We start from the raw sequence: 134783 nt of genomic DNA on the forward strand, positions 1-134783 counted from the left end.
ACAGGAAACCACCCAGAAACCCTCAGCAGAGGAGGCCGGGAGTCCCCACTTCCCTGGGACGGAGTGGACATTTCACAGGAAACACTTCTGGGTGCAGCCCGAATCTGTTCCCATCCCTCTGTGTTGGAATAAAGGCTCCATGAGCTCACGGGTTGTTGTCTGTTTCGCTGGTGAATGAATCACAAGCACCTGTGCCCGGCGCAGATCTGGCCCCTGCAGATTTCAGTTGAATGAGAGAATAAATCCAGCTGCAGCCTTCTAGAGCTGATGGGGGGCAGCCGGATAGGGCGGCCCTGACTGCCTCTCTGCGTGGCATTTGTGTCTCCAAATCACCATGGTGCCCTGCACTCTGGATGACCTGTAAGACCCCCTCCTCCCCACCCCCAAACTCCCGTGGATACAGAATTGCTTCAAGGCAGTGGGCAGGTGGAGCGCCCATCACCTGGGCTGCTCTGGTGCGAATGTCTCTGCCCTCTTCCGGGATGGCAAGGTGTTGTCGCAGAGATCTGCAGGGTCCTAGCGGGCATCTGAGCTGCCTGGATTAGGGATGCCTTTCCTCAGAGCATGGTCCGAGCTGGAAGTGTGAGTCCCAGTTAGTAGAAGCAGATGGCTGGGAGCATCCTCTCCGGGGCCTCCATCCTGAGCTCACAGTGGGTGGAGAAAGTCGCCTCCCCACGGGGCCTCCCATAGGCTGATCCCTGATCCATAAAGGATAAAGCAGAGCATTTCCATGGCATCTCTGTTCCTCCCAGCAATGTTATGGGCTGAACTGTGTCCCCCCGCCTCAAATTCATCTGTTGAAGCCCTAACCCCCAGCACCCCAGAATGTGACTGTATTTGGAGATAGGGTTTTTAAAGAGGTGATTAAGTTAAAATGAGGTCATATGGGTGGACCCTAATCTAATATGACTAGTGTCCTTATAGGAGATTAGAACACAGGCATACACAGAGGGAAGACCACATGAGGACACAGGGAGAAGACGTCCGTCTGCAAGCCAAGGAGAGAGACCTCAGAGGAAACCAACCCTGCTGACACCTTGATCTCAGACTTCTAGCCTCCAGATTTGTGAGGAAATAAATTTCTGTTGTTTAAACCCCCCAGTCTGTGGTACTTTGTTACGACAACCCTGGCTGACTCATACAAATGACCACACTCTTCTGTCACCGCAAAGGAGAAATAAACAGAAGTGCCTTCAAAAACTCATAGGTCAGAAAGGCCTCGGGACTCAGGGATGGGTTATTGGGTTATTTGGTGACCTTACTGTTTCTCTGTAAGAAAAACAGGGCTTCAGAGCGTGAATTTCCCAGAAGAACAAGCTGCTCTTTGCTGATGTCAGAAGACTCACGCTCAGCAGTAAGCTGATGTTTGCTCACGTAGATTTTACACACAGAGAAGGAGAACCACGGACCCTGAATCAGGTTAAAAGTCTGACATCTGCGGGGAGGTTAGTGCGTTTTAATGTTCAAAAAAATGTCTTATGCATGCCTTAGTCTTTTACCAGGTTTATTAGTAATGTGCCTGACTTTACAGCACAAAGAGAACAATAAAAGTAAGTCCAACTTGGAATTCCGTTTCATAAGGTACTTGGCAGCCAGTCTTTAAGCTTTAAGTGCATTTCACTGATTACCTGGCAATGCCTCCAAGGGCTTTGGGGACACGTGACCCTCCCATCTCTCGCTGCCCCTCCCCCATCTCCAGCTCAGTTTGCCTTCAATTGCCGGGCAGGTAACAGCCTCCAGCTGGGCTCTGCCTCCTGAGAAAGTCCAGGCAGTTTTGGTTGGTTTTGGTCTGTAAGTGACTGATGGGCACGCTCCTGCAGGAAACAAACCCACGCTGGGTTATGCCGCCTCCTGCTGTACCCTCTGCCCAAGGTGAGTGAACTCTCATGGGCCCGGACTTGCCAGGGTGGGAGGTGCAGGGTTTGCTGCTACCTGGTCCAGTTGCTTCACTTTCTGGGCTTCTGTTTCCTCCTTGTAAAGTGAGAAAAATAACAGCCCACCCAGCGGATTTTTGCAGGAGTTAAGGGAGTAACATATGAACGGACTGTGTCTGGGATCTCGTAAATACTAAGTGTCCATTCCCTTTTTTTCCCCATCCTGTCTCACCCAGCACCGTGCTGGGCACACGCTGAGGTTGGGATAAAGAGTGTTGATGAATTGATGTCCTGATCTCATCCACATCCCACCTGGCACTCACCTGTGTCCAGCTCAGATGGGATTGTCTTTGAAGAACGTGAACTTTAAAACTATTTTTCTGATAAAAGTAACTGATGCTCCTTGCATTCATCTTGGAATATGTACTCAAGCGTAAAGAAGAAAATAAATATTATAGCCAACCCTAACATACAGAGATAATCATTGGTTAATATTTTGCGGTCTTTCCTTCCGGTCTTTTTTCTATGCATATGTGTACCCAAGTCCCTTTTACTCAACTGCCTGAACGTTTGCCCCAAGCATCTTAGAGAAACCCTTCAGCACCTAAGGCCTCAAAGACAAGACCTTACTTATATAGCAGAGCTACGTTTGACAGCTCTTTCTCTCTCCATAGTTGATGTGCCTGCATACACCAGGGCCTGTCGCACACTTCTTACAGAAGTAAAATCACTCTCCTATCAAAAATGCAACAGAGAAAGCTGCCGGGATACTTCCAGCCTCACAGCTTGTGATGAGTGCCTTTTAAGTTAGGCAAATGATTTAGAGAAAAGAATTTCTCTGGGTTTCTTGACATCTTGTTCTGTGCTCTGTTATTTAGATGAAGAAACACAGTCATCTCGCTTTTAGTCTTGTTGAGAAGAAACTAGCTGCTGGGACCTCTGGCTGGGTCCTTTCCCCAGATCAAAGTTTCACAGGGGAAATCGGAGGGCAGGCTGTTGGTGCCCGGCACCCCTGCACCACTCACCTGTGCAGGTCAACCAGGGCACCCAGCCAGGAGGTGAAGTGGGCCTGCAAGGCTGGGCAAATTAATCTGATCCAAAGCATTTTTAGGAAAAAACAATGCAAAGAGCATTTTGCTGAGAGTAACACATTATGGAGAGCAGCAGGGCTGTCACGCGTCCTCCTGATTTGATACAGGGTCCACAATTTCACACTGGAAGTGTAAACAGAACCATAGCTGTGATTCTCACATAACTGAAGCTTGACTTGGTGGGTGACTTTTTTTTTTAATTGGAGTATAGTTGGTTTACAATATTGTGTTAGGTTCAGGTGGACAGCAAAGTGATTCATTATAGGTATATATATTTTTTCAGATTATTTTCCATTATAGGTTATTACAAGGTATTGAATAGAATTCCCTGTGCTATACAGTAAATCCTTGTTGCTTATCTGTTTTATGCATGGTAGTTTGTATCTGTTAATCCCATACTCCTAATTTGTCCCTCCCCCCTTCCTTTCCCCTTTGGTATCCATAAGTTTGCTTTTTATGTGTGTGTGAGTCTGTTTCTGTTTTGTATACAGATTAATTTGTATTATTTTTTAAAGATTCCACATATGAGTGATATGGTATAATATTTGTCTTTTTCTGTCTGACTTCATGAGGTACGATATTCTCTAGGTCCATCCATGTTGCTGCAAATGGCACTATTTCATTCTTTTTATAGCTAATATTCCATGGTGTGTGCATATATATGGCATCTTCTTAAGTCAATTTCTGTTGATGGGTACTTGGGTTTCTTCCATGTCTTGGCTACTGTAAATAGCACTGCTATGAACATTGGGTTGCATGTGTCTTTTCAAATTAGAGTTTTTATTTTTTCTGGATATATACCCAGGAGTGGGACTGCTGGATCATATGGTAGCTCTATTTTTAGTTTTTTAAGGACCCTCCATACTGTTTTCCATAGTGGCTGCACCAATTTACATTCTGCTGGTAACTTTTTTTTTTTTTTTTTTTTTTTTTTTTTTTTTTTTTAATTTTATTTATTTATTTATTTATTTATGGCTGTGTTGGGTCTTCGTTTCTGTGCGAGGGCTTTCTCTAGTTGCGGCAAGTGGGGGCCACTCTTCATCGCGGTGCGCAGGCCTCTCACTATCGTGGCCTCTCCCGTTGCGGAGCACAGGCTCCAGATGCGCAGGCTCAGCAATTGTGGCTCACGGGCTTAGTCGCTCCGCGGCATGTGGGATCTTCCCAGACCAGGGCTCGAACCCGTGTCCCTTGCATTGGCAGGCAGATTCTCAACCACTGCGCCACCAGGGAAGCCCTGCTGGTAACTTTTGATTCCTGAAATCTGTCCTTAGTAATTGTGACCCTCCACCTGTGTGCTGATGAGCCCAACTACCCTTCAGATATATTTATGTGTGTGCGTGTGATTTTGTGAGAGTGCGTGTGTGTGTGTATAAAGGGAAACACTCCAAGGTCACAAACCTGAGTTACACGTGGACCCCTTTAAATGAAAAGACTTCTTTGTGAACCACAGAAAATTGAGACTTCTCTGAGAAACTGCGTTACAAGTAAAACCCTGTAAGCACAGGTGATCTCGGGCGTAATCACAGCCATCCACATATCACAAAGACCCCGCTGCATGGGGCTTCCCCAGATGGAGTCATTCAGTTGGTCCTATCCATTTTTTTTTTTTTAGATTATCACTGAAATGAAAACATAGCTAAATTTAATTCTTAAGGGGCATGTGCTCTCCTTCGTCAACTCCGCCAACTATTTTTAATAAACTCCTAGTCCGTGAAATACCGGTTTAGAATGTGGGTAAAGAAGACAATGGTTGGTGTCACACTGCCCATTTGATCGTGCTCGTAAGACTGTTCCTGATTGGCTGATCCTTTAATCTCATATTTTAAAAAATTCCGTAAGGCTTTTCTTGGATTTCACTTGAATCCAAGTCTTGGAGGTACAGACTTGCCTTTGCCTTGGGGGGACTCTGCCTGAGCTGAGACAAAGGTTGTGTGCTGCAGGTAATTTGGTTGATGGGATGTGATCCCAGAAGGCAGCAGTGAAGGACGGGTGAAGGGAAATAAGAAGAGGGAAAACCATACAAGGCGGGCTTTCGAGTTGCCCACCAGAAGCCTCTGCAGAGGGTATAGGCTGATCTCAGAGTTGTCCACCTGCCCAGGGAGGACTGGGAGGGTGGCACCCCTTGCTTAGTTCATTATCTGGCCCCCCACTGGTTGAGGGGTCCCCTGGGGGCAGTAACCCATGCCCTCCCAGGCTGTCTGCTGAGTGCCAGCCTCTGGAGATGCCCTGGGTGATCCATTCATTTCCTGCTGCTGCTGTAACAAAAGCACCACAAACTGGGTGCCTAACAGACATTTTTTCTCTCACACCTCTGGAGGCCAGAAGTCCACCATCAGTTTCGCTGGGCCAAAATCAAGGTGTCTTGGAGATTTGCTCCTTCTGGAGGCTCGAGGGAGAAATCTACTCCTTGCCTGCAGCTTCTGGTGGCCACGGCGTTCCTGGGCTCATGGTCGCATCTCTTCAACCTTTGCTTCCACCTTCACGTTGCCTTCTCCTCTGTGTGTCAAACCTCCCTCTGCCTCTTTCTTATAAGGACATGTGATGGCAATTAGGACCCACCTAGGTCATCCTCCTCATCTCAAGACCCTTAGTCACAACTGCAACGACTCTTTTCCCAAAGAAGGGGACATTTACAGGCTCCGGGGACTGCAACATGGAGAGATCTTTGGGGGCCGTTTTTCAGCCGACCACAGGTGAGAAGCAAGAGGCAAGCCTCGCTTGCTGCAGGTGAGACCCATCAGGGCCGAGCAGAGCTGCTCACCTTCCCTGGGGCTGGAAGCAGAGGTGAGGCCGACATCACCAGGGCAAAAGGCGTCTGATGGAACCAAGTGGACACCTCTGACCGACAGACCAGACCTGGCAGGATGACGGTGCAGGCAAGTCGCTGCAGGCCTGGGGGATTCTGCAATTATGTTTCAGTGCTGGTGAATGTTTTCCAGGTGTTGTGGCATCTGCTTGATTTATTTCTGCGGGAGAGCAGTTTCACATATCCCCGTCCAGGGATGCGTAATGAAGAGAACCTGGGATAACACCTCGGTCATCTTTTTCTACATGTGCTTGCTTTTCACTCATGTGGAACGTTACTGGAAAAATTGCAGTAGGTACCTACCTCGTATCCCTGCCCTCACGTGCTCCACCCTAGAGAACTTTATCTCCAAAAATCAAATCTGCCCACGCCCCACCCCAGTCAGGCCCTTCAGTGGTTCATGGTGCTGCACTGGGATGGCACTTTGCACCACAACCCCTGCTTTTTTTAGTCCCCTGCTTATGGGGAGGGGACATTTGAAGACACGAGAGACTGACAGAGATAGAGAGATACAGAGACAGAGAGAGACACAGAGGAGACTGACAGCATCGTAACTCACGGAGGTTGCACTGTTGAGAGTTGGTTACCGTGAGTCAGGGAAGGGTTTCCAGTGGGACATCCACCCTGAGACGCCTGAAGCTCTAAAGACCTGTGGATTGGAAGCAGCTCTCCCAGGAGAGCACGGGGCCTTCCCACTGTGCTTATGTTCCTGCATAACTACTGGCTGAATGAATAGAATGAATGGATAAGCAAAAGTAAGTTAATATCAACACTTGTAATTTGAAAATCTTACCAAAATGCAGTCTGCTTGTTGCATAGGTCATGCACCCACAGAGTTGGAAATTCACAAGGTGCAGAAAGATGCATGCCCCCCACCCCCCCAGTTGCTGTAGAGGCAACCAGAGCTGTCTGCCCCATGTGTGTCCTTGCAGAATATTTTATGCATAGATGAGCCAAAATGTGCACACATCATTGCTTTTTCCATTTCACCGTATCTTGGAAATCATTCCATAGTAGTTTTTAAGGAACTCTCATTCTTTTGTCTTATGAAGTTGCCTAGCATCTCGTTGTGTAGATCTGTGCCAGAGGTTATTTAACGTGCTCTGTTAATGGACATTCCTATCATGTCCAATCTCTTGCAAGCAATGGAGCAGTTAATAACCTTTCACAAAAGTAATTTCACAAAAGTTATTTCTTGCAAACATATCTGTAAGATAAAGAAGTGGAACTTCTGGGTCAAAAGGTAAGTGTGCTAACAGTGTTTATAAAATATTGCCAAACTGACCTCCACAAAGATTACACCAACTTACACTGGTATAAGATATTATACCAATATATGCTTTTTTTAATTTATTTATTTATTTATTTATTTTTGGCTGTGTTGGGTCTTCATTTCTGTGCGAGGGCTTTCTCTAGTTGTGGCAAGCGGGGGCCACTCTTCATCGCGGTGTGCGGGCCTCTCGCTATCACGGCCTCTCTTGTTGTAGAGCACAGGCTCCAGACGCGCAGGCTCAGTAATTGTGGCTCATGGGCCCAGTTGCTCCACGGCATGTGGGATCTTCCCAGACCAGGGCTCGAACCCGTGTCCCCTGCATTGGCAGGCAGATTCTCAACCACTGCGCCACCAGGGAAGCCCTATTCTTATATTATAAGAATGTCTCTCCCCCCACACTGTTACCAACGGAGCATATTATCCAATGTTTTGATCTGGGTCAATCTGAGAGATGAAAATGGCATTTCAATATAACTTAATTTGAATGTTTCTTATAAGGGTGAGGTTGAACGTCTTAGTATATGTTTAAGAGGCTTTTGTATTTCCTATCTGTGTACAGTTAAGTCTTCTTTGACCATTTTTCTTGTTCTTTTTTCTTATTGGCTTGTAGAGCTCTTTATAGATTAGGAAAATTAAGACGTTGCACGGGATATGTCAATGATGAAATAGATATTGCAGATCATTTCAGCAGAAACTTTTTACTTAATTTTGTAAATAGTTCATTGTTAATCCACATGTAACTTATGGTCAGCCCTCCGTATCCAAGGTTCCGCTACATCCTTGGATTCAACCAACCACAGATCATGTAGTACTGTAGTATTTACTATTGAAAAATATCTACATACAAGTGGACACATGCAGTTCAAACCTTAGCTGTTCAAGGGTCAACTCTAATTGATCACACCAGGCAATTTTATTTCTGGGAATTCAATTAATACTTTTGATTATAATGATAAGTTTTTATCATTGGTAAGCTTTTCCAAACTTAATTTTTAGGCTAGTTGACTATTAAATCTTTTTGGGGTGTCTGACTTTCTTTCTTGAGGTTTTATTTTAGCTCATACCGTTTCCATGGTCTGACACGTGTCCTGATGATTCACATCTTGCGGCCATCCTAAACCCACATCAAGTCCCAAGTCCTCAGTAAAACTTGCCCAGCTGTCCCATCCATGTGACCTCTCCCAGTTCTCAGTCTCTGAGCCCATAAAGTATGAAATTCATCCCACAGTGTTTCTCACTGCCCGATATTGCTTTCTGGTTGACCTACAGGTATAAGTCTTATCCCTTCTAGGAAGCTGGGACATCTTTCATGTTTTTCTCACCATTTAAGACTCTCCTGGGAACAAAGTATGAACATGATAAATACATATTAACTGGAAATAACTTTTAGAGGTTCTTAACCTATGTTCCATGGATAGAATTCAGGGTGTCCTGAATTAGACTGATCTATTATATTATATCATATTAATTATATTACTGATGTCCTTATATGAAGAGAGAGATTCACACAGCCACAGAGGGAAAATGGTCATGTGAAGACAGAGGCAGATGTTGGAGTGACATTGCCATCAGTCAAGGAAAGGCTGGGGCCACCACAAGCTGGGAGAGGCGAAGAAGGATCCTCTCCTAGAGGCTTCAGAAGGAACATGGCCCTGCTGACACCTTGATTTTGGATGTTTAGCCATCAGAACTGTGAGACAAAAAATTTCTGTTGCTTAAGCCACCCAGTGTGTGGTACTTCATTATGGCAGCCCTAGGAAGTGAATACACACACTACCTAAAACTTTGTCACCAATAGAAATCACAGATATTTTCATGCAAGGTTATGTTTGCTAAAGATATCTCAAAATATTGCTTAAGCGCATCACTATTTTGAAATTACAGTAATTAAACCCAAAGCTGGATATTTTTATTTAATTGAGTAAGAAATAACTTATAAATTAATCTTAAGCTATTTTTATATTCTTACCACTATATTTCAATATAATTATTTTTAATTTAATTTCTTAATGGAATTATAGTTGATTTACTCAATATAATTATTTCCTTTGTTATTCTCTTTAGTTTGTTTTATGCATTTGAAAACATTATCCTGAGAAAGAGTTTGTAGGCATGAGCAGAATGCCAAAGGAGTCCATGGCCCAATAGTTCAGCCTCACCTGCAGTACTCAGCTGTGTCCAGCAGAAGACACTAGAGCACTTATGCAAAGCTGCACATACAATGCTGCCTGTTTTACTGTTATTTTCCCCCATCGGAGAAACAAAAATGTCCTTTAAATTCATATTATTTTTAGAATAGTAGTAATGTATGCACAGCGGTCAGAATATGGAAATACTTACAGGCCTGCTGTCCCATTTCTTTGTTGACTCGTAGAATTTCCATACCATTTTTTAAATGCTTAAATGAACAGTTGGTACTAAAGTTATTTTTAAACTGTATCTTATAGTTGGAGCTACTTTGAAATTTCTATGTCCTCTATGAAAGAATGCAATGAGCATAAAATGGAAATTAATATAAAGAATAACCTGACCACATTACAAATACAAATATATACAAAATACCAAATACTGTGATCCATAGTGATCACGGTATGGAAGGGCCGTCTAGGTCTTTGGCCAACCCAGCTAGAACATTATCTAAAGGCTTCCTAGTGTACGTAATGTAGTCATTTTTTTCTTGGCGAAAGAAACCCTTTCCAACTGTCTTTTCTCGGAGAGTCTGATCACCCTGATATTTGTTAAATTATCCCAGCAAACTGCATGCTGGGCTATTCAATTGCCTATTTTACAGAACAGTTTTTTTTTTAGAAGTTTTTTTTTTTAATTTATTTATTTATTTTATTTATTTTTGGCTGTGTTGGGTCTTCATTTCTGTGTGAGGGCTTTCTCTAGTTGCGGCGAGCGGGGGCCACTGTTCATCGCGGTGCGCGGACCTCTCACTATCGCGGCCTCTCCTGTTGTGGAGCACAGGCTCCAGACGCGCAGGCTCAGTAGTTGTGGCTCATGGGCCCAGGTGCTCCGCGGCATGTGGGATCTCCCCAGACCAGGGCTAGAACCCGTGTCCCCTGCATTGGCAGGCAGATTCTCAACCACTGCACCACCAGGGAAGCCCCCCAGAACAGTTTTGACAGGGAGGCCAGTTTGAAGGCAAGACCTGTTTGCCCTTCTCTTTCTCCCATCAGTAGTCTAACCCCCAACTCACGGCCCTTCACAGACAGCAAACTTCACAGACAGCAAACTTCACAGACAGCTTTCTGCCCAGTTTTCCTGGTGGAGCAGGATCAGAGAATGAGGGAAATGCAGTAACCAGTGGACCCCACCTATTTCTCCTTTTAACGTTGGTAAGGCCTCTCCTCTGTTGAACAAATTAACAACTGTCTCCTCAGTGTGCCAGACCCGTATCCTGAGTATCCCTGTGACCCAGGACATGGCAGAGAAATATCCCTCAAACCTAAAAACTCTACACATGGCAGGGCCACCTTCTCACACCGGATGGCAACCGTGTGGCATAATTTGGGGCTTAGACGGATATGACTTCAAATCTTAACTGCAAATCTTAAGTGATATTGGTCAAATTACTTATCTTTGAACGTACTCTCTGAATAATAGTTATCTCCAATGATACTTATCTCTGAATAGTATTTATCTCTGAACATGAGTTGTCTTCTCCATAAAATGGAGTAGCAATTGCTGTTTCCTGGGGTTGTGCATATTCAATTCAGTTTTGTTTGTAAAGTAGCAGATGCACAGAACATATTCAGTCAGTGTGAGCGCCCATCCCTTCCTGCTTCCCCAAAACACATGCTTTCCCCTTGGAGGGGCTGCACAAACCAACTTGAGTGTTACTTTATCATCCTAGAGAGACTTAGAAAGTGGAGGCTGTTAAAGATTAATTTCAGGAGAAGATAAACTCATGACTCTCATTCAAATATAAAAAAACGGACACGTGTCAAAGATAACTATTTAGTTCCTCATTCAGTGAGGGAATCAGGCAGATTTTATAACTGTTTCAATGAAGAAGTCAAGAAGCACAAATATACATGGAGTAAAAGAAAAGTTGAAATGAATAGTAAAGGAAGCAAAGCTGTTTTTTTTCCACCAGCTGAGGAGGGTGAGTCAGCTGGACCTCTTCCAGTTAGGATGGAATTTACATGGCTACCAGTTATCTGCTGCCCTTCGAGTTGTCAGATAGCTCAGAATCAGAATCAGAAGTAAAAAATCAGAATCCGCTAAGACAGAGGGTATGTTAATAGACAATGCCTCGTTTTCCGTTAGAATACACTTATTTTTCCCCTACCGCTGAAGGTCTGTGCAGCAGTAATGGGCTCCGTTTTTATTTCGTACTTCCTAGAATTAGATCATACAGAAACTACCCTGCTATGGCCCAGGTTGTGAAATCACTAAAAATCAAGGTCCCGGATCCTGGAACAAAGAAGCTACGGGCTCCAGAGGCGAACAAAGCCGTTTGCTAAGAATCAGTGCGTTGCAACAAAGTCCCGGCAGCGCACAGCCCCTCAGGCCCCCAGAGCCCGTCTCCCGCGTCCGGGCTGCAGCCGGGGCAGGTGGGCTGCGCGCGGTATCGCCCTACGGGAAGCCGCAGCCCTTCGCCCGCTGGCAGGGAAGTTGACCTGTGTGGCCGGCTCCGAGTCAATTTCACGCCCAGCGGGCTGCTCAGGTAAGGCACTCCGCCCAGCAGAGCGCCGCCACTGGCTCCCAGTTTCTAGCTCCGGTGGTCTGCTTACTAATACAAAACCAATTCTTTCCACAACGTCTTCTCCAATTCTTGAGACTCACCAGAAGGCCACGCCACCTAATTTGGGACCCTCCCACTTCCATTCCTGAGCTCGGGAAAATGTTAGTCCTAAGGTGGCTGCTGAACGTTGCCAGTGGATGGGCATTTGGCCTGTGACTGTCATCGCCAGATCGTGCCTTGCTTATCACTCGGGGTTAGTAATTAAGTACGCAAGGGAAGTGATCCAGAACCATGGTTTTTATTGATTGAACCACCTGGCTTCTGTGTTGAATAGCAAGTGGATTCAGCTCCTGTTCCAGACTTTTTCTGCTCCAAATAGGTCCTTCCTTCGGACTACCTACTTAGCAGGGTAGGTGAGTGAGGCATTCGCTCCTACTGCAAAATTTAAGGGGCGCCAGCCTGCAAAAAATTCCATAATTCAGATAAATAATATTTCAATACAATTTTAGGAAACCAAAATCAATGCAAAAAATCCATGATGAACAAAATGTAAAAATTTTAAATAAAAAGAGGATCCAACTTTACATGCAGGACCCTGAGGGTGAGTCCTGGCCCTGCCACCTAGCCTAAATAAAAGCAAATCAGGCAAATAGCACCTTAATCTTTGCCCCGCTGGTGCTTAAGAGTCTAGGCTCTCAGAGGTAAATGTGCATTTTCTTTTTATTTTTTAACATCTTTATTGGAGTACAATTGCTTTACAATGGTGTGTTAGTTTCTGCTTTATAACAAAGTGAATCAGCTGTACATATACATATATCCCCATATCTCCTCCCTCTTGCGTCTCCCTCCCATCCTCCCTATCCCACCCCTAAATGAGCATTTTCAAAACAGTGTATGTACACTTAAGATTTGCCTTTCATTGAAAGTAAATTTTACACTAAAATAAAAAAACTAAACAGATATTGAACTCTGCTTAATTAAATACTTAAGGGAAAGTGTACTGATGTTTGCAATTTACTTTGTCCCCCCCAAAAAAAATAAATAGAATAGGTTGTAGATGGGTCGAGGAAAGAAAAAAGGGATAGATATTGATAAAATATAATAAAATGTTAGTAGTATAAACTAGGTGATAGGTATATAGGTGTTCACTGTAAAATTCTTTCAACTTTGCTATATTTTTGAAATTTTTCAAGATAGTTTTAGAAATTTAAAAGTAATTAGAAAAAGTATATGAAGTAATATATACATTTAGTGTCTACCATGGTAAATGTGGGTCACCCGCTCCCAAGTTAGGGATCTTGTACTTACTATTTTCCCTTGTCCTTTAATGAGTAGAAAATGTTTAGGATTTGACTCTAAGTAAATGAAGTTTACTGTCCTCAATGACATGTATTAGACCACACCCCAGTCCTGTCTGGCAAAAGTCTCCAATGTTTATGTAAGGACAACTATGTGCTTTTTTTTTTTTCTGAAGCCCTGACATCACCTAGGGTGTGATAATATGACACAGAAGAGTTTCTGCTCTCAAGGGCATCTAATATATGTCATGCCCCTAGCATAGCACAGGACTTTTTGATATTTAATGACTTGTAGCTATTGAACGGTGGCAGAATATGCTACCACAAAATATGCCACCCCAAAATATGCCACTTTGGCATAAGAATTATGTTGAGCTGAAGGCAATTGAGAAGAAACAGCTATAAGAAAAGCTCTCTGTCCTCCCCTATTTGCCTAAAAGCAGGACATAAATTTATAAAGTTGTCCCTCCTCCCTTCTCTAACAGGAAGGACAAAGGTTAATCCCCAGAGACAACTTTAAGCCCTTATCAATGGAGAAGGCACCAACTTAACTCTACATAACAAACCTTACTCATATTTACCGTGCCTTTCCTGGTCACTTCCCCATGACTGGCCTCCTCCACACCCTTCTCTCTTTTGTCTTTAGTTGAAGACAGTATTTAAGCTTGAGTTCTAAACCACCTCTGAGAGCTAATCATTTTCCCCTGGGTGTCTCCCATGTATACATGAGGTATACTGGTTAATAAACTTCTGTTTTTCTCTTGTTAATTTGTCTTTTGTTACAGGTGAGGTCCCAGCTGAGAACTAGGAAGGGTAGGGGAAAATTATTTTTCCTCCCCTACACTATTAATATTTTTGTTATTATTACTATCTAACTCATTAAGAGATAAGAAAGAAAGAAGGAAAGGAGGGAAGCTGGGAGACAGGGTAATGAGACAGAAAGAGCTTCTGTGGGCAACTCTGAGTTTTTCTAGTAGCTCTATCACTTCCTGGTTGTATGACTGGAAAAGCACAGTATCTTCTCTAAACCTCTCCAGGGAGCCCCAGTGAATCAGGCAGCCAGATACCCCTAGAGTGAAGGCTGTCAGTCAACAAACTCCACCCACTACAGAGCTCCATCCATCTATTAGGGCCCCACCCTTAAATATTGTAGGACTGCTAGGGATCACCAAATAGTTGAGGAAAGCTTCCAGTGGGAAAGGAAGAGATCAAAACAAAGGAGAAAAATGGGGGAGAAGCTGAGGGAGATGCTGGGAGAAGGAAGTCTTAAATAGATGGATGGATGGATTGATGGATAGATAGATAGATAGATAGATAGATAGGTAGATAGATAGATAGATAGATAGATAGATAGATAGATAGACAGACAGACAGACAGACAGATAGACACATATCCTGGGAGAGTTAAGAGAAGACATTGCATTTATGAAGCAAGAACGGTTTACACACAAAGGCTTAAAGGTCAGAATGGCATTGGATTTCTCAGCAGCAACTCTGGAAGTTAGGAAATGTGACCAAAATGTCCTCAAAATCTTAAAGGAAAGTTATTTTCAGCCTAGAATTCTATATCCAGATGTGCTGGCATTCAAATGTAATGGTACAATAAAAACTATTTCAAATGTGCAAGGTCTCAAGAAATGTACTTTCCACGCACCCCCTTTCAGAAGCTCCTGGAGGATGTACTTCACCAAAACAGAGAGTAAAACATGGATCCAGAATGATGATGAAGGGAACTTCTAGGACAACATCTGTGCAGCAAACAGGAGGCTCCAATAAGAGCGAATTGAAAATACTTAATCTGTTTGAATAATTAACAAAAGACTTACATTTCTGATGTGAAATATGGGGGTGAACTTGTGATAGGTACATTATGAAAACAAAAACAATTATTAAATTTAAGAAAATTAAAATGTATACAAGAAAAAACCAGGTTGCACTATGATTAGGTGCCATCTTTACATTGAGTACAGGTAGCTTTCTGTTTATTAAATGTCTTTCAATAAAGATTAGTAAATTCTAACAACCTAACCAAAAATCGTGATGTAGCTACTTGGGGAGTGAGGAGGAAGGGTTGGAAAGAGTGTATGAAGAAGCCAAACCCTCACCTGCTATACTAAGAAGTCGATAGATAATTTCTAAAGTGGAAAAATCAAGGAAAAGCAATAGGATATTATTTAGAAGTACGGAAAGCAGGGGGGAAAAAAGCTAAAACAGGATGAGCAGATACAAGATCCACTCGGGAAACTGGGTCCAAAACATAAATAGGAAGCCTGAGTTTATACCAATGGACATTTCTCTCCAGCCACCCCGTTTTTCACCTGGTGGTTTCCATTCCCTCTTTGTAAAGATACTTCAGGTACAGAATTGCTTCTCCTCTATGGAAGAGGAAGTGCTCAGAGCTTCCCTCTGCAACCCCAGGGCTGCCCACAGTGGACTTGGGACCCACACTTGGCTGGAGGTCTGTGGGTAACAGAGAGAATAAGGATGGACAGAGACAGGGACTTCCCTGGTGGTCCAGTGGTTAAGACTCCGCACTCTCAATGCAGGGGGCCTGGGTTCTATCCCTGGTCAGGAAACTAGATCCCACATGCCACAACTAAAGATGCCACAGACCGCAACGAAGATCCTGCATGCCACAACTAAGACCCGGCACAGCCAAATAAATAAATAAATATTTAAAAAAAAAAAAAAAAAGAGGATGGACAGAGACAAATGGTGGAGTTTGAAGGAGCAATATTCTTATTAGAGGGTGGAGGAGCAAGGTCTGGAAGTGGCAGCAAAGAACTATGAAGATATATACTTCTCTCCCCGCTGAGCTGTGTGCTGGGTGAGGAGCCTGAGGCTGAAAGTTCTTACATTTGGGCAGTGCAGCAGACAGATTCCAGGGGGTCCCCCAAGTTCAAGCCATGTGTAATCCCTTTCACTTGATGAATGGTGGGCGGGGTCTTTGACTTGCTTCTAACCAATACCACACTTGATTAGGTTATGTTATATGGTAAAAGGGGTAGGGCATCACTCCCATGATTACTTTATGATATACATTGTACAATTATATCACTGTATATACAGATATATATATATATACACACACACATAAGGTGTTATCTTGCCGGCATGAACTACAGAGGTCGTCCTTGATGGTTTGATGAAGGGAGAAGCCCTGCTGAGGAAGTCCATGGGACAGGGAACTGCAAGTAACCTCTAGGACCTGAGCTGACAGCCAGCAAAAGCCAGGGACCTCAGTCCTATACCTGTAAGGAAATGAATTCTGCCAACAACCTGAATGAGTTGGAATTGGATTCTCCTGCAGTGGAGGCTTTAGGTGGAAACACAGCCCGGCAGGCACCTTCAGCGTAGCCTTGTGAGACCCTAAGCGAAGGACCCAGCTAAGCCAGCCTGGACTCAGAAACTGTGAGCTAATAAGTGTGTGTGTTGTTTGAAGCCATGATGTATATGGCAATTTGTTACGCAGCAACAGAACACCAATACAAGCAGTGATGAAGGATACAGAGATGTAAGACCAGGTAGTTTCAGCTGGAATTATTTATACCATCCTAGCATTTGCCTACATCAAAGTTGGCTTCTAAGCTGAAACTCTGATCATAGCTCTCCCCTAAATAAAGATCTTCAGTGGGTCCCTGGTACCCCTCGGATCCAGGACGTTCAGCTCCCCAGCCTCCTCTCTTCCTGCCACGGCTTCCTTCTCCCCGTTGTCACCCACCCATCCCATCTCTCTCTTTTCTGTCAACCATTCTCAACCACTGCCTGAGCTCCCCCAAACCCACTGGGCTTCCTCTCTCCTCTGGCTATGTTGCACCCCATGTAGCTCTCCAGCCTCCTCCCTCACCAGTTCCTACTCTTCAGTTCTGACAACACTTCCTCTTCAGAGCCTTCCTCCAGGCCTGTAGGGTGAGTCAGGGCCTAGGCTTTGCGCCCCAGAGCTCTATCATTGTATTTGTTACCTGTGTTGTAACCACCAGTCTGCTCCCTTTCTAGCCTGGAAGCTCTTTGCAGGAGACTGAGCAGTAGCCCAGCTGGTGGAGCTGTTCTGGGGCTCAGATTAGGAAAGGGAATCTCCTACCTGTGGCTGCAACAGATGCCAAAGTCAGAGGGGCTAGCAGACCCAAGAGCCAGGCGGGAAGTTGAAGATTAAAAAATGTAGGTATCAAAAAAATAAAAAAAAATAAAAATAATGCAAATGGTTTTTGACAATAGAAAAAAAAAAAGAGAAAATTGTGTATTTCCAAAATAAAAATTTTAAGCCAGTAAAAAAAAAAAAAAAAAAAAATGTAGGTATCGAAGGTTGGTTTTCTGGCACGGGTTCCATCCCTAGTTGGGGAACTAAGATCCCGCATGGCATGCTGGTGCAGCCAAAAAAAAAGAGAGAAAGACAGATTTCAGCTCAATATGTAGATAACATTTTAATATAAAACTGTCCAAATGGAATAGACTGTCTCAGGAAAAGGTGAGTTCCTCATCTTTTAAAATTTAAGCACAGTTGAAATGACCATTTGGTGGAATGTTAAAATAAACTTTTATGAACTGAATAGTTCCTCAGATTAGACGACCTTTGTATTTCCTTGCATGGTTTTTAGCTCACTCATATTCTCTTCTATACCCTGTTTTGTTATTTAAGTATAGCAAACCATGGGAAATCTGTGCATATAGTAATCTAAAAATCAAAAATAGAGAAAAAACATAGAGAAATTTTTTTAAAAAGGTTGGTTTTCTGTTTTTTTTAACAATATAGTTAAATTCATCCTGAAAAAATGGAATATGGAAATCTAGGATTATGATTAGCACATTTTATAGTAAACTACCCAGAGCTTGGAGATTATGTCTTTTTTTAAACTGAGATATAATTGGCATACAATAAACTGCACATATTTGAAGTGTACAGTTTAAGTTTGTGTGTGTGTGTGTGTGTGTGTGTGTGTGTGTATCCCTGAAACCCTCACTGCAGTCAAGATGGTGACCATCTCCATCACACCCCAGGTCTTCTCATGATGCCCCTTTGTAATCTCTGCCTCTCGTCCTAACCCCCCTCCCTAGACAACCACTGATCAGCTGTCACTATAGATTAGTTTGCATTTTCTAGTTTTATATAAGTGGGATCATATCGTTGTACTTTTTCTTTGTCTAGCTTCTTCCATTCAGCATAATTTTTCTGAGATTCATCCATGTTGTTGTGGGTATCAGTAGTTCATTCCTTTTTATTCCCGGGTAGCATTCTATTGTATGGATGTACCATGACTTGTTAACCCATTTGTTATCCATTGGGCTGTGTCTTAGTCAGTCCAGCTGCTGTAACAAAATACCATAGACTGGGTGGCTTAAACAACTAGCCCTTTACTTCTCATGGTTCTGGAGTCTGGGAGTCTGAGGTCAGGGTGCCAACATGGCCTGACTCTGGTGAGAGCTCTCTTCTTCTGGAGAGAGCTCCCTCTCTCCTCACAGGGCAGAGAGAGGAAGCTCTATTCTCTTTCTCTTCTTATAGGGGCACTAATCCCATGATGGGGGCTCCATACTCGTGCCCTCATCTAAACCTAATAACTTCCCAAAGGCCTCACCTCTTAACACTATCCCATTGGGATTGGGGTTCCAACATATGAATTTTGTGGGTATACAGACATGCAGTACATAAAATGCTATTTCCTGTTTGGGGCTCTTACAAAGGTGCTATGAACATTCATGTACAAATCTTTGTATAGACATATATTTCCTTTTCTCTTGGGTAAATAGCTGTGCATGGAATGGCTAGATAATATGACTGGTGTCTGTTTAACTTTTTAAGAAATTCCCAAAGTGCTTCCAAACTTGCTATACCGTATTACATTCCCACTAGCAGTGCATGAGTGCTGTAGTTCCTCCACATCCTTGTCAACACTTGGTATGGTCAGTCTTTTAAATTTAGACATTTGAATAGGTGTGTAGTAATATCTCATTATGGTTTAATCTGCATTTCAATAACAACTAATGATGTGAAACATCTTTTCATGTACTTATTTGCCATCTTATCTTGATGCCAGAAATCTGAGGGCCAAGATACAAAGGCATGTTTGTGAATGTAAGTGGAGGGTGACCTGGGCGATTTCCTAAATAACCACACTTCTTAGCATTTCTTAAAAAAAGTAAAAGCTTTATTGAGATATAATTCACATACTATAAGATTTATCCATTTAAAGTATTACAATTCAATGTGAATTTACTATAGTCACACAGCTGTGCAACCATCACCACAATCAATTTTAGAACATTTTCATCACCCCGCAAAGAAACACAATACTCTTTAGTTGGCATTTCCCAAACCCTCTATCTGCATTCCCTCTACCCTAGGCCACCTTTAAGCTACTCTCTGTCTCTATAGATTTGCCCATTCTGGATATTTCCTATAAATGGAACCATAAATGTATGGCTTTTTCTGACTAGCTTCTTTCACTTAGTATACTGTTTTCAAGGTTCATCTATTTGTACTTCCATGAATCAGTACTTCATTTTTTTTAATAGCTAACATTCCATTGTATGGATATAATACATTTCATTTGTCCATTTATCAGTTGATGGATATTTGGATTGTTTTCACTTTCATACTATTGTGAATAATGCTGCTATGAACATGCATGTACAAGTTTTTGTGTGGATATATGTTTTCATTTTTCTGGGGTTTGTACCTAGGATTGGAATTGTTGGGTCATATGGTAATTCTATGTTGAATCTTTTCAGGAACTGTCAGACTGTTTTCCACAGTGGCTGCATCATTTTATATTCCCACAGGTATATACGGGCTCCAATTTCTCCACATCCTTGTCAACACTTGTTATTATCTGTTTTTTATTATAGCCACCCTATACCAGTTGGCTATTATGTAACAGGGATGAATTGATGAAAGTAGCGAAATAGGAAGCTTGGGGTGGAACAGACATCTACCCTGGGCTCAGTATGTATTGAGCACATGGCGGGGAGTGTCTGAATTTGGGTTCCCTCAGAATCAGACACTGAGACAAAGATCCCAGTGCAAGTAGTTTATTTTGAGGGAAAAGAAAACACTAGAAGGGGAGTAGGGGAGGGAGACCCAGACGGCAAGGCAGCCAGTATGGGGTCAGCAATCAAGCCAGGAGGTACTGTGGACAAGGAGAACTTGGTCTCTCTAGGGAAACTCTTTGAGAGTCAGTACAGAACACATACCTCCAAGGGCTCCTGAGAAGTGAGAGAGTTGGGGTATTTATACACTGTGTCCAGTCAGCCATTGGTTAGGGCTGCTCCCAGGGGAAGTTAATTCCTTGCCCCTGCCATAAAGATAGCCCGACAGCCCTCCACTTAAAAAGGAAACAGGAAGTTTCCAGCAGTTTGAACTTGGGCTGGCATGCACTGAAATGGTTTGAACAAGGAGAAAGAGACAGGACGCTGAGAGAGTGTACTACAGGGGCTATGAAATTGTGCCTACCTACCCACAGGGAGCTTAAGTCTCAACAAGGCAAGATGTGACTACGTGGCAGAAAGAGAGAGCAGTCAGCGGAATACACTGCCACGTCAAAATGATGATCTGAACATTGTGAGGTCAGAAAGACAAAAATGATGACCACGTATTGTGAGAATCTATTTACATGAGATGTCCAGGAAAGGCAAATCTATAGAGACCGAAGGCAGATTCGTGGTTGCCTGGGGCTGGTAATGGGAGCGGGGAACCAGAGAATGACTATAAATGGGCTGGGGGGCTTTTCTTGATGGATGTGTTCTCAGATTGGATTGTGGTGATGTCTGCACAACTCTGTAAAAGTTTTAAAGATCATTGAATCATACACTAAAAATTAGTGAATTTTATGGTGTGTAAATTATACCTTAATAAAGCTGTTTTTAGTCAATGGTGTAGAGAGACTGAAAACTGCCTCGGGTGCCTGGATTCAGAGCCAGCCCCCATCCTTTGTCACTGCACACCAGGCGTCATGCTGCCCTGAACCAGAATCCAGGTGGTGCTGAGGCAAAATTACTTTGAAGTTGGAGATCCATCAGACATTGACTGCCATGAGCTGGATAAGTTACCCAGTCTCGCTGGGCTTCCTTTCCTTCATGTGGACAGTGCTGGGTGTTTTCTAAAGATCACAGAAGTACCTAGCAGATAGTATTGGATTTGTTACCTGGTGCCATTAAGGATGATTTCTTGGCATTATGAGGCCTAAATATGGTAATGGGATAGCCGTCCAAACAAAAATGCATTGGAGAAGCATCCTAGCCCCAGGGCACTTATAAAACGAATGGGACTTTTAAAATGAATAATGTAACAGTGCTAACAAAGAAGAGGACAGTGCGGGTCTAAGGAAAAGTGCATCAAGGAAGAAAATGGCAGTGAATAGCTTTCTGGGTGCGAGGCTTTTAACAGTTTATACAGTTGGTAGAAAATCTGGCTTCAGGAAACCTCTAACTCAGCTTGATGAAGAATGAAAGGAATTTCCATTAGTTACTCCAGCTCCTATTCAGTCCTTCTGATGACAAAAGAAAATTGAAACCGCTGAACCATGCTTTATATAACCAAGATTGTTGATTTGATTTAAGCAGGTAATAAACTTGGCAGGAACGCCGCACGTGATTGGTTGAATCAGGCTGTACAGTCATCAGTTTTAGTCAAACTCTCTTTTAAATACCAGTCGAGAAATTTCTCTTGCGTTAGACGTCTCTCAGCTCAGCTTTCTATCACAATGTTCCCTCAGTACTTTTGCAATCAGCTGTGGTTACTAGAAGTGTTTTGAGATGGGACTTTATTAGCTGCCAGCAAAATTAAGTCAACTGATTAAAGCTATCTGGAGGTGGGTGTCATGAAATATTATCTTATGGGTATCTGATTTTCAGAATGAAGCTTAGCAGAACAAGAGAATCCTGTATATGACCAGTCTTTCAAATGAGTTTGCCTTTAGAGTCATTTTCAAACGACCCTAGTGGTGATTTTTATTATCTTTTTTACTTCTCTGAATTTTATGAATATTATAAAATAAATTGGTATTATTTTATTTTAATTGTAGGCATTTTAATTTGTTTTTGTTTTTTTTTTTGTAACTTTGGGTTTATTTATTTATTTATTTATGGCTGTGTTGGGTCTTCGTTTCTGTGCGAGGGCTTTCTCTAGTTGCGGCAAGTGGGGGCCACTCTTCATCGCGGTGCGCGGGCCTCACTGTCGCGGCCTCTCTTGTTGCGGAGCACAGGCTCCAGACGCGCAGGCTCAGTAGTTGTGGCTCACGGGCCCAGTTGTTCTGCAGCATGTGGGATCTTCCCAGACCAGGGCTCGAACCCGTGTCCCGTGCATTGGCAGGCAGATTCTCAACCACTGTGCCACCAGGGAAGCCCCTAATTTGTGTAATTATGTTATGCTAAACAATACAGGAATATATTCTATTCATAAAAGATTCAAACAACCCAAAAGTGTTTAGAGTAAAAAGTAAAGTCCTACACTGCTACTGTCACCACTGATCCCAACTAATTTTGCTGCGACTGTAAGAACTGTGACAATTTAATGAGCATCCTGCTAAGACTTTTTTTACAGTTATATGTAGTTTCCATGGTATTATGTTATGCGTTTTGATTATATTATATGTTGTGACTTGCCTTTTGTGCTTAAAAAGGTTTGGATGATCTTTAAATGTGTATATGTATATATATGTGTGTGTGTATATATATATATACATACATATATCTATGCACACATATATGTATACATACAGATATATACATACATACCTATGTAATATACACATATATATACATATATACCTTTTAATGTATATATGTATCTTTATGTGTATATATATCTTTTAATTGTTGCATAGTATTCCAGTGCTATAGCTTATTTTACAGTTCTCACCTTGATGGACATGCATTTGGCTCTCCAGTTCATTGAGCATCCTTTGTACATATATGTTTGTGCACATGAACAAATATTTTTATAGGAGAGATTCCTAGAAGTGGAAATCAGTGGATCAAAAGGTATTTGTGTGTATTGTAAAGCAACTATACTCCAATAAAAATTAATTTAAAAAAAGGTATTTGCGTTTTTATTTTCAGTAGATACTGCGATATTGCTGTTCACACGAGCTAAACCATATATACTCCCGCCAGCAGTTTATAAGTTAATAGCACTTCCACAAATCCTGAATATTATCAATTTAAAAAATTTTTGCCAGTCTGATGGGCAAAAAATATCTTGTTTCGTGAAAGATAGTAACATGGAGGTTAGGCATTTTTTCATATATTTATTGTTTCCAAATATTCCTGCCTTAGCATCTGCTTCACCCCTGCCTAGAACCATCCTTGAAAATCCAACTCAAGTCTTACTTTCTCTTTGAAACTTTTCTAAGCAGAATGGAGTGGAAAGAGTATATCTTAGAGACTGAAAAACTGTATGAATAGTATTGTTCCTAATTATTCACTCCCCTTATCACTGAGAGTCCCTTTCCAGTTGCCCTGTGACTTGCAGCGGCCTCCCTGTAGGAAAAGTGTGATCTCCCTGTCTCATTATCCTCCAGCTTGGCTGTATGGCTTGCTTTGGCCAATGGATTATGAGCAGTAGTCACAAACGCCTGTTTCAAATGGAAGCTCTCAGGGCTTCCCTGGTGGTGCAGTGGTTAAGAATCCGCCTGCCAATGCAGGGGACACAGTTTCGATCCCTGGTCCAGGAAGATCCCACATGCCATGGAGCAACTAAACCCGTGAGCTACAACTACTGAGCCTGCGTTCTAGAGCCCGTGAGCCACAACTACTGAGCCTGCATGCCACAACTACTGAAGCCTACTCACCTAGAGCCTGTGCTCCGCAACAAGAGAAGCCACCGCAATGAGAAGCCCGCACACCACAACAAAGAGTAGTCCCCGCTCGCTGCAACTAGAGAAAGCCCACGTGCTAATGAAGACCGAACACAGCCAAAAATAAAATAAATAAAAATAAATAAATTTATCAAAAACAAACAAACAAACAAAAAACCTTCCCCAAATCCCTTTTCCAGGGGAGTTTTATGGCCCTGCAGGAGATGGAAAGACCACTCATGCGTGTATAGACAAACATTATCACCAATATTTTATCTCCTGTTTGTTCTCCTGAAAAGTCTTCATCTTTCCAAAAAGTCATTTGCTTTCCCATACGTGCATTTCATCCCCTCTATTTCACCTATTAATGTGGTATATAAGCCCCAAATTCTAAGCAATCCTTTGTGTTACACATATAGGTAAACTACTGTTTTCCTCCTATTAATCTATTTTTTGTCAGTTTAATTCATATGCCACAGGGACAGAAATAAGAGGGTAGAAGAAAAGTTTTTCCTCCTCTACAGGGGCCATTTGTTACTATGCAAAGCTGAATGATACACAGATGAGACAGATGGGCCTTGGCTTCCAATTGTGTCTGTGTCATTTGCTTGCTGAGTGAAGCTCATGGTCTGGAAGACCTTTGGTCAAATGCTCCTTTATAGGCTTATAAATTAAATACAGCTAATGATTTTTTCCTTCTTGTGAAGAACAAATAGGATGAACAAATTGTGACTGCTGTATGTTGGTATTAAGTCACAGTAATACATCTTTTTCAGAAGATAAATTATACGTATTATAGTAAGAAAAGAGATTGGATAATATTCACCAAATTCCTATACCAAATTATGTCTAAAAATTACTTTCTTACTGTTTAAGGTTTGTGTTAAAGAATAAATAAGGAAGTGTCCCCCAAAAATGCTTGAAATACTCATTTAGAATTATGACTGGCTGTCACGTGACCCATCTTTACTGCCCCAAGATAGGTCATCAAAGGGAATTGAGTCCTTCCCCTTTTTGAAGCTGGCACCTTGCCCTCCCCACAGAGCTTGGCTGTGGGTCACAAGCAGCATTTCTGTATCTGTCCCTAAGAACAAGTAAGAAGAATCCCTGAAGTGCTTAGACTTTTTTTTTTTTTTTAGCCACACCACAAGGCATGTTGACTCTTAGTTCCCCAACCAGAGATTGAACCCATGCACCCTGCAATGGAAGCACAGAGTCCTAACCACTGGATGGCAGGGAATTCCCAGTGCTTAGACATTTGAAAAATTCATCTCACAGCAAGGGGCTGGAGAGTTATAAAGATATTGCCTAGATTTTGTTGAACAGATTTTTTGAGATAGAAAATAAAAGGCAAAATACACTACCCATTTGTCTGGTTGCTACTTATCATTGTGCAGAAATTTCCATCTCGTTGAGTGTTAAAAACAATCATAGTTGAAACAAGAGATAGCATGAGTTGGTGACTGTTGTAGCTGGGTGATGGGTACGTGGAGGCTTCTTCTACTTTCTCCCAATTTATGTGTAATTTGAATTTTTCCATAATAAAAAGTTTAGGGGAGAGAGAGAGGGAATCAAAGTATGCCTATTCCATAGAAGAGGGTCTCCCGAACTTGGCAAGCATTTAAAACAATTGAGTAAATTACTTAACTTTCTGATTCTCGGTTTCTTTATCTGTAATATGGGATTAATGATACGTCTCTCGTGGAATTGTGTCTTAGTAAGGGGTTCCAAGGAAAATACTCTTTTGTCTGCAAAACAAATACCTGTTTATAATGGGAATTTTTTTCCCCCTCTGGTTACTGAGGTAACTCTCAAGAGTATTTGGGTTTAGATTAGTGCATAAGGGCAGAACCCTTGTGATGGGATTAGTGCCCTTACAAGAAGAGACTCTGGAGCTGTCTCTCTCCTCCTGCAGATACCGAGGAAAGGCCTTGCCTTTCTGCCATCTGCCAGCCAGGAAAGAGCCTTAACAAAGAACCGCATCTGCCAGTACCTTGATCTGGGACTCCCAGCCTCCAGAACTGTGAGAAATAAATGTCTGTTGTTTAAGCCCTCCAGTCTGTGGTATTTTGCTATAGCAGCCCAAGCTGACGAAAACAATATGCTTCTGCCTATGAGTATATTTCTTCATCCAAGTCTAAATGCGTGTGTATTTGCTTATGTCTTGTGCTTGTATCTATGTGTGTTTCTCCTTCTTCTGGATGTGGTTTTATCAAAAGAGCCTGAAGTACTTTAGGCATTTCTATAAACCAGAGGTAATGATAGCACCTATTTCATAAGCTTGTTATAAGTGTTAGATATCATTATTTTACATTTATCATTTATTGATCCCTAGATTTGAAGATGTTTGAATTTACCTTATTTTAGACCATCATTCATAAAGGCAATTTTATGGTTAAGAATGGGTTTGAACCTCAGCTTTACCCACCATTTATCCACCCATCCAGAGCCTCAGTTTCCCCATCTGCAAATGCACATAATAAGAATATCTTCCTAACAGGATAGGATGAAGTAATCCATACGAACTGCTTAGTACAATGCCTGGCACATAATAAACACGCACTAAATGTCAGCCACTAGAAAGAGCACAGCTTTCTGTTGGAAATGATGGTGTTGTAGGGAGAAAACCCACAGGTGTGAGTGTTGACGAGGCTGCGGTGCTCGTGACTCTGTGGGCATCTTCACAAGGCTCCTTTTCCTGGGAAGAAGAAGAGGATGAGCCACACTGGGCTTGTGATGGAAACGCCCCACTCCCCATGGTGGGTGAGATGGATGATCATGAGTGACAGGCATTGGCTTCCTCTACCAGCAGACACTGGGCCTGCCATAGCTAGAGGGGATCCCTAGGCTGCCTGTTCCCCTCCAGAACGTGTTTGAACGCTAATCATTCTGTGCACTATGGGTAATGACAGACCCTTGTTGATCCTTTTTTGTGCTTTTCAGCTGTGTTTCTTTTTTTTTTTTAATTAATTATTTTTTTTTTTTTTTTTTTTTTTTTGGCTGTGTTGGGTCTTCATTTCTGTGCAAGGGCTTTCTCTAGTAGCGGCGAGCGGGGGCCACTCTTCATCATGGTGCACGGGCCTCTCACTGTCGTGTCCTCTCTTGTTGCGGAGCACAAGCTCCAGTCGCGCAGGCTCAGTAGTTGTGGCTCACGGGCCCAGTTGCTCCGCGGCATGTGGGATCTTCCCAGACCAGGGCTCGAACCCGTGTCCCCTGCATTGGCAGGCAGATTCTCAACCACTGCGCCACCAGGGAAGCCCTCAGCTGTGTTTCTTAACACATTCTTGATACCTGGAAGTAGGTATCTGTGTTTATAAAGTAAAATGAACAAGACACACAAAAAAATGCATTTACCACAAAAAAAGTAACTTACCAAGTTGAGGAAGGTACTTACTCTCTTGGAGCTTAAGTTTTCTCATGTATAAAATGAGAAGGTTAGAAGATCAGCTGTAGCACTGTGTCTACTTTTCTGGTGTGTACGTGGCACCGTTATTGGAGTTTCCTAACTCCCAGTCCCTGTCCTGATTGTGTAGGGAAATGTGTTTCCATGAATGTTATTTGGAAGGATAGTGCTGACATTAAGCAGCGTTTCCCAGGTTCAAGTCCTTGCTGTTTCTTCTTCTCTGTCCCCGTCTCCACACCAAAGACCAGAGGGCTGCTGAGCTAGGCAATACCTGATGGGAAGATCTGGGGGAAAGGGACAGCGAAATTAAGGGATAATAAACCTCTTTCTGTGGAAAAAAAAAAAAAAAGGTGTGATGGGCACACCCTACTTCCATACTCTCCTGGTGGGACCCCTAGGCTGTGTGCTTTTTTGCTTATTAATAAGAATAAAAGTGAAATCAGGAATGCAGCACTATTACAACAGCCAGTGTGTGTGGAGTATTTACCAGGTGCGGGGCATTATAGTCAGTAAGGGCTTTAAAAGCATCATCTCATTCTCTCTTTCAGGATAGTTCTTAATCAGGAGTCCTATCTGCTTGCAGGCACTGGTACAGCTGTACCGGTTGCCAAAGTGTGGAAATAGTACAGTGCTGGATGGTTACTATGTGATGGCGGAGTCCACCCGGTGCTTCACACACACCCCACCCACTGCTCTGGCTCCAGAAAAGGCATCGCTGGGGGGCATCTACCCACTAGCATCCCACTGGGACTGCAACAACTCCCAACCCCCAGACCCATGGGAAATGCCCAGTGCAACCTGGCTTTGCAAGGCTGTGTTTACCTGCCACCATCTGGCTCGCTCTGTAATTATGGGAGCTGCTTGTTGGAGTGGCCTCCGTGGTGTAAAATACCAGTTATTCAATATTTTTAATGTCACTCTGCCTTTCTTTTTCTTTTTGTACCAACTACAGCAAGATTAAAGCAAACCCAACTCAAAGATCTTTTAAAAAATCTCCCCAGAAACCAGATGTTTTTCATTTTGTCCTGCTGTCTTGGAGACCACATTCATATGTATCCGTAACTATTACACAGTCGTAATCACAGCAAAGTTTCCTTTTTTAAACATCTTTTTTGGAGTATAATTGCTTTACAGTGGTGTAGAGCAAAGTTCATTTTTGTGTCTTGCTTCTTTTGTGTAATATGATGTCATAAGCATTTTCCCAAATTTATACATAGTTTTCAAAATTATGATTTTAATGATTTATCAGCTCTTACTTTGATTTAAGTCAGATGACTATGCTATAAGTGGTGGGTGCAGGAGGGAGAGAGAAAAGAACGATACAATGTACTGTCTCCCCACTTACTGGGACCTCCTGCAGCCTGTAGATTTCCCCAACAGGCATGAGATAGCTAGACAGAGTATGTACCAATAGCTCAAAGTTCTCCTACTGGGCTGAATTCATAGCCCTGGAGAAGGAACTCCTGTAGAAATCACAAACAGCTGTAATTGCAACTTTGCCAAGATACCCAGTTCTCCGGTCCCTTACTTGTGTTATGGCCCTTTTCTTGAGGAAGTTCAATCCCCATGATGCCTCAAAGCCTTTCATAATGCCCTAATGAAAGTAGGGCAACTAGAACAAATGGTTAGTTTTGAAAACAGTCTGTCCATTAAGTTCTAGAAAAAGATCACTAATTTCTCAGCAATATCACTTGATCTCAAAGTGACTAACTTGCTTATTTTCAAACATTTTTTAAAACAGGGTCATCCACCCCCATGCCCTGAATCGGTTGTCTATATATAATTCCCCATGTCTTCTTTCAAGTTGGAAAAGTAAGAAAGAAAAGTAAGAGAGAATTTGATAACACTAGGTATTTGACACATTTTCCTGTTGCTAAGGCTTAAAAAAAATTTTTTTTTCATCCAACACAGTATTATCCCGTGCTTCGCTTGCTGTAAGCAATTTAGCAACAGGATTTACCTAATAGAGCAGTTTTCGCTTGATCTAATTTTAGGTAATTACCTCTCTTTTCAAAGCTTGTTTCCGTAGTACTCCTACTGGTCCTGGTTTGCCACACAGCAATGTTTACCCCAGGATCTCCTGCTCATAAGGCAATAGAAAGAACAGCTCAATTTCCTTCATCAAATATCTAGCATGAAATGTAAGTAAATGTGTAAAATAAGGAATTCCACAGCACTCATAAAAATCTATCCACAAACAGGTGGAGAAGGAAAAAACAAAACCTGAACCAGAATGCCTAAGTCAATAAAAGATTTCATAAAACCAAGCAAACGCTACAATTACTGACAGCTGGATATCTAATCTGAGTCATTACCCAAATAGGGCGCCCTTCTCGATGTTCACCAAATACTGGGTATTTTCAATCAAAAGGCTATGCCTTCCTGGGACTGGGTGTGCTAATGCCTTAATAAAGTTAGTAGTCCCTGGAAATAAAGAAGGAAGTCTCCCAGCTCCTCAGCATTCTGTCTCAGTTTTTGGAAAAACTTTTTTCTTTTAGAGCCTCAGTCTTTTTGTTTGAGCATGTTTTAAAATGCTTTACCTCAAATAAAGAGGTACCTTTTCCAATAGAGAGGGAAAATATTATTTCTTTAGGACCTCTGTGCCAGGCACTGAATAGGTGTTTTCTCATGGAAACCAAACTCTGAAAACTGTCTCACTGACTCAGAGCAGGAACTATAACAGCTTCCCTGCTGTCACACACAAAAAAAGATTTTGTGAGGACCAAAATAATGAGGGTAGTTGCGGGGAGATTTCAAACTCCTAAGAGAAGTCACCTGGGTGGAGTAGGAAGCTACCTTTTATTTTAAACATTTTTAACATTATGCAATACTTTTGAAGCAATCAACTTTTCAATCATAACTTTTCCTTTACACATAGCATGCTGAAGTTATCTTCAAGTCTGTAACATATTATATTAAAATAACAACTAGCGTTATTCACTTCAAATTTAATGATTCCACTCAAACATAATGAAAAAACCTGAAAATTCCATTTTAAAACAAATAGACTATTTTAGGGCAGTTTTAGTTTTACAGAAAAAAATTAGCAGAAAATACAGAGTCCACATATACCCCCCTCTTCACCATACATATTTTCCCTATTATTAACATCCTGCATTAATGTGCCATACTTGTTACAATGGATGAGCAGATGTCAATACATTATTATTAACAAAAGTCCGTAGTTTACACTAGGGTTCACTCTTTTTTGTGTGTGTAATTAATTAATTAATTTTATTTTTGGCTGTGTTGGGTCTTCATTGCTGCACGCGGGCTTTCTCTAGTTGCGGCGAGCGGGGGCTACTCTTCCTTGCAGTGCGTGGGCTTCTCATTGCGATGGCTTCTCTTGTTGTGGAGCATCAGCTCTAGGAACGCAGGCTTCAGTAGTTGTGGCACATGGGCTCAGTAGTTGTGGCTCGCGGGCTCTAGAGCGCAGGCTCAGTAGTTGTGGCTTGCAGGCTTAGTTGCTCCACGGCATGTGGGAAATTCCCAGACCAGGGCTCAAACCTGTGTCCCTGCATTGGCAGGAGGATTCTTTTTTTTTTTTTTTTCTTTATTTTTGGCTGCCTTGGGTCTTTGTTGCTGCCCGCAGGCTTTCTCTAGTTATGGCGAGCGGGGGCTACTCTTCGTTGCGGTGTGCGGGCTTCTCATTACAGTGGCTTCTCTTGTTGCGGAGCACGGGTTCTAGGTGCGCAGGCTTCAGTAGTTGTGGCACAAAGGCTCAGTAATTGTGGCTCACGGGCTTAGTTGCTCCGCGGCATGTGGGATCTTCCCGGACCAGGGATCGAATCCGTGTCCCCTGTGTTGCCAGGTGGATTCTTAACCACTGCGCCACTAGGGAAGTCCGGCAGGTGGATTTTTAACCACTGTGCCACCAGGGAAGCCCCAAGTTTCACTCTTGGTGTTGTACATTCTGTGGGTTTTGACAAAGTATAATGACATGTATCCACCATGATAGTATTATGCAGAATAATTTCACTACCCCTGAAGTCCCCTGTGCTCCACCAAACTTCTGGTAACCACTGACAGTAATTCTCTCCAAATTCTACCCAGGCTCCTCTGAGCCCTCTTCTCCACCAGGCCTCAACCTTGGCCCATGAAGACTTGGTCAAACACTAGCATGGTTTCTAACATCTCAAGTTCGTATCCCTGGGATGACCCTAACCCCCCCTCCCCCCTTAAAGTGCCTGCCTGAGAAAACTCAAGGCTGCCCAAAGAAGTGACTGTTCCAGCCAACGCCTGAAGATAGGGCCCCCTTCTCCCAGCCTCTGTGGGAGGGAAGAAGCCTAACTTAGCAAACCCAGATGGTTTCACGTGGACCCACCCCATTTCCCACTTTTTGTAATTGTTCACTTCCCTGACTCTTCTCAAGTCCCCGCTTCCCCCTCCCCCCACCTTCATTCTCCCTTTAAACACCCAGTCACCTCAGCACAGATCAAGGTTGAATTCAGTCCACGCTGGGTTCTTTTCCCTTTTGCAACTGACCAGAATCCTTATCACTTGAACTAGCATCAGGCTTTGTTTATCTTTCACATCACTCATCTTTTTACTATCTCCATAGTTTTGCCTTTTCCACTGTGTCATATAGCTAGAACACACAGTATGCAACCTTTTCAGACTGGCATCCTTCACTTAGCAATACACATTTGAGGTCCCTCCATGTCCTTTCATGGCCTGACAGCTCATTTCGTTTTAGTACCAAATGATATTACATTGTCTGGGTGGACCACAGTTTGTTTATCCTTTCACCCGTTGTAGGATATTTTGGCTGCTTCCAAGTTTTGGCAACTGTGACTAAAGCTGCTGTAGACATTTGTGTGCAGGTTTTTGTGTGGACAGAAGTTTTCTGGAAATGTAGTGTTCGGTTTTTCTTTTACCTGACACATGATCTCTAGTCACCAGAACACTTCAGAATAAGTAAAACATGGTAAAACCTGAATGAACCGGAGAATTTTACATGTGCAGTGCTCAATTAACTAGGATATTTTCCTCTGCATTTGACTTTAAGTAGAGAGCGCAAATATATAAGAAAACAATTTATTATAAACTGGCTTTATAAAATTCATCTATATGATGGGCTTTCTTGCTACATTGTGCAATTTTGAGATATCTTAGAATGCTTGCCTTGGGACTTCCCTCGTGGTCCAGTGGCTAAGACACCATGCTTCCAATGCAGGGGGCCCAGGTTCGATCCCTGGTCAGGGAACTAGATCCCACATGCTGCAACTAAGAGTTCGCATGCTGCAACTAAAAATCCTGCACGTGACAGCAAAGATCCTGCGTACCGCAACTAGAACCCGGCGCAGCCAAAAAAACAAAAAAAGCTTACATTGTCCATATATCCCTACTAAAGAGATCCCTGTATGTAGGATGCCATGCTTGGTACCAGGTGGTTTCACAGCGCACCATGACCATAGCCACACTGATTAGATGATTATTAGGGACCTGGTCCAATGGCAGGAAGCAGTTTTGGAGATGGTCTTTTGTGAGAACTCTACCCACCAGGGACAAGATAATAGGTATCTTTTGTTTATTCCACCAAGAAAAATATCCTCCTTCTTCTGAGAAACATTCCTTCTGACCATGTGGCACATGTTTGGAAAGAACTGTGACCACGGCAGTTAGTCTAGGGGTGGGCTCTGAAACCACATCAGAACAACACAGCCCTTATCCTGAAATGTTTTAATTTGCAGCCAGAGAATCTATTATTCATCTCTTCTCTGATGATGGAAATGTGGATCTCTGGAGCTGTCAATCATCACATCCCCCGCCCTGTGGATGTAAACTGTATGAAAGAGAAGTAAACGAAGCTGTTACAGAGAAGTAAAGACCAGAGTCAAGGTGGTCCTCCAGGCTCTGGTTTCCACTGTTCCTGAGCCCCTGTCCTTCCTGAAGATCTGCAGTAATATCCCCTTTTAACTTAAACTGTTTTGATCTGGATTTGTGTTATCAGTTGAATTGTGTCCACCCAAAATTCATATTTTGAAGCCCTAGGCTCAGGTACCTCAGAATGTGACTTTATTTGGAAATAAGATCACTGCAGATGTAATTAGTTAAGATGAGGTCATTAGGGTGGGCTCTAATCCATTAGGACTGGTGTCTTTATAAAAGGGGGAAATTCAGTCACAGGCACATATAAGAAGAGTGCCATGTGAACATGAATATGGCCATCTGCAAGACAAGGAGAGAGGCTTGGAATAGATTCTTCCCTAGCGCCCTCAGAAGGAACCACCCCTGACGATACCTTGATCTCAGACTTCTAGTCTCCAGAACTGTGAGATAATGCATTTTTGTTACTTAAGCCACCTAGATTGTAGTACTTTGCTAGGGCAGCCCTAGAAAATGACGCAGTTTATTACATGCAACCAAGAACTCTGACTACCACAAGAGCCCTCTACTGGACAGCGATGGCTAAATCAGTTCAGTCCTCTCAAGGGAGTTAGAATGACAAGGCTCAATGAGTTGACTGATCAATAGTGACGGGAGCAGTGGATGAGGAGACGCTGATGAGTATTCATGGGGACAGGGCCCTAACCTAGGGGACAACAGACTCTCAACTTCCGTGTCTTTTGAGCTCCTATCAAATGATTTTCGTACTGCTTTGGTTTCCTTTGAAACCTACTGGCTTTGATATTGAGACATTTCCCTCATCCTAATTGTGCATTCCCTAGCACTCGAGCTACTCTGAGTGTGCCCTTGTTCCTTGCAACCTGAAAGATCTTGAATCTGCAAAATGAACAATATTTATGCCACTGCAACTAGCAAGAAAATATTAATCTTTGGGTAAATTGACTTCACTGTATTACTAAAGAGAATCATGCAAAGAACTGGAAAGAACAAATGAACTAAATGAATAAATGCATTAGGGAAGAAAGTTTTCTCTAAAAACAGATGTTTTTCTTCAAATATAGAATGACCCACCATTATTCTTGGAACTCTATTTTCTGAGAGACACTGAGTATATACATGTAATTTTAGTAATGTCTTTAACAATAATATCTTAAGATTTAATAAAGCGGAAAATACAATTATATGTATAAAAAATAGGAGCATATTAATTATTCCATTACTTTTTTCTTATTAGACATGTCAGATTGTACCCAGAATAAAAATAATAGAATTTAAGGGCATCATCAAGGAGTCTAATTTTCTTACTTGGAAATTCTGAATACTTACAAGTGGGATGTATTTAATAGCTATGGTATTTTATTTTAGTGACTTGCTTTCTCCCTGGTGGAACATTTGCCCCTGTTACTCCTGTGAACTTCTATTGCCTTTAGCTTAACATAGTACCTCATTCTCCTGCACTGAATCACTGACTGCAATTTCCTAATAACAGGTCATGAAATATTCTCATTCTTGATTCTCCTGAAAAAGAATTCCTTAATGATGGAAAGAAGGAAGCAAGGAGGGAAAGAAAGGAGGAAGGAAAGAAGGGAGGAATGGAGGAAGGGAGGGAGGGAGGGAAGGAAGGAGAAAAGAAAGAAGCCCCCTGCTGCCTGGCTGCTGTTAGCACCTTTGAACCAGTTCAGAAGCGAGCTTCTCAAAATGCTAAACAGTGACTCAACTCTCCAGCTTTCTTGTGAGATTGATTCTTTAATTCAGTCTCTTCTGTGGGAGTTATTTTTAAAGGTTTTTTTTGGCTGTGTTAGGTCTTTGTTGCTGCGTGCGGGCTTTCTCTAGTTGCGGCGAGCAGGGGCTACTCTTCGTTGCAGTTCGCGGGCTTCTCACTGCGATGGCTTCTCTTGTTGTGGAGCATCAGCTCTAGGAGCGCAGGCTTCAGTAGTTGTGGCACATGGGCTCAGTAGTTGTGGCGCACGGGCTTAGTTGCTCCGCAGCATGTGGGATCTTCCCGGACCAGGGCTCGAACCCATGTCCCCTGGATTGGCAGGCAGATTCTTAACCACTGCGCCACCAGGGAAGCCTGTTCTGCAGGAGTTATTAACTTCATACACAGTACCTCTTACGATGTTCCTCTAAGCAGACCTCAGCCTATTCTTTGTTATGCTGAACCTCTACAACCCTCTCTGTTACCAGGTCTGAATCTTTGATCCTGGTGGTCCTGGTTCTGGTCCTACTGGGGCTGAATCCTCAGCGCCCCTCAGTCACACTTATCCTGCACGCACCAACCCAGTTAGCAAATCCTCAGAAAATTTGCCCAGATAATTTTGTCACAATCTCCCCTCCGTTCCCTCCTCACTTTGCACTTCTTTACGGAACCTGTCCACTGAATTACCGTCATTGGCTTCCTCACTAAACAGTGAGCTCTTCAAGAACACGAACCTTTGACGTATTCCCTCAGTGGGGAGTCAGTGAAAGCCTGACGGTGCCCTTTCTTTTCATTTTCTACCAGTAAAATGCTGCCACCTTCCTCTCAGGCTGGCACACAGATTCCGTGAAGTTCTTTCTTAAAGGTCTCACCTGGCTCTCAGGGTGTTTGCATGAAATCTACATGGTGCATTCCCTATTACCTGAGTTACCATTGAATGTGCCCCTCTTCCTTGCAACCTGAAAGATCTTGAATCTGCAAAATGAACAATATTTATGCCAATGCAACTAGCAAGAAAATATGGTGGTGGACGGTTCGGCACCTATCCCCTGCCCCTCGTCCCCAGCTTGCCTTCCTGCCTCCATGGACTGTCCAGTGTATGTCCACCCTTCCAGATGTCATCTCTTTCCTTCATTCATGTGGTCACTCTTTGTTCTGGATCTTTTTCCACTTCTCATTCACTCAGCAGTTAGAACAGATATAATCCAATGTGAGAACTGTTGGATCAGTAGACCGTCAAACCCCATTTCTCGAAGCTTCTTTCCCCCACTACGAAGCTACCTTCCCTATTCAGAGTTACTCAGAGCCTAATTCCTTCTTCAGGTGCTATGTTTGCTTCCAGATTTCCATAGTTAAGGAGAGAATGCAAGACCCTCACTTCTCTCAAATTCTCCTGTCCTTAACTCCTTCAGAACAACTGCTCTTATAAAATGACAAAGTGGTGAATTTATCAATATTTCTCCACCCCACCCACCCCAGAAGAATTCTAGGACTTAAATTACTTTAAATTACATAGATAATATAAGTTGTAAAAACTTCGATAGTTACAGACAAAGTTAAAGTCCCCCCACCCACCTCAAGCTTACTATTGTTACTTCCAGATCATTTTCTATGCATGTACCTATATGTTTGAGTAGCAGTGGAAATATACAGAATTTTTGGTCCTGGTTTGAGTTCTAGAACTGTTAATGGGAATCAAGACCAAACCTCTAAAAAGTTATAACCTGCCTGTCCTAGCCTTTTGGAATATCCTTGCCCTGCGTGGTATAGCTCTCAAGACAGCCAATTGCTCATGGTCAAGCTGTCAAACAGAGGCTCAGTGTCTGATAACAGCTGTGGATTTTTGAGAAACAAGTTGGCCTGTGGGATGCCTGTGGCCTCACTTCCTGCTGGTGGCCATGGTCGGAATAGATGAGGGAGGCTGGGATCCCTCAAGGAGTGGTTAGAATGTTGATTGCCACAGCCCTGTAGGGGTCTGCTGCTCAGTCTGCGGTCAGAATCTCGGGCTTCTCTCCTGGATGAGGTAAATAATGACTGCCTCATGCACTTGGTTTAAGTCCTTCTCTCTAGATTTTTGGATAAAGCCATTTAAAAACTTCACCTAGGGCTTCCCTGGTGGCACAGTGGTTGAGAATCTGTCTGCTAATGCAGGGGACACGGGTTCGAGCCCTGGTCTGGGAAGATCCCACATGCCGCGGAGCAACTAGGCCCGTGAGCCACAATTACTGAGCCTGCGCGTCTGGAGCCTGTGCTCCGCAAGAAGAGAGGCCGCGATAATGAGAGGCCCGCGCACCGCGATGAAGAGTGGCCCCCGCTTGCCACAACTAGAGAAAGCCCTCGCACAGAAACGAAGACCCAACACAGCCAAAAATAAATAAATGAATAAATAAACCCAAAGTTTAAAAAAAAGCTAAACTTTAAAAAATAAAAAAATACAAATAAAAGAATAAAATAAATAAAAAATAAAAACTTCACCTAGCATAACTTGGTTACTTTTGTAGAGCAAAATCAAATAAGCCAAGTGCTATTGCAATGCCTGGCAGCTTCCTAATGCTTAATTCTTGATAAGAACTCTGATCCATTTGTAAGACACACTAGAATGATGTGAAAGGGAAACAAATACAGTACTTAGTCTATGATCGCATCATCACACCAACATTTTTCCATTTCAGAAGGAATTCTGGCCTCATACCACAAAGTGGAAGTTGTTGGTTAACGGATGCTAATGACAAACCTAACGGTGCAGCAGAGGCCAGGACACTGTGCTATGGCCCAGGGCAGAGCACAAGATTTATGGGAAGATGAGAGCGCTGCCAGTGCTTTCATAAGTGAAAGAAACATCTCATCTAAAAGATATTTTTCCAATAGCACGGTGAAGTTTCTTTGCCCACAAAAGGCTGAACCAAAAAGAAATAATGGCAGGTATCACTCAAGTTTTCCTATAAAAAAAATCTTTCTACATATATATGTAAATATATATAATATATATATTTATGTGTTTAAATACATATAACCTGTCTATATAAAATATTTTTACAGATGAAACATATGTTCGTTATTTTTAAAAATGGAAATACTGCAGAACTGAGAGGGAGGAGATCACCTGCATCTGACTGCATAGAAATAACCCACTCTTAAGAATTTTCATGTGTGTCCTTCCATTCTTTTTTTCTGTTTATATATTTTTCTCCATTTTTATTTAGTTATTTAATTTTGACTGGAGTATAGTTGATTTACAATGCTGTACTAGTTTCTGCTGTACAGCAAAGTGAATCAGTTATACATATACATATAGCCACTCTTTTTTAGATTCTTCTCCCATATAGGTGATTACAGAGTATTAAGTAGAGTTCCCTGTTATAAAAACCTGCTATACAGTAGGTTTTTATTAGTTATCTCTCTTATATATAGTACTGTGTATATGTCAGTCCCAATCTCCCAATTTATCCCTCCCCACCCCTTACACCCTTGGGAAACATAAGTTTGTTTTCTACATCTGTGGCTATTTCTGTTTTGTAAAAAAGTTCACTTGTTCCACTTTTTTAGATTCCACATATAAGCGATTTTTTCCCCCATTTTTGAACACCCATTTCTATGAGTTTTAACACATGCATATATTGTGTTACCCCCACCAAAATCAGGGTACACAATATTATCACTCCCCAAATTCCCTCATTATCCCTTTGTAGTCATACCTTCCCTCACCCCTAATCCCTGGAACTAGCAAGCACTTGTCTGTCACTATAGCTTTGGGTTTTGGGAAATGTCATACAAATGGAATCATAGAGCCTGTAACCTTTTGAGACCAGCTTCCTTCACTCAGTGTGTATAAGATCTATCCAAGGTGTCGTACGTATCAACAGCGCATTACTTTTTATTCCTAAGTAGTATTCCGTTGTACGAATGCACCATGGTTTGTTTATGTATTTACTGATTGAAAGACATTTGGTTGTTTCTAATTCTGGTGATTGTGAATAGAGCTGTTATAGATATTTGTGTACAAATTTTTGTGTGAACAAAAGTTTTCATTTCTCTAGACTTTAAATACCTAGGAGTGGGATTCCTGAGTCATATGGTAAGTGTATGTTTACTTTGTAAGAAACTGCCAAACTGTTTTCCATAGTGGCTGTATCATTTTGCATTCCCAACAGCAATATATGAGGTTTCCAGATGTTCTACATCCTTGTCAACAGTTGGTATTACCAGTGCATTTAATTTTAGCCATTCTGATAGGTGCATAGTGGTATCTCACCATGGTTTTAATTTGCATTTTCCTATTGGATACTGACGTTGAACGCATGTGCTTATTTGCAAGCCACACACCCTCTTTGATAGTGTCTGTTCAAGCCTTTCATCATTTTTTAATTGGGTTGTTTGTTTTCTTCCTGTTGAGTTTGGAGAGTTCTTTATGTTGAAATCAAGTCCTTTGCTAGCCAGGTGATTTACAAATATTTTCTCCTAGTCAATAGTCTGTCTTTTCATTCTGTTAACAGTGTGTATATATTTTCTGAAAACAAAACTGAAATCAGAAGGTGCATGCTGTTTTATAATATACTTTTTTCATTTAGCAACGTATCTTAAACATCATTCCATGTTATTACTTCTTCTCAATATAACTTTTATGGCTGTAGAGTATTCCTTTGCATGGGTGTACTACTGTAATTTATTTAACAAACTCTTCTGTTGAACATTTAGGTTGTTTTTAAATTTTTTACTTTTAAAAACATTACACTGGTGAACATACTTAGAGCTAAATCTTTTCACATTCTAAGTATTTCTCTAGGACAGATCCTGAGAAGCAGAATTGTTCTTTCATATTATATACATTTTTAAAGGCTTTAAAAAAATATACAATGCAAACTGTCCTCCAAAAAGGATATTTAAGTCTCATGATCAGATATGAAATCACATGGGGCACTATCATTGCTTTTAACTTTGCTTTCTTGGTAGCTTAAAAAAAAAGTATGTCTTTTTTCTAATATGTTATTCTTTCATTACAAATAATGCTGAATATTTATTTCAATGCTTTTTGCTGTTTGTATATCTTTGTGTGTGTGTGTGAAGTGTCTCTTCACGTATACTTTTATATAGGGGTAGTTCATCTTTTTCTTATTTTTCTATAATAACTATATATAATAACTATATTTTATTGCAAATGTTTTTCCCCGGTTTTATTTCAATGTACCTTAATTGTGCAGGCCCCTTGTTCAAATCCTTGTAAATCAAAGATCCATCAGTGTTAGGGTCGCTGGATTTGGCAAATAAAAACAAACAACAAATACTTTTTAAATAAATATGCTCCAGATATACATGGGACATATGTACTTATACTAAAAACTATCTGAAGTGTAAAGGTAACTGGGCACCCTGTACCTTACCTGCAACCCTAGCTAAGAGTCAAAACTGCATGGAACATGGCTGAATTGCGTGTTGGGTTCTAAAGTCAGCACAATTGGCAAAAATTGTATAAGGCTGAAAGTGCCTTTAAAAGTCCTTTAAGTAGCTCTCAAAGTTCAGAATGCATGGAGTATTGCCTTCTACCTTATATGGTAATTCTTATGCTCCATGACATTAAGAACCTCTCAGGAATAGGAGAAAAGTCCCTGGGCAGATGGCTGGTCATTAAAACCATTTCCCTCTTGTGTCAGTAGGTATGGGGAGGAAAAAGGGGAGGATGTTAAAGTGTTCCTGTCTGCCTACAGGTTTTTTCTGTTTTGTATCAGTCTTCTAAAATGTTTAAACAAGTGGTTATTGGTAGTTGTGGTGGTTCAACAAGATTCAATAGTGAGGTTCATCCCACATGGGTATTATGTTCTAAAGTTAGTGCTCAAGAAAACATGACCACACTGTGACTCCATTGAATTGTTTTTATACAGTTACCCTTCAATCCACACTCCCCAACTCCCTCAGTCCACATTTTATTTTCAGTAAACATTCTAACCCCAAGTTACTCAAATATTTTTCTTGTGGGGGAACTTGTATATTTTGGATCATTCAGCAGCTACTTAAGAATAATCATGGTGACAGGCCTCATATGGTTTGTTGGGCAATCATGTCCTGTTTCCTGCACACTTTCTCTTTATTTCCCTTTCTGGACATTTTTTCTGAAAACTTTGTCCAACATTTTATTTTAGGGAACTATACCTAGTGATACTCAGAAGTTTCAAATCAATCATTAGTCAGGAGTCCAAAGCAAAATGAACAGAATGATGTATTTATTTCTCTCAAACACAATTCACAAATGACATTCAAATCTCATTTATTTCTAGCATATTTAAAACATTCCGATGAAGTAAAAAATTTGTAATCCTTGCCAAAGTTCATTTTAATAGGATTTGACCTGTAGTAAAAGACATTGTCATATTGTCTCCTGTTCTCTTCATTTATATGTGTATCTATAATATACATATAATATATATTCAATATATTTCCACTAATATGTGTATAAAAATGTTCACTCAGGTTGTTTCACATATTAGATATATTGCTTTCATTGGTTAATACTGTCTAAATATGCTGAACTTCTTTAATGCCAATTTCCAAATCCAACACAGTATAAAAGAATTACATGGCTCTTCTCATATTGCTATGGTTTCTGGAAAATCTTACTCACTTTTGAAGAGATTGGCAAGTCAAGGAGCAACTCAAACATTTACAAATAAATATATACACATACATAAATATATAGGTATACAAATATACATACACAGAAACATATATATATGTATACATATATATTTAACTTTTTATCATGGAAAATTTGAAATGCATAAAATAGAGAGAAGGGTACCCTCCTGTGCCCAACACCCAACTTCAATGATTACCAACTTTTTCACAATATTATTCACAATAATGATATTATTCACAATAATGATATCTTCCAATTTTAGTATATGTGCTGCTGAAGCGAGCACACAATAATGATATCTTTTTTTTTTTTTTTTTTTGCCGTGTTGGGTCTTTGTTGCTGCACATGGGCTTTCTCTAGTTGTGGCGAGCGGGGGCTACTCTTCACTGAGGTGTGCAGGCTTCTCATTGCGATGGCTTCTCTTGTTGCAGAGCATGGGCTCTAGGTTCGCGGCTTCAGTAGTTGTGGCACGCAGGCTCAGCAGTGGTGGCTCGCGGGCCCTAGAGCGCAGGCTCAGTAGTTGTGGCGTGCAGGCTTAGTTGTTCTGCGGCATGTGGGATCTTCCCGGACCAGGGATCAAACCCGTGTCCCCTGTATTGGCAGGTGGATTCTTAATCACTGCCACCAGGGAAGCCCACAATAATTATATCTTTTAATAAGCTTTTTTTCAAGTATAACATACAGAAAAGTGCACAGATCATAAGTGTGTAGCTCTATGAACTATTACAAGGTGACTGCACCCAGGTAACCACCACCCAGGTGAGGCTATAGAACGTTACCAGCACTGCAGCAGCCCTACCACATGCCTACCTAATCACTACCTCTTTATAGATCCCAAAAGGTAACCACCACCCTGACTTCTAGCATCATAGATTAGTTTTACCTGTTTTTGAACTTTATATAAATGGAATCATACAAGTATTCTCATTGTCTTTCTTTTACTTAATATGTTCCTGAGATTAAAACACCTTGTTGTGTTTAACAGTGATTTGTCTTCATTGCTGTGTAGTATTCTACGGTAGAACTATACTACAATGTGTTTATCCATTCTACTGTAGATGGACATTAGAGTTCTATCTTGGTGAACACATCTTTTGGTAAATGTAAATAGGCATTTAGATCTAGGAGTGAAATTTCTGGGTTATAGAATATGTGTGCAAAACAACTTTCCACCAATTTGCATTCCCACTGGCAGTGGATGTGCATTTCAGTTGTTCCACAACCCTGTCAACACTTGATATTGTCGGTTTTAAAATTTTAGCTCTTCTACTGTGGGTGTAGCCATATCTCATTGGGGTTTAATTTGCAATTTCCTCATGATTAATGAGGTTGCACATGTTTTCATTTTTGTTGACCATTCGCTATCTATTCTTCTGATGTATCTGTTTTATCTCTTGCCCATTTTTCTACTTAGTTGTCTTTCATAAGAGTTCTTATGTACTGGATAGGAAACTTTTGTTGGTTATATGCATAGCAACTATTGCTAAATTGCATTTAAAAGATGCAGGGTCATGAAAGAAAGCAAACAACTAGAGCACTAATATTGTTCACTTGCCTCACTTACGAGATGAAGGTGAACTATTTAAAAATCCATAAAAATTATCACAATCTGAGTTTGAGATTGGGGTTTACCCAGTGGCCTAATATTTTTCACAGAAGTTTCAGGAAAAAGGCAAATATATCTAATGACACAGAGGAGTGAATGGGTGGCTAGTTTATCCAGACAAAGTGCCCACTAGATGGCATTATCTTGGTGAAAAAGTGCAAAGCAGCCCCTGACAGGAGGAGTTGGCCTGGTAATCACAGGTAGGCCTTGTTGAGTATAAACAATTTCACAGAACATGAACATCAGCAAGGCCTCTCTGATCATGTTCAAGACAAAACAGGAGCCCTCTGTAATTATGCCTAAACAACAGGCAAAACCCTGAACATTGTCCAAACCAAAGAATGACCAAACATCCCCCTACTCTGGCTAAGAGTAATGCCTGCTGTTTCTTTACCAGTTATATAACTTTAGCCTCAGTCTAGTCTGCCCTCCTTCTAGATAAGACTTATTAAGATATCCAGTCTTAAGAATTACCACTGCTTCCTGGCAGCATCCAACCCAGAGCAAAGCTCCACTTCTTTAAACACTCCCCCAGATCATGCAGCACAAGCCCCAAATCCTATAATGAGTCTCCTTCTAACACCCTCTTACTGAGACACCCCATGGTTCCCCAGGGCGTGCATCCTCCCTCACTGTATCAAGCAATAAAGTCGACTAGTGATATACCTAACCACTAGTCAAGTGGTTCCTGGTGTGTTCCTGGTGTTCTTTGGTTGGAGGGCATTGACATTGGGGAACTCAGGATAATCCAACAGCCTGCGACTATTTACTTGTCAGGACACTAAAAAGAGACCTATCTCTAGGGTGAACTTATACTAGCCACAGACACTGAAATGATGGATAAATAAAATAATTGATTAATAATTTTAAAGAAACCCAGAGGAGTCAGAAGAAAGCACCTTTATAGAGACCAAAAGTAGATTAGTGGTCCCTGGAGCTGTATGTGGAAAGGCGGATAAATGTTAAGTCCTCTTATTTGGGGTGATGTTCTAAACCGTATTATGGCGATGGCTGCGTAACTCAGTCAATTTGCTAAAACTCATTGAATTGTATACTTAAAGTGAGTGAATCTCATGGTATATAAATTATACCTCAATATAGTTGTTAAAACAACAATTCCAGGGGAGACCAGCTACATGAATCCAGCAAACATTCTCTCTCTGTAATCAAACTACATGACAAGTACATTGTAAGCAGAAAGTTGGTTGGGACATAAATTCAGAGCAAGTCGAATTGGCTATATGATTAGAATACCTCCATTTACATCACAGAGCTACAACCATGGCAGATGTGGAGTCTTTATACTTTAGTGTTTGCCTCAGTGGCTTTCATTTTCCCAGGTTCTGCTGGCCAAATAATCCCTCTTCTGGTTACAACTCCTACTTTTAGCCTACAAATCATGTTGTCCTGGAACCATTTTTCATCTTAAAACTTAAGATACCTTGGCTCTGAACTACCATGAGTTGTGTTTACAGCCTCAGGGCCAATTTTATTTGCAAGTTTCAGTGTTTAGAATGGGAGGGAAGAGGACAATGGTTGACTTCTTGTCCCTTGGACTATCACAATTTTATATCAGAAATAGAATGGCAATGAGGTGATTTTTATCTTCTAAAAACATCACTACAGGCACACAACGAGCAGAGTACAGCTGCCCTTCCTACAATGCGACACAGAAGTAGGGTTGCCAGATTAAATATATGCATGTCCCATGTAATATTTGGGACGTACAAAGACTAAAAAATTATTCATTGTTCATCTGAAATTAAAATTTAACTGAGCATCCTATATTTCATTTGCGAGTAAAGACACAGCAGACGTGGGAAATGCGGAAAAACACACTGTCCAAATAACTTTGGCGTAAAGGGGTGGAAGAAACAAACGCCAGATTGTTAACAGCCTTAAATCGGAGCCGGCAAATGCTACCTGTAGCAGAGGAAAGGAGAAAATCCAATCCCTCAAGTTTTACAGCCGAGTCAGAAGTATTAGTACTGGGAGAAAGGGAGCGTCACAGTCAAGGGGAGGATGGAAGCAAAACTTCATTTCTTCCTAGTTTGGAACTAGAATCCCCACTCAGCCTTTCTGCGTGGCAGCGCCCATGGTAAAAGCGCCCACAAGGAAGGGATTCCATTTTGCGGCCTGAGAAGCGCGGCGATTTTCCCACGCCAGTTCCGGGATACCTGGCAGACAGCGGCGCCAGGTAACCGAGAGAACCCGGGGCCAGGCCGGATCCGGAAGTAAGGAGCTCGCTCCGCCCCGCGGCCGAGCCCCGCCCCGCGGCCCCTCCCACTAGGCCCGGCCTTGCGGGATGACGTGTCTGAACTCTGGAGGCGGAAGCGGGGAAGAGGTCGCCGGCGTAGGAGCTGGCGAGGTGCGGCTGGTTGGCCGTGCGCACGCGCGATTCGCGCAATGGGCGGACCGGATTGCGCCTGGAGTCCGGTGACCATTTTTATTGAGGAAAACTCCATTTCTCCGGGTTTTTGCTGATGCTGAGCTCGGCCGATAGAGGGGGGTGGCTTGGTTTGGAAGGAAGAAGGTTAGGGACCACCCGCCCTTAGACATCCCCACTGCAGCAGGCTCGGTCTCAATGAGTGGCCGTTTGACCGCGGGCAGTCAGTCCCCCTTCTTTTCTCTGTGAATAGAGGCGGTTAAACGCGTGTGGAAAACCTCAGGTTTACTTCGGCGCTGAAAAGTCCGAGAGTCTAAATTCAGATGTAGAGTTTATGGGGTCCGGCCAGTACCAGTCCTGTAGTGCTTTGCGGTTACTTGCCCTTCCTTTATGTGCCAGACGCTGCTCTAGGCTTGGGGTTGTAGAGAAGAGGTCCTTACTCCCATGGGCTTTACGTGTAAACAGGGAGTGAGACAGTAAACAAATAACCACGTTAATTCCACGTAGTAATAAGTACTGTGGGGTGCCAGGGTTAAGCAAAAGAGTGGAATTGAGGGATATATAGATTTTATGAGATCGCTGTTGTCAAGAGTGGAACCTGAGAGGCTAATAGCAGTAAGTACTAGTGCAAGAGAACTAAGATTTTGGCTTGGACTAGAGGGGGTAGCTGTGGACATGGAAAGTATTGAAAGGATTTAGTCTAGTTTAGCGGCCCAGCGAGCACAGCTTGTTGAAGGACTGTATGTGGGGAGTGAGGGAAAGAGAAATTTAGGTTACCTGCCAGGTTTTTGGCCTGAGAAGCAGGTGGGCAGCGGTGCCCATTTCCTGCTTTGTGGAACACTGGAGGAGGAAAAGGTTGGGATGGGAGCGGTGAGATAGTGAAGATAAGTATTTAGTGGCACCAGATAACTAGAAGATAGCGAACAAAAATTGTCTTGCCCCTTTCCTTTCTAAATGGAGAGAACACTGCTTCTTCTTACTTATTATGTTGGAAATCTCTATGACTTCAAGTATAGGATATTATAAATTATTTTCCCTGGCCCAAGTAAGTTCAACAAATATGCTAATTGATTTGCTCGAGGGAGAAGTGACCTAGACACGATCCCACTGCTCAGGCCCCCCTCACCTGCCTACCCACCCTTACCCCCGTTTGGGTTATAAAAATGGCTGCCTTTCCTCTGCCCAGCACTTAATGTGCATTCCCCCCCCCCCCCAAACTTCACAACAAACTAAAGAAGATGGACATCCTTTTCTCTCTACTTCCCAGTTCTCCCCTATTATCTGGGACTTGGTGTCTTAACTTGCTCAACGTCCACATAACTAGACAGTAGTGTTCCAAAGCTGGAGTTCATAGTGCAAACTACCTTTGCAAGGACGAATTCCTTCATTGTTCTGGTTATCCCACAGTATAGAACAGTGGGTCTTAGCCTTTTTTTTAAAGGGTCATAGATTCCTTTGAAAATTTAATAAATGTTATAAACTTTCCAGGGGGGAAATGTGCAGATCCCCGCAAGAATTTAGATAGGATTGCATGGGTCTCCATATTTTTCTGAATTGTCCACTTAGCAAACTTGCTAATTCTTTTTTTTTAAAATAACTTTATGAAAGTTTATTTTTATTTATTTTTATTTATTTATTTATTTATTTTTGGCTGCATTGGGTCTTCGTTGCTGCACACGGGCTTTCTCTAGCTGCGGCGAGCAGGGGCTACTCTTCATTGCGGTGCGCAGGCTTCTCATTGCGGTGGCTTCTCTTGTGGCCGAGCACAGGCTCTAGGCGCACAGGCTTCAGTAGTTGTGGCACGCAGGCTCAGTAGTTGCGGCTCGCGGGCTCTAGAACACAGGCTCAGTAGTTGTGGTGCTCGGGCTTAGTTGCTCTGCGGCATGTGGGATCTTCCCGGACCAGGAATCGACCCTGTGTCCCCTGCATTGGCAGGCAGATTCTTAACCACTGTGCCACCAGGGAAGTCCTGACTTGCCAATTCTTGAATTCTGAGCAGGAGGTACTTTTGGGTTATGATTCCTTGCTTATGTACTCTAAGTTGGTGCCCTGTTTGGCAGATTCGATTGGACTCTAAAGCTCAAAGGAATTGACTTTATAAAGACTGTTGCCCCCCCAGTCCAGTTCTACAAGGATCAAGCTATTCGCTACTGCAGTCGTGCACCAACAGTGCACCCTGAGGGGAATTCAGGATGGAGAAAAAACAGGAATATTCTGTGCTTTATACACTGGCCCTGGATAGCTAAGATGCATATCTAAGGAATAATTTCAGTGAACTCAGATTCTTGCATCTTCTCATACATACAAAAGCACTAAAACCTTTAACTTGAGATGTCTGTTCTCTGTGTTTAGCAGTAACCTTTTGATGTTGGCCTACCTGTTTTTTTCCAGCCAAAAACTCCTATATATCCTGGCTCCTCCCTTACCTCTTCAGAACAGTTCCTCAGAGCTATCTGAGAGGCGGTCTCCTGTGCTATGGTCCTCAGTAAAGTCCCCGAATAAAATTTAACTCACATCTTTTATGTTGTGTGTTTTCCTTTGTCACGAAAAGCAAGTTTCTCCTTGAAAAATACTCAAAATGCACCACACAAACACACACAAGTACGTCTGTGCATATACAAACGGACATCGCATCACTTCAATAGGAAAAGTGACAGAAACTTGCCCAGGGATGATCATACCAGATTTCTATTTTGCTGGAACTACATTTCTCACTGGGCTCTCAGGTGTGCTCCTGTCTTCCTTTGCAAAGAAATGTCAACACTCCCTTCTCCTATTTGTCTACTCCCATTTTTCCCCCCACCTCATTTCCACTCACCTCTTTAAAGAGATCTTGTTTAGTCTATGCAAACAATCACTGTCCCACGCAAGAATGAGCCACCGCATCCAATGCTGGGAACCTGTCCGTGCACACACCTCTGCGTAGCTGTCTATTTGAAGATTTGTGGCTAGTTCCTCCCTATTGGTTTCCTTATCCTGCACCCAACCGTCTCCCAAACTTCTTCCCTCCACCAACTCAGCCTCCATCAGCAAGTACTTTTTGGAGCACCACCTCTGTAATAGGGGCTGGTGTGCCTTGGGCACTGTAGTGAGGAAACCGTGGAAAACCGGGGCAAGGCAGCAAGCACGGGGCGCTGGGCAAGTGAGACGCTCCACGACGCCCCAAGGGGGCTCTAGATCGGAATTTGGAACAGGAACATGAGCGCTGGACCCTCTCCCGCGGCAAACACCCCAGCCGACCCGCTGAAAACCTGGCAAGTGGATTTCCTCCACTCTCCCTCCCGGAAACTCCTCGGGGCGCTTGCGGCCGTTCTCACTGAGCATGTGCAGGCGGTGCTGCGCATGCTCCGTCGAGGTCCGCTTCGGAGTCTGTTGCGGAACCCGCGGTGTCTCCTAGCGCAACCGGAACTATCCGTCGCGGGGCCGGCCTGGCTCAGCTCCGGCGGCCTGGTAGTCGTCGCCGAGCCTCCCCGTCCCTCCTTCCCTTTTCACCCCCCGCGGCTCTGCTGCCCTTTCCCCGAAACAGCCGTTATGAGCGCGAGGCTGTCGGCGCCGTCTCCACCTCGGTGGCAGTTGCTGCTGTCGCTGCTCCTGCTGGGGGCGGCCCCGGGCCCGCGTCGGAGCGCCGCCTTCTACTTGCCCGGCCTGGCGCCCGTCAACTTCTGCGAGGAAGAAAAAAAGAGCGACGAGTGCAAGGTGGGTGCGGCCTGGCGGACCCCCCGGTGCACAGTCGGAAGAGGAAGCCTCCCCCTGCCGGGGGGAGCCGGCGCCCCAGGGGAAGGGGGCGTAGCAGTGGGTGCGGTCGGGTGTCCCCAGAAGCGCGTGGGGTTGGCCGCGCTGTGGGGCGCAGGCTCTGGAACGGCCTCCGTAGCGGGGTAGATTCTGGCGGACTCGGCGGGCCAGGTAGCACGAGCAGGTGGGTTCAGTTTTCCCGGAACAGGGACTGTGTGTGTACGGCGCTCGCTTGGCGTTGGAGGCGTGCAGGTCAGCGAGCGTTCCACGGGCGAGTGTCCGCTCACAGCCCCGTGTCCCGCCTCCAAGGAAGGGGACGGCCAGGTCTTCCAGTAACTTGTACTTTCATTGCTTCCCGTTTTCTACTTTTATGGAACCCTGGTTGGTTATGAGGACTTGTTCTTTCTAGGACTTCGGTGTTTTAACCTCACGGTTAGCAGTCGCTTCCTTGTTTGTGGGATTTAACACCCAGAACCGCGTAAACTGCATTAATAAGGAGTTGCTGTGATGGTTGAGACAGTTAATGTCTACCATTTAAGTGTAAAAAAGAATTTTAATATGCAAAAAATATGTAAGATCCCACTAGTTTCTCTGAGATTGTTTTAAACACTTAAAAGGAGCAGACAACAGGAGAAACCGGCGTTTTCTTCCTAGGGCAGATCTTGAAAACTTTGATCTCTTACCACCTTAAACTCAAGGTTTTCAGTTTAACCACTAGTAAAAGAGACGTAGGTAAAGTACCCTGCTTTTAGGTTATTCGGTAGAGGGCAGGAAAGTATACATACACAGTTATTTTAGGTTGCTAAAACTTACCCTTTGGGGCGCAAGAAACTCTTTGAAACCGTTAATACTTTTAACAGTTCAAATAATCATTCAGCAAACTTTTACAATCTATGAGTAGTTTTATTTACTAAGCTTGGTTTTTTTAAGCTGGTGTTTATTACTGCTAGCTTTACTATAGTTTTGAATTTTGAGCTTATTTTAGGGCATTAAAGAAGCTATTAAACTTTTCATGGCATTTTACAGTTTCTGTTTAAAAACTTGGATCTCTAAAAATGTCTAAGGATCTTTTAGGTGTACTCACATCAACAGTTAGTGCTTGAATACTGTAACTCTCGTACCTTGCCGTGCAAGAAATTTTCACTCTTTGAGAGTTCTGACTGAAAGAAAATAGTACTTCCAAGTGGAAGAGAGAGCTAGTCTCACAAGCACACAGGTTTTTCCATTAAATATTTTCGTAATCAGCCTTTAAAACTTAGTATTTGGTCTTTAAATTTAACAGCAATCGTATATTGTCTAACTCGTGCCTTAGACACAAAAAAGATATTCCTGTCTCCTAGGAACCTCAGAGGTCATAAGCTTATGACAGATTATCAAAATCTAATATGTTATAAAAGATGGCTGTCCAAAGTGCTCTAAAACACAAATGAGGAAACATCTGCGGATTGGAGTCTTCAGGGAAAGCTACGGAGAGGAAGTGACATTTGAGGTGGACTTCAGACATGAGTATGAGTGAAATTTACAGGTGGTCTGCTAGTTAGATAATTTTGTTTCCTCAGCAGGTCCTTCTTTAGGTAGTTACTTTTTAGTTAACTTTTTATTAATTTCAGGGAGTCCTTTTGGATTTTTAGTTTTCACAGGTATAGGGATAAAACAGGCAAGACAGATCATTTTTCTGAAATGTTTGGATTTCGTCTTTGTTGCCAGCTGCTTTCACATCTTGGTCGGTGGAAACAGATCTTAGACCAGTAGAAAGAGGCACTTTTAGCAGTTTTTCCCTAGAATTTGACTAACTGGTGTAGGGAGTTTGAAGTACACTTTAATATTTCTTCTCTTTGCTTCTCAAAGGAGAAAAACAGTAAACAGTTTAAATTTTCATTACTTCAATCGGGGTATTAATATTTTTTTTCTCATCCATTCCATATTTGTTAAGGAAGACAGTCTTGTCTACGCTGTCAGAAAAGTTGAAAGGACTTATTTTAAAAATTGGAAATGGGAGTTGTGAAATGGGAATAATTATTTCCAGAGATGCTTTTAGGTTAGGGAATCAGCAGTTGGATGAACTGGGTAGTCATTGATACTGTTTCTATCAGTTCTTCCATCTGTAAGATAGAGATAATCATATTTGCTTACTATATATTCCCCTTGAAAGATATTTTGCCTTTCCTGGAGGGAAAGTACAATATTTATCATTGTTGCAATATTATACAATATTCATAAGTGTAGAGATGAACCAAGTTTATCTTCAGCATAAATGTAATTTATGGAGTAGAGTCTTTACATATCCTGTGAAGTCCATGTCCTGTATTTAGCTCACTATGTATATTGAGAGACAATCAAAAGAGCCCTGAGGATTTGGTCATTTTCTCCTCTCAAAATTATTTTATGTTCAATTTACTGACATAGAAACAGGAGTCCAGTCATATTCATATTCCTCTAACTTCTGATTTATGATCTTCATTAGCCTTTATAAATAGTGTGTGTTCGGTGCCTTTTTTTTTTTTTTTTTTTTTTTAAGCTTGCTATCATTACAGGTACATTTGAATATCAACATAGTGCACATTTTCATTGACTATACAGTATTTCATTGTAGTATTACAATACTATGGTTTGCTTAGCTGTTTCTTGCTTGTAGGGCATTTAGATTGGTCCCGATTTTTCTCTATTGTAAGTAACTTTGCTAGAATGTATTTAGCAGGAATTCATTGCATATTCACAAATTACTAGGTCAAAGGCAAGAAGCAATTTTATAGCTCTATTTAATATCACCAGGTTTCTTTGAAGAAAGGTAGGTTTGATTTACAATGCCATTAGCTAAATGATTCCATGTGTCTTCACAGTATTTTATAGTTTTTATTTATCAATTTAATAGCTATGTGATGGTACCTAAAACATTTTTTAATGCTGCACTGCTTTTGTTGCTGTTGAGGTTTCTCTGTCTTTCAATTCTCTTCTCTTATTTGTCTTATTTTGTTAGTTTTTCAAACCACAGTATTAAAGAATTGAACCATGGTATTCCTTTCTGCTAGCATTTTGCTTTCTTAAGCTCAGGGGATAATATGTTGACTGCAGTAAGTAGAATAAGCCCTGGTCAGAAGTGAATAGATAAATGTGAAGTTACCTTTAGATTGAGTCTTAAGTGTGCTGAGTGGCATTCTAATGGCTGATAACTGAAGGTTAGTGAGCAGTTCACCCTTGCTGCTTTTAACTTTCAAGCAATTATTTAATGGCTTGTCAACATGAACAACTAACTCTAGAAAACATTTGCCACTTTTTTACTGTTTGATGATGTGTGTGCACGAACAGATCATGTTCTTAGATGAAAGAGTAAGATTTTCTTTCCTGTCCAGTAAGGAAAAATGACCAAATATACCTCCCTGGTGTTTAAAAAAAAAAAAAAAGTTTAAATGGATTAGTTTAACAACTTTTTAATAAAAAAATCAGAATCACACTTTTAAATTTCCTTTCTCAGTAGTTACTTTTAGAAGCTTTTAATAAATTCTGTGTCTGTTATTTTGGGAGCAGTTGCCTATAAATATGGAATTAGTCAAATTTAAGAAAACATTCTCAACGTTGCTCTGAACAAACACAAGAATGAATGTATTATTTACCTGTTTTAACTTGACCATAGAGATTTTGAAGATTTTGAAATATTTAAAGAAAAAATATAATTTACATGTGTACCTAACAATATAATCAGTATATATTTATCGATATTTAGTTTTATGTTTTCATAGTTTTTTTCTGGAAGAAGAGCATTGATTCTTAGCTACTGGAAACTAATCAGTGTGTGAGGGTTACTGATATTGTTTCGCATATGAAATCTGGCATTGGAAAGAATGACTTTGGATAAATTCACATTCCAACGATTGTTCTTTGTTCCTGTGAAAAAGTACATGGAACTGAGAAGGTTTGTGTTCAGAAATTAAATTTTCGAATAAAACTATTTTAAAACTGATCGTTCATTATAGTGGATGTGAGAGCTAGGATTAGGAAAGCAAGCGTTGTTGATACAGATAAAATACTGTCCTACTGCTCTCTACAAAGGGAAGCCCTTTTCAAGAGGTGTGTTCTTGAACATCTGAAACAAAACCACAGACACGTGCTCCACATGCAGACACACATAAGTTCTAGAAACTGGTCTGAGCTCAGTCAGCCTTAGAGCCCAGTTCCCCAACCCCCTACTTCTGTTCTTCCTTGCAGTTTTCTATGGCAGTGTCCTCGTAGTGTTGTACTGTAGTTAACTGTAGCTACCTAAATATATGTACTCTACAAGGCCATTGTCTGTTGCCATGAAAATTAACTAAGTTTTGATGAAAGGCTTTGTAAGAAATTTGTGAAATATATTTTTCTTTGTTCTTCTTACTCTCACCTTTCATACCTATCTAGTGCCCTTTGCTAATAACAATGATAGAAACTGCAATTCGTGTATTTTATGTGTGCCAGTTATATATTAATCTTAGTTAATCCTCCAAACAATCCTGTGGTTTTTAGATGGGGAAACTGAAGCTGGGTAGGATGCAGTACCCTCTCAAGCAAACATACCTCATAAGTAGCAAAGCTAAGATGCAACTCCAGGAGTGCCTGAGTCCGAAGTCTAGGCTCTTCACCACATTGGGGTACTCCTGGGTCTTTTAGGCTGAGCGCTGTACCTCTTCTCCTGCCCTGCCCTGCAGATCCTGGGCTGCTTGTAATCCTGGACTTCCACAGTTATTGCAGTTACAGCAAAAAGCTCTTTACCTATGTCATCAGTTTTTAACCAGTCACATTTTATGTTTATTCCTCTCTTTGATACAGTTTCAAGTTGAAATTTTATTTTTTGATGGGAAGTGGAGGAAGAACCTTAGTATCTAGGAGATCAGCTTCTGGGCATTGTTGGTCAGGTAACTCGAAGCTCATGAACATCCATTTGTGAGTTCAGCATTTCTATTGGGATTTTAAAATTATATCTGAGCCAAGGTTTTCCTTCTTCAGACTTTTTCCCACTGTGGGCTTCTCCAATATTAAAGTAATTGAAGCTTCCATAGTTTTCCTTTTCTATGGCTGTACCTTGGTATCTCAGACACTTTTGTGACTAGTCACTTGCTTTGATCATTGTACAAAGTCATATTTCTTCACTGAGATTTCTTTCTACCTTGAAAAACAGTTGTAGGTGTCGGGTGGGACATACACGATGGCAGTTGTAAAAGCAGAATCAAAACAAAGGAACAAGGAAATAGGGGGGAAATGCAGTCCTATAGCATGGCATGCTTTGAAGTAATAAAATAGGGTGTAGTTGTGACCAAAGTTGGGATCAGAAGTAGAGTGGGCAGATGGGGACTAGAAATAAAATTGTACGTTTGGGAGGAAAAGGATGTAAAAGGGAAATGGTAGAGCTCTAAACTAAATAAAAGCATTTCCATAAAAGATTTCTTAGGGTGGTAATCAGTCTTGTTTTGTCTCTGTCTTGCTTTAGAATTTACAGTCTTGCTTTAGGATTAATCTGTACCTTTCTTAAAATGGTTAATGTTGTCACAACTTTTCGTGCTTGTAATAACTCATTTTGGGACAGTTTGAAAGTGGGAATGTGAAGAAAGTAACCTTTAAGGCTCTTTTGAGTCACGTTAGTGATATCTTGGAGTTGGCTATCTCCAGAAGGAGATGCACATAATTAACTCTTGGATGGGTAATAAAGAAGATGTTTAGAATGGAAAATAACCTTAAAATTAATCAAATATTGCCCTCTTACAGCGATTGCTCTTTTAATAAGAAAACTAAATTCCACTAGCTACCCTAAGAACACATAAATAGCTTTGCCACTTTTTTCTTTTACTTCCTTGAATGCGTGCCCTATCTCCCCATCTGGATTATAAATTCTTTGAAAGGCAACCATTCATGGGTTTTATATTATTATGGCATTCACGGTGTCTAGTACAGGACGTAATGGGCTTTGAATAAATGTGTTGATTGAATGAATTTCTCATGGTTTTTCAGGGTTTGTTGTTGTGAATGTTCTTGGGTTTTCACATATATTGCAAATTCTACTATTTCCCCCTATTTATTACTTCTTTTGAAGTCATCTTTCCTGCTTCTAACATCTTCCCACACTAAACTTTACTCTTTAGTCTTTATTTCTTATTGCTTTGATTTGACTTCTGTCACTTCATAGTGTGACTAAAGTCTACTCTCATCTTTAAAGCCTTTTCTTTTTCCAACTTTTAATTGTGACAATTTTCAAAATTCAAAAAAGTTGAAAGAATAGTATAATGATCACCTGTATATCCACCTAGACCCTTAGAGCCAACAGTTGTTTATATTTTCTTCTATTTGTTTTATCTGTGTGTATATTTATATTTTTTAGGGACGAATGTCGTGTTTGTAACATACTTTTGCCCCTCATGAAACCACATAAACTCACTAGCAGTCTCATTTCCTTTCTCCTTTCTTGTTTTTAACATTTGTCCTACTGTCATATTACGAGGATCTCGTAATATTATTCTTATAATACTTATAATATTTTTGAAATTTTCCTGTTTCACTATAAGGGTCAATATTTAAAATAGAGTGTTGTAAATGTAGCATTATTTACAAATATGTTGTAAATTGCTCTATTCTGTGTTAAATGTATCAGTTTAAATTTACAATTCTTAGCATGTTTTAAATGAGATAAATCTTAAATTTTCAAATTCTCACAGTTTAAAAAAGGAAGAATGAATGAAAGTGCTACAGAAATAGCCAAAATGAACTGAATATCCAAGGTGTGTTTTGATTAGTTCACCAAGCGACGGAAAAAGGTCCATAATTTAGTGGTGATATCTATGATGGACCAACTTTCCTGTAAAAGTAAGTGTGGAAAAGTGTCAGAAGAGACTAGAAGGAAGAAAAGTGGAGGACTGAGAGCAGCAAAAATTAAAAATGGTAGCAGCAGTTGAGTTTACTTACTTTTTTGAGCCAGCAGTCCAGTTTTTGAACTTATTTGTCTTAAAGTAGAGCAAGTAATTCCTAGCTCATAAGGCTATTAATGAGAATTGAGCTTGATAATTATCTTCCCTTTCCCTAGACTGATGGCCAAGAAGGGAGTAATGAAGAGGCATAAACAGTAGATCAGAAGCCACTATCCTTAGTGTCCTTTAATGGGAGGGAGGAAGGAGGGCCTCTCACAGAAACCCTCAAGGTTATCCTTATACTAATACATATTTGGATTGAGGAAGGTCCAGCTTCTCTAAAATAATAGGTAATAATAGCTATCTTTATCTAGCTTATAGTTAAACATTTAACTTATTGTGTGCCAACTATAAACCAGCTTCTATATCGTTTTCTGTTTTATTATTACGTCATTCATTCCTCACATTCAGAATTACTTGCCCATAAGCACATATTTATTAGCAATAGACCTAGGATTTGAAATGAACCCAGCAGTCTGACTCTGTTCTCCCTCCAAACTGAAGTTGTGTTCCCTATTTATATGCTGTGTGTTAAAATTAGTTTTGTTTTTAGGTGAAAGATGTGTGAGAAGAATTGTTTTTGAATTTTGCTCTCAATAGTTTGGAAAATTTTGTGGACAGACCTTGATAATTGTAGACATCCTTATGAATCACACAGCAAGGCTGAAACATGCTTCTTCGGTGACGTTAACATTTTTGTTATTGGAGTAGAATTTGAAGCTACTTCACCAGATCAGGAAAAGTTGATAGATAAGGTAAATTTAATGGGGAGTTGATAGTAGACAAAATGCCAAGTGTGAGATGGATAAAAATTAACAATGTGCAAATAAGAAAATAGGGAGGGTGTGTGGGTCTTTGGGCTATAGACTGAAATGGAATAAGTGTGGTAATAATCAGTTTAAATGATACTAAATTACATAAGCAGAAGACTAGCATGGTGTCTAAACGAGAACTTTTCCTGGCTTCTGGAGTTTGCTTCAGAGACTTAAAGTAGACTTAGAGGGAGCCAGTGAATTTGATGTCTAAAGTTTTGACAAGACTGTTTTTTAAAAAGGTTAAATTGGAATTTCAAGTGGTGTGGGTTAGCTTAAGGGCGAGCAGGGGTAGGGAGTAAACCATGGGGAATAGTAAAAATGGAGACAGACTTCCAGAATTCCCGGAGGCTAATTTGGATCTTAAATTTAGCAAAAAGAATGAATGTGAAATGTTTTAATTAGCTAGTAGTATTAAACTCTTGTATCAACATAATATAAAGCCACTGGGAATATACTTCCAGAAGCTCTCTTAAAGTTATATGAGAGAACAAAAGGTACTAAATTAATTTGGTCATGGACAAGTTAAAGTATATTTGAAGAAAAACAGGTAACAATTATATATTTGAGGTGATGAGCTTTAAACTATCAGTTACAGAACATTGGAAAGAGATGAAGAGTGTCATTGAAGAATTTATGCTTTTGGCCAAAAAGGCTAATGAAAAGTAACAATGTCATTCTATACATATATGAAGCTTTGATGTCTATACCTTGAATTCTGCCTGTAATTCTCAGTGCTATACCTTTTAAGAAAGATGTGAGAGTAGGGCAAGGTCCCGAGAAAAGCAGCTGGCATGATCAAGGAGATAGATGATTCAAAAGATTAAGACCTTTCCGTTTTGAAAGATTAAGACTCAAAGGAGAGATGAGAGAAGTCAGAAAATGAGAATAAGGTTTTCCTTCAATCTTATAATCCTATAGCTAAGAGATGTACCATGAAACTTCAGAGAGAACATCATAGGCTAAGCATAAATTCTTGCCTCATCCATTGGGTAGAAACGGAAGAAACTTTTACCCTAAATTTATATGCTCTTCAACAGTGTCCTAAAAATTTTTTTTAAATGGCATCAGATCTCTGAACCTTTTGCCCTGTTTTGGGTTTCCTAAGATATGAATTTAAAGAACATTGAAAAATACCTAGTAAACAGAGCTCAAGAATGAGCTAGGAGTCCAATCCAGCTTGCTGTCTGTTTTGTAGGGTCCTCAATCTAAGAACTGTGTTTACATTTTTAAGTGATTAGAAAAAAATTAGAAGAAAAAGAATATTTAGGGATGAGTGAAAATTACATGAAAATCAAATTTCAATCCCCGTAAATAGTTTTATTGGGCTACAGCTGGGCTCATTCACTTATGTAATGTTTGTGGCTGCTTTTGTACTACAACGGCAGAGACTGCTTGTCCAGCAAGGCCTAACATATTTACTCTCTGGCCCTTTAAGAAAAAAATTTGCCAACCTCTGGGATAGACTAACATTCGAGTTATTTTTCCAAGTAAAGGGAAGATTGCAATGACTAGAGTAAAATATTGAGTATATGAAGAGGGTATATAAAGGGTACTAAGCAGCATTTTATTCTTTTCCATTACTGTGCTGTCCCATATAGAAGCCATTAGATGCCTGTGACTTTTTTTTTTAATAAATTTATTTATTTTATTTATTTATTTTTGGCCGCATTGGGTCTTCGTTGCTGCGTGTGGGCTTTCTCTGGTTACGGCGAGCAGGGGCTACTCTTCCTTGCGGTGTGTGGGCTTCTCATTGCAGTGGCTTCCCTTGTTGCAGAGCACGGGCTCTAGGCTTGCAGGCTTCAGTAGTTGTGGCATGCAGGCTCAGTAGTTGTGGCTTGTGGGCTCCACAGTGCAGGCTCAGTAGTTGTGGCACACGGGCTTAGTTGCTCCGCGGCATGTGGGATCTTACCAGACCAGAGCTCGAACCTGTGTCCCCTGCATTGGCAGGCGTATTCTTAACCGCTGCGCCACCAGGGAAGTCCTCCTGTGACTTTTTTTTTTTTTTCCTTAGTTTATTTATTTATTTATTTATTTAATTTTATTTTTGGCTGTGTTGGGTCCTCGTTTCTGTGTGAGGGCTTTCTCCAGTTGCGGCGAGCGGCGGCCACTCTTCATCGCGGTGCGCGGGCCTCTCACTGTCGCGACCTCTCCCGTTGCGGAGCACAGGCTCCAAACGCGCAGGCTCAGTAATTGTGGCTCACGGGCTTAGTTGCTCCGCGGCATGCGGGATCCTCCCAGACCAGGGCTCGAACCCATGTCCCCTGCATTGGCAGGCAGAGTCTCAACCACTGCGCCACCAGGGAAGCCCCCTCCTGTGACTTTTTAAATGTAAAATTAAATAAAAATTTAAATTCAGATCTTCAGCCACACTGACCACGTTTCAAGTGACCAATGGCCCCGTGTGGCTAGTGGCTACTGTATTTGACAGAACAGATAAAGAGTATTTTCATCATTGCTTAAAGTTCTATTGGACGTTGCTGCATAATAGTAAATACTTACCTAGTACTTTGTGACAGGCACTGTTCTCGAATCTTCTAAAAACCAGTTGCAACAGGGATTATTATTACCTCCATTCTACAAATGAGGAAACCAAGGCACAGGGAAGTGAAGAAACTTCCCCAAGATCACATAGCTAGTAAATGTCAGAGCCAGGATTTAAACCCAGGCAGCCTAGCTTCAGAGTCTGTGTTCTTAATCTCTTTGTACTGAGAGTAAGGAATATGCTTAATTGTGGCACAAGGGAGTTAGCTTATGTGATGAAAATGTGGATCTATGGATTTTGAGACTCAAAACATAGAAAGTTGTGTAGAATATAATAGCTGCATTCCTCCCTAGAAAGAAATCTAAAGATGTGAACTGGATTAGCTTTTTAGAAACTTTCAGTCTTCATTAAGATACATTAAATAGAGCGCTTGGATTCTGGTGTCTCTTCATAGCAGTGTTGACCCCTTATAATTAGTGAAAATTATTTTGGCAGAGTAAGCTATCAATGGGGAATTTTGCCTTCACAACAGTTATATAAATTTGTGATAATTACTCAAGCATTCTGTAAGCTTAAATATCATGTCCCATTATCTTCTTAGCCAAAAAGACCAGTGATACAGTCTTGAATATTTTGTACAAGGAGACACAGTTAAACTATTTTTGTGTTTGAGACAGTGTTACCGTTGAGTTGTCATTTTATTTGAGTACGGTTTTAGGGGTTTTATGTTTGTTTTCAGTACCGTGTACAAAGGCTAATGTCTTCCATTGTATATCATGAATATTGGATGAGCATTTTAGTGGATGAGCAGTGTAGTTTAGGCATTCCCTATTCTGAATATCATTAAATTTATTTGGTTTTCTTTACTTAACAAATACATAGCACTTCATGTATTAGGCACTGTTTGACATACTTTATAAGTGTTAACTCATTTAATCCTCATACCTCTGTGAGGTAGTTACTGTTATCCCCATTTTGCAGATAAAGAAACTGAAGCGCCCATGAGGAAACAGAGATGTTAAATAATTTGACCAAGTATAAGTGGTAGAGCTGGGATTTGAACCCAGGCAAACTGGCCCCAGAGGTCTACTTTTGCCCACTGTGTTTTGCTGTCTTTCCAATGACAGTGTATTATTAGTTTTTGTACATTGAACATCTTGTCTCACTTTTGGGTTATTAACAGGTATAGCGGACTGCTGACAGCACTAGTAAATGAGATCAAAATGGCAAGTGTGGCTTTATGCCCTTCCAGGTAGCCTCAGATCAGAGTCCAGAGGCAGCCATAGTTATCTAACCCTATAAAATACAGATAAACAGCTCCTATTTAATTGTTTTTGGTTAGTACCAAAAGTACTTCAGGGCACAGATTACTTACTGACATTTTCAACTAAAGAATTCTGTATTGAGTAGCAATGAGCCCCTATTGGGAGAGTGGGTACATGGGTACAAGTTCCTTTGGAACTTCAAATATACGTTGAAGAAATCCTGGGAGCTTCAGTAGGAAGGTGTGGCTTTGAGTTAGCCCGTATTTCCTTGGAAGTTGGTACAGCTGTTCTCCCTCTCCCCTGTTGCTGAACTTGATTTGGTCTTTATGAATTTCTTCTCTGTTACTACCTTTGTAGTTAAGCATTCTCAAATTGATCAAAGCAGTCCTCCAGAATTAAACCATGTCGTCATTGTCTGTCTCCTGTCTGCTTAAGAGCATGAGATTGTGTTTCTAGTACAATTGATCTAGAAATTTCTTACCTACCTGGCAACATTTCTTTTTTTTTTTTAATGGTCCCATGGTGTTTATTTTAATAGCTAATTTACTATCAACAGGCATACTACAATATATTTCTAGTTTTTTAATGAACAAGTCTGCAGTGTACATTCTTATACATGATCTCTTGTGCACACATGATTTTATTCCTAGGAGATAAGTTCTCATAAGTAGGATTGCTGGGTGCAAGAATATATGTATTCTGCTTTCCAAAAGGCTGTAACCACTTCACATTTCAAAGAGCCACAGGTGTTATAGCTTTTGAAAACTTTTAGCCAAAGTTTAGTGGTCTCATATTGAATTTAATTGCAGATGTGTCTCAAATTCATATCTCCAGATTTTTTTTCTGAATGCCATGACTGTTTATCCTTCTATACTTAGGTATCTCAAAGGCACTTCAAACAAAACATGTCTAAAGACAAACTCGTGATCTCTCCCCTCAAACCTAATCCTCTTCCAGTGTCCCTTTTGTAACTTGTCAAAATGAGAAAATTAAAGCATCTCTCGTCTTTAAACTTAAGGCGTGTGTTATCTTTACTCTCACATAAAACCCATCAGTCCTATCAAATTTATTTTCAAAATATTTCTTGGATGCATCCATTTCTTTTTTTCTTCTTGTTGACAGCATTCCTTGAATGCTGTGAGAATGTTTTGTGGGGGTTTTTTTATTTATTTATTTTATTTATTTATTTTTGGCTGCATTGGGTCTTCGTTGCTGCACACGGGCTTTCTGTAGTTGCAGCGAGCAGGGGCTACTCTTTGTTGCCGTGTGTGGGGTTCTCATTGCGGTGGCTTCTCTTGCTGTGGAGCATGGGCTCTAGGCGCCCAGGCTTCAGTAGTTGTGGCGCACAGTCTTAGTTGCTCCACGGCATGTGGGATCTTCCTGGACCAGGGCTCGAACCCGTGTCCCCTGCATTGGCAGGCAGATCCTTAACCACTGCGCCACCAGGGAAGCCCCGAGAATGTTTTTATAAAACTGCTTAAAAATAAAAATTATCTTTGTGCTGCAGAATGAAATACTGAATTTGAAAACCAGATTTTTAAAAACAATCTATATTGATGTAGTGAATGATACCTTCTTTAATTTAAATACTTATTTAATTTTTTAGAAATTTTTAGAACTTAAAGCATTTAGAAACTATTGGAGACATTTGCAAGTGAAAATTATTTTATTGTAATTTAAATGCATATAAATCTACTCAGTGAATGGATTTATAAGTAATTTTTTAAAGTGAGTTGGATATCATAAAATTTCTCATTTCAAAAGTCAAATTCCTTTTTAATTCTAGGCATGACCTAAGTTTTGGTCTCTAGTTGTTTATATTCTAATTCTGTGTTTCTTCATTTTCAGGCTGAAATAGAACTATTTGTGAACAGGCTTGACTCAGTGGAATCTGTTCTCCCTTATGAATATACAGCGTAAGTTTTTCAGCTTGGTTTTTATATGAAATTTTATGACTCATCAGAATTTTGTACATTTAGAACTTTACTTTCTCCACAGTTATGGATAAATTCATATGCATTTAAAAAATGTACAGGGCCTGAAAACATTTTTAAAAGGGGTATTGTTTAGTTCTAAGGTAGGATTAAAATGTGAAATGTGATCTGTTGATGTCACTTTGCAATGCAACAGAAGCACCAACTAAAACAGTGGATTTCCTCTTTCACCTGACTGGACAAATGGCCATTTTGTTTTAATTTTTTTGATTATAAAAAAACCCACATGGTTTTAAACAAAATCCACATGTCCCACGTAATCAATCCCCAGAAATAACTGCTTTGTTGTCTGCTCCCTGCATTTTTCTCTGCTTATTATAACATACACAACCACATTTATACATTTTTGTTTTAAATGAAAGTAGGTTTATATATTTTATTTGCACCTTGTTTTTCTCACTGAATCTATGTGGACATCTTTTCTATGTTAATACACAGCTACCTCAGTCTTTTTAGTAGCTGTTTATTATCCCTTTGTAGAGATCGTATAGAGTCTGTGTATGATTTGTTTCACTAATTCTCTATTTATGAGCATTTCATTATTTCCATTTTTTGATATTATAAAAAATGCTGCATAAATATCCTTTGTTCATTTGAGCACTATATGCCATATTGGGTATAAAATATGTTCCTAAATTTTAGTTGGCTTCTAAATTTCTCTGGTATCTAAGAGTTTTGAAAGAAAATATGTTTACTGTAGAAAACACACACAAAAAGTTTGACTGTCCTACAAGAATCCATGTGCCTAAACATGTGTAAGAAGAGAATACAAATTTCATGAATAAATGGACCATAATTTATGTAACTATTGGAGACTTTTTCTAGTTTTTGTTTTGTTAAATAAACAAATCTCTCTTCTTAAATCTTTGTGGCTATTCTTGGGAAAACTCAGTGAATCTCTTATATCCAGTAGATGGAGAATCTTCATTTGGGGACTTCCCAGCCCCAGTTTTTTATCACCCAAGATTCATCTTCCTCTTAGGGATCTAACTAGTCTGTAGCCATCACTGTGCTGGTCTCAACCATGGTGACCATGGTGAGCACAGAACTGCCCTTTAATATTCTATAGCAAGGCTGAAATTAGGCTGTAACGTTCAAACAAAACTTTATGGAAATTTGGTTAGTAATACAAGGAAATTATAGCACAGAGAGAAGCTTACAGCTGCCTGGTTATGGCCCCTCCACAGCTCCATGTTCTCGGAGGGTCTGTCTAGCCTGCTTTTCATGTTGGCCAGTATATCGGGATGAGACGGAAACCCATGTAGTTGATACATCTTCTTGAAATGGCATTAAGTAAATATTTGAATTAGAAAGATAAAAGGAGGTGAGTTACGCAAAATTCCCTCGAAGACTAGGGTGTAAATAATTTTATCATTGAAATGAACAATAAATTATAATGTGTCCATTTTTAAAATTCTATAATTTACATCTTAATAAAAGTATTATTGAAAAATCAAAGCATTCTAAGGCATAATTTTCAGATTTTTGTTTTGTTTTGTTTTGGGGAGATGCGGTACATGGAACTTGCAGTAGGAATATATTTCTTATTCATCTACTAGAGCTGCTGGAGTGATCAGTACCTAATCTGTCCTCTAGGTTGGCTAGGCGTTTGATATCTCATTGCTTCCTTTTATGCTTAAAAACTTAAATATTCTTGCCCGCAGGTTTGATTTTTGCCAAGCATCAGAAGGAAAACGCCCATCTGAAAATCTAGGTCAGGTATTATTTGGGGAAAGAATTGAACCGTCACCATATAAGGTTTGTATTCAGTGTTATATAAAAGTTATTTAGTTGCATCTTTTTTCTTTTCCCCCCCCCCCCCCTTGTAGAAAAGCCTGTGATAACTTAGCTAAGAAGGAATTCATTTCTCTTTTGCATCCAGGAAAAATTTCTTAAAGTCACAGTTTAGAAGGATCCCTCCCCTTCTCACGATATGTCATAAATAAGTTTGTTCAAAGGAGCATTTCCTACATTGATATAATTCCTTCAGTATTATATCAATAAATGATACGATGGTGGCCTAAAAGTGCTCAGACTCCCTGCCTCACCTTACAGAGGGACCTGGAACCCAGCTTTCGGTTATGAAGAGTTGTCCCAGCAGCTTCATTTGGGGACAGATTCCCTAGAATTTCCCTATTAGCAGATACAGCACTACTTCAGCTTTCCCGTTGGGTTTTCGGGAAGCTAACCTTTCCGTTTTGATCAGTGGAAGTATATTTGGTACATCTTTGATACATTTTTAGGATATCAGTTGAACCAAGCTAAGCACAATATAAGATATTCTCTTCAGTATGTGTACTTCATCATCCAGAATTATTCTGCCTTTTAAATCTGTTATCTTTTAAGCCTGTTATCCTTCTGAATTTCACAGTCCCGTGTTCATTTTCTGTCTGCTCTCCTGCTGCACAAAGACTAATATATCTCTCTCTTTTAGAAAAATTAAACTAGTTTATAATAATAATGTATCACCGTATATAAAACTAAATGGTACAGACTATAAAAAGAAAAGTAAGTTTCTCTCCCCCCGCCACCCTGTTCCACATCACAGTTTCTTGTTAATCTTTCCTGAAATTTTCCATGTACTTACAAGCATATATAAATAGAATTAAATGTGTGTGTTTATGTTTTAAAATATTATCCTGCACTGTGCATTTTTCTTTAACTCTGTGGGCATCTGTCCATGTGGGCACACTCATTTCAGTGACTATAACCTGACCCCAGCCTAACAGCTCCCTCTCTTGGTGTCACACCCGTCTCTTCTGTGACCCCATGATTGGCTGCCTTGCCTGCTTTCTCACTAAGCACCACTGTCTGTCTCCCTTGGCCCTTACTACGTTGAGCATCTGTCCAGCAAATCCCCAAAAAGCCTCGGTTAGTCCCATTAACCCTCTTACTCCAGCACCGTATCTACACCGTGAAGCACTGGGGGAAGACATAATTGTACACCTTTAATTCACTACAGGTTCATAGTTTTCAGCCGTAAATATGTCCTCTTAAAATGTTTTAATTTGAGATTTTCTACCGTAAAGATGCCAGAGTTTGTTTTTTTTTTAAATTTTTCAAAGACAGTAGATTTGAAGGTCTAATGAGATGAAGTCACTGGAAAAGAAGGAACTCAAAATATATGGACATGGGTGGTATTGAGTAGGGCAAGCATATTAATTGTATAATATTTCCCTGATGTGATATTTTGAAAGATTACTTTGGAAATTGTTGCATTCTTTTTATAGCAGAGGGTGATTTTCAGCATATTTATTAAATTGTATAACTACCTTAAAATACTCCTTTGGTCTCTCAGTCCCATCTTTCTGTTTACTTATGCCTTGATCTTAAGAAATGTTGGAAGGCGGGAAGAGCATCAGTAACACTTTCAGTGAACTTGAGGGACAACAGGAGTCTCTAACAGTAAGCAGCAAAATATGCAAATCCATAGAGAAGTTTTGCCCCTTTGGTGTACACTTTAAAGGAAAATTACTTCTTTAGTAGGCTTCTACTCAGGGTTCATTTATTTTTATGTAAAGATTATGCCTTGCTTATGCAAAAGACCCTTCTTTTAGGCCTAGTGCTTTTTTTTTTTTTTTTTTTTGGCTGCGTTGGGTCTTTGTTGCTGTGCGCAGGCCTTCTCTAGTTGAGGTGAGCGGGGACTGCTCTTCGTTGAGGTGCGTGGGCTTCTCTTGTTGTGGAGCATGGGCTCTAGGCATGCAGGCTTCAGTAGTTGTGCCTTGCGGACTCAGTAGTTGTGGCTCACGGGCTTAGTTGCTACGCAGCATGTGGGATCTTCCCGGACCGGGGCTCGAACCCGTGTCCCCTGCATTGGCAGGCGGATTCTTAACCACTGCGCCACCAGGGAAGCCCAGGCCTAGTGCTTTTCAGACTTAATTTTGTCCTAGGAGTTGAGGTAAAATAGAAGAACAGAAGGAGTGTTTTAAAATGGAGAAAGAATGTGCACCTAACATTTTCCCGGAGTTTTCTAGAATTTTTTAGGATCAAGATTTGTGCTAAAACAAGTTCTTTAAGCCCCAAGCTTAAAGAGACAGAGCAAGCATTTCTTAAGATCAAGGCATAGGTTAACAGAAACATGGGACCAAGATATCAGATTTTTTTCCCCAGGGCAACCATAAATGTATTGATGTATTTTTCAGCATTGATTTCAGTATTGATTCTTTGTCCTTTCTTTTCAAAGAATTTTGCCTTATTTTAGATCTGCAGTAAAAATAATGGTAGCAACCAGCAACAAAACAAAACCCCAAATCTGCTTTGGCATCTTTTATCGATGACTTTTGCTGAGGTCAGGAAAAAAACAGTGCAAGATATCGTGTGCATTATGTGAAGCTGGAGCCACCTATCATAGGATTGTAAAATCTCAAGTCTAACCACTCATATTCACTCATTCAGTCAGTTAACACAACTGCTGAATGTCTTTCACGTGCCTGGCACTGTGGTAGTTGTGGGGTATAGCAGTGAACCAAAAAAGTCTCTGTCCTCGTGGACTTGTATTCTGATGAGGAGAAGGAAACAAAACGAATTACTGAAACACATGGTGTGTCAATTGCTGATGAAAGAACTATTGAAGATAAATCAGGGAAGGTGGATGGAGAATTTTCAATTTTAAATAGGCCAGAGAAAGTCTCACCTGAGAGGTGAGCAAAAGACTTGAAGCAAGTAAGGGAGTGAGCCATGTGAATACGTGGGGAGAGGGGAGGATGTGGTGAAGGAAGCAGCAAAAGCAAAGGTCCTGAGATGTCGCTCGCCCGATGTATTCAAGGTACAGAGAAAAACTGGTGCAACTCAAGCAGGTGAGCAAGACAGAGAATAGTGGGAAATGAGGGCAAAGGAGTAATAGGACCACATCATGTAGCCCACTCGTAGGCCATTGTAAAGACTTTGACCTGTACATCTGGGCAAGATGGTTAGCATTGAAGGGTTTTGGGTAGGGTTAGATTTTAACAGGATCACCAGGACTGTTGCAGTGAGAATGGACCGTGGGAGAGTGAGAAGCCAGGAGGCAAGTTAGGAGTCTCTCACAATCAGTCATGAAAATATGCATGACTTGATGGTGACTCAGATCATTGGGGTAAGGGTGGGAGTTGTGAAGTGGTCAGCATCTCAGAAACTGGCTGTGTTTTGAAGTTGGGGCCGACAGTTTGCCGAGAGGTGGGATGTGGGGTGTGGAGTTTCTGTTTTCTAAGATGGGAAAGTCTGGGGGTAGAGCAGGTTTGGAGGGAATGGGGAAGAGTTTGTTTTGACATGACATGAGATGTTTGGTAGGCATACAAGTAGGGATGTTGAGTTAACAGTTGAAGATACGTGTCTGCAGTTTGGAGGAGGGGTTCAGCCTAGATACATGTATTTGAGAATCATTAGTGTATAGTTGGTATTTGAAGCCAGGAATTGATGAACTCCCCAAGGGAGTGGGTAAAAATAGTGAAGAGAAGAATTCCAAGGACCGGGCCTTGGGGCAGTTGGTATTAATGGGTGAGGAAGACGGAGGAGGAGTCAGCAAAGAAGACTTCGTCATAGGGCTGTTGGGAGGGTTACATGAGGTAATAAGCGTTTATTATGATGGTTAAGTGTCATCTTTAGGGTTGCTATTTTCCTTCACAATTGAACACACCGTTGACTTGCCTGAGCCCAGTGAGCGTCGGACTGTGGTGTAAGATTTGCTACTTTTGTGGTAACTAATAATGTCTCTCTCTGCTTTAAGTTTGACACTTATCCCTCTGATTCCTTAGTATGTATACGTTTGTTTTTTTCATTTCCCAGTCTTTTAGATGGAACCTATAAGGTTCATATAAGATTTAAACTGTTAAATATTTACTTAAATATTGCTGTATTCACAGAATAGCAATGCCTTGAGAGCGAAACTGTTGGCTGACAGGTGGCAGCAGTGAACTACACTTGAGACATTGGTTTGTCAGAGGATGCACAGTAACTGGTTTAGGGACTTTAATAAATAATGTATAAAAGGATGGACTACGTTGAAGTGAAACACACGCAAGTTGGGGTTTTTTTTTTACTCCCTGTAATAAAGTTTGAATTTATTAAAAGGTGTATTGGACTATATATAGTTACATTATGGAGTATATATAATTAGTTTAATAAATTATAGCCTTAAGAAAACTAGGAAATAGATTTTTTAAATTAAGACATAAATAGGCCCTGGTAAAGTAAACCTCCATTATATAATATGTTGTGAATAATATAATGTGTGTGTGTTCATGCTCATGAAATAAGTCCTAGACTCCAGAATTCGAGGACTCCTTAGTTTTTAAACTTCGGTTTAAAAAATTATCAATTTTTGTTTCAGCTTTGTTATTACATAACATCCTAAAAATTGACAATCTTTTCAAATGTGAGTAAAAAGAATCACATTTGTTCTGATTCTACACATCCAGATTTGACGACTTCTTGTGTCATCACAGTCTGTGTTGTTCACTGCTGAACCTCCATCACCTGGTGCATAGGAGACACTTAACAAACACCCACTGAATGACTACATAGACATAAAACCTTACCTGTTTATTAATAGAAAATCTTCAAATCCATAATTTCCAAAACATTATCAGGGGACATTATTATGGAGATACTGATGTTGTTTTGTTCTATGTGTGGGTTTTTTCCCCTCCTAGGGCTCACTTATATTTAGGAGATGGGTTAGTTGAAATTATCAAAAATAAAAATAAAAACTGTTACTTATTAAAAGAAAAATTGATGACTTAGGTTTTTAGAGAAACAGAATAAGATTGAAATTTAAATCTGATTGATCTGTGGGGAATTTCTATATGTTTATTATCAATATTAATGCACTTAAGTAATTTAAGGAGACCAGTGCTTTTACTCTATTTATTTTACAGGCATGAAGGACCTGGATATTTTTTCTTAATTTGCTTTTCACTTTATTTTAATACAGTTTACATTTAATAAGGAGGAGACCTGTAAGCTTGTTTGTACAAAAACGTACCATACAGAGAAAGCTGAAGACAAACAAAAGTTAGAATTCTTGAAAAAAAGCATGTTACTGAATTATCAACATCACTGGTAAGACGTGGAGATTTGGGATTTTGGGCTTTTTCCTTTTCAAGAAGAAACCTCTGTTTCATTGAATGTGTAAATACTTCATTGACTCTGTAAAAATAGCAAATTAATTTATTTCCTTTTTTTGTTATTAGTAATATGAAGTAGTGACTTTTATTTGCCAGAGGATTACTAAGGTTGACAGCTTAAAGTATCATCATTTTCTGCACTCAGATTATTGTAATATCTGGTACTTGTTTAGGTACACAGACCTGTTTCCTAGAGCACTTCTTTTATTCGTATGTAGTTAAAAGGAGCATATTTATGCTTTGGGAAAGGACCTGGATCAGTCTTCTAGAAGAATACTGTTATTTTATATTTGCAGGCCATGAAAAAGACCATAGGAAAACAAAATTTAACTTTCATTTGATATTTGAGAAATAGCATCTTCTTCCAGTAAAAATACTTGTAATTTGTGTAATCTGTTTTTTATTTTATAAACATGATGTAACATTAACAATGTTTTTACCAGTTTGCATCATAATCAAAAAGCATTTAAAACTTTTTTTTTGCTTCCCCAGTAGTATTTACTTACTATACAATATCAAAACAGTATTAAAAAAGGGTCTCGAAAACCCAACTTTTCAAATATAACCAATTGTTATTCTTCCAGATAATTTTGCCAGCAGATGCCTGTGTTCTATGGTGGTCATGGTTTACATATGTTTTGCCTTTCCCAAAAAGTGTAAGGTGCTGGAGGTGGTGAACAGGAAGACTCTCTTCATAGACTTCCTCTTGAATGTTTGTCCTGTCACTGTCTCAGATTGACCCGTTTTCCCTCACTTAGGGAGGTGAGAACCATTGATTTCAGTTTGGACATGACCAGATCCTGTGGCTCAGTAGGATTGTTGGAACCTCTCATTCCCTCTTGCCTCCTTGGTTTCTCCCCATCCTCCCCTCTGTACACGTAGAACAAAAAAGTCCTAGAGAGGGGCAACCCTGGGTCACATGCCCATTCATGAACGAGTCTGTGATTAGGGTGATTCACTCTGATTGTCTAGACCTGAGTAAAATACAACTGAACTACACAGAAATGAGTCTCCCATAGCAGGGCTCTGTTAGAAGGAAGGAAACTTGCCCGTTACACTTGCATCAGCTTCTTTCTCATCTGACCCTCAGTGCTAACAGGAACTTGAAAGTCTCCTCCATCTCTTCATTTCTTTGGTTTCTGCTAAGCCAAGAGCTTTTTTCCTGTAAGCTACTGTGAGAATACTACTTAATTGCTGAGTTAATGTAACTCGGGATACATTTCTCATTCATCAGTAATTGAAAAGTTTCCCTTGGTGTTTTCTCTTTGCTTAAAATTGTTCTTTCTGGCCTTCAAAATCATATTTAAGGCTCAGTCCTTATGAGCCTTAAGGCTCATTTTCACCCCTTCTACCTCCATTTACTCTGGCAGCTGGCCATTTGTTGACTGAATTGAAAGAATGACTCTTTAGGCCACTATGGGTGATTTTTAGCTTTCTCTTCTACCCTCTGTTCTTAGAATCCTGTTTAGAGTCTTCCTCTTAAAGATAATAGAAGCACCTCTTCTTCAGTAGATTCCTGACAATAAAGTACTTAGAAATATTTTTAACTTATTTATGATGCAATTAACATAGGTACTATTTTGATCCCAAGATGCTTAATAACAAGAAGAATAATTTAAAATAGTTGCAAACTTAAACAATTCTGCCTAAAAAAATAAACTGGAACAATGCTGGTGGATAGTGATTTTTGTAGTTGAATCAGAAAAGTTTATGATTTCAGGTCTGAATCCATTAACAAAAAATCTAAGCCATATCACAGATATACAGTCTGGTAATTCTAGGCAATGGGCTTTAGTCCTTAAATCAGTTCATTACACATTTAGAAAATATTTGATTCATATTGATGAATTTATATGAACCATTAGTTGAGTATATTTCTGTCCTTGGCTGGCTTCAGACATTTTTACTATGTAATTTGATTTTAAGCATAGATAGCAGAATTGACAGAGATAAAATAGCAGGAACCCTTAGAAATATGAAAGATTATAAAAAGTGTTTTCTACTACCCTCAACTTCTTTAATCCTGCTCCCCAGAGGTAGCACTATTATTTCTCCTGTATGTTTCCAGATTTCTATGCACATGTAGGTATATAAAAGAGTTTGTACCTTTTAAAATAACAACAGAATTATTGTACACATTATTCTGCAAATTGATCACTTTGTTTAAGAAAATATGGGCATTTTTCCATGTAAAGCACATCTATAGATCTATATCTACCTCATTCTTTTTGTAATGTATAGCATTCCATCACATGAATGAACTGTAGTTCTTCCCCTATAACACTTTAACCACACTACCTTCTGAACGATTAAAATGACTGATTATTAGTTAGTGCACCAACTCATTGTTCTCATTATAGAGAACAGTCAATTAACAATAGTTAATTTTCATATCTAAATTGATGAATACTTTTAATTCTTATTTGGGACTTTAGAATGTAATTTGAGGATCTTCTTGGCTTACTCTGTCAATAACGTTAAGCTACTTCTTGATTCTTGAGACTGACTGATTTTTTTTTTTTTAATAAATTTATTTACTTATTTATTTTTGGCTGCTTTGGGTCTTCATTGCTGCACGCAGGCTTTCTCTAGTTGCGGCAAGCGGGAGCTACCCTTCGCTGCAGTGCACAGGCTTCCCGTTGCAGTGGCTTCTCCCTTGTTGCTGAGCATGGGCTCTAGGTACACGGGCTTCAGTAGTTGTGGCTCGTGGGCTTAGTTGCTCCGCGGCATGTGGGATCTTCCCGGACCAGGGCTTGAACCTGTGTCCCCTGCATTGACAGGCAGATCCTTAACCATTGCACCACCAGGGAAGTCCCCTGACTATAATGTTTTGATACCAGCAGCAGACACTTGAATTCCCTGTACTCTGCAAGGTTTGTGATTATACTTTTTGCCTAAGTTTCCAAGTCTTTGTGACATTTTATTTATAAAAGTGTAATTTATTTAACTAGTTATCAAAGTACTTAAATTTTTTTAGTACCATAAAACCACCAGACTCTGGCTTATTGGAGAGAGAGGGGTCTTTGAAGATATTTTAGTCCAGTGAGTACTACCAATCTTGGATCCCAGTAGGCTGGCAACGGGGAATGATGTGCTATTTTCAAAAATTCAAAACCCTAATTAGATAGTGTAAATTAACTTATGTTAAAACTATGTGAAGAAAAAAAAAAAAAAACTATGTGGAATAACCTAAATGCCAAGTTTCTTTGCTTTTGGCTGCACTTTTTTTTTTTTGAGTGTATTGTGGCCACATGGTTTATTCCATTCTGATCAGAAACTCTAGAAATTAATTTATTGGGAAAATTGAGTTATTAATAAATGAAGCTTGACTGCTAGAAGTGTTTCAGATGGAGCCCATGAGGGTAGAGGGAAATAATGGAATGCAGTCCTTAATGGTAAAAAACTGGGGCCAGTCATTCGACCTTTAACCTCTTGAGTCCTCTTCTTATACTCTTTTTCACTGTATCAGATTGAAAATAGAATTTTTAAATATTTTTGGTGTTATGAATTTCAATAGCTACTACTTCCCAATTTAGCAAGGCAGTAATTGAAAATTATATTCTTTAAGTTTTCTTACATTTACTTCCAAGGGTTTGTTGGGTTTTTTTTGTTTCCAGCCAGGCAAAGGTTATGTCAAGGCATTATATAAATGATAAATTTAGGACATTCACCTTTAAAAAAAAAACCTAAATTGCCCCTTAATTCTCATTTTGTAACTAGCACTATAATTTTATGTAGTACTCTCTCTGATATGATAGTGTAAAGATATTAAAATTAATATATTGCAAGTATATATTCATTGATTGAACTTCATTGTCTGTCTAAAAAATTAAAGCAATTAACTGATTCTTGAGGCCTCCAGAAAATCTGAATTATTTATATTATATAACATGGTTTTCATGCTTCTGATATTTTAGTCTTTTCATGGGAACTACTAGCCTGCTGGCTATAATAATAAGCAACTTAACAGTGTAGGTGATTCTAAAATTTAGTACATTGGGTACTATTAAATAGCATTTAAGTGTGACGAGACATGTTTTATTAGGTCATTAACGTACACCCTGGGTGAATATAGAATCATAATTTTACTTCCTAAGGCATACATTAATTCACAAATAAAACATGCCCTGGAGTGTTGTCTTATGACTGTAATACAGCTAGTATATTTTTAGTAATTTTTAAAATTTGTATCCTGTGATGTGTTTTGGGCATCGGGGACCCCATGCTCGCACTTTAATGTAATTATACAGGACTACAAAATTTTATTCTTTACTTTTATCCTTTTTTTAAAAAAAGTTTCTTTTCACTATAGAACTTGAAAGGTTTATTTCTCTAACTTTATAGCAGCATTTCTTTTAGACATAAGTTGGATTTACACGGTTTTAATAGATGATACTATTATTTTCACTTTTTCGCGTGGCCCTTAAGTTGAATATTTCCCCATATCTTGCAGTTATATTCTTCTCCTTTTTATTGAATTACCTGAGTAATAAAAGACGTTTGTTTCTATACTATTCCGTAAACTGTTCCCAAGGAACTAAATATATTGCTTTGCACCTATTGAGAGCTTTTGAGTGTTCGCTGAAGGTAAATTATACTTAGGTGTCTAGATAATGGTATTGTTATATTAGCGATTGCAGTAAATTAATTTATTTAATTTACTCCCTTTCAAAGAAGGTATAGAGATTTTTTTTCCCACTACAGTGTGTCAGATATTGGCACAATACTATTACTTACGAAGTACCACATTTTATCAAAATTCTTTGATTGTAGTTTTGACACCTTAAGGCATTTTTAGACATTTAAATTTTACAAAGTGTTGACACAGATTTGGGAAGTAATTCTTAGTCATGTTTGGTGGTTTCTAACTTGACTTTTATTTCTGTGCATAGGATTGTGGATAATATGCCGGTAACATGGTGTTACGATGTTGAAGATGGTCAGAGGTTCTGTAATCCTGGATTTCCTATTGGCTGTTACATTACAGATAAAGGCCATGCAAAAGATGCCTGTGTTATTAACGTAAGTTTGTGATAAACTAACTCTATACTATTTTTTAAAATATGACTTTTTGGTAAAAGGCGTCAATCTTTATCTGGACAAAAATTGTTATATTCATCGAATGAGTGCAATTCAGATGTTCTGAAGGACAACTACTCGGTCCTTTTTTTATTTTTTTGGCTCTGATGTGCAGGTTGCAGAATCCTAGCTCCCCAACCAGGGATTGAACCCGGGCTGCTGCAGTGAAAGCGCTGAGTCCTAACCACCGACCACCAGGGAATTCCCATACCTAGTCTTTAAATTTAAGCCAGATTAACAATTCGTAACTCTAGAACTAAAATAATTCAGATTCAGTTCAACATTTACTGGCAGTGTCTCTTATATGCTAAACACTATGCTATGGGCTAGGACTTTGTATGTTCTGACTCTGTTAAAAGTTAAATTCATAAGTCTTACATATTAAAAAAAAATTCATGGTTGACTGCCAAAAAGACCTCATAAGAAGTCCATGAAATTTGTATTGCGAATTTAAGTCCATAGAATATTGTATTGTAAAAGTTCGGTATTATACCTTTTTTAAAAGGTATTAATCTTTGAGGCCATTCTTTTACAATTTAAAAAATAAAATAATGAAGTGAAGACATTAATTTAGAAAGTAATCAAAATTATTGGGGATATATATTAAGTTTTGTCTAATGAAGTCAACCTGATTTAATCTGTTAATGAATATGACCTGGTAGTAGAAGTTAGCATGAGCTCGATCATGAAACTGGTTATTTGGTTAATGCTTTTGTGAGAGTTGACCAAGGACTCTTGAATAATTTAGGTTATTGGTTTATTCTGAAGTTTTAAACTTCCATGGAGGAAAAGTGTTAAAATGTGTAACATTTAGCATGGTCATAACATATAATATTTAAATTTTTATTTTTTTTATTTTCTAAGGGAAAAGCTAGACAATAAGAGATGTCTTGTCAGGTACTTTTAAAGTTTTATGTAAAAATTAAAACATTAAAGAAGTGTAATTTGTACCTCTGCCAGTTAATTTTGGCTTATAAAGAGTTTAAGCTTATGGAGGCATAACTCTCCCAGACTTCAGACAATACTGCAAAGGTACAGAAATCCAAACAGCATGGTATTGGCAGAAAAACAGACATATGAATCAATGGAACAGAATAGAGAGCCTATAAATAAACCCACACACCTGTGGTCAATTAATATTCAACCAAAGAGGCAGGAATATGCAATGGAGAAAAGACAATCTCTTCAGCAAGTGGTGCTGGGAAAGCTGGACAGCCACATGTAAATCAATGAAGTTAGAACTCTCCCTCACACCATACACAAAAATAAACTCGAAGTGGCTTAAAGACTTTATAAGACATGACACCATAAAACTAGACGAGAACATAGGCAAAACATTTTCTGACATGTTTTCTCATGTAGTAATGTTTTCTTAGGTCAGTCTTCCAAGGCAATAGAAATAAAAGCAAAAATAAACAAATGGGACCTAATCAAACTTGCAAGCTTTTGCACAGCAAAGGAAACCATAAGCAAAATGAAAAGACAATCTACAGATTGGGAGAAAATATGTGCAAATGATGCAACTGACAAGGGCTTTATTTCCAAAATATACGAACAGCTCATACAACTCAACAACAACAACAAAAAACAATCAAAAAAATGGGCAGAAGACCTAAATAGACATTTCTCCACCCAAGACATACAGATGGCCAGTAGGCACATGAAAAGATGTTTAACATCACTGGTTATTAGAGAAATGAGAATCAAAATACTACAGTGAGGTATCACCTCATAACGGTCAGAATGGCCATCATCAAAAAGTCTACAAATAATAAATGCTGGAGAGGGTGTGGAGAAAAGAGAACCCTCCTACACTGTTGCTGGGAATGTAAGTTGGTGCAGCCACTATGGAAGACAGTATGGAAGTTCCTTAAGAAACTAAAAATAGAGTTACCATATGATCCAGCAATCCCACTCCTGAGCGTGTATCTGGAAAAGATAAAAACACTAATTCAAAAAGATCCATGCACCCCAGTATTCATAGCAGCACTATTTACAACAGCCAAGACATGGAAGCAACCTAAGTGTCCATCAGCAGATGAGTGGATAAAGAAGATGTGGTACATGCACACACACAGTGGAATATTACTCCGCCATAGAAAGGAATGAGATAATGCCTCTTGCAGCAACGTGGTCAGACCTAGAGATTATCATACTAAGTGAAATGCATCAGACAGAGAAAGTCAAATATGTATCACTTATATGTGGAATCTAAAAAAATGATACAAATGAACTTATTTACAAAATAGAAACAGATTCACAGACATAGAAAACAAACTTATGGTTACCAAAGGGGAAGAGGGGGAGGATAAATTAGGAGTTTTGGATTAGTTGATACAAACTACTATAAATAAAATATAATAAATAACAAGGTTGTACTGTATAGCACAGGGAACTATATTCAATATCTTTTAGTAACCTACAATGGAAAAGAATATATATATAACTGAATCACTTTGCTGTACACCAGGAACTAGCACAACATTGTACTTCAATTAAAAACTATACTTCAATTAAAAAAAAAAAGTTTAAACTTAAAACTTACACATTTTTATGGGGAAGGATTAAAATTCTGTCCAAGTTCAAATTTTCTTACTTGTTTTGGCTCATTTTAAAATTTTATGTTTTGACTCTTTTATAGCCAGTTTTCTACCACTAACTTTAAGTTCTGCTCCACAGTCAGAATTCCACGAAAGAGATACATTTTACATCTTTAACCATGTTGACATCAAAATACACTACCATGTTGTTGAAACTGGATCCATGGGAGCAAGATTAGTGGCTGCTAAACTTGAACCAAAAAGGTAATTATACAAGAGATAAAAATAAATAACTGTAAGTGAAATTTAGACCCAAAGAATAAATATTTTGGGACCAATTAACTTTTTCCTTAATCAGTATTCTGGCTTATAATTTGGTATTTTAATTGATTTTACTAAAACTCCCTTTAGCATGATTTGTTATTGAGTTATGGGTTGCCCAGAGAAACCATACAAATATTTATTTTCCTGTCATGGTAAGTAGCCAAGGTGCCTTTTTGTTTTGTTTTTCAGTCAGTTTTTGACAGCTTTTCTATGTTAGCTTGGAATGGAGAGCATAAGTGGTTAGGACCATGTTCCCTTTTACAGTGGAAAAGCATTACCTCAGACATTTGCGGCTTTCAGAGGCCCAAATGAGCTGATTAGTGTGTCATTTCAAAAGTCTCCATGCAATGTTAGATGCCAGTATGTGATAAGTCATTGGAAGGGCATCTCTTCAAATTGTCAGCTCTTTTAGTGTGAAAGTACTCCTCAGTTATTTGTGAGATGCTTCTTTGAGTATTCTTTTCTTTCCATGACTCCCCACCCCCCCACCCAACTGATACAGCCATTTTCTTGTGCCACTAGTGGTAAAGCAATGCATGCCATAATAGGATGGCAGTTAATTTAAACTCCCTCAGTGTTTGTTTTGATTTCTTTAAAGATTATTTAATGCTCTTCGAGTAATGTTTTCCAAAGTTTGGTTCTTATTTTGAGTAACAATTTTGTACACTTATAATAACTAAGCCGTTTATTTATATGAAGTAAATATTTGTACTATTCAGTGTGATATGAATCACTTTTGACTATCAGCAGCATTGTGAAATACGAACAAAATCTCTAACCTTTACTCCATTTTAAAAAACTATTTTATCAGCATCTTGCCAAAATGTTTCTTCCCACAGCTTCAAGCACACCCATATAGATAAACCAGACTGCTCTGGACCCCCCATGGATATAAGTAACAAGGCTTCTGGGGAGATCAGAATTGCCTATACTTATTCTGTTAGCTTCCAGGTGAGTGTGATTTTTATCTTTAGTATAACTCAGAAATTGATTTTTAATTCATATTACTTAAACTAATTAAAAATATGATTAGCTTGTCAAATAGATAAGCTTTTAATGAGTTAATTTTTGGAATAGTTTGTCAGTGCACCAGGCAACATAATTGCACTCAAAACTAAGTCTTCGTTTAAATAAGAAGTATGGGGAATTGGAGAACTGAGCCTGATTAAAAGTGTTAAGCCATAAGAGGTACAGACAAGGCAAAAGGTAGAAATCAGGCATGAAGGATAGTATGAAAGTGTCAAAGATATGCAACAAGCATTTGGGCAAACAACACCATTTTTAAAATCAGGATTTGAGTGTAAGGTTAAATGGAGAGTTTCCTGATGGTAGATGATCTATATAGGTTCCTAGGTAATTCAAGGGAGGGTTTTCTTAGGAGGAAAGTAAAAGTTCATTTTATGAGAATCTTGGGCAATATTCCACCTCTATTTTTAATAAACTATCTTGGCAATCCAATATAGTCGTGACGTTTACTGTCCCTAAATACTGTGTAATTTTGCAAGCCTGGTGCAGTAAATTGTACATATTTCTTTCTAGGTATTAAGAGCTCAGTGTGGGTGACACCTGCCAGATGCTCAGGGTACCTAGGTTAGACTCTGGTCTGGTTAGATGTCTCATAGGTATAGATAGATAGCATCAAAGAGAATAAAGAATAAGCTATTCCACTCAATTTTCTGAAAATAATTAAATACTCTAAAGCTCTAAATCTTGACATTTAAAATAAGCCTTTGCTAATTAAGATTTAAAGTAAGACTTTAAAAAAATACAAGTAACTAGATACTTTTAGGAACTCTTATTTTTTATTTACTGCTTAATTTTATCCTAATTTTCCTGAGACTTGAGTAAATCTAGGTCCATAAGTCTCATGACTAACCCAAGTTATGATAATGCGGACTTGTATCTGTTGACTGGAATGTTAAGCTGTGAATGGAAATTTTTGGATTCCTGATATGCTTCATTGGCAAATTCTTATTTAAAGAGTGTGTGTGTGTGTTTTTAAATCCCTCTAGGAAGATAAGAATATCAGATGGGCATCTAGATGGGACTACATTCTGGAATCTATGCCTCATACCCACATTCAGTGGTTTAGGTAAGAGTATAGAATTAATCTTCTTTATGCTCTGTCCTTATTTTATTCTCTCTCCCTTTGAACATCCCATTCACTCTGATTCTCCAGTTATTCAGAAGGCTGGGCTTTTGAATTAGACAGACTTGGGTTCAGTCCTGGCTTTCAGTCACTGGTTGTGAGTCAGGCTAGATCACCCAGTTTCTCAGAGTCCATTTCTTTATCTAGAAATAACCTGTCTCATGGGACTATTCTGAGGATTGAAGGAGGTAATGAAACAGAGCATTTGAGCACCTTACCTGGCATGAAAGAGGGCTCAATAGACAAGCCACTGCGGCTGTTACGACTGTTTATTATTATCATTATTATTATTATTCTCTCTTCTAAGCATGACTCAAAACTTTTATCTAGAGAGCTGTTCATGGTGCCATCACTCTCCTTTTCCTACTTCACTGATTAATCTTTTTTGTTACTCATTAATATACTGAGTAACTTTGTTTTTCAGTAGATTTCTTGAGGGTACAGACCAGTCCATTTTTGATCCTTGCAGCTTATGTTGCCCTAATTTGGGCACAGTAGTTATTAATGTTGACCATGGAGAAAAAAATTCTAGTTCTCAACAGACCACAAAATTATGATAAGTACATACAGTTATCAGTTATGCATCCACTAAAAGGCCGTGTAGCAGAACACAGTTCATTGAATTCGTTGGATTTTTAGGTCAAGTTTTTAATTTGATTAATGCTGTTTTAATGTTACTCAGTAAATAGTTTTTAAAGAGTTTTGCTGTTCCGAAGATTAAGCTGTAGATTAATCCTAACATGCTTATTTCTGCAGCATCATGAATTCCTTGGTCATTGTCCTCTTCTTGTCTGGAATGGTGGCTATGATTATGCTACGGACGCTGCATAAAGATATTGCCAGATATAATCAGATGGATTCTACGGTGAGTGAAACATCTGAACTGTTCTTTGGTCTGCTGAGGACAGTCTTTATTTTTTCTTTGGAAAAAATTTAAATAATAGCTTTAGATGGAATCTGCTTTTACAACATTCTTCTCAAAAGTTACTCTGAATTCACATTTTCAAATAAGGAAATGATCCTTAAGGATTGGTTTTCTGTAGAAATTTAGTGACTGCAGCTCTCAGAGCTGAACTGTTCACGGCCTCGTCTGCATCAGTAGAGGGTGCAGAAAGGGTGCAGGTGCACAGCTCCAGCTCTGCCCTCTTTTCACTTACGTGCCATCAGCTCTGTCAGAGTCTCTATTTCCAGCAGAAAAATAGGTCTCTATTTCTCTATTCCACTTGGGAAACAGCAAAGTTGAGTAGAATAGCTCCCAAGCAATTTTTATATGTGTGTATGTTTGATTTTTTTAAATTAATTTTAACTGAATTTTTATCATTTCAACCTTTTGGTGGATTCAAAGTAATTAATGCCTCAACTTCATTTATTCGCATTTTAAGTTGCATAATGTTTTACATTTTATACTTTTTAATTTCCTAGCAGCTCTTTAACAAAATTTCCACAAGAATTACTACTTGTAATGAATACATAAAACTCAGATTTTCATTGTTTTCTCTTCCCCAGCTTCTTAGCTCCCCCCATCTCTCTGTCCTGTTCTAATTAGAAAAAAGAACATATTAATGTTTAGAAGCTTTTTAGCACTTGTACTCCACAGTTTCTTTTCCATGATTTTATTGATTGTATGCCTTATTAAATATTTGATTAAAATAATTTCACAATACTTTGTTCATAATTGGCAATTCCAAATAATTGCTGAGTTAATGGAATTTTTTCTTTATTTGTACAGAGGTGGCTTTGGGGGACAGGCCGGGAAACCCTATTCCAGTCTTGCTCCCATTCTTTCCCTCCTGCCAGTCTCTTATCATAGCCATCAGAGCGTATCTGTTCAGGGTCATTTCACTCCCAATCACAGCCCTCCAGTGGCTTCCACTGCACTCAGTGAAGCCATAGTCTTTACAGTGGCCCATAAGGCTCTGCAGTAGCTCTTGGAGCTCTGCTCCAGCCATGCTGGTTGCCTTGCTGTTCCTCAGACACATCAGGCGGGTTCCCATCTCCAGGCCTTTACAGTTGCTTTTCTGTCTTCCTCAAGTGTTCATCCCTCAGAGAGCTCCCTCACGTCCTTCTGGTCTTCGCTGAGATATGATCTTCCCAATGAGACCTTCCTCACCATCCCATTAAAATTACATCCTCTCCACCCACACCCCACATCCATACTTCCTATCACCATCTAGAGTACTATATATTTTACTTATTTTGTTTATTGTCTGCCTTTCCAATGAGAAGGTGTACTCATGAGAAGAGGAACTTTTCTGTTATACTCACTGTAGTATCTCTGGTGTTTTAAACAGTGACAAGCATATAGTAGGTGATCAACAGATATTTGTTGAATGAATGAATAAACAAATTAGCCCTTGATGTACCAGACTTGATGCATTGCTGGGCTTATGATAGGTTAAAAAAAAAAAAAAAAGGTATCCAAGGACTTCCCCAAATCCACCTCATCCCCCCAAATTGAGTGAGGCCAGAGCAGGAAGCAGTACAAGCATGAGAAGTTGAAGTTCTCCTTTAGGTCCGTGCTTATATCAAGTATTTAACTAATTGGGACATTAAACCTTGGGTCAGTGGTGAACCTCGATCTCCTATGTATTAAGCCTGGATTCTTGAAGGGGGGCAAAATGGTTCTAGGTTAGTACATGCCTTCTGATTCCCAGCAGAATCGAGTAGAAATACTCTGAAGGAAAGTCTCTCAAATTTGGATTTGCAGGATTCCCCCCATTTAAGGTCAATAAAGTATGATCTATTAATCAGAAATTCACAAAAATTTACAATAAACAACAAATTTACACCAAGTCCCAAAGATTTCAGATATTAAGATTATTAATTACAGAGTATAAGATATATGAAAAAGTAACAGCTACGATTCTCCAGCATAGATGAAAGATAAGAATCCATAGATAAAGGATAGGCAATGTATCCAAAGTGTAATAAATAAAATGAAATCCACACCTAGATCAACTGGGCAAAACCACAGAACACCAGAGAAAAGAGATCTTAGAATCAGCCAGAGGGGAAAAAGAGTGAGCATCTGCAAAGGAAAAACAATTAAATTGGCCATGGAAGCTCAAAACATAATATTTTTAAATTGGCAGTGAGAGAAATTAACTATTTACATAGAATCATGTACTCAGAGATGCTGTCTTTCAAAAATGAAGATGAAATACCTTTTTCAGACTAACAAAACCAGTTGACCACAAACAGACTTTCACTTGAAGGAATGTCTGTAGAAATACTTTAGCAGTGAATCAGTCTATCAGACCTGAAGGAATTACTATAGAAATACTTCAGTAGAAAATAAATAAATAACAATCCTAAAGAGAGATTTAGGAGGATTGGTGAACGAAGAAATTCCAAGTAAGTATTTTCTATATATAATAATAATGAGTCTAAATTTGGAGGTTAACAAAAGTGTATCAACAAAGAAAAAATAGATTTGATGAATACTTTTGGATTAGGGGGGTGGCCATCTAGAAAAAAAATAAGGTAGATTCCAACTTTATTACTTATATTGAAATGATTAATGATCTAAATGAAAATGTGAAACTATAAAATACTAGAATGTTATTTTTAAAATTTTGTCTACTGCTCGCAAAGATAGAAATTTGAGTGGGAATTTGGGGGAGGGATACAGATGTACCCTGGATGAAATGTTAAGTGAGGAGGCTGAAAAAATACCAGGGACCAAATTTTGAAGGACTTCTAAGCTGTGCATTCTGAAGGTCATTGAGAAGCTGTTGAAGAATATTAAACAGCAGTGACATGGCCAGATTCATGTTTTAGGAAAATCACTTTGAACATTATGTGGAGAATCGTTTGGAGCCGGGCAAGATTGGAGGCACAGAGACCAGTCAGGAGACTGTTAGAGAGTTCCCAGAGATAGGGGATGGTGGCAGGGAAGAAGTAGGGAAGTGGGCAGATAGATACAGAGGGTGTTCAGGAGGTGGGATGGAATTCTGATCGACCAGTTGACTGTGGAGAGGGTGGAAGAGGGAGAGAAGCCAGTGAATGACCCCACGTTTCTGGTCTGAACCACCCGATTAGTTAAAAGGATCTTTCTGGTTCTGTATTGAGAATCAGCTGAATGGAGACAAGGGCAGAAACAGAGACTAGTTTAGTGAAGTCTGTGAGAGCCAGGTGAGAAGGGATGGTTTGAACCAGGGGCTAGTGGTGGATCCTGTGGATATATTTTAGAGCTAGAACTGTAAGAATTGTTAACGGATTGTATGTGAAGTGTGAAAAAAACAAAAGGAGGCATCAAGGATGACTCTGAGGTTTTGGGGATTGAGCAACTGGAAGGATAGAGCTTTTATCTACTGAGGGAGAGTGCAGGTAGAGCAGGTAGGGGCGGGGAGAGAGAATCAGTTCCACTGTGGATAATTCTGTTCAAGGTGTCCATTAAACAACCCAGTGGAGCTGTTGATTAGGCAGGTGTGTATGTGTGTCTGGAGATAGGGGAGCAGTTTGGGCTGGTGACACAAGCTTATTAATATTTTCACAGCCAAGCCTACTACAAGCAAAGTAGCTATGAGACCTAATACCATTTGCTTGTTTTGGAGATTAGTAAGTGTAGGTTAAGAAGACTATTAAAAAAAAAAAAAAAAAAAGAAGAAGAAGAAAACTATAGAGTATGACTTAAAATCGCCATCAAATTGGATCATAAAGCTTGACTTATTAGACTAGAACTAAGTATCACATTATCTTTGTGTTTCTTCTTAAAGTTTCTCAGTAACTATATTTATAGACCTTAACACACAACATTCCTTTCAAAATAATTCAAGAAAGCTATAAAGCTCCATGAGTCAAGCTTTATACTTCAAAACTGAAATAAATACTAACATTTGTAAGGTTTTTTTTTAAATTTCCATATCCGCATATTCAACAGTGAACAAACTGTCTAGTTTTCTTGGTGATACCACATGGCACTTAAACGATTTTATTCCCTTTTTAGGAGGATGCCCAGGAAGAATTTGGCTGGAAGCTAGTTCATGGTGATATATTCCGTCCTCCAAGAAAAGGGATGCTGCTGTCAGTCTTCCTGGGATCAGGGACACAGATTTTAATTATGACTTTCGTGACTCTGTGTAAGTGTTCCGTGAAAATTACAAACTAGAAATTACTTTCTCTAAATAATTATTTGAAATCCAGTTTTCCTAAGTTGTAGCTAGGCTCGGTTGTTTCTGAGAGCCCTTTTGGTTCTCAGAATCTGTGTGCTTTGGCCATAAGTGACCTGGGGCAAGGTTAGCTGTGCCAGAAGTTGACTCTTCCTGTCTCCCTCCCAGCTGCAGAGAGACCAGGCCTTTGTTGTGGGAGCGCTGCAGCTGCGGATGACCAGATCCTCAAAGACCATCTGGGTCTGAGTCTGGGCAGCCTGGCAGCAGGGTCACGCAGGTTGACTATCCTGTCCCACCAGAGCATAAGATTTCTTGGCTTCCACTGAGAGAGAAAGAAGAAGGGAATGGGACAGGAAGCTCTTTGTAGACCTTTCCACCTTGGCAGGATTTAGGAAGCAAGACCTCTTTCTTTCTCTAGCAATGTTCAGGAAAGATCTTCCTACACAAAAAGTCTCTCTTCCTTGTGCCACCTGAAAATCTTCAGAAATTTTATTAAGGTTTTGTCAATCAGGACAATCTTTTTCTTCTCTTTTTTTAAAAATAGAAATCCCTTAGAGGTATTCATCAGCTGCAGGAGTGGCTCTGAGACTATTCTCTGGAAATATATTAATGCCATGGTCTTTCAGTTTTCCTAGTTACCAGAGAAAAAAATGTTTATGAAAAGAATTTTCTGAATTATGCATTCATTTCCCCATGTTTCCTTTATTGTTGCGTGCTACTGATGAACAGTAGCACATGAATGTTACTAGAAGAATTCAGAAACCACTGACCTTTCAATAATTTTTTTTAGCAAACATTTGTTCTTATGTTTGATTGCATATTAAATGCCTAATACTATAATCATTTTCTGCTAGTAAAATTGTTCTAAGTTTTTATGATGCAATTAACCACATAAATGTTTGGGAAGAGAATTATCAATGCCAGATGTCTGGCACCTGAATAAGTTTGGGGTTTACTGATTTGCACCTTTTGGCTCAGTTTGAAGACTAACTAGAACATATTGATCTACTAACAACTTAGATAAGGAGATGCCGGTGTGATGGGTGAGACTAGCATTTGTAAGTATATTGCACTGAAGAGGGTACGTTGGGAAAACGAGTCATGAAAGAGGTTTGGACACAGGCAATTGCACGGAATCCCCAGAGAGCTGAGGTGGTGCTGGAGCAGAATGGATGCTTGAGGGTGAAATTCTGCTTTGAAATTTTATTGAGAGCTGCCTTCTGCCCCTCTCCGATCTTTGTTGGGGTCAGCTAGAAAGTGAACTTGTAAGGAAGGAACGTTTCAGAGAGCCTAGGTTAGAAAATGATAGGGATTGTTTCCCTACACTGCTCGAATATGGACTGTTTTGCTTCAGAACAATCCATTTCTCAGGCCTGGGAGGAATTGGGGGTGGGGGGTGCACCTTAGCTGAAATTCCAGTAGACCGTCTGAAGTTACCCTGTCTGGTTTCCTGTCATCGATCGTGAGTTTCTCCTCTTCAGTTGGTGCTGATCAGAGGGTGTGCGATGGTGTGTGCTTGGCTGTGTGCACCCAGGGGAAACACTGGGAACTTTGGTGCTCCTGGGATTAGAAAGCCACCTGCATCTGTTCTTGGATTTCTTTCTGAGAAAACCATAACTTCTGACTTGCAGTTTAAAGCTAGGAATTGCTATAAATATAAGATAGTACTTCTTTTCTTATTAGTTGGGAGGGTTATATAGGGAAGAACAAATAAAACGAACTAGCTGAATAAGAGTAGGAACCAGAATTTCCCAAGTCATTGACCAAGCCCTTCAGTAACTTGTGTTCACAAAGCGAATAGTACTATGAAATCTTTTTTCCCCTGTTTTGTTCTTTGATTAGATTCTGTCTTATCTCTTTATGTTTTAATGTTACAAGGTTTTTTTCACCCCAGAGGACTCAGTATTGTTTTTACAAGGAACAAAAAGTGAGACTATTTTATAGTGGGAATATTTTTTATTGATGTTAATTTTAAAAGCTCTACTTGAATCTCAGAAGAGCTGAAAGCACTCCTGAGCATCCAGCGAGCCTCCACTGATAACAGGAAAGGTGGGGTCTTGTGGACCCTGACAGGAAACTTCCAAATTGGAGCTTGCTTTATGTGTGATCCTATAGATACAGTGCCTTAAATACTACTAAGTTTCAGTGTGGTTGCCTGGTAAGAGAGCGTATTTTCATGAAGTTGTATTTAGTTTATCGTTTAAAACGTGAGAGGGGTCTTCTTTCACTTCGAAGGAAACCATAATAAAATTCATAACTTTATTTTTTAGTCTTTGCTTGCCTGGGATTTTTGTCGCCTGCCAACAGAGGAGCGCTGATGACTTGTGCTGTGGTCCTGTGGGTGCTGCTGGGTACTCCTGCGGGCCATGTCGCTGCCAGGTTCTATAAGTGTAAGTGAAAGCCACCCTGCTGCGTGTTCAGACCAGGAGTCGAACCGGCTACATCAGTTGTCTGAGCCTTTGTGTCTGGTAGCTGATGCTCTTTAAACAATACGTGTTATAGGTGTGTATCCTTATTTAATGAAGCTTGTGAAGGGGGTGACTGTCCCTAGATTTGCTCGTTCAAACACGCTTAAACAGTGGGTTAAACAAATTTGGGCGCTGCTTATCCATCATCCCGTCTCTCCTTCTTAAGTTTTGACATCACAGGTTTGGCTGAACAACTTAGATTTGCTACATTCATAGAAACATATTTATAGACTAATAAAGGAAAAAGTGTACGAGTGAGTATCACTGATTTATTCATTAAAACAAGTAGTATAGGGCTTCCCTGGTGGTGCAGTGGTTAAGAATCCGCCTGCCAGTGCAGGGGACACAGGTTCGAGCCCTGGTCCGGGAAGATCCCACATGCTGCGGAGCAGCTAAGCCCGTGCGCCACAACTACTGACCCTGTGCGCCTAGAGCCCGTGCTCTGCAACAAGAGAAGCCACTGCGGTGAGAAGCCTGCTCACTGCAAGTAGAGAAAGCCCGCGCGCAGCAATGAAGACCCAGTGCAGCCAAAAATAAATAAGTTTTAAAAAACAACAAGTAGGGGCTTCCCTGGTGGCGCAGTGGTTGAGAATCTGCCTGCTAATGCAGGGGACACGGGTTCGAGCCCTCTTCTGGGAAGATCCCACATGCCGCGGAGCAACTAGGCCCGTGAGCCACAACTACTGAGCCTGCGCGTCTGGAGCCTGTGCCCCGCAACAAGAGAGGCCGCGATAGTGAAAGGCCCGCGCACCGCAATGAAGAGTGGCCCCCGCTTGCCGCAACTAGAGAAAGCCCTCTCACGAAACGAAGACCCAACACAGCCAAAAATAAAAAAATTAATTAATTAAAAATCCTTCCCTCTACTTTAAAAAAAAAAAAAAAAAAAAAAACCAACAAGTAGTATATACAGGAATACCTTATATGAGAGAGGTCGTACTTACATCAGTTTAATATTTATAAAAGTAAACTGTACTTAAAGTAAATTAAGATCTCACTGTTTTAAAGAGCCCTGAAGTGAGTTACTTTTGTAGCATGATTTGTTGCATTCTCTTGTATTCTTGCTTTCCAGAAGTAAAATAAAGTTCAGTGAAAAAAACGATCAGAGCCACAGAGTAAGGATGGGGATATGATTAGATGACTTAGAAAGCAGCTTTGCCAGGGTCCTGCTCAGGAATCCTGTCGTCCCGTTGAGATGGTCCCGTAGGTAATCTGTGAATTTAAATGCCAGGGAGATGCTGACGCAGGGCTAGGGTTGCCCAAGGTCTTCTGATAGGCATAAGGTTTAGGGAATAACCCTAAAACATGGTAGGGTTACACAGGTGGCCTTAAGGTGTGGTTGGCTAGACTCAACCCCAAATAGAAATATTAGACTTTGCGAGATGCATAGAGTATGTGAAGTTCTATATTCATGTATGTGTGTGTGAGTGTGTTTAATTTCTGTGAATTTTGTCAGAGTTCTTTTTATCTTTCATTCTTTACTAATAGACATAGGATTAGGGTGGTCAGATGTATTTTAACACATGTGAGGTACGCTTGGACCCCTGCCTGCTCCCCCTTTCTCACTGTTGCTGTGCGCTGGGTTTCTCTGAGTTCCTCAGTCAGCCTGTGCACCTGCCTTCCCACATGCTGTTCCCTCTGCTTGAGCTCTGATCCGTACTCTCTGCCCGACAGACACGCCTCCCCTTCATCTTCTCTCCGTCCTTCATTTCTCCTAGCTGCAGATTAAGTAGCATGTTAATCAGGCAGAACATTCTGAGACACACTGTCACGTGGCCCTAGTCAAAACATGCTTCATTTTATAGAAGCATTTTTAATGTTTCAAAAAATATATTAGGATTTTGAGTAGAGTTGTATTAAACCCAAAATTCATAATTTCACAATAGCCTATCAGTAATGCTGTGAATTCAAATCATATATATATAATTTGTTGTTTTCTTTTAGGGCAAGAGGTACTTAAACTTGCTTATAAATTGTTAAAACTTTTTTTAAAAATCAAAGCGGTTTTCAGATCTCAGCTAGTTTTATCTCCAACTTTTAAACTAGGAGCAGGGGAGTATTTTCATTTTTTTTTTTTAGTCTGGAGACTTAAGTTTTTAATTGTTTTTTTTAAAGTGGGGAGGGCTTCCCTGGTGGCGCAGTGGTTAAGAATCCGCCTGCCAATTCAGGGGACATGGGTTCAAGCCCTAGTCCGGGAAGATCCCAGATGCCGCAGAGCAGCTAAGCCCGTGCGCCACAACTACTGAGCCTGCGCTCTGGAGCCCACGATCCACAACTGCTGAAGCCCACGCACCTAGAGCCCGTGCTCTGCAACAAGAGACGCCACCGCAATGAGTAGCCCGCACACCGCAACAAAGAGTAGCCCCCACGCACAGCAACGAAGACCCAACGCAGCCAAAAATAAATAAAATAAAAAATAAATAAATTTATTAAAAAATAAAATAAAGTGGGGAAAAAAATTAGAGAGGGGCAAAGGAGAGTAAAAAGTTTGTAAGTAAATTTGTTCTGTCAAGTGGCCGTAACCCGTCTACTCTTCTTGGTCACCTGATCCTACACACTGGTCTCCCCACCGCCACCCACGGCCTACCTGAAACTACAGTGCTGGAGGCATCCTGGAGACTCAGACCTACTATGGGCATTGAAGTGTGTTGCATGTCAGGCTTGAGGGTTCCTAGTTTTATAACGAATTCTGAAACTGACCTCAGGATAAACGGGAATCTGCAGTGCACCCTTTTTCCATCTAGTCCCATTAATTAAAACTGGGTTAGAATTTAAGGGTTTGTTTTGTTTTGAAGTTTAAAAGAAAGATTAGAAAAGAAAAACTGGTTTGGATGACTTTCCTTTGACACTAGATTTATTTTATGCTGAAACAATCTTTAGAGCGGGACTTATCCAGGGCAGTCCTGTGATATGCATCTCTGATTTGGATCATTTGATTAGGGAGTATTAGGACATTTGCTAGTGTCATTTTCTAGGAATAGGCACCCAGTGCTGTCTGTTAATTTGTCCAATACGAGACCTGAGGTATGGATATTTGGTTTGCTTTGAAGAAAAGTCTTTATGTTAATGCCACTTTTGTTTTCTTCTGCAGCCTTTGGAGGTGAGAAGTGGAAAACAAACGTTTTATTAACATCATTTCTTTGTCCTGGGTAAGTGAATTTTTCAATAATAACTTGCTTGACATAGTCATATTTTAGTTCCCAGAATTTCTGTCCTGTAAGTCTAATCTTTTTCTGTCTCTATGTACCCAAGAAAATGAATTTAATTTTTAAAAAGTGAATATTTAATAAACATTTGCAGAATGGCAACTACGTGTCTTATCTGGAAAGGGTACCTTTAGACATGAGAAATTTTTATATTCCTTTTCTTAAAAGTCTGTTTCTTAGTCTGGCATATTGTCATGTAAGGCTGCATATAAAGTTTTTGACCTAATCACAGAAATGAATTCTTACCTGAAGATCGTTCAGGCAGGCATACATTTGCGGATTTTTATCATAAGTATAGCTACTTTTAAGCATATTCCATTAATTAGATTAGAGTAACATATACCAAAAATGAAAAAAACAACCACCAACATAAAAAAACAGAACATCTGTGGTGCTTTGGAAGATAGCTTCTGATATCAAGTATCTGATGTGTGTCTGGTCCTAGAAATAGAACCCAGTTTATCCCCTGCTCACAGATTAATGGAGGGCAAGAACTGGCCTCTGAATAATCAGCAGCAGTAAAGTAGGCCAAGGGTTAAATCTTGAAGCCAAGACTGTTCCATTTGCAGGCCAGAAATGAAAGAATAGCTGGCATTTTTATACATGATTGGGTTAAATAGTCTCAGATTTTCACCTCCATTGAAGATTCACATGCCTCTCAGCCATTCATGTTCTATTCAGATTTTTATGCTTTCCTCAAGCCATATCCTTTGTCTTCTTTACCTCTGCTGACAGTTGAAGAAGTGCCCCTCCTTACCAAGACTGTCAGCCACAATTTCCTTTGGAATCTTGCCTTTCAAACATCCCCCCAATCTCTGACATAATCCATTTCTCGCTTTCTCTGTGTTCTGGTCATGTGTTTCATCTCTTCCTACAAATATGCTTACGTTTCCCATATTCTAAAAAGAGCTTCCTATAAGCATCTTCTAGTCTACTGTCTTTATTTCTTTTCAATTTTCAACAAAATGCCTTGAAGAAATAGTCTATACTCCCTTACTCTGATTTTTTTAGCATATATTTACATTGTAAACCCACATAATCTTTTTCCCGCATCACTTTAGTGAACTTCTGTCTAAGGTTACCAAAGATGTTCCCATTTTCAAATTTAGAAACCATTTTTCCTGTCTTTACCTCTTTACATTGTGTAACATTGGAATACCTTTTCCTTGAAACTCCTTCCTTTTTTGCCTTCACAGAAATTATCCTATGCTAGTTTTTTACATCTCTGATCAAACCTTCTCTGATTTATCATCTTCATCCCACCCTTAAAAACAGGTGTTCACCAGGGGATGATGAGGTAAGTAGAGAGAAGGAGAAGAGCCAAGAACCCAAGTCCCCAGGGCACAGGGAATTGGTGTTCATCTAGGAAAAGAAGGATCATTTGATAATATGAAATCAATTCATAAAATTTTTTTTATAAATAAGCACCTGCATATAATTATTGCAGTAGGCACAGCAAAATGGCATTTGATAATATTAAAGATTGTTTCCAGATTAAAAAAGAATTTAATGGAGAGAGAAGTGCTCCCTTCTATTAATAAAAATCTCATCTCTAATTCAAAACCAACATCATTTAATGATGAAACACTAGAGACATTTTCATAAATCACTTTTAGGGCTTCAGTTATTTAAGTTCTAGTTACATTAAGACATGAAACAAAAAGAAAGGTGGAGATTATATTATTATTTATTGGTGACATAATTTGTATACGGAGAACATAAATTTGAGCTATAAACTTGTAGAATTAGTAAAAGAGTTTGGCAGAATGGCTAGATATCAGCTAGTATTTCAAGATTATGAATACCACCAGTAGCAAGTAAAACATCTTAATGGAAGTGGTAGTTGTATGGGGAAAAGACTGTATTCACAGGAGTATTAGCAACAGAAAAACTTTGCAACACCTGAAGTAACTTCTCAAAATAGGGACAGTCCATATGACAAGTCTGCAAAGCTTGTTAGAGATACATACAAATTCACCATGTTACCTGACCTGATGAGAAGACCAAGTATTGCAAAGGCATTTGGAGGGGTCCTATGGCTGCCAGGACAGAGAACACAGAAGTAGACCATGTATACACAGAAGCATGCTAGACGTGGCATCACCAACCAGAGGAACAATGTAAAATGATGCTGGGACAATTGATTGTCCACATGAAGGGAGAAAAATTCTCTTCTTAACTCACACACATGAAATCAGTTCCAGGTGGATTAAAACCTAAATATAACGGGTGTAACAGTTAGACAAAAATTTAGAAGACTATTTTTACGAGCCCGGGTTAGGAAAGGCTTTCTTAAGTTACACAGAAGGTAAAGGAAAAAATTGATCACTTTGATAACATTAAAAACTGTGTGTGGCAGGGGGGTATACAGAAGTGATTATAGTATTATTACAGCCATGTTTTAAAAATGTACTCATAGAAGAATGACTGAAAGGGACGAAGTACACACATTCATATGTTTGGGTTCTTAAAAGTCATAAACTAGGAGAAAGGTATTTAACAAGGAGTTATTTGCTGGAGTATATAAATAACTCACATATGTGACTTTGCAAAAGCCCTGCGACCCAAATGAAAAATGAGCAGTGAATATAACCAGCAAGTCACCAAAGGTAAAACCTAGAAAGCCAACAGACACAAGGATGCTCAGCTGCAGTTGTCAATAGGAAATGCAAATTAAAACAACAAAGTTAACAATCCCAAGCATGATGAAAATATGGAAAGAGGTGAATTTCATAAGCTGCTGATAGGAGTTCAAGCCAGGCAAAACCAATCTGAAGAGCAATTTGGCAGTTTCTACTAAAGTTTTAAATTCACATACCCTTTGACTCAGCAGTTCCACTTTCCTTGTGTGTAACACAGAAATCATGATATTAACTACATATGATTGCTACTGTATCATTTTGCTTCCACCTCAGGTTTTACCCAAAAACCTATTGTGTCTTTCAGGATTGTGTTTGCTGACTTCTTTATAATGAATCTGATTCTCTGGGGAGAAGGATCTTCAGCAGCTATTCCTTTTGGGACGCTGGTTGCCATATTGGCTCTTTGGTTCTGCATATCTGTGCCTCTAACGTTTATTGGTGCATACTTTGGTTTTAAGAAGAATGTAAGTTTATAGGTGTTAACTTATTCAAATGAATCTCAACTGTGGAAATTAGCATATGCCACCTTAAAAGACATAGGTATCTAAAAGATACAAACTAGTCCTGTGGGATCTGGATTTCATAGAAAATTGATGACTTCCTAGTTTGATTGCAGTCATTCTTAAAATAGTACTCAGAAGAGTGTGGTAGAGAGAGGTTATGGATGTAAACTTAGATTTCAAAGTTTTGTAAGTAAATGGAAATGGAAACTAAAATGGATTAATAGGAAGTGAAATGCTAATTTAAACTAATGAAAAATTTGAATATATTTAAAAATAAATTATTACTTTTTTTTAATCTAAAAAGTACACGCATTTTTTTCTTAGCCATAAGTGTTTCTAATCTATATTACTTAACTAAGTAAACTGGGTAAAACTGAGTATGGGTTAGGAAGTGAAGCTGTAACAAAAGTGACTATACAGTAAGAGTAGCAATTTTTTTAATATGTAGCTTTGGAATAAATTTTATATGCTTACCTGCTAATATTTTATTTTAAGAAATAATATAATCAAGTCTCAGTTCCTCAGTCTTTCAGTCTCCACCTCTGCTGCCCCCTTTCTACCCTCAGGCTAAGAGGAAAATGAGAATTCTTCAGTGTCCTCCTCTAACTCCACTTCACTATCTTTGCTCTCCTCTGAAAGTATCTCCACAAGGTTAAGAGAAATTACGTAGTGTAGTACACTTTGTGAGGGGACCTGAAAAAACCCTGGAAGAAACTTATCTACCTTGACTTTTAAGAGACTTCAGAGTCTCCACTGCACCTACCATGCCAGGCTACTAAAAGATTTTTCAGTTCTTTGGCATTTTGTTTAACTTATGACTTAAAATCTATATAGCATAAGTAGTAAACTGATATGGTTTGAAATTTTTTTTAATTACATAGATTAAATAAGTACTTAAAATTCTAAAAATATAAAAATTGAAGAACGATTTAGTGGTTCTCTGCCTATATACACATATACCTACATGTAAAATAATCTAGTCCACAGGAGTATAACCTCAATGAGAATATCAAGTTTTAAATTTTGATATGTCATCACAAAAACTATAGAAGTATGTTTTTGAACTTTTTTGCAAGGAAATGAATTTCTACATATGTACTCTTTTTTCCTCTTATGTAACTGTTTAGGTACTTTAGGTTCCATTTGTTTTTATACTACCATATAATGTGTTACGAAAGGGAGAATAATTGAGAACATCACCAATAACTTAGGATTATAAAGCTTCATAGAGCCATTCATTATCTTCTTCGTGTTCTTAAGTCTTAGTAAAATTGAGCAATTTTAATAAAGATGACATTGTCCATCTCCAAAAAAAATACATTGACCACAGTTTCAGAACCAGCTGATTTCTTACAGCAAGTATGTAATTAAAAGGAAAAACCTAACTCTACCTTTTTATTAAGTACTATTTTCTGAGTACTGTATTATCTCCTCCTGTGTGTTTCTTACTTTGTCTAAAGCCATTAGTCATTGGATCACTGCTGGAAACAGTGGTGGCTTGTTCCAGAAGACAGACTGAATATTGTACCTGGGGGTATCTGGTTTGTTGCTTCTAAATACAAATGTCACTTGGATGACTCAGGTAGACTTGTATCGCCATTCGTGTCAGCATGGAAGCTGAGAAAAAGCAGGCAAATAATCTAGTACAGAGAAGAATTTTTTCCTCTCTGTACTAGATTATAGATATATAATTATGAATCCTTTCTTTTGTTTTTTTCTGAAGGCCATTGAACACCCAGTTCGAACCAATCAGATTCCACGTCAAATTCCTGAACAGTCCTTCTACACAAAGCCGTTACCTGGTATTATCATGGGAGGGATTTTGCCCTTTGGGTGCATCTTTATACAGCTTTTCTTCATTCTGAATAGTATTTGGTAAGCTAAGGACTAAGTCAAGTCCTCTTATTCCCATTCCCATTATATGTAGTACTAGCTTTCTCTTTTTGTTTATATGGATTACTATTTATACCTTGTAAATGTAAGCCATTCTCCAATTATCGGAAATCTTAAGAGACAAAAGGTTATTTTATCTTTTCAGTGTGAGAAAGAATAATTGTGATAAGTTATTGTTAATCAAGGGCTTATCATTTCTTACTCTTACTTAATTCTCAGACCTCTGTAAGGTGGGTATTATGCCATTTTACAGAGGTGAAAATGAGATTTTGGAGGTTAAGTAATTTGCCTGTGTCACACAGCTACGTTTTCTGTATGACAGAAAATTAACCTAAATCTCTCCAAACCTGTGCTCTTTAATAAGTCATCTGTAGTGCTTCAGAGAAGATACTCTGAGCTCTTGATAGAGGGGATTCAAGCCAGCATTGGAGAAAGGGTTGAGCTAGACAGCCTTCAAAGTCGTTTCTTGGGCATTCCCTGGTGGTCCAGTGGTTAGGACTCTGCACTTTCACTGCTGAGGGCCCAGGGAACTAAGATCCCACAAGCCGCATGGCACAGCCAAAGGGGGGGAAAAAAAATTACAAAGTCGTTTCTTATCCCAAGATCCCTTCACTCTCTGATTTCTTGTTTGAATGGGAAAGCACGTAGTGGCAATTTTGAACCTCACTGTTAGAGTGTGTACATTGCAGTATATTATGATCCTTATTTGATCGCATTGACATATGTTACAGAAAGTACCAAGGTCCCAGGTAGCATTGTTAGAACTAAATTGGAGCTTTTTAGTGATTAGAACTTGTCTTTCATTCCTGACTGTTAGTGTTTTTTCCAAATTCAACTGATTTTTATCATATATGATAGAAAACAATATGTACCAAATGTAACCTTTTCTTAGTTTGGCTCTGTCTTCACATTAATTTTATCAAATTTGTCTGACTCACCAGTAGACAGATGGGCTAAGCATATTTGAATAAATAAGAGTTTCAGGTTCTCCCTGAACAGGAAGGCAGAGTCCAATAGCACTGCTGCATCCTTCCTCCCCCTGCCCCATCCCCGCCCCATCACTGTCTAAATCTATGAGAATTTGTCTTTGATTAGTTGGGAGAAAAAGCAAACATTTTCAGTTCAAGAAAAATGAGAAGAAGATTTTGTCATTTTCTGTGTCAAAGAGGAAATATTTATAGCTTCATCTTGATATGTTTGATTATAGGTCACACCAGATGTATTACATGTTTGGCTTCCTGTTCCTGGTGTTTATCATTTTGGTTATTACCTGTTCTGAAGCAACTATACTTCTTTGCTATTTCCACCTATGTGCAGAGGTATGTATTAGCAATATTCAATTACGTTAATTTGTGGACAGTATTTATAATTTTGGCATAAGGCCACTTTGAATACTATTACAGTAAGACCCCTACATACGAACGAGTTCTGTTTCAAGAGCGCGTTCATAAGTCCAGTTTGTTCATAAGTCCAACAAAGTTAGCCTAGGTACCCAACTAACACAGTCGGCTGTATAGTACTGTACTGTAATGGGTTTATAATACTTTTCACACAAATAATACATAAAAAACAAAAAAAATCATTTTTAATCTTACAGTACAGCACCTTGAAAAGTACAGTAGTACAGTACAACAATTGGGGTACAAGGACTGGCATGGAGTGAACAGGCAAGAAGAGTTACTGACTGGAGGAGGGAGAGGAGGTGGGAGATGGTAGAGCTGAAGGATCGTCAGCAGTAGGAGATGGAGGGCAAGCTGCAGTTTCACTCACGCCTGACGCTGATGGCACAGGTGCTGGTTCCTTGCTGGAACCAGATGCACGTTCGCATCTTTGAAAGTTCTCAACTTGAAGGTTCATATGTAGGGGACTTAACAGTAATTGAAGTAATTTCTGTAAATATGTGTTATTAAGGTAGAAATTGACCTGTATTCCTAAATCGAATGTAGCCTTCTTTAAGATTGAATTAAGATAGTATCCTGATTCAGTATATTTATTTATTTAGAGCTTAACTTTAAAATGTTAATTTCCTGAGAATAACACATTTTGCTGAATTTTTATTCTTTAACTGTCTGACTTTAAAATTAATATTCTTTTTTTGTGATACAGACACTTGTAGACTGAAAATTTAGTGAAAATAAACATTTTAAGTGGAAAAATTTATTAAAACATTTCAGAGATTACATTGTTATGAGTTATATACTTGGCAGCATGGTGATGTGTGTTGGTGTCCTTAGGTCACTTCTAAAGATTTAGATTGTGTTAAATCATTCTTTTATAGTTGTTTTCTATACAGGAGATAAAATCTGACTTTGTTAAACTTGAGACGCTTTTTTAAAAATTGAGATTAAGTTCACATAACATGAAATCAACCATTTTAAAGTGAACAATTCAGTGGCACTTATTACATATACAGTGTTGTGCACCCGCTCTCTCTGTCTCAAAATATTTTCATCAACTCTAAATAAAATCCCGAACCCATTAAGTAGTTACTTCCCGTTCTTCTCTCCCCTTCAGACCCTGGCAACCACCAATCTGCTTCTGTCTCTGCAGAGTTATCTGTTCTGGGTATTTCATGTAAATGGAATCATACATTATGTGTGACCTTCTGTGTCTGCCTTCCTTCACTTAGCAGAATGTTTTAAGGTTCATCACACTGTAGCATGTATCAGTGCTTCATTCCTTTTTATAGCCGAGTAATATTCCATTGCATAGATAGATGTACTCCAGTTTGTTTATTCATTCATTCATTGATGGACATTAGGCTTGTTTCCACCTTTTGGTTATTGTGAATAGTGCTGCTATGAACATTCGTGTACAAATATTTATTTGGGTACCTGTTTCCAGTTCTTTGGGGTATATATGTTGGAGTGGTATTGCTGAGTCATATGGTAATTCTTTGTTTAACTTTTTGAGGAACCATCAAACTGTTTTTTCCACAGTGGCTGCACCATTTTACATTCCTACTAGCAATGCACAAGTGTTCCAGTTTCTCTACATCCTTGCCAATACCTGCTATTTTCTGGGTTTTTAAATTATAGCCATCCTAGAAGGTGTGAAGTGGTATCTCATTGTGGTTTTGATTTTCATTTCCCCAATGACTAATGATGATGAGCGTATTTTCTTGGGTATCTTGTTTGGTGAAATGTCTAATTCCTTTGCCCATTTGTAAGTTGGGTTGTTTATCTTTTTGTTTAATTGTTAGAGTTCTTTCTATATTCTGGATACTAGACCTTTATCAGATATATGATTTGTAAATTTTTTCTCCCATTCTGTAGGCTGTCTTTTCACTTTCTTCATGATGTCTTTTGCACCAAACTTTTAATTTTGAGGGTCTGATTTATCTATTTTTTTCTTTTGTTTCTAAGAATTCATTGCTTAAATCCAAGGTCATGAAGATTTACCCCCATGTTTTCTTCCAAGTGTATAGTTTTAGGTCATTGATCCATTTTGAATTAATTTTTGTATGTGGTATTAGTTAGGGGTCCAACTTCATTCTTTTGCACGTGGCTATCCAGTTTTCCCAGCACCTTTTGTTGAAGAAATTATTCTTTCCTCATTAAATGGCCTTGGCAACCTTGTTGAAAACACATTGGCCCATAGATGTGTGGGTTTATTTCTGGAGTCTCAATTCTGTTCCAGTGGTATATATGCTGTTTTTATGCCAACACCACACTGTTTTGATTACCATGGCTTCGTATTAAGTTTTGAAATTGGGAAGGGTAAGTCTTCCAACCTTGTTCTTCTTTTTGAAGATTATGTTGGCTCTTTAGGGCCCTTTGCAATTTCATATGACTCTGAGGATTGGCTTTTTCATTTTTGCTAAGAAGGTTGTTGGAATTTTGATAGGCATTGCATTGAATCTGTAGGTTGCTTTGGAGAGTGTTGCCATCTTAACAATATTAAGTATTCTAATCCGTGAAAACAGATGGCTTTCCATTTATTTAAATCATCTTTAATTTTTTTTTAGCAGTGTTTTGTAGTTTTCAGTGTACAAATCTTTCACCTCCTTGGTTAAATTTATTCCTAGGTATTTTTTTTCTTTTGGATGCTGCTGTAAATGGAATAATTGTTTAAACTTCCTTTTCTGGATCGTTCATTGTCAGTATATGAAAACACTGATTTTCATGTTGATCTTGTACCCTGCAACTTTGCTGAATTCATTTATTAGTTGTAGTAGTTTTCGTGTGTGGATTCTTTAGGATTTTCTAATCTTGGTGTGCTTTTGAAATATATATATTTTTTTTACATATTCCAAAGGGTAAGATAGTGAAGTATCTTTTAGAAGATCTCCTGCTAAGCTGTAAGCCACTTTATGTAAAAGTAAGAGAAGCTGTATTTAAAAACCTACCTTATATAAATTGTTAGTAATAACTAAAAATGGGTTTCAACCAGGGTTTTTTTTTGAGGATAATCTTCTTCCTAATATAGAGATGACTAGACTATAAGTAATACTAATTTTGAATTATGTAACTAAGCTCTTCGTATATTTCTTTTCTTTTTGGGAAACATACATTTTAAAATATAGCCTAATGCTTCATTATTCATAAACTGTTTAAGATTTTTCTACAGGTTTTTAGCCAGTCTTTAAGTAGTTCCATCAAAGCTAGAGGGTGCTTCTCAGCACCTTTAGTGAGGAGGGAAATTGGCAAAGTTCAGTGTGAGAAAGAGACTGGAACCAATAGCAAAAATTAGGCTTGGGGCGCTATTTCACTTAGCTGTGTTTGCTTTATAACTTTATTCTACTGCACGTTATCTATTAATTGGAAAGTAATTCTTGATCTTTCATTTTTTTCTTTTCTACCCAGGATTATCATTGGCAATGGCGTTCATTCCTTACCAGTGGCTTTACTGCAGTTTATTTCTTAATATATGCAATACACTACTTCTTTTCAAAACTGCAAATCACAGGAACAGCAAGTACAATTCTGTACTTTGGTTATACCATGATAATGGTTTTGATCTTCTTTCTTTTTACAGGTAAGAATTAGAACGAGTTATTTTTAGTTAATAAGTTTTTAGGCAGATTACAGTTATTTTAACTTGCATCCAAATTACAAGCTCTTAGGCACATTACAATTACATGAAAGCTTGTGCTACTCAGTGCTCCTGTATTTAGTTTTGAGCGCAGCTAAGCATAGTTTGGTCTGCCTCCCTGTGAGGTGAATATCAGTAAACCGAAGGTGAGAAAACAGAACCTAAGGGGAGGAGACTAAACGGGGTCCATTGTTGTGCTGCAAGTACAGGGGCATCTCAACCAGTAGTTCTCAAGGTTTTCCCCTGTTAATCTCTTTTTTTTTTTTTTTTTTTTCATTTTATTTATTTATTTATGGCTGTGTTGGGTCTTCGTTTCTGTGCGAGGGCTTTCTCTGGTTGCGGCAAGTGGGGGCCACTCTTCATCGCGGTGCGCGGGCCTCTCACTATCGCGGCCTCTCTTGTTGCGGAGCACAGGCTCCAGACACGCAGGCTCAGTAACCGTGGCTCACGGGCCTAGTTGCTCCGCGGCATGTGGGATCCTCCCAGACCAGGGCTAGAACCCGTGTCCCCTGCATTGGCAGGCAGATTCTCAACCACTGCGCCACCAGGGAAGCCCCCCCCTGTTAATCTCTTAATGGAACAGTCTTGCTTCTGCTCATTTCAGAAATAGCATAAAAAGCTCTAACTACCTAGGTTTAGGAGTAAGTAGAAATTGAGGCAGTGAAGTCAAGATGAGATTGAGAATAAATGATATCAAGAAAAGATAATCATAGGACATCCCTTATTCTAGAAGTTTTAAACTACAGGTTTATATCTCCACTTTAAAATCCAAGTACCTAATGGGATACAGTGTGCTTTATATTGGTATTTCTATGTGTATATCTTCTCTGTCCACCTAGATAAGTTTTCTGTATCTCAGAGCCCTGTGGGTGCTTGGTCAGCATTTGTGGAAGGACTACACCAAAAAAAAAAAAAAAAAAAAGACTGGGGGGACCTTTCTTTGTCATAAAAAATGTACATCTAAAATTTTATCTAAGATTGTGTTGCATGCTATGTCAGGAAATATAGGAGTCAAAAAGAAAAAAACTTTAAAAAAAAATTTTTTTTTAAAGTTTTTATTTATTTTTGGCTGCACGGCATGTGGGATCTTAGTTCCCGACCAGGGATCAAACCCGTGCCCCCTGCATCGGAAGCACGGAGTCTTAACCACTGGACCTCCAGGGAAGTCCCAGAAAAAAACTTTCTAAAAAATTAGAACTTTTCTATTTTTTACTCATCTGTTAACATTTAAGAAAATTAGGTAGAATTTTGAAGTGCTCCATTGCTATGTCAGTATGTAACAAGCTTTAGGCACTTACATCAATTCTGTACTGCAGGTCATTCATTGGTCAGACATAGTGGGGTAGAAGTTGGGGGGTGCATATCTTGATGCTATGTGATAGATTTAGGTCCATAGCCATAAGTCTTAATAAATGTCTGTAAAACAGTCATAGCCTGTGAAACAAGGATTACTGTTTTTGTGCATCTGTATCTGTGTCCATGCATGCATATATAGAGTAATTTATTCCTTGTTACACACAAAAAATAATGATCTTGGTGAATGTCTTGTTGTTTTTCCAGGCATATGTTACAATGATAATTTAACCATCACCTGAACTTTATTGTTCTTGATTTTTAAAGTGTCATATTTTTACTTATTTAGAGTAAAACAAATTTTGTAATCTAAATTCTGGAGCCACATCAAATTGAATCAACCAGTTAAGCCAGTAACTTTCAGTGTATTTCACTTTGTGGAAAAGGTTCTCTACATAGGAGTGCTGAGCCCTTTCAGTGTCTTGAATTTTTCTGAAGTGGGGATATCCATATTTATTTCAGGACTCTGAACTGACACCTTTTATTTAAGTCAATCTATTATACAAGACAAAATAATTGTTCTGTCACATAAGGAACGATGCCACTTTTAGTATGTACACTATATCTATTCAATGTTAAGAACAAAATAAAATACTAGAAGTATTTTGTTAAGAACAAAATAAACAACTTTCTTAGGGTTGCTAGAATGATGATAAAATGTTTTTTCTCATCTTAAAATAACCTTTTATTATCTTGAAGTTCTTGCTAACCATAAGATTGTTTAAATATATTTATGTTTTCACCATTACTTTTCCGAAATTAACCCCAACCTCTTCCCAAGTCTTAATAATGACCCTTTGAATATCCAAAAGGTGTATTTGTGTGTCCTCCAAAACACACACAGTGTGCATGACATGCACAGAGTAGGTACTCGGTACATGTATGATGTGAGAATAATAACATTCATAACTTCTGTAGTAATGGCCCAGGTATAGTCTCTTGACTTAGAAAATCTACTTTAATACTTTCTGTTTATATTACATTTAAAACAATGGTGAAAACTGTTGGAACTTTAAAGATAAAACTTCCACAAGGGGCATGTATGTATCTCCTTCTGTATTCTTCTGCACCCCTACCTAGTGACTATTTCTTAGGGGGTAATCTTGGGAAAAAAGCTATGCCTCAGCTTTAAAAATGTGTTAGTTTCACAATTTAGAATATATTCTCTTAAAACAGAGTCTCTGAATTTATGTTTAGTAAATCTAAGCATGGTATAGTTTATAAGAATGCTACACTTGAAGTCAGAAAAAGTGAATTTGAATTCTGGCCTTTCTTACCAGCCACAGGCCATTAGACAGTTACGTAACTCCTTGGAGCCTCATTTTTGTCACCTGTCTAGCATTCAGATTTTTTGGCATGTAGAGGGATGAAAATACCTGAAAATTAAGGCATGTATTTTTTCATGAATCATCTCATTTACTCTACATAACAGTCTATGGAGATAGGGCAGATAAAATTATCCCTCTTAAATAAGATAAAGAAATGGGCTTGGAGATTCCAGGTGTCTAATCCAAAGATGATACACACAGCTCATGACAGAGCTGCTCTGTCCTCCAGTACCACACCACCTCTCATTTCAGAGGGGGTGTGCCTTTGTTACTATTCTAATCATATCACTTTCAACACTTTGTAAAATCTTTTTGAGTTATTTTATTGTAATTCTTTGAAAACTGATCATTCCCACTAACTGTACTTAGAAAATATCCCCATTTAATTACTCTGTGAATCTGATATTCTGATACTTAAGCCATTCATATCATATGTTGAATTAATTAAATGGCAGTTTTCCATTTTGTGATAAGAAAATATTCTTTCTGACTTACTTCACTCTGTATGACAGACTCTAGGTCCATCCCCCTCACTACAAATAACTCAATTTCATTTCTTTTTTATGGCTGAGTAATATTCCATTGTATATGTACCACATCTGCTTTATCCATTCATCTGTCGATGGGCATTTAGGCTGCTTCCATGTCCTGGCTATTGTAAATAGTGCTGCAATGAACATTGTGGTACATGTCTCTTTTTGAATTATGGTTTTCGCAGGGTATATGCCCAGTAATGGTATTGCTGCGCTGGGTCGTAAGGTAGTTCTGTTTTTAGTTTTTTAAGGAAGGGTGAGAGGGAGGTGCAAGAGGGAGGGGATATGGGGATATATGTATACATATAGCTGATTCACTTTGTTATACAGCAACATTGTAAAGCGATTATACTCCCAAAAAAGACGTGGGGAAAAAAAATGAAAATATTCTTAAATAGAAAAGTAAAATTGGCATCCTTTTCATCTTCAATTTTAGCCTTTTCCATGTAATAAGAAAAAGAATATATTACAGAAAGCGTTCAGTAATCTTATAGCATAAAAAGTTTTTTCTATCAATTTCTGAAAGAAATTTGATTTGAATTCTGTATCTTTCAAAAAAGTTCACGGATCTATGGTATATTCCTGTTAAGTAATGATTTATAGTTTTGTGGCTTTTTTTAAGGAACCAATCATTTTAAGCCTGTATTTTTGTGTAAATCATGAAGCTGCCTTTGAAAAGGGATTTATTTTTGTTTTTTCTTTTATAGGAACAATTGGCTTCTTTGCATGCTTTTGGTTTGTTACCAAAATATACAGTGTGGTGAAGGTTGACTGAAGAAGCCCCGTGTGTCCAGTTAAAACAGAAATAAATTAAATTCTTCATCAACAAAGACCTGTTTTTGTGACTACCTTGAGTTTTATCAGACTTATTGGCCTAGTAATCCTTCAGAAACAACATAATTCTAAATACACCTCTCCCCCTACACCTGTCTCCACAGAATGTATTATCAACACTAAAACATTTGTATTGTGATTTGATTAAGTATATTTTCAGTTGTTCTCAGTGAAGAGCAAATTTAAATATTATGTGCATTTGTAAATATAATAGCTATAAAATTTTCAGTACTCTAATGACAAAGTAGAAGAGGCCATATTAAACAATACTGATGAAATACAGGACAGTTCATTGTAAATAGGATTTTCTAGGCTTGGTAGGTGGAAAGAATTATTTTTCTTTGAAGGAAGTAACTTTTTATCATGGTAATTTTGAAGGATAATTCGTATGATGTGTATTGGGGGGATGTGGCTTTTAAAAAAATCTTGTCTTGGTTGTAACTGTTCATATCTTCTTTTCTGTGTTGACGTCATTATTCCCATGGTATTGGCCTTTTAAAACTATGTGCCTCTGAGTCTTTCAATTTATAAAATTCTTATCTTAATAAATATTGTAAAAACGTCTTCATTGCATATTCATGGAGATTCTGTAAATACAAATCCATTTACCAATAGTGTTTTTAATGATTTATACTATTATGTCAGATTTTACTGATTTTTGCTAATGTAATACTTTCTGAGTTTTGAGCTAAATGAAATTCCAGTCTCCTGGGCTTTGTAACAAAACTAAAATTTTTCACTATTAGGCAGTAACAGAAATTTTAATCATGCAGATCTAGCCAGATAAATTATGTAAGTATAGTAGTTAATATGAGCCTTACTGCATTGCCATTAAGAATTTCATATTTTTTACCTGTTTTTCAAAATACAGTATTTTTTATTTTTTTAAAAAGTCAGTTTTTATGATCTGTACATTAACAATGACTAGCGATTCTTCTTCTTTATGATTACATTGTCTTAATTTGGATTTCCTAGAGTTAAGAAATAACCGTGTTGCAGCATGTTGACTGGGACTGTCTCATGTATGGCAGTAAACTAAGCAGGTGGGGCTGGGTTAGCCGCACTGTGGAGAGTTCCCTGTTTCCTGCTTCAGCAGTGCTCGGGTGGAAGGAGCTGGGGACTCAGAATCCATCCCATGGTTCTGCCACTGAGCCAGGGCCCTGCCACAGGGTCCCCTCTCAGTGGCCATCACCACCATGACTCCTCTGCCTTGGATGATGTGGCTTTGGAGAACTGGCCAACTCCTTGAGGAGGGACATGTTGAGAAACTGTGGAAGCTGCAGAACCGAGGTCACAGAACCTTCTTTCAGGACATCAAGAAAGCAGATGGTAAGGACTGGGAACACCTGAGTGCCGTGGGAAAGTGTGAATCAGTTACACTTCCAGTAAATTGCACATCAGTAATTGCACAAACTAGCTGCCATCAAAAATGACTCTCCCCCTCCCCCATTCATATGACTTCCTTGAGACCCATTACATGAATTTATCAGAGAACTGGGCAGTCAACCTGTGCAGGATGGGGGCCCAGGAATCTGGTGTTTTTGACAAACACACCCTGGGAGGCAGTGACAACTGGAGCTGAGGTTCAGGCTGGCTTCCCTAGAGCTATGGGAGTGGCTTTGGACCATCACCAATGCAGTGTTGCATCATTGGGTTACCTTTGACCATTCTAGAGGGAGTGCACCCACCTTTGTAAACCTGCCACGTGTGTGTGTGTGCGTGTGCTTGTGTGTAAAAAGGGAGTAGAGGTGATGTGGAAGGGACACAGGTGTTAGATGGGGTGTGTGTGTTTCAGCCCTGCTCTACCACTAATGAGCAGATCCCTTCCAATATAAAGCCCTTGACTAAAGTATTCCCTTTCCATCCTCAGAATTCATCATAATTTTTTCAGTACTGATGTTTGACAGTTCTATTATTGTCTTAAATATTACTCAAATTATTGTATAACTTTGCAGGCTTATCCTTGCAAATAGATCACACACTTCTCAAGGGCAGGAACCACTACTTGTATCATCTTCGGTTCAGGCCCATGGCATAACAGGACTTTGCATGTCGTAGGCGTATATTTGTCGTTTGAAACTAAGAATTTAAATAAGTGATATTGATTTTAAATATTTAAATTATTTGATATAACGATATAAAGACACTATTTCAATATTTTGTTTAGCTCTCAGGTTCCAGAGTGTGGGGTTTTGATTCTGTAAAATTTTGCATTTTAATGTGCTTCCAGCAACATCGTCTTGTACACTTGTTCTATGTTCATTGACAGTTGTTAAAACAAATCAGCACTGGCAGAACTTGGCCAGCTTCTCTCTACACTTAGTTTGAACTGTTACCCATGGAACCAGCTCAAACGTAAAGCTACAAAGAGGCTAATTGAAATCAAAATGCTGGGTCATTTCTCATTCAAATAAAACAGATGGCCCTCCTTGCCACACTTCTGTCAAATTTGGGGGGCAATGATTAAATGCATTTTTAACTCCCACACATGGTTACTCTGCTCTTCAAAGGAATTAAACACAGCGATTGAAATGTGGGGGGGTGCAGGAGGGAGGGCTTTTTTAAATAGCAGAGCTTGTTTCCCTTTATTTTGAAGGTTTAAGAAAAAGCACTTTAACAGGGATAGTCTGTATTCACAGTTTCAGTTTAGATTCTGAATATTTAATTTTCACTTTAATTTAAATTTTTCTTTGGAATAGGTAATCCATGCACATGGTAAACAGTTCAAAATGGACAAGAGAATATAGAGAAAAGTAAGTCTGCTTTCATCCTCAGTCACTGACTTTTCTCCCCTGGAGACAATCATTGTTAACAGTTTCTTTCCAGAAACTGAAACTTCGTTTTTAATTTACCTACTTGAAAACCTCTTTTTTGATTCCTATAACTGACGGTATTAATAGTATCTGGTTTCAGAATTGGCGTGAGAGTTTTAAGAAAGCAGCTGTGGAGTTTGTATTTTTATTGGGCTGGGTATGTTTGGTATATTAGTACAAAGCATCGCTGTTATAAAAGTCACCTCATTGACATTTAATAAATCTGTAAAGTGGTATAGACCACTTCTTAGGACCTGTTTGGGGAAAGAAATTTGAAGAGAAAATTCTCTTGTCCCATAGCTGGCTAGTTGCTCCAGCTCCACTGCCCAGAGACAGTACACAATGACAGGAGATCTAGTAAAAGATCCCAGCTCATGGAGGCAGCATCTGATTCCACGAATTGCTGTGCAGAAATGTGGCCCCTTGTTACTGATCTCTGGAAAAGGGACTTAAAAACAACCTGATGCCTGGCTAAAATGTGCACTTGTGCACACACACTCGCATGCACCATTTGCCTCAGCAGCTGGGTGCCCTTCCTCGGCTTTCTCTCCACCTACCCTCCCCACCCAGTCTTATCAAAGCTTAATTTCAGGAGAAGCCACAGTGTGGTTTATTTCTACCTCAGGTGTGAATTTCATTTGTTTTTACATCCATGTCAGGGTGGTTGCATTTTTAACCATGTGAGTAACAGTGAAATGGGCTTTGTTTCCCGGGGGAAAAAAAATCCAAGGATCGGTGTGAACAGCTGGGGAGTAGTTCCTTCTCGGCAGCTCGTCGTTGCTCCCCCGAGGTGGCTGACTTCACGCGCTGGAGCAGCCCCTCCGGGGTTTGAAGGGACTCCCCGTGTTCTCCCTCACTGTCCTAGGCTGTGGCCGGAAGCCCAGGCGCACGGGTGCCTCAGACACACTCCCGGCTCAGGCTCCAGGTTCCAGCAATTCCCCAGGCTCACCCTGCTGCTCCCTGGCCTCCTAGGATGGTCCCAGGAGGCTGTGGCAACCCCCACCAACCAAAGCCCAAGGTGCTGCTGGTGAAATGCGCCCCGAGGGAAGGAAGCGCAGACCCTACACAGTGCCCGTGAGCTGCCCTCTTCCACTGGAAGATGCAGCCTACCTTTCAGAGCTGTGAAAAATCTGTAAAATCTACTTTGATCCCGTCTGACTTGCACTTACATTCAGATATTTAATCTTCAGGCTGCTATGAGGTATGTGTGAGTAAACGTATGTGAAATTCTGTCAGCAAATGACGAAAGGCTAAACGGGAGTTGGGTCAGGATGTCATTTTCTATTAAGCCACAGTTCCTTCTGATCCTCTCAATGTTCTAGTTACGCAAACACAATGGTTTGGCATTGCAATCTTTATCCTGATTTCACCAGCTTTTCTAGATGTTCTATGTGTGCGTTATCCAGAGTAGCATATTACTCTTTATTTTCTTAAAATCGTAATGTGGCCGCTATCGGAAGGAGAGAAATTGCTGGGAGGTGGGGAGCCCCATACACCCTGATCCTGCTCCCGGCAAGAAGGAGCTAACCTGTGGTGCATTCTGAGGGTTTAAGCTGCTGACTGGGCGGTGGAGGCGAGCCCCAGGCCCCTCGAGTCAAGGCAAGGGATGGTGGTGGAAACCACTGGAGGCTGACCCAGCAATGTGCATTGACTGGGACCTGCTGGTCGAGGAGCCCAGTCTGCTGGCTTTCTGGTGAACAGAAAACATGAATAAAATATAGGAGAGGGTGTGGCAGTTGAACGGCCACTGTCTTTGAGACAGAAAAAGGTGGGGAGGTAAAGGGAGGACAGTGACTTGCTCTCCGTTTATGGAACCTGACTCCCGTCATCCCGCCGCTTGCCCTGTGCACTGCAGGGCGGCTCAAGGTGTCACCCTTGGTTTGTGCCTTTACTATCCTTGTCTGCGCCAGGCAGGGCAGGAAGCTGAAGTTCCACTAGTCTGTGAGCACCCTGTAAACACTGAAGGGGCAAGACTCAAGTAGGTGGGATGCCAAGGGATGTGGTGGGAGGGAAGTTACAGAACCCTCCGACTGGGCACCCGGCAGTTGTCAGGGAGATGACCTGTCCCACAGAATCCCTCTTGTCTTCAAGTGGAATTTGATGAGCCCCTCAGCCAAAGGCAGGTCTTAGGAGCTGCCCAGGGCCTTGATGCAAGAACAGCTGAGCCAGGCCTAGCCTCCTGGTGGCGTGTGGTGGAAGGAACACCCCAGACAGACTTCTCCCACATCTGGAGGCTGCAGAGCAGTGTCCCCCGGGCCCATCCTGCTGACAAACAGGGCTTCTGACATATGGTGCCCACGAGGGCACAGAAGATCTGTTTTGTAGGTTTCTTAGGATGTCTGGTGGGTTCTGAGGTTTGGCTGGGCTTTGGCAACCAGTCATTTCCTGAGGAAGGATGGTCCAAGCACTTGTCTACTTAGCCTAGAAATGTAGGGCTTTCTAGAGAATAAATAAAACGTCCTCCTTGGCCTTCCCTCGTGGCGCAGTGGTTAAGAATCCGCCTGCCAACGCAGGGGACACGGGTTCGAGCCCTGGTCCGGGAAGATCCCACATGCCGCGGAGCAACTAAGCCCGTGCACCACGACTACTGAGCCTGCGCTGTAGAGCCTGCGAGCCACAACTACTGGAGCCTGTGTACTTCAACTACTGAAGCCCGTGCGCTCTAGGGCCTGTGCTGCACAACAAGAGAAGCCACCGCAATGAGAAGCCCGTGCACTGCAACGAAGAGTAGCCCCCGCTCACCGCAACTAGAGAAAGCCCAGGGGCAGCAACGAAGACCCAACACAGCCAAAAATAAATAGAATAAATTTATTAAAAAAAAAAAAAAGTCCTCCTTTTCCCTTTCTCTGACCTCCTCCCTTCCCACTTCACACCCAGCAGAAGCACCAGAATTCCTCAACGGGCAAAGAATTGAAGCACATTTCTCTAATGAGGACCAGGACTCAGGTCTCTATGTCTTTTTTTTTTTCTTTTTTTAAAGAATAATTTCTTTTTTCTTTCTTTCTCTCTCTCTGTCTCTCTTTTGAGAGAATTGTAAATTTATATGCAATCGTAAAAAGCAACACAGATGGACCCTGCGTACCCTTTGCCCAGTTCCGCCCCAGTGATAACATCTTGCAAAACCATAGCACAATATCAAAATCAAGACATTGACATTGATACATGAAGATATAGAACATTTCCATCACCACAAGGATCCCTCGGGTTGGCCTTGTATAGCTACCCTCACCTCCCTCATCCTCCTCCCACCATTAATCCATTCTCCATTTCTGTAATTCTGTCATTTCAAGAATATCATTTAAATGGACTCAAGCAGTATGTCACCTTGGGGACTGGCTTTTTTCACTCAGTCTAAGTCTCTGAAGATTCATCCCTGTGGTATTGTGCATCAGCAGTTCACTCTTTTTTATCGCTGAGAAAGTTCCAGAGGGTGGATGTTCCAGAGTTTGTTACCCACATTGAAGGACATTGGGGTTATTTCCAGTTTGGGGCTAATATGAATAAAGCCTCTCTGAACATTTTTATACAGATTTTTTTGTGAACATAAGTTTTCATTTCTCTGGGATAAATGCCCAAGAATGAAATCACAGGGTCAAATGGTTTAGTTTTATAAGAAGCTGCCAAACTGTTTTACAGAGTAGCTGTACCATTTTACATTCCTACTGGGAACATATGAAAGATCCAGTTTCTCCACATTTTCACCAGCATTTGCTGATGTCACTATTTTTTTATGTTCTGATAGGTATGTAGTGACATTTTTTTTATATTTATTTTATTTATTTTTTTGGCTGCATCAGGTCTTCATTGTGGTGCGCGGGCTTCTCTCTAGTTGTGGCGTGTGGGTTTTCTCTCTCTAATTGTGGCACGTGGGCTCCAGGGCATGTGGGTTCTGCAGTTGTGCACGGGCTCCAGAGCACGTGGGCTTTGTAGTTTGCGGCACGCAGGTTCTCTTGTTGAGACGCGTGAGCTCAGTAGTTGCGGCGCATGGGCTTAGTTGCCCCATGGCATGTGGGATCTTAGTTCCCCGACCAGGGATCGAACCCGACCAGGGATCGAACCGGCGTCCCCTGCATTGGAAGGCAGATTCTTTACCGCTGGACCACCAGGGAAGTCCCTGTAGTGACATCTTATTGTGGTTTTAATTGGTATTTTCCTTACGGCTACTGATAATGGATATCTTTTCATGCCCTTATTTGCCATCTTTGGTGAAATGTCTATTGCCCATTTGCGAATTGGATTGTTTTTTACTGTTGAGTTCAGCTCTCCCTTTTTATAACATGAATCTATGGCAGATTGCAGGGTGGAGATGGGGCAGGGTCGGGGGGAGTTCTGAAATTAACCCAGTAATCCTGTTGGTCTTTGCTCATTCCCTGGATCTCGCAGCCAAGGATTATTAGCAAGTGGCGTGGGGCCGTTGGCATTTGAACCCTTATTTTCTGCTCTGAATGGGGTGACAGTTGCCTATAGGATGGGAGCCTTTCCTACCTGTATTCACAGCAGCTTAGAAGCAGGGATGAACATCTTTCCTCCAACCTGCTATCTGAGGGGAAGAAACGAAGGAGGGGAGAAATTGTTTCATAGTGACTGGCTCTTTGATCTCCCCCTGTGACTGCCAGACCCAACAAGTCTTAAATCAGTGCCTCTCAAATTTCCATGTGCCTGTGAATCACCTGGAGATCTTAAGATGCAGGTTCTGATTCAGCGGGCCTGGAATGGGTCCAGAGATTCTGCACATCTCACCAGCTCCAGGTGATGCCTGGAGTTCCTGGCCCATGTTTGAGTACTCAGGAAGGGCCTAAAGAGACCCTCCCTCTCACAGAGGAGGAAACTGAAGCCCCGGTAAGTTAAGCAAGTTACCCAAAATCACAAAGTCCACAACCAGCTTCCTTCCCACCCCCATTACCACCTTCGCTGGCAGCATCCTGACATCCTTCTTAGGAAGCAGCCAGAAAACCCTGTCCTGGGATGCAGTTGAGTCAGTGAGTTAATGAAATTTCCTTCCAGGGATTTCTGCAGTTTCGGTCTGGTCTTAAGTGGTTTTTTTGTCCACTAAGCAGATTCCAGGCTATGTCAATAAATGTGCGCACCTATTCCATAAGCCCAATTTCATCAAACCAGCAAAGTAAAAACTTTCAGGGTGTGTGAGAGTGATATGCTGTCAATCTGGCTCAACCCTGAACCAGCTGTTTAGGGCTGACTTATGTCCCCCCCCCCCACCAATTCGTATGTTGAAGTTCTAACCCCCAGTACCTCAGAATGTGACTGTATTTGGACATAGGACCTTTAAAGAGGTAATTAAGTTAAATGAGGTCATTAGGGTGGGCCCATATAACTGGTGTCCTTATAAGAACAGGAGATGAGAACACAGACACACACAGAGGGAAGACAGTCATTTAGAAGCCAAGGAGAGAGGCCTCAGGAGAAACCAAACCTGTCAACACCTTGATCTTGGACTTATGGCCTCAAAACTGGGGGGTATTAATTTCTATTTTTTAAGCCACCCAGTTTGTGATATTTTGTTATGGCAGCCGTACAAAACTAATATACCAGCTAATAGGATGGGGAGCGAGGGGAGGTAGCAAGCATTCCTTGGCATGTGCTGCAGGAAAGTGTGCTGGAGGGCAGCCATCTTTCAGCAGCGGGATGCCAGGTTGCAGATCCTGGTTTGTGAGGAGATGAGGGCAAGGCAAAGTGGAATTCCTAGTCTTCAAACTGCACACACTGCCCCAGTGAGAGATCTTTTAAAACTTCTTCTGGCCAAGTAATTTAAAAAGAAGAGAAAAAATGCATAGCAGCATTATTCACATTAGCCAAAAGGCGGAAACAACCTAAATGATCACCAACAGATGAACAGATAAACAGAATGTAGTATATTCATAGCATGGAATATTCAGTCTTAAAAAGGAAGGAAATTAAGACACATGCTACCACATGGACAGACCTTGAAGACACTATGTTCAGTGAAATAAGCCTGTCACAGAAGGACAAATACTGTATGATTTCATTAATATGAGGTACCTAGAGTAGTCAAATTCATAGAGACAGGAAGTAGGGTAGGACTTACAGGGGTGGGAGTTATCGTTTAATGGCTACAGAGTTGGTGTTTGGGAAGATGAAAAAATTTTAGGTAGAGATAGTGATGATATTTATACAATATTATTAATGTATTTAACGCCACTAAAGTGTACTCTTAAAAATGGTAACTATCAGGCTTCCCTGGTGGTGCAGTGGTTGAGAATCTGCCTGCCAATGCAGGGGACACGGGTTTGAGCCCTGGTCTGGGAAGATCCCACATGCCGCGGAGCGACTGGGCCCGTGAGCCACAACTACTGAGCCTGCGCGTCTGGAGCCTGTGCTCCGCAAAAAGAGAGGCCGCGACAGTGAGAGGCCCGCGCACTGCGATGAAGAGAGGACCCCACTCGCCGCAACTAGAGAAAGCCCTCGCACAGAAACGAAGACCCAACACAGTCAAAAGTAAATAAATAAATTTAAAAAAAAAATGGTAACTATCGTGTTATATATTCTACCACAATTTCACCAGTTTGGCATAAATCTAAACTTAAAAATTTTTTTTCTCAAAAAGGAAAGAAAAAAATACCCTTGAGGAATTGTACTCAGTTTCAACCTCTTAGTTAGGCAGAGGGTCTTGCTGGGAAAGGAAGAAGGAATTTTGGATCTTGGGGATGGTGGGGTGGGTTCAGACCCTGGTGGGGTCTCTAGAGAGGAGATTTATATAGCCTTGGGTCAGCAAGATGAGGAAAGTTAGGGTGTTAGGAGGTTAGAGAAAAGAGCATCGGAAAGGTCCAATGACAGACTTCACCGCTTTTGAATTTTTTCCCCAACATGTTCCTTTCTCATCCCTCCCCAACACCGGCTTGATTTTCTCCATAGTTACTACATGTATGTTGAAACTTTGAGACTCCAGACATCCATGCCGTCCTCACTTTACTCCTATTTACCTCTTTACCTGTTAAAGTATAATATCCTGAAAGGTAAAATATGACTCTCAGACAAATATAAACTGCTTGCATGTTAAAGATTTTATTTAACTTAGTAATTAATGAAAGAACAAGTAAGAGGTTATAACCAGGTCAAATGAGATTGAGACTTACAGGGATTTATATTCTCTACTGGATAAGATTCTTTTGCGTTACTATGAACAGGACTCACTGGCATTGCTAGAGACAGGAAACGTTTGCCTGACTATCCATTTTCTACAAGTTTACTTCCATCTCTACAGAAGTGTATACTAGTCCAATCAAAGACAGAGGTGCACACACCCTTATAGGATCTGGTACTCCTTTATGGTCAGGGGAAAACACCCCAGCATTTTATTGGAAGGATACTAATAATCTCTTTTGCCCATTTTCAAATCTTTAACAATTTTCCTAGCACATCTGTTTTGCAATGTGTAAGTGGGTCCATCGAAGTCTCCTTGAGTTTGCACCCAACTTTGTGGGTCAGGGATGGATGGGAAGGAAACTGTCACTAAATCCTGACTGCACCTGAACTCAAACCCCTGCAGGTCTGGTCCACGCTGTCTTTCCTGGGCTGAGCTAAAGTCATCCTATTACCCGACCTCCTTTCAAGGCCACTTGAGACCCACTTGAGCCACATCCAAATCCCTGGGGACCCACTATTACTTGGTGCCTGAGGAAAAACACAGACTCTCTGCCAACATTCCAGCATTTTCTGCCTCAGCATTTGCCACTTTGTCTTATTTAATCTACTTGCAAAAACACTGAACGTGGTCCCAGCCTGATCACCCACAGCTGTCCCTCAGGCTCTGCATCCACTTCCTCGGTTCCGAGTTGGGAAAACCAATATCTGCTCCTTTAGTAAAATACTTTCTCACTCGTTCTGTGGCATAGGCAGATAACTGCTCACAATGGGGCAGAAAAAGGATTTAGCAAAATAAACATATTTAACAATATTTGAAACATTTATGCAGTTTGAGTGCCTATTATATGTTAGGCTTTATTATAAGAGCTTAGATAGATTTTTTTTTAAAGGGTCGACCTTCCCCCAACTAACGGGGATAAATCCAGGAAAGCAGATAATTGGCACACTAATGATCTGAGACGTGCCACGACTATATATGGCCTTCTGATGTGCCCATCTCTTAAAGGCTTGTCACTTTGCCCCAGAGTCCCCATAGCTGTAAGCTCTTCAAGAGAATAGTCTGTGGGTTACCCCAGGTACCTATTTTTTACACAGGAATGACTTGTTGGGACAAGCCATTGCCACATGGGCAGGGTCTTCCCAGTCTCAGCTTGGATATTTTTGTTCATAGTTGTATCAGTTAACATGCTTTTGGGAAAACCTGGGTTTTTTGTTTGTTTTGGTTTTAGATAAATTTGGCTGCGCTGGGCCTTAGTTGTGGCATGTGGGATCTTTAGTTGCGACATGTGGGATCTAGTTTCCTGAGCAGGGATCGAACCCGGGCCCCCTGCATTAGGAGCGTGGAGTCTTAACCACTGGACTGCCAGGGAAATCCTGGGAAAACTTGGGTTTCATCAGGAAGGAGTAAAGGGTCCTGGGTAGATAATATGGGTTAATTGTGTCCTCCCAGAAAAGATATGTTGAAGTCCTACCCGCCCTCCTCCCCCTTCCCTCTACCTCAAAATGTGACCTCATTTAGAAAGAGGGTCCTTGCAGATGGAATTAGTTAAGACGAGGACATACTGGCGTTAGGTGGGCCCTAATCCAGTATGACTGGTGTCCTCATAAGAAGAGGAGAGCGCCATGTGAGGGCAGAGACACACAGGGAGATGCCACGTGATGACTAAGAGCCACTGGAGTGATGATGTCTGCTGCGAGCCAGCAAATGCCGAGGATGGCCAGCAAATCTCGAGAAGATGGGAGAGGCGAGGAAAGACCCTCCCCTACATGTTTCAGAGGGAGTGTGGCCCTATTGACACCTTGATTTGGGCTTTTTTTTGTTTTGTCTTGGCCGTGCTGCACAGCTTGCGGGATCTTAGTTCCCCGACCAGGGATCGAACCTGGGCCCTCCGCAGTGGAAGCATGGAGTCCTAACCGCTGGATCGCCAGGGAAGTCCCTCTGTTGTTTTAAGCCACCTGTTTTGTGATAATTTGCTATGGCAGCTCTAGGAAACTAAACGGTAGGCAGCCAATAACTTCCCGTATTCAGCAAGTAATGAAATGTGCTCTAAAGTGGGGACAGAATTGAAATTAAAATGTCCATCTGAGGGAGCTCTAGAGCCTTTGCTTCCTCGTTCCTATTTTGACCTCTAACCTGCATGATGGACAAATAATAGCTGTTTTCAAGGGGTGAGTCTCTTAATCACCTTTCAAAGTGATTTTGCTTATTTTCAGTTTCTGTTCTATTGAAATGTGGATTCAGACCACGAATGCCTTTATTGCACTGAAGGCTTTTGACCTGAGGGTTTGGTTAAAAGTGCAGGATGCTGAGGGTGACAAACGCTGACTGACCCGCTAACCCACTGCGACTGTCCTCGTCAGGGCTGGGCACTGGGGCAGTGTGATTGATGACAGCCTTAATGAAGAGGGCTCACCCACGCTGCCTGCAGCTTTTGACAATGGGGTATTCCCAGGGGACAGGAATAGCTTTTTTAGTATTTTTTCAGGGGACAGGAAGCCACCAATCTGCTGTTCTCTGGAAATTACTATCTGAACTGACAGCATAGACATTTCCTCAATCTGTCCAGTACTTCACGCCAAGCCTCTGAGGTATTCGATTTTCTTAGCCATTCGCTTCTTCTTGAAACTCTGGTGGCTCTCAGTGTGGTTCCCCGGTCAACAACAGCAGCAGCACTTGAGAACTTATTAGAACTGCATATTTTCAGGCCCGCACCCAGACCTGCTGGATCAGAAACTCTGCAGGGGGTGGGGAGGTACCCAGCAAGATGAGGTTGAACAGGCCATTGAGGTGATTCTGATGCCCCCTTATGTCTGAGAACCAGAGCTTGAATCTACTGGCATCTGCTCAATGCCTTGTCTTAAGGCACTTACCTGCCTTTCTAGCTGCTTCTTTACTGTGTCCCATCCTGGCTCACTCTTCCTGTATCCCCCTGCTAGTGTGTGTGTGCGTGTGCGTGCATGTGTGTGTGTGTGTGTATGCATTCATGCACACGCTCAGCAGACATCCAGGAAAGGGTCTCCTATGGTCAGTTTGGCAGAAGGATCTAGACAAGTCTGAAGCTCTGTTGGGATGTTGCTAAGCCCCTTCAGGTTGTAAGGAGCAAAGACGCTTTCAGGTTTTTTTCAGGTGGCAGCATTTATTGTAAAGACCATGATAATGAGCATCTCCTACTATAATCAGGGGGGGAAAAGCTATGTAAAGCTATATAAAGCTATTTCTATGAGAGAGTGACAGAGACAGAGAGAATGAATGAGTGAAGTGAAGCAATGGGAAGTAGGAAAGATGGGAAGTCATCTCAGCATCTAGGCTCCCTGGAGTCTTGGCATGTTCTTCACAACAAGCAGGAGCTCCCAGCCGCTCCAGCTGCCCAGCACGGGGTGTCCTTTGCTGCTGGCTCTATAGGAACTCCACTCCCGATGACAGGGCTTTGCTACATCTCTGCTTCTTCTGTGACTCTTTCTCCTTCTCTTCAATGCCACTGCCTACCCCTAGGCGTGATCGCCATGAGGCATCTGCAAATTGGCTTTTCTTGTTTTCTTTCAGTTCTGGCTGCGCATACCACGTTCCTCTCTGTCTCACACTAAAAGAGCCCACAGAGAGGGACTATTGGGTCTCCAGGGTCACTGTGTCAGTAGAGAGACCCCCAGCTTTGGGTGGAGGCTTGCTGTGGCCGGCCTCGAGGTGTAGCTCTTGCTGGAGTGCCTGTCCCTGGCTGGTCAGCTGTGACCAGGACACATGGAGGTGCAGGCGAGAAAGTGCTTGGTGTTGGGGGGTTCGCAAGGGGGTTGTAGGTGTGATTAGGTGCTCGGGTGACGTCAGACCCCTCGCTGGGTTAGAAGAGAGGTCTCGGAGGAAGATAGATCTAGAAGGCATGACCGAGTAAGTGGGTGGTAGTTAGAGTCTCCTGTGTGGTAACATTGCCCAAGGAAGGTGCTGTAGAAGGGAGCCTAGAATCCACTGGGGAGGGGATGGTGGAGGGCCATTAACATACGGGAACCAGCATTTGTTGAGCGCCTACTATTTGCCAGGCCCTATGCTTTGATGCTTTACATAAATTACCATATTCATTCTTTAAAATAATCTGTGACCTGTGTATCAACATCATTATTCCCCAATTTACAGATGAGAAGGCTGACCAAGGCTCACAAAGATTACGGTCACCAGGCTTGTAACTGACAGAGCTGAGACTTCAAAGCAGTTTTGTCCAACTCCAACATGCTAGCTCTTGCTACCGTATAGAACCATATTGGCTTCAAAAGGAATGGTCTGAAACATGGTAGGTATCAGGGAGAAGCAATTAAGAGAGAAAAGGTCTGAAAGATGACTTTTGGACGGTTAGGAATTTATCAATGAAATTTCTGATTGCAATGAATCAAGAAGACAGAGGAGACAGTGCGAGTCAGCTGTGAAGGGTGAGAAGCATGGAAAGGCTTGTGCTGTGCTGTTTCCTGCTTTACTGTTCGAAGGGTCCAGTCAGAAGAGAAACCACACCAGTAATTTGAACAGGGAAAATTTAGCATAGAGATGACTAAATTGGTAAGAGAGAATTAACTGTAAAGAGAACTCTGAAGACACAGGAATCACAGCTGTAGGGAGAAAGCGCTACCTCTAGATCAGAGGCAGATTATCCAAGGAAGACATACAGGTTAAGAACTTATTGGGGAGGATATGACCGAGGCCACTGGATGGGGTAGCATTTTGCTGGGGTGCTTGGGTCCCCCTGGCAAAGCAGTTGGGGTGCTGGTGAAATACCCTGGGAGGCTACCTGCTGGAGTGACAGTGAAACTTCTCAGACTCTGTGTGTGTCACTGGGTCTCCCGCTGGCCCCACTGGCTTTTACGCTGTAGCAACAAGAAAAAAGACACTGAAACTAGGGGGAAAAAAATGTCTCTTTCACCTGCAGTGTCCTTCCCGTCCCTGCTACTGATAAAACTTACCATTGGGACAGGAGGCAAAGGAGACATGTTCACAGGGTTCCAGCTCCAGCGTCACAGGGCAGGGCAAAGTAAGGTGGATTTGGAGCCCTGAGGCAATAAATCGATAGCTGGCACAAATGGGATATACTGCAATGGAAGAACCAGTGAAGTCACATATTTATACGAATGAAAGTTCATTCATGTTAGAGCTCCAGTGGTAACACTCTATGGAGAGCTCTCAAACCATCTCTAGTCCTGTCCCTTCACTCAAGTTCTCCTCCAGTCTGGAAGCTGCCACCACTTTCTCTGATGAAAGTTCACATCCATATGTTTGGAATTCAGGTACCAGAATTTAGCTAATTCCACTAGTATCATCTGTATATGTAAGACCCTTCTCTTATTTTTTTCTTAATTTCCAAACCTCGCTCCCATTCCCACTTTACTCCATCCTCCTGTAATATGTTTGGTGTATGTCCTTGAATATGTCCATATGTACATAATTCTGAAAAATACAGGCATATACTTACATATACATATATATATATATATATACACATACATCCCTACATATGTACATACATACAGTATTGGGCTATGGGTCTCATTCTCTTTTCATTTTTCTCTCCTCCACAGCATGACCTACCCATGCAGCTATACGTACCTCTTGTTCATTACTAACTGCTGTCTGCCCTTCCCTTTGATATTACTAGGTTGTCGCCAACAACCTGCTCCCACAAACTGCTGGGATGAGCATCCTTATCTACCTCCTCTTACGGACCTGGGTAAACTTCCTGAGTTGCACCCAGGCATGGGATTGCTGGGTCATGGGGTGTACACATAGGAATTTTACTGAGTTCTGCTGAGCTGCTCTCGGGAAGATAGCATAGTCTACACTCCCATCTGCATTGCATGCTAATTTCCATCTCCCTACACCGTTCTCAGCAATTGCTATCATCTGACTTTCTAATTTTTCCTATGTTGTGGGTGTAAAGGGGAATCTCGTTTTACATAATTTGCATTTCTCTAACCGTGAATCCTTTGTCAGTGTCTTGCCTCATCCTGTACCTGCTGCCTCCACACGTGTTCTGGGCTCATCACCTGACATGCGGATTACTATACTATCTCTTCCCCATCTCATCCATCCTGTACACAGCCACACATTAAACTCCCTAAAGTATAGGTTCTTAAAAAAATTTTTAATGATTTTTATTTTGGTTAAAGGTGTGTATCAGTTTGTATTAGTGCAATGATGCAGCACAGCAGAGCCTTCCAAAACTCAGGGGTGTCACACGATGGGTACTTATTACTGGCAAGCGTTTATATGTCTGCTGAGGTTCAGCCAGTCTGGACTGGGCTGGGGGCTCTGCTCTCTGCTGGGGCAGCTTTGTTTCTACTGCAGGTCTGTGGGGAAGCTCTGTTCCACGGGTCCTTCCTCCCCCTCCTCCTCTTCCTGGTGGGCTTTGCCAGGGTGTGCTCTTCTCACAGTGATGCAGAAAGATGTGAGGCCTCACAAGGCCTAGAGCTGGAACTGATACACTGTCATCATTGGCCAAGCGCAAAGTCAAGGGACAAGGAGAGATACTCTACCTACTCTGAGCCTATGGAAAGGTGTAAATGTAGAGAGGGGGGAGAACTGGAGTCAACCCAATCCACTGCACAGAGAGTCAAGTCTAGACTCTACTGCCTGGATTTCGGAGTCTTCCACTGTCTGGTCTCACTCCAACCGTCCAACCCAAGCCCCTCCCTTTGGGCTATTCATCTGGGACACATGAGTTCATGGACCTTGGGAATCTTATAGAAACCAAACAAGACTGGGCAATTCCAGACAGCAAACTATATTCCAACTGCAGGCCAAACTTAGCCTGCCCCCTGCTTCTTTCCCACCACACACAAAAAAGGGGGGAATTTTATGGGCCCACTTGCTATTGGTAGGTTTTACAAAATAAACAGATGTTAAACAATTTTTCCTCTAGGAAATAAACTAAGCCAGAGATCTTCTTTATGGTTTTGGTTTTTTTTTTTGTAGTTCTTTGGGGAAAAAGAAATCTCAAGGAATTATTTTCTCAATAAACAGTAGCAACAGTTTATTTTTGTTGGATTGACTTAAATCCTCCCCCACTTTCTTTTTTTGGATTGAGAAATTGACTACAGAAATGAGAAAGAGATCATTTTTTATTCTTTTTGTGTGTGTGGTTTCTCTGGCTGGAAAAGAAAAGCTCTGCATTCTTTCTGTATTCGGTGCACTTCAAAGTTATAAAAATTTAGATAAAGTACATCAAGGTTATGGTTGTTCTAGATTTCAGTCTATTTATAACTTCCTCATATTTCACATTCGTTTGACCTCAGGTTAAAGAAATGCTTTTGAAAAGAATAACGATTTGATCCTAGCAATGGATGTAGCAAAAATACTGGGGTCAATAAGTTAAATTAAAAGGCTTAAAATAAAAAAAGAAGAAGAAAAAGAAGAAGCAAAAACTAGATTTTGCGAACTTTAAGCTTAGGATTGCATGACAATAGGAGAATTTCCTAGCTGTGTTCCTATAAAAATTTTATGGTGTGAAAAATATTTTTCAAAGTTTACCAGAGTAAAAAAATTTGAATTAGAAGGAAGTAATTTTCTAATACTCTGAACTCATTTTCACAGCTTACATATGGTCTCTCCCTGGATTTGTCTTTAGTATTTTTTTTTTTTTTTTTTTTTTTTTAAAGAAATTCACATTCTTTTATTTATTTATTTTATTTATGGTTGTGTTGGGCCTTCGTTTCTGTGCGAGGGCTTTCTCCAGCCGCGGCAAGCGGGGACCACTCCTCATCGCGGTGCGCAGGCCTCCCACCATCGCGGCCCCTCCTGCTGCAGAGCACAGGCTCCAGACGCGCAGGCTCAGCAATTGTGGCTCACGGGCCCAGTCGCTCCGCGGCACGTGGGATCCTCCCAGACCAGGGCTCGAACCCGTGTCCCCTGCATCGGCAGGCAGACTCCCAACCACCGCGCCACCAGGGAAGCCCCTCTTTAGTATTTTTATATATGTATTTTGTTTGATTTCTTTTCCACAAAAGTCTGAGTATCTCCATGTGGGTTGGAGTGTTACAATATTACCTAAAATATATGTTTCAGTGATTTACTGAGAGGAAAATCACAAGTTTTAAAACAGAATGTATATGTGATGTTATTTTTAAGATACATGTGTATGTGTGTGTGTGTCTATCTATATATGTTAATTATCTATCCATCTCTGGAGAGAGAAAAAGAGATACACACACACACGCACACATACACGCACACACACACAGAGAAAAATGCATAAGAACATGTCTATAAGGAAGCCATCAGAATATTAACAATTACCTTGGGATGTTAACTTTCTCCCTATGCCCCTATTGATTTATTTCCATAGGTTTCAATTTGTCTATAATGAACATATACTGAATACTAAATGGGATTTTAAAAAGAGAGACAGAGAGACATTTAACAGTTGGGCCTTTTCAACTTCTGGAATCCTAAAACTCCTCTAATTTTGAGAAAACTAATGACAAAACCTTCAGAAGGGGCCTTGTTTGAAGGCTGGAAATCCTATGGCTAGCTGTATTGTTTCATTAGGCAGAAAATTAGAATGAAGAATATTACAGATGGGATAGGATGAGTTTGGATACCAACGATTGCGTTCTTCACCAGGCAGGTCCTCATGGAGCCCTAGACTAGTATGCAAAGTGCAGAAGTATAGGTGCCTCCCCCTCCAAAAAAAAGTATAGGTGGCCAGAGTTCCCTCCGGGTCTGGGCTAGTGTTATCAGTTTCAGGTGCAACTTACATAGGAAAATAGTCATAAGATCAAAGGTCAGGCAGATCTTGCTAAGTGAGATATTAACTTATGCTTAGAAAATTTTTCTTATGCAGCAATACTTTAAAAAATAACCACCTTCACTGAGATGTTATGGGTAAGATTAAATACTGACAATATGCATAGGTTTAGAATTTGGCAGATGACATTTTACTTATAAATCAAAAGGAATGACAAAGCTAATTTAAATTACTCTCTATTTGGGTTTCCAATTGTAGTTAGCTAAAATTTAGATATCTGAGAACATTTCACTGGAGAAATGATGATAGTTTATGAACAAGGCAATCCCACAACTGGTTTTGAGAATCTACAGTGTGTTAGCTACTGTACCTGTTGCAAGGAATACAGAGACAAATGAAGAGAGTTCAGCTTGTCACACCTACAAATTCAAGACTTGCTTTGTCCTTTTAAATAATTCTCAGAACTACACATAAAAACGAGGAAGAATGATTAGTGAACGTCAGCCACAAGAATAGGCTCTTTGGTTACATGGACCATTTTGCCCTGGATCAAGGCCGTTTATGCCATGGTGAGCTGGGGTGCAAAGGTTTAGCAAATGGGGATTAGGAAACTGTTAGAGCAATTACATCCCATAAAGTCCCAAATGCCCAGTTTATCAGGATGAATCCAAGTTTGGTTCCTGTTGCCAAAAGAAAAGAAAAAAAAAAAGCGACGCACATGTTACTTACAAGCAAACCTTAAGGCATACCATCTATTATCAGCAATAAACAGATTTGATTCTTTTGTAAACGAGACTGTCAGGGCCCAGGGGATTTGTCAGCGTCTGGATAATCCTCAAATCACCTGCCTGCCCTATCAGGGATATTAGGAAATTGTCAGTAATAAGGCTGGTTAGCAATCTTCTTGTCTGGTGCATTAAAGATTATTCCACCAAAGCCAGAGGGTCTTAACCAACCAGCTTTCATTATATGTTTCAACGTTACACATTTTATCAAGTCTCCTGTCCATAGAGGCTGTGAAGACTCTGTCAGCTGTGCAAGTCCCTGGGCCCTCACTCCGGGAAACAGGCTGGGACTTTGGGAGTTTTTAATCCAATATGGGATATGAAACAGACACAGAGCTCAGTGGCCACAAAGATGCTAAAATGCATATGGTATCCCACTGTCCACATACAAACACGGTGCAGGGAGCTCTGCATCAGGTTGAGTTAGGGACCCAGGTCTAGCTGGGTGAGACTGTGGTTTCTCTTTCCTTCTTTTTGCCTTGTTGTTCATATGATTTAAATTTAGTGTTTTGAATAAATAATACATATACATGATTCAAAAGTTTTAAAATTGCAAAAGGGATACAGTGAAAACCTTTCCCTTCCCTTTCTCCATTTGCCTTGTTCCCGCCTTCTCCAACAGGTAACCCCTGTCATTAGCAGCATTATTTTATCCTTTCAGAGTTTTAAAATAATTGACTATATGAAAATATGAAACATTTTTATTTTACTCTTCTTTTTACACAAAAGATAGAATATAATACAATTGTTCTGTGCCTTGTGTTTTTTCACTAGCAATGTCTTCTATTATACATAACAAAATAGTTTCTATATTAGTACATTATATTAGTAAAAAGAATAAGGAAATAAACTATTAAGGAAATAATTTATTTCCTTATTCTTTTTATGGTTGCATACTTTTCTGTTGTTTCATGTACCATACTTTAAAAAATCGGTTCCCTGGTGATGAACATTTAGATTTTTTTCCCCAATATTTTGTGATAACAAACCATGATATAGGGAATAACCTTGCACATTCGTTCTTTCATGTTATTACTATTTACTTTTTTTTTTTTTTAAACATCTTTACTGTTTACTTTTCATAGGGCTACCTGGTAGTGGCCAAGACATGGGCCTCTCTCCTTGGCTCCATACGTTAATAACCAAAATTCCTAATAGATTCTATTTTTCTAAATTGAAGTATAGTTGGTTTACAATGTTGGTTTAGTTTCAGGTATACAGCAAAGTGATTCAGTTTTATATATATATATATATATTCTTTTTCAGATTCTTTTCCCTTATTGGTTATTGCAAAATATTGAGTATAGTTCCCTGTGCTATACAGTAGGTCCTTTTTGGTTATCTATTTTATATATAGTAGTGTGTATATGTTAATTCCAAACTCCTAATTTATCTCCCCACCATTCCCCTTTGGTAACCATACATTTGTTTTCTATGTCTGTGGGTCTGTTTCTGTTTTGTAAACAAGTTCATTTGTATCATTTTTTTAGATTCCACATGTAAGCGATATCATGATATTTGGCTTTCTCTGGCTGGCTTACTTCACTTGGTATGATAATCTCTAGGTCCATCCACGCTGTGGCAAATGGCATTATTTCATTCTTTTTATGGCTGAGTAATATTCCATTGTATGTATGTATATACCACATCTTCTTTATCCATTCCTCTGTCGACGGACATTTAGGTTGCTTCCATGTCTTGGCTATTGTGAATAGTGCTGCAACAAACATAGGGGTGCATATATCTTTTCGAATTATAGTTTTCTCCGATATCCCACTCCAGCAGTGGGATTGCTGGACCTAATAGATTCTTATAGTAGACAAATATCTCTTTTATTTCCTCAATGCATAATTTGTGAAGAGACAGGCAAGGGATCATTTTGAAGCCTGTCTGTAACTCCTGTGCCACCCGCATTCTCACTTTTACCTTCATGTGACTCCTTTATTTCCTCCCATCACTCAAAACTAACAACCTGGGACTGCTTGCTTTTTTTTTTTTTTTTCTTAATCTCATCATTTTCAGCTGCATTTGAATTGCTATCATTTGTTTTTTCTCAGAGGTAGGGCAAAGTGGTGCTGAAGGATTTCTTACATCTTCTTAGCAAGTCAACTTCCCAGCCATTCACTCAACAAATATTTATTTAGCATCTACTGTGTCTCAGGCATCATTTTAGGCATTGAAAATACAGTAGCAAACAAAGTAAACTCAGTTCCCACCCTCGTGGGGCTTACATTCTAATGGAAAGCAACACACCATAAACAAATGAATGACAGAAATGGCAGGCAATAAGCAAATAAGTGTGTAATGTGACTTCAGGCAGTGGTAAGTGCTTGGTGTCTCTATTTAATCAGTTCAGGAGTGGAGAGTCCTTTTCAAATGACATACAGAAAAAGGATTCCAATTCTGGCTTGAAAAATTACTTAAGCTGCTCTCTTTAGAAACTTTCAGTCAAGGAGGTTCTGGCCAGAGCAAAAGTTTGTTGATTCTGTCTGACACTAACAGAGACATTTGTGGTCATTTGAACCAACAGTGTCACTTTGGACTTGGAACTGGCGTTAAAAGCACTCTTTAAGAGCCAGTTTGTCTATGGAGGTGTGCTTGGGAAGGTTTTCTTTTTACTAGGTGTGTTACCGGAAGTGGGGTCGGGCTGCTCACCACTCAAAAGCCAATAAAGAGGCAATGTTGGTGGAAAGGAAAGTTTGCTTTATTTCAGAGGCCAGCAACAGGGGCGAGGGGGGGTGTGGACGCCTGTCCAAAGGCCAACTCCCCTTCACTGACAACCAGTGGGCAAGAGCTTTTATAGATGGAGGGAGGAGACTACATGTAGAAACAGCACAGTCAGCTCTGACGGTCATCTTGTAATTGGTCATGTGGTGGTCTGACTGGCGTCATTTTGATTGTTTTAAGTACAGTTAATCTTCCTTTCCAGGGTCAGTTTTTTCCCATTTCCTTGAGGCCAGTTCTCGGAATTGTGGCAGCTTATGTCATGGCTACAGTCTGGTCATCATGTAGTTAACTTCTTCCACCTGGTGAGGGTTTCAGTATCTATAAAACAGGTCCTTGACTATGCTAATGAGTAAACTATTAGTATTCAGTCTTGTTGAACTGTTTTCCTTTGTGTCTGCATTTTCTTACTTCTCTGATTAAACTTATTTGGCTAAAGTTTTTCCATAGACAAAGGCAGGTGGAGGACATGAGGGGGAAGGACCACAGGGTCCTGCTCCGTTTCAAGTATATTCATTTCTTGTTGCTGCTGTATTAAATGACCACAACCTTGGTGGCTTAAAACAACACAGCTTTATTATCTTAGGGTTCTGGAGGTCACAAGTCCAAAATAGCTCTCATGGGGATAAAATCAAGGTGTCGGCAAGGCTCTGTCCCTCCTAGAGGCCGGAGGGGAGAAGCCGTTTCCTCGCCGTGTCCAGCTTCTAGAGGCTGCTTACATTCCTTGCCTTGTGGCCTCTCATCACTCTGACCTTGAGTCCATGTCACATCTTGTTCTGACTCTGATCCTCTTGCTTCCCTGTCCCAAGGACCCTGTGATTACATTGGGCCCACCCACATAATCCAGGATAATCTCCCCATCTCAAGATCCATAATTTCATCAAAACTGCAAAATAACATATTCAGAGGTTCTGGAAATTATCATGCAGACATCTTCGGGGCTATTATTCACCCCACCATGTAGGCAATTAAGAAACAGCAACTGAAGATAACTTTTAACATATAAAGTGAATTAAAATAACAGGGAAAATTATGTAAAGCAGCAGCCCCCAACCTTTTTGACACCAGGGACCAGTTTCGTGGAAGACAATTTTTCCACGGACGGGGTGGTGGCAGGGTGATGGTTTTGGGATGATTCAAGCGCATTACATTTATTGTGCACTTCATTTCTATCATTATTACATTGTACTATATAATGAAATAATTATACAACTCACCATAATGCTGACAGGAGGCGGAGCTCAGGTGGTAATGCAAGTGATGGGGAGCAGCTGTAAATACAGATGAAGCTTCGTTTGCTGGCCTGCCGCTCACCTCCTGCTGTGCGGCCTAGTTCCTAACAGGCTACAGACCGTTACAGGTCTGTGGCCCAGGGGTTGGAGACTCTCTGATGTTAAAGGATAATCTTGGCAGAGGATGCCTCAAGACTCAACACTTTGAGTTGGACAAATTAATTCTAAACATCTGCCCTGTGCCAGGATATGTTCCAGGGGCTTGGGATACACCAGTGAACAAAACAGGCAAAAATCCCTGTTCTCATAGGGCTTACATTCAACAAAGACATTACAAATAAGCCTATTATCTAGTAATTTAGAAGTGGATAAGTGCTTTGTAAAAAAGAAAGTGGATCAGGGGAAGGGTTGGGAGAGTCCCCAGAGAGTGTGTGGGAAGCGGGGTGGGGGCGGGGGTGGGGGGAGAACCTGCGTATGACACTAGGCGGCACTGCAGCACAGTTTTGGAGGCTGAGGTTAGAAAAGGATCTTATACAATCAGCATTTGAGAGCCAGAAGGAATTTTAGAGGTCAGCTAGTCTAACTTCCTCAGTTTATAGAGAGAAAGCTAAGGCTCAGAAGGTCCACAATGTGGTCTCTAGTTATTTTGCATTTGGCCTAAATTTGAGAGACAGTCTCCTTTCTCCCCAAGAAAGCCAGACATAGTCACCACCTTATCAAAGGCAGCGCCTGCCAGGAGGTAAGGCTGGGAGGGTTTTGTATCAGAGCAGCAGGAGGGATGGATGATTTCAGAGTGCAGTTCCATCTATGCCACTGTTGAAAAATTATTCCACAGAACTTCTAATATTCCTCTTTCTAAGTGCAACATTCTGAAGTCTTGAATCAGTGACACTGGCCCTCCAGCCTTTGAGACGCAACTTTGGCGAAAATAACCTACATCAGCCAGACACCAAAAGGAAGGGGAAAATGAATTATGATAAAGAGGCTTTGGTGTTTGTAACAAAAGAATAATGCAGCTTCATTTTCCTAACTGTTATGGCTTTAAATGGTTATTTAAGTTATTTAAGCTCGAAATGGTTGTAGTAAACCATGGTTTGATCAGATATTTTTATCCACTATCTCCTTGGGTGTGACTATTTTCCAAAACTGTAGTTGTAGTTGAGCCTGTATGAAAATTCAATATTTCGACGGTTAACGGTGAGAGTTATTCGAGTCTCATGACATAACACCACGTGGTAACAATGTAACGTGTTTCCACTCAGGAGACCTGTATGTTGTAGGGCAACATTGGTTGAGACTTGGGCATTCCTGTGGTTTACAATCTGGAGCAGTGTTCTCTCTGCTTGCTCTGCTTTTCTCCTAACACTCTCAGGCTCACTCTCCACGTCCCGGGAGCTATCCCGTCTCTGCAGAGCCTCCTGGTTTCCCTGCCCCTCTCACATAGAGGGAATTGCAGCATCCTTTCTATTTCCATATCCCTTTTCTCCATATCACCAGCAGACCTCAGAACCCACCCATTTTTCCCACTTACACCTGTCTACCTCTTTCATGGATAGCTTCTTTTCAAAATCTCCTTTTTAAAAAATTAAAAATAGAACTACATATGACCCAGCAATTCCACTCCTGTTTGCATTTTCTTATGCAAAGAAAATGAAAACCCTAATTAGAAAAGATATATGCAACCCAATGTTCATAGCAGCATTATTCACAATAGCCAAGGTATGGACGCAACCTCAGTGTCCATCAACAGGTGAATGGATAAAGATGTGGTATATACATACAATGGAATATTACTCAGCTATAAAAAAAAAAGAATAAAAAATTGCCATTTGCAGCAACATGGATGGACCTGGAGGGTATTATGCTTAGTGAAGTAAGTCAGACAGAGAAAGACAAGTAAATACTAGATACCAATACCACTTATATGTGGAATCTAAACAATAAAACATGAATGAATATAAGAAAACAGAAACAGACTCATGGACACAGAGAACAAACTAGTGGTTACCAACGGGGAGAGGGAAGGGGGGAGGGGCAAGATAAAGAAAGGGGATTATGAGGTATAAACTACTAGGTATAAAATAAATAACATACAAGGATGTAATGTATGGCACAGGGAATATAACCAATATTTTATAATAACTTTAAATGGAGTGTAGTATATAAAAATATTGAATTACTATGGTATACACCTGAAACTAACATAATATTATAAATCAACTATACTTAAAAATAAATAAAAATAAAAATAAATAAGTAAATAAAATTTTCTTATTTGGTAAAATATGAACATCATAAAATTCACCATTTTAACCATATTAAGTGTACAGCTCAGTGGCATTAAGTACATTCACACTGTTGTGCAGCCATCACCACCATCCATTCCCAGAACTGTTTTCATCTTTCAGAACTGAACTCTGTACCCATTAGACACTAACTCCCTATTTCCCCTCCCTCCAGCCCCTGGCAACCCCCATTCTCCTTTATGTCTCTATGAATTTGACTACTCTAGGAGACTCATATAAGTGAAGTTGTACAGCATCTGTCCTTTTGTGACTTGCTTATTTCACTTAGCTTGATGTTCTCAAGGTCCATCCATGTTGTAGCACGTGCCTGAATTTCATTCAGATTAGCTTCTTGAGGTCAGGAATCATGTCGATAAATGTTTGAGTTGAAAAAAATGGGTGGATGTAAAGGTAAAGTAATGAGATCTGTAGATAATCTCAAAAGAGAGGAAGTTAACACTGACTGCCCCGTGTCAGCCGGGTGAGCGCACATGACCTGGTGCTTCACCTCCACCTTCCAGAGCTCATGCAAATGTCTCTTGTGAATAACCCCAACCCGGTACCACACAGGCAAGGAAATTCTGGGAGAAGTGGTCCTAGCCGAGCTGGGCCGACACTGCAAAAGCCACCACAATGTTATTAGAGTGTAGTCCAGACAGGAGAGAGCTTCCGTGTTGGCCAGATACAGATAAGAACCAAACTCTCTCTTTATAATTTTACATTTCTGATAACTGGAAGAATTTTCCACAGATGGTCTCTGGCTCCATGCCTTTCAAACTTTGTTTCTCTTCTACTACTCACACTTCTGGTGCCAGGTGCCCCAGGGGCACATCCTTATTGGGGTATGACTTCTGACCTTTGCATCTTTATGCTGGTGAGTCAGCACAGTGGATAGCAGAATTTCTGAAAGCCATTCCTAAACCAGGACTGCTAGTAATAACCAAACATGGAAATGATTGCAAATCACATAAATGTATTCTATTAAATCTAAACCAAATATATCCCAGCTCAGCTTCTCCTTGGCCAGACTCCCAAAATACCTGCAGCCACTCCAATGGCACCCAACACAAAGGAAGCCCAAGAGAGGAACAGTTGAAGTAGATGAAGAAAGTGTCTTAACCAATGGTAGTTAAAATATTTTACTTTGGTACAGTTTACAAAAAAAAATGCCCTTGTGAACACATTGGTGGGGACTTGGAGGGGACCAGTGCAAGTCAGTGGCCCTGAGGCTTAACTGGCTTTGGGTAAATTTGCATCTTGCTCTTTCCATGCAAGGTATTATTTGAATTGATTTTTGTTTTAATTTTTTTTTTTTAATAAATTTATTTTATTTTTGGCTGCGTTGGGTTGTTGCTGGGTGCGGGCTTTCTCTAGTTGCGGTGAGCGGGGGCTACTCTTTGTTGTGGTGCAGGGGCTTCTCATGGCGGTGGCTTCTCTTGTTGTGGAGCACGGGCTCTAGGCGTGCAGGCTTCATTAGTTGTGGCACGCGGGCTCAGTAGTTGTGGCTCGCAGGCTCTAGAGCGCAGGCTCAGTAGTTGTGGCGCATGGGCTTAGTTGCTCCATGGCATGTGGGATCATCCCGGACCAGGGCTCAAACCCGTGTCCTCTGCATTGGCAGGCGGATTCTTTTTTTTTTTTTTTTAACACCCTTATTGGAGTATAATTGCTTTACAATGGTGTGTTAGTTTCTGCTTTATAACAAAGTGAATCAGCTATACATATACATATATCCCCATATCTCTTCCCTCTTGCATCTCCCTCCCTCCCACCCTCCCTCTCCCACCCCTCTAGGTGGTCACAAAGCACCGAGCTGATCTCCCTGTGCTATGTGGCTGCTTCTCACTAGCTATTGGTTTTACATTTGGTAGTGTATATATGTCCATGCCACTCTCTCACTTTGTCCCAGCTTACCCTTCCCCCTCCCCATGTCTTCAAGTCCATTCTCTACATCTGTGTCTTTATTACCATCCTGCCCCTAGGTTCTTCATGACCATTTTTTTTTTTTTGATTCCATATATATGGGTTAGCATACGGTATTTGTTTTTCTCTTTCTGACTTACTTCACTCTGTATGACAGACTCTAGGTCCATCCACCTCACTACAAATAACTCAATTTCATTTCTTTTTATGGCTGAGTAATATTCCATTGTATATGTGTGCCACATCTTCTTTATCCATTCATCTGTCGATGGACACTTAGGTTGCTTCCATGTCCTGGCAGGCGGATTCTTAACCACTGTGCCACCGGGGAAGCCCAAAAAATAAAAATAAAAATAAACTTTAAAAAGAAAACAGAAACACAGCAGTCCTGATGAGAATGGGCACAGCTGCAATTTCTTCAAGCAGAATCTGAAAGAAATTGAATCATTTAGCAAATAAGTCATTGGAGGTTGTATTTTTACCTAAAAAGCCATAAGGACCAGGGCATTTTTAGTAAGGATAACAACTCATATGGCAGTTCTCAGAATTATAATGAGGCTAGAGGAACATTTTCATCTTATATTTATTAAATACCTACAGGTTACAAGTCATTGAGCCAGGTGCTGTGGGCACACAGCAATGACAAGATATACTGGGTCCCTGCTCTCAAAGAGCTCACATTCTATTCCTATAGATGGTGTTTCTAGACCAGAGCACTAGCAGCCTTTCTATGAGTGGGATTGCCCGAACATCCCTAGCCCTGCACCCTAAATGACAATAATGCACTCTGAAAGCCCACCTGATTATGGGCAGTAGTTCCCTCCCACCTTGAGAACCACCAGGGGAAAGGCAACAATAAGAAAGTAAATTCACAAATTGATAAATAAACATTGTGATGAGGGCTGTGAGGGAAATGATCAGGTTGCTGTGCCAGTGAAATAGACCAGGGGGATGCTCTAGTTTGGGTTGTCAGCTCAGGCTCTTTGAGCAGGTGGCAGGTAGGGTAAATGTCCAGGAGGATGCGACAGTATAGCCATAAGCGTTCTGGGGATAGGAAACAGCATGTGCAAAGGCCCTGAAGTGGGAGGGGGCTTATCGCACTAAAAAAACAAAAAACAAAAACAAAAAAAAACCCACAGAAAGAAGATGGGTGGGGCTGAGATAAGGTTGAAGGGACAGGCAGAGGCCAGACAGAGTAAGGACTTCAGGGTCATGGTGAAGAACTGGGGTTTTATTCTAAGTGCTTCTGTCAAAATTTCATAAATAACAGAAGTAAAACCAATGAATCCCCAAAGTAGTAATTGGTAAAAGTTTATTGTGCCCACATCAAAAAGACATTTTGCAAACTGGGAGCACTCAAACCAAAACATGGAACGAGGCTCGGGGATATATTGTTACGAAGCAGCTTATTTAGTGAGAGAGTAGTGACTGTTTATTCTTCACAGTGATTGGTTACAATACTAGAGTTTTCTTCAATATAGGGAATTGGTCAGTGGTTACCTTGGGAAATAGTTCAAGTTTTTGCTTGTGATTTCCAGAGGCATAAGCAAGAAATGACCTAGGTCAAGTTGTCTTGCAAAATAAGCTAAATTAGGCTTTGCTTGTATGGTGAAACAGATTTTGTCTGCTCAGGGAATTTTCAAGGTTGTTCTTCATTTGTTTTTCATTTTAACACTTCTCATTGGAAGTCACCAAAGATTTTTAAGAAAGGAATTGGTGTGATGATAATAATAATGAGAAGTAATTAACATTACTGAGCACGTGCTCTGGGCCAGAAGAGGTTTTAAGCTCTCGGTATATTAACACAACATATCCTTATGATAACCCTATGAGGTGAGTACTATTTAATAAGGTTTATTTATTTATTTATTTATTTATTTTTGGCTGTGTTGGGTCTTCGTTTCTGTGCGAGGGCTTTCTCTAGTTGTGTCAAGCGGGGGCCACTCTTCATCGCGGTGCGCGGGCCTCTCACTATCGCGGCCTCTCTTGTTGCGGAGCACAGGCTCCAGACGCGCAGGCTCAGTAGTTGTGGCTCACGGGCCTAGTTGCTCCGCGGCATGTGGGATCTTCCCAGACCAGGGCTCGAACCCGTGTCCCCTGCATTGGCAGGCAGATTCTCAACCACTGCGCCACCAGGGAAGCCGCCGAGGTGAGTACTATTTATATTCCCATCTTATAGGAGGAAACTGCAGCAGGGAGAGTTTAAGTCATTTGTCCAAAGTCGCACAGCTGGTAAGCTGTTTTAATACCTTAGCATTCTCCTGACTGTGAAGCCGGAGTTTTGACAGACTGGCAGGAAGGAGTTGGAGTGAAGCGTTGTGTTTGCTGCCCCGTGTCTTCAACAAGCATTTCTTTGGCCCAGAAAGCTGCCAGCAGCATCTATTCTGATCCTATTACAGTCATATATGTCCCATAATGGATTAACTGTTAACCGAGGCACGCACACGGTGAGAGTCACAATCTTTGTTAGGTATAGTATTTAAACA

The 134783-nt window shown here is 40.3% G+C and overlaps 1 protein-coding gene and 1 long non-coding RNA gene across 2 annotated transcripts in view; both read left to right on the forward strand.

The window, feature by feature from the left end:
• The window catches only part of LOC132352552 (uncharacterized), a 9561-nt gene extending 8468 nt beyond the window's left edge, over positions 1–1093 (forward strand). The window contains exon 3 of the long non-coding RNA XR_009498772.1: positions 925–1093. This is a non-coding gene — a long non-coding RNA (uncharacterized LOC132352552). The remainder of the gene's footprint in view (positions 1–924) is intronic.
• Positions 1094–48723: 47630 nt separating this feature from the next.
• Positions 48724–105266, forward strand: TM9SF2 (transmembrane 9 superfamily member 2). The gene is made up of 17 exons (XM_059903037.1): positions 48724–49090; positions 62460–62527; positions 64270–64363; positions 69516–69643; positions 74601–74730; positions 77467–77591; positions 78491–78602; positions 79664–79743; positions 80557–80665; positions 84749–84881; positions 87182–87301; positions 90468–90525; positions 93529–93688; positions 95451–95602; positions 96828–96939; positions 100426–100597; positions 104576–105266. Exons 1-17 carry the CDS (start codon positions 48737–48739, stop codon positions 104641–104643), a joined length of 2175 nt encoding a protein of 724 aa, XP_059759020.1. The 5' UTR covers positions 48724–48736; the 3' UTR covers positions 104644–105266.
• The last annotated feature ends 29517 nt before the right edge of the window (positions 105267–134783 follow it).

This window comes from Balaenoptera ricei, chromosome 18, assembly GCF_028023285.1.
Source record: "Balaenoptera ricei isolate mBalRic1 chromosome 18, mBalRic1.hap2, whole genome shotgun sequence".
NCBI lineage: Eukaryota > Metazoa > Chordata > Mammalia > Artiodactyla > Balaenopteridae > Balaenoptera > Balaenoptera ricei.

Coding starts and splice junctions, on each gene's coding strand:
- TM9SF2 (XM_059903037.1), top strand. CDS start 48,737: ATGCTCCGTCGAGGTCCGCTTCGGAGTCTGTTGCGGAACCCGCGGTGT. Junction 69,644..74,600: donor CTGAATTATCAACATCACTG/GTAAGACGTGGA, acceptor TTCTGTGCATAG/GATTGTGGATAATATGCCGG. Junction 78,603..79,663: donor CTTATTCTGTTAGCTTCCAG/GTGAGTGTGATT, acceptor AAATCCCTCTAG/GAAGATAAGAATATCAGATG.